The following is a 130,000-nucleotide window of genomic DNA, read 5'->3' on the forward strand; positions in this document are numbered from 1 at the left end:
GGCCCTAGGAGTTCCCCAAGCCACTACAGGTTGCTGTACTACAGGGACAGGCCCTAGGTTAGGGTTCCTGTCACGTTAGTACCATTTATATAGATAGGGACACAGCGGTTGCTGCTGTTCCTGTGGAAGCGGTCGGACCCACGTTGGGGTCCACAGAGACGATTCCAGAGTGGGACCGCCCTAGTGGTCCGCACGTGCAAGGAGTTCGGTTGGAGGATCAGACGGACTCATCACACGTCTGACCCTTTGAGAAGTTTGTTGCTGACCCGAGCACCGGAGTGCTCGGCAGGTATTATACCATCACATGTGCACCAACAGGCCTAGAGGTTCTTAGTGACTGCGCAGTCACCCATTGACTATCTCTGTAGGAGTACGGGACATTGGGTGGGGTTCTTGGGACACTGGGTGGGATCACCTAGTGTTTGGGAATCGTCCTGCGAGACGTCACTGTTAGTGTCTCACCGTGAGAGAGACACCGGTTATCATTATTATTCGTTAGTAAAGTTCTTAGTTATATAATCACTGTGTGTGTGGTTTCTGATTGGGTTCCTATGTAGGGTCATTCTACACTTCCATAGAATCCTACACAGGTGGAGGCGCTGAAAGAAGATTCGTTCCAGAGGATTCACCCCAGGCTCTCATTAGCGGAGGCTCAGACTCCTGTGAGCCTGCAGGTATACGCACCACACCGGTAACACCGCATGTTCTACTCACCCACACTATATATGAGATTGGGTGGGGTGGAATACCCGTTACATTTGGAGGCGCTGCTGAGATGACACCTGGGGTGCCCTGTCCATTTTTTTTCCAAATTGTCCCGTCCCTATTTTTGTCGCCATGTTTGTGAAGTCCGGAGACGAGGTCCTGGCCTGGGCTTTGAGGCAATACCTAGACCCTGGACAGGTAGTGGCGGTAGGAGGCATTCCCGTAACTATACCCAAAATGAAGGTTCGGGAGTATATGTGTAAAATTCCTGAGTGGCCATGGACATGTGTCTTAGATGAGGAGCAAGATCCCACGTCCACATGGAAGACCATTCTTTTTGTAGTAACCCACACTGAGAATATATGCCTGGCAAAGGCACCGTCCGCACTGTTCATGCCCGGGGGCCCCTCAGAAGGGTACCCCCTAGTCTACGCAGACCAAGCAGGATGGCGTTTCCCGCCAAATCAGGAGAGCGCACGTGCTGCTGACTGCCAACCTGCACAGCAAGATGTTGCAACAATCTGTCCGGGATTGGCGCGAAAATCAGAGCCCCTCCCCAGTGATGTGAGTGACTCAGAGCAGAGCCAGAACTACTCACTTGTAGAAAGTGCCCTTCCTACAGATTCCACCAGGGGGAGCAAACACTGTAATCTGCAACCATACGTTGACGCCGTGCTAGACTGTTTGATCTCTGAAGAGGTGTATTCCGATGTTGCGGACCCTGCTGTGGGCCCGTGTGCCCTTCGATGGTCAGTCAGACCTACTGCAGAGGTACCATCGGTCCTAGGCTTGGGACCAGTACCTACAGACAACAAGGGTGAGTCGACTGCCCCAGGGGTGTTGGGGGTGAGCCTCCAGGTGACCGCGGAGCACGATGGCTCCTTAAGTCTGGTCGCCCGGGCGAAGGGCTCCCCTCTGCATCGCGTCCTGGCGGAGGTGTCCTCATTAGAAGATAGCTGTCCAGTGGTGCGAGTGGACCAGTGCCCACTGCCTATCGTGCCAGAAGAAGAGAAACCCATCGCAAGCCAGCCGAGTGGTAAGGAACCCCCTTGCCCCCCCCAGGTTCCGATGGAGGTGGCCGTGAAGAAGGCCAGAGTAGCGGCTTCTGAGCGGAGTGTGAGCCCGTGTGCTCCGACACAAGTGGTTCCAGGACTGGGATCCAACGCTCCCGAAGTTCGAGTCAGTGAGTGGACTGTCCCAGAAGAGTTGGGGACAGGTCCCGATACTACCAAGGTGGGAACTGACAGCGTCCCCGAGGACCTGTTGGACACCGTGAATCACCGCAGTGGTAAGGTATCTACCCTTTACCCCCTGCCAGGTGAAACAGAGACTTTGCTGAAAGAGAAGCGGCCCATCCGCCAAGTAGTGGACCGTGGGAAAGGTCTTGGCCGCCTGGCCTGCTGTTTCCAAGGCGTGGATGACCAGGTAAAGACCGGGTTGAAAGACACTGTGCTATTCCTTCCACCAGGGGGAGGAAGTAGTACTGAACCAGTGACTGTCACCCCAGAGTGTGCTCTTCAAGAGAATTTTCTGGGAGAGGCTCACGGACGCAAAAGTGAGGTACCCCCACCTGATCAGTTAGGGGCACCCCACAAATGGTCTCAGCTAGCCTCGGGAATTATGGGGTGTGATGTGACATGTGTTGGTGAGGTTAAAGCCGATCTGTTAAGTGTACGGGGTATGCCATGCCATTTGTCAGTGTGTGAAATTGTGCCCTGTTATGTCGTTCCCCAAGCGAGGGCGTTGGGTGTTTCACCAGGGGGAGAGTGTAGCCAGGTCACCCTTTGCCCCCTGCGACCCCCTCGGGAGCCTCCGTGGGCACAAGCGATGCCGGGTACTGCCGGAGGCCAGCGGCAGACCCGACGGCCATCCCAAGGGTGGGGGCCGTTGCAGGGAGCGGTGCGCTGTCTCCGCGAGCAGGCCGGTTGCCGGGGACGCGATCGGGCCGTTGCTAAGGCCGCGGTCGCGTCTCTAAGGTCCCGGCGGCCGGCGAGGAGAGCGCCGCCATTGCGCTTCAAGTCGCGCATGCGCAGTGATCGCGCGAGGGCAGGAGAGCCCCAGATAGGTCGCGCATGCGCAGATAGGGGTAGGGAGCTAAGGCAGCTCTTAGGAGGTCGCGCGAGAGTAGGGAAGCATAGGGAGAGCTTGAGGCGGCCATTAGGAGTTAGTGTAGGCAGAGGGGAGGAACGCACGCGGTCCCAATGTTATTGTAGGGGCCTCGGGACTACAATTCCCATGAGGCATAGCGAGGCAGGCACCAGGTGCTTGATAGGAGCCAATAGAGATGTAGGACTGCCCTGGAGGAAAAGAGATACATTTCCCGGGCTTTGCATGAGTCAAGTCAGTCAGGAAGAAGCAGAGCAAGGAGGCAGACAAGGGAAGGAGGTAGGGTGCAGGAGAGAGGGACTCCCCTGTATTAGGCCAGCACCCCCTTGGTCAGAGATAGCTCAGCTCCCCAGTAAGGTGAGTGTTGCCAGGGGCAGCCCTCAGGTTAGGGACCCTGCCACTTACATTAGTGGGAGCTGAGAGAAGGAAGTCTGCAGTTAGAGAGTTGGAGTCAGGGAGCTGTTAGGGAAGTAGGGTGTAGGGAGCGAGTGCAGCTTCTGCCCCATATAGGTACCTACACTCCAGGTAGACCCCAACTCCCCACTAGTTGGGTGGGTAACTGTTCAGAAGGTGATAGAGAGTTGGAGCTAGGGAGCTGTGAGGGAAGAAGGGTGCGGGGAGTGAGAGCAGCTCCTGCACCCCATAGGTACCCACACCCCAGGTAGGCCCCAACCCCCCGCTAGCGTAGTGGGTTAAGTACTGAGGGAGGCCCAAGATAGGGACGCTGCCCTTAGTGTTGTTAGAGTGCTGCATTGTCAGGGTCACAGCGAGCAGTGCTGTGAGGTCTGATAGGCAGGCACCTTGTTGCGCAGCACGTTGGCTGCAGCCTCCAGTGAGTTACAGCTTGCTGCGGTAGGCGCTGGGACTAGTCAGAGAGTAGTGGGTCTGGAGAAGGGCTATAGCTGTTCTAGTCACCTTGAGGTAGCGCTAGGGGTAGGATGCCTGAAGGGATAGCCTGTTAACGAGGTCAGGAATTCTGGAGAGGATCTGCACTAGGCTAGCCAACAGTAGGTAGACGCCCAAGTACTGCATGGAAGAGTACTCTAGTCCATTCCAGATCACTTACCGAAGGGACTTGGGTAGTTGGGGGAGTGGGACAGGTCATTACCCCTGCAGGCCCTAGGAGTTCCCCAAGCCACTACAGGTTGCTGTACTACAGGGACAGGCCCTAGGTTAGGGTTCCTGTCACGTTAGTACCATTTATATAGATAGGGACACAGCGGTTGCTGCTGTTCCTGTGGAAGCGGTCAGACCCACGTTGGGGTCCACAGAGACGATTCCAGAGTGGGACCGCCCTAGTGGTCCGCACGTGCAAGGAGTTCGGTTGGAGGATCAGACGGACTCATCACACGTCTGACCCTTTGAGAAGTTTGTTGCTGACCCGAGCACCGGAGTGCTCGGCAGGTATTATACCATCACATGTGCACCAACAGGCCTAGAGGTTCTTAGTGACTGCGCAGTCACCCATTGACTATCTCTGTAGGAGTACGGGACATTGGGTGGGGTTCTTGGGACACTGGGTGGGATCACCTAGTGTTTGGGAATCGTCCTGCGAGACGTCACTGTTAGTGTCTCACCGTGAGAGAGACACCGGTTATCATTATTATTCGTTAGTAAAGTTCTTAGTTATATAATCACTGTGTGTGTGGTTTCTGATTGGGTTCCTATGTAGGGTCATTCTACACTTCCATAGAATCCTACACAGGTGGAGGCGCTGAAAGAAGATTCGTTCCAGAGGATTCACCCCAGGCTCTCATTAGCGGAGGCTCAGACCTCCTGTGAGCCTGCAGGTATACGCACCACACCGGTAACACCGCATGTTCTACTCACCCACACTATATATGAGATTGGGTGGGGTGGAATACCCGTTACACCTATTTAAAAAATGTAGAAAGTTGCAAGGCGGTCACTGCTGCCGCCGGGGTATGAATAGAGACACGCAATAAAATAAAAAGTATTTATTGGTGCATATTACACAGCAAATCCGCCACAGAGCAAATTCTGACGCGTTTCGTTCCTGGCAGGAACTTTGTCAAAGGCGAGTCAAGACTGTGAGTTATCTCCCTTCCCCTACCTCCGTGTGAGGATTCCTGAATCCGTGGTTGACACCGGGTGTAGGAGGGCAGTGGCGGAGGGTAGCGGTGTACTTAGCTTGTGGTTCCTTATAGGAGACAGGGCGGTATCACTGCTATTCATTCCTCCCTACCACATCTAGCCCCTACCCGTGTTAGTCATTTACCATGTACTCTTAAGGGGTGTTATAACAGCATTCATTCATATTTACTAGAGGAATAGTGAACGGAAGAGAAGATTATGGACATATGTTTGTGATTTATGGATCTGGTTCTTTTGTGGGACTTGCTAGTTTTCATTTAGTAGCATCAGTTTTTTCTAAGGAGTGATTCTGGAAGTTGTTATTTAAAAAATGTAATGTGTGCCCAGGATTCCCGCTTTGAGTTATTTGGAGAATTCCTTTACGTTGTGTGCCCGGGAAGTCCGCAATGCGTCACTCCTGGATCATTTTAAAATGGGCTTTCCTGATCTTTGCGGGTCGGTCAGTGCTGCAACAAACGTTTATCTCAAAAACATTCTTAGTACAAACAAAATATGTATCACTCGCAACTGAAGTTAGGCCGGGTCCATGGTGCCCGCGTGCGCGCGTCGGAGTGCGTGGCCCCACGTGCGCCTATCAGCTGACCGATCTGTGGTCTGCAGATCCTGGCGACGGAGAGGCGTGTCGGAGGCGTGGTCGATGACGTCACGGAACCGCTCACGTGACCCGACCGATGCGAGACAAAGACAAAAAACGTTGTCTCGCCTGAAACCAGCCGCGCCGACGCTCACGTGAGAATAGGCCTCCATGTGTTTGATCGCCCGCATTGTCGCGCTCAGCGTGGATTCGGCCTTATTCTGCACAATGGAGCGGATTCAGCTGCTACCTACACCTGTGCAAATCAGGCGCCTGAAGAAGTGAGCGTGGTTTTGGGTAAAGAAAACTGGCCAGGAACTTCGCCCCAGACCTACAACACAGTGCTAAACTTTAGCACATCTAAGGCATGCTTTGGAATGAGGCTTAGCACCATATTGTGGATCTGAGACGTGTTGTGATACAGAGCGGCTGTCATGTTGAGAAGAGACTGTTCTTCCAGTTTGGCTATTATATAATCCATCCCACTTTGTAAAACCTGACACAATCTCAGGTGGATCAGCTGTCACAGCACAGTTAAAGAGCATTACATGTTGTGCCAAACAGGTGCTAAATCATGTCACTTTAAGGCTGATTAAAGATACGTTAAAACAGATGCTTCCAGGGTGATAAGAAGATCAGAATGTAACGATCCTGAAGACACGCAGGTTGAGGCACAGGATGCTGATGCTCAGCACTGCGTCACACATGTGGCTCTTTATGCTTTTCCAGACCAGGGGGATTATTTACTAGCAGGGGTGGCTACCTCCAGACCTCAATGGGCCACCAACAGGTCAGGTTTTAAGGTTATTCCTGCTTCAGCACAGGTGCCGTCATTGACGGACCCTGAGCCACCTGTGCTGAAGCAGGGATATCCTTAAAACCTGACCTGTTGGTGGCACATCATGGCTGAAGTTGACCACCTCTGTAGTAGTCTCCAGGCTGCGAAACTGGTGGGGAAAAACCAACCCCAGATTTATGACAGGAAAGGAATCCCATTGAAATCTACTGGAGTTTGTGTTTTGAAAAATCTGGTGTGTTTTAAACTGGTTTCACTCCAGTTTCACAGCCAATAAACTTGAGTAAATATCCCTTTGATCTCTCCCATGACTCATTGAGACACACAGCAGCAATGTACTGTAAATAGAACAGGTAGCGATCTATTCGATGCAGCAAGGAGAAGGATTCAAGGACAGGAGCTAGCTGTAAGGACCCTGGGTGTAAGATGTGGCCCTCGGGGAGTACGATAATCCCGATCCCTCTGCACAGGGTTCTCCTTTAGCTTTGCATGTTTCCTTTATTACAATATACAGGTCTATTTAATGTAGCCAACATTATTGCACCTCTTATGGTGACACGGTGCTTCACAGCTGGTGGGTGGGTCACTTGCCGTGAGATTTTTATACAGCGCCATCGAACCAGATATTGCTGTGTGCAAAATGCCGTGCCGCTGGGGCACAAACGTTGCCTAAATCTGCAGCCTGCGTGTAAAGCTTCCTCTCCACAGACCGGGTCTGGCTGGTTGGTGCAGCATCTCATGCATGTTCCAGGGTTATTTATTCAACTATGGCACTGCCAATCAGGGCAATATGGCATGGAAACTCCCATTTACGTCTTTGGAAGTCTCTGTGTTATATTGTCTTGATTGGCACTATTGCAGTTTAATGAATAACCACCTCTTGTGTGTTAGGGCTGAGGCTGGCATTCTGGGTGTGTAAAGCCCCCCACCCCCTTTGTGTTAGGGCTGAGGCTGGCATTGTGTGTATGTAACCCTCCCCCCCCCCCTTGTGTAAGGGCTGATGCTGGCATTGTGGGTGTGTAACCCCCTATGTGTGTTAGGGCTGAGGCTGGCATTGGGGGTGTATAACCCCATCTGTGTGTTAGGGCTGAGTCTGGCATTCTGGGTGTGTAAAGCCCCCCACCCCCTTTGTGTTAGGGCTGAGGCTGGCATTGTGTGTATGTAACCCTCCCCCCCCCCCCCCCTTGTGTAAGGGCTGATGCTGGCATTGTGGGTGTGTAACCCCCTATGTGTGTTAGGGCTGAGGCTGGCATTGGGGGTGTATAACCCCATCTGTGTGTTAGGGCTGAGTCTGGCATTGTGAGTGTGTAACCCCCTCTGTTTGTTAGAGCTCAACCTGGCATTGTGAGTGTGTAACCCCATCTGTGTGTTAGGGCTGAGTCTGGCATTGTGAGTGTGTAACCCCTCTGTGTGTTAGGGCTGAGTCTGGCATTGTGAGTGTGTAACCCCCTCTGTGTGTTAGAGCTGAGGGTGGCATTGTGGGTGTGTAACCCGCTCTCTGTGTTAGGGCTCAGCCTGGCATTGTGAATGTGTAACCCCCTCTTTGTGTTAGGGCTAAAGCTGGCATTTTGAGTGTGTACCCCCCCCTTGTGTTTGGGCTGAGACTGGCATTGTGGGTGTGTAACCCCCTCTTTGTGTTAGGGCTGAGGCTGGCATTTTGAGTGTGTACCCCCCCCCCTTGTGTTTGGGCTGAGGCTGGCATTGTGGGTGTGTAAACCCCTGTAATAGATGTGTGCAGAGGTACATATAATGGAGCCGATTTGGGTGCAATTATATCTTGGCTTTATTGAGCCTGTTCCTTTATCCAGGCACAACATACAAAAACAACAAAATAACAAACCCCTATCCCTTTGTACGGGCTAACTTACTTTCCCAGACCCTATCTGCAGGACTGGAGGGATGTTCCCATTACCAGCCTATCACCCCAAAGTCTCAGGCGGTACCTTAAGCAGGTGGCCCTCCATGTCAGTCTCTGGCAGGTTCCTGGGTCCTCTGTGTTTCCTGGAAATATAGGTCTCTGGATCTCAGCACAGCCTTTGTACTAAAGACAGTGTCTGTGTGCGGGCTTCTCTGCTCTCCTTCTGTCAGCCAAATGTGAGCTAAGGAATCTCTCTCCTGTGTCACACATGAGACTTTTTACAGAGCTCTCATTAATCCAGGTGGAGACTAGTTAATTGAGTGGCTTTTCTTATATTAAAGGGGCAATGGATGGAAGGGAAGTAAACATAATTATGCCCCTTTATAAACCATTAGTAAGACCACACCTTGAGGCACCGCTCCTTAGAAAAGACATTATGGAACTAAAGAAAGTGCAGAAAAGAGCCACCAATTTAATAAAGAGAATGAATAATCTGACATGAGCAAAGGCTAGCTAAATTATATTTATTTACATTAGAAAAGAGGCGTCTAAGAGGGGATATGATAACTATATTCAAATATATTTGGGGACAGTACAAGGAGCTTTCAAAAGAACTAGTCATCATAAGGGCAGTACTTGACTCTGGGTCATCCCTTAAGGCTGGAGGAAAGGAGATTTCGCCCGCAACAAATGAAAGGGTTCTTTACAGTAAGGGCAGTCAAAATGTGGAATTCATTACCCATGGAGAGTATATCCACGTAGGAGCCGAAGCACAGCCACACCAATGGAGAATAGGACATGAAAGTTCTTTCAAGAATTTATTAGCTAAAAAGGCATAAGGACAGACATCCTAATAGCACTCTGACATGTTTCACGCACAGGGCGCTTTATGGAGACTGTGATGGCAGATACAATAGATTTGTTCAAAAAAAGGTTGGACATCTTTTTAGAAAGGAAAGATATACAGGAATATACCAAATAAGTAAACATGTGAAGAATGTTGATCCAGGGACTAATCTGAATGGCAATTATTGGAGTCAGGAAGGAATGAATTTTTCCCCTTATGAGATATCATAAGCTGGGGTTTTGTGTTTGCCTTCCTCTGGCTGAATATACTGTAAGTACGGATATAGGATAAAATATCTGTCGTCTAAATTTAGCATAGGTTGAACTTGATGGATGTATGTCTTTTATCAACCTCATCTACTATGTAACTATGTACTATGTGACTATGTAACTATTTTTGGCAATCTGGTTCAAACAAGCAGAAGAAAGGAGAGAGGAACAAGGGTGTTATTAGTTCTGCTTTCCATTCTCTTATCTCTCACCCAGGCAAATCTCTACAGACAAAGACAAAAGTAACTATGAGGACTTCTCCGTACTGGGAATGTCTCATTCACTCGGAATGTTGTCTAGCTGGTCAAGCTCGCACATTCCCCGTTATTTCCACTCATTCTTATGATGTACATGAGGTCAGCATGCTGAAACTCCTTGGACATGCCAATGACCCCTATGAGAGAGGATCTGTCAAATGTAATCCTGTGTGGGGTCACAGAAAATGTTCCTGTGGGGGTCGCAGCTTCTTCCCAGTGCTGGAGCTGCCGAATGTCCGCGCTAATCACTAATTCCCTGAGTAAAGGGACAGTGTTCCCCAGCACGCTGTTATTAGGAGGTCACTCATCGCAGCCACATTAATTAAACTGCCCATTGTACATTTACTGGTGGGGGAAATGAGCCCTTTTATATCACTGAGTCTCAACTCCAGTCCTCAAGCACTCCAACAGGTCAGGTTTTCAGGATATCCATGCTTCAGCGCAACTGCAATGTCCCTCCTGCATGGGCACTAAATATATTATATATGAGGGTAACGTGCATCCGTGTTGAGGGATCAATATATATTTTGTTTCCTGCCGCTGCTGTAAAATAATCAGTAAACCTTTTATAATAATTTGGAGGCTCCTCTAATGCGCAAAGCACCTGGTGTGTCCTGCTACCCTCTGCAATAAGTCCGCTGGGCTAAGGGGACGGCACCAGTCTCAGCCACCATCTGTGGTTGCGATGGGACGCGCCCTCATTGTCTGAACCGCCATCGCTCGGCCGCCACACCAACAGTATATTATCGTGACTTTTCAAAATGTGGTCGCGCTTCCTGCAGGCGTGCGCATCGCGCTTCCTGCAGGTGTGCGCATGCGGTTACTAGGGCCAGAGAGGGCCGTACTGTGTGTGCGTGCGCATCGCGCTTCCTGCAGGCAGTTACTGGGGCCAGAGAGGGCCATACTGTGTGTGCGCTGCGCACGCCATCTCGCTTCCTGCAGGCGTGCGCATCGTGCTTCCTGCAGGCGTGCGCATGCAGTTACTGGGGCCAGAGAGGGCCGTACTGTGTGTGCGCTGCGCACGCCATCTCACTTCCTGCAGGCGTGCGCGCGCGGTTACTGGGGCCAGAGAGGGCCGTACTTTGCGTGCGCATCGCGCTTCCTGCAGCCGCGGGCAGCGGGGACGAGGCCTATAGCCTTCTTCCTTCCCAGTGTTGCCCCAAACAAACATGGCAGCCTTGGGGAAGGTGGGTGCTAACCGTGCACTTTGGGACTAATCGTGGAACAGAGCACAGCCCCCGGCCCCGGCCCCCGGCCCCCGGCCCCCGGCCCCGGCCCCCGGCCCGGCCCCCGGCCCCCGGCCCCCCCTGTAACTTGCCACACGCGTGTTTTCTTCCTTCCGAGTGAAACATTTGAAGGCTGAGGGGGTTTTTTTTTACGGCTCAAACATTAAAAATAACCAGAAATCGCGCTCTCTTTGATCTTCACAAATTCTGTTGAGTGAAGTGTATTAAAAAAGAAGCTGTTGTTATTTATTGTTTATCCTTCACGTTTTAACAGATAAAGCATCTGTGACAAATGTGTTTCCCAAAGTTCATCATCCCCATGATGCATCAGCGTGCAAACCTCATACAGTAACTCAGAGCAATCTTTCCACTATAGTGCGATAGTCTGGTTCATTCCGTTGCTTGGGGGGCCATTAAAGAGAAGGGGGGCTGTGTCTGGCTTCGCAATGCTCTTTGTATCACATTCCCGCTAGTTATATTTATCTTTGATGCCTGTATTTCTAGCATGTCAGACTTGGTAACTGCTAATTGTTTGTTACACCTGATCCTCTGCGTATAGATACCCAGTATTGCTCCTTTTTCTTGCTGGCCCATCATTGAAACCACCATCCTTCCTTCTTCCTTCTCTTGCACTCTGCTTCCTTAGTAGCTCACACATTGTCCTACATATTCTTTCCTATGATGGTTAGGAGAAACGCTTACGTCATCAGCCCTCTGTTTGTCTCGCCTACGTACATGTGACGGGTGTATAGGAACAGAAAGAAGAATATTGTTTTTTTAATGAAATTCCTTCTCCCTGAAAGGGCAAGTCCCAGTGATTACCACACATTGTGTTTGCAGTCAGAGAGCAGTCAGCCATGGAACTCATTGTCTGTGATTTGTATGCTTGTTTTCATAGTAAAGAACACAGCTTATCACATTTAAGGGCCTATTTTAGTAGCTGGGAGAAGTGTATACGGAAAGAGTCCTTTTCGCATACAGTAGATTAGCATGTCACTGTATTCTGTATTCTAAGCGCCTTTCTCTCTCATTCCCAAGCAGTACGAGAGGCTTTTCAGTAAGGGATTTTCCTCCGTTTCTGGGATATGATCAGAATGTCTCAGTCTGGCAGATTTTGGCAATTTGCTGGAATTTTAGTACCTCTGTGAAGTCTAAAATGCCAAATCGGGTGTAAATACTCGTAAATGTGACTCATCGCCTCAGGGCGGCGGCATTCCCGCAGAAGATTGGCTGTTTTCGCTCTGATTGGGCAGAGACTCCCTAATTCAATCCGTTTTAATTACCTTTTTTCATACACGTGTCTGTCTCCCTAATTATGTACAGTGGCTCAGTCAAAGGATGAGCCACATGTGCTGAAGCAGGGATATCCTGAGAACCTGACCTGTTGGAGTGCTTGAGGACTAGAGTTGAGACCTCCTGAATTAAAGGACTAATTTCCCCCTCCAGTAGAGCACATTCTCCTCTCACATTCAAAACGTCTCTAAAACCTGTCGCTTTTTCCTCCGCAATTTAACAAAGATACGCCCTTTCCTCTGTTGCTCCACTGCTAAAACTCTGACTCAGGCCCTCATTCTCTCCCGTCTCGACTACTGTAACCTCCTGCTGTCCGGCCTTCCTGCCTCTCACCTGTCTCCCCTACAATCTATCCTAAACGCTGCTGCCAGAATCACTCTACTCTTTCCTAGATTTGTCTCAGCATCTCCCCTCCTGAAATCCCTCTCCTGGCTTCCGATCAAATCCCGCATCTCACACTCCATTCTTCTCCTCACTTTTAAAGCTTTACACTCTTCTGCCCCTCCTTACATCTCATCCCTAATTTCTCGCTATGCACCATCCCGGCACTTGCGTTCTGCTCAAGGATGTCTTCTTTCTACTCCTTTTGTATCTAAAGCCCTCTCCCGCCTTAAACCTTTCTCACTGACTGCCCCACACCTCTGGAATGCCCTTCCACTCAATACCCGACTAGCACCCTCTCTATCCACCTTTAAGACCCACCTTAAGACACACTTGCTTAAAGATATTACTAGACACATGATACATAAAAAAAGAAAAAAACAAAAGAGCAGCGCAAAACGCACATGGTGAAGTATATAAAAATAGTATTTATCATTAAAAGGTAAGTAATCTGCGAATATCAGATAAGTAGGGATAAACACAGAGGTTACCAATCGGCAGGTAGAGGTGATGGTAGCAAGGAATCGACACTGCTCATCAGAGGCGGTAACATGATACATAAAGCTTGGCCCCCTGCAGAAGCACTTACCAAAAGGCCCTCCTACTGTCTCTGTATGTTCCTCCTACATACCAATTAGATTGTAAGCTCCTCAGAGCAGGGACTCCTCTTCCTAAATGTTATGTCTATGTCTGAAGCACTTATTCCCATGACCTGTTATTTATATTATTTGTTATTGATATGATTACCACGTGTATTACTGCTGTGAAACGCTATGTACATTAATGGCGCTATACAAATAAAGACATACAATACATGTAAAATGGGCAGTTTGTATAATGTGGCTGTGATGAGTTACCTCTCCATGTACATTATGTTAGCTCTGTTTAAATTGTTTTTACAAATCCACATTGGAAGCCATATTTACGGGACATTACAACATTGTTTTGCATCTTGTTAAAAAAGAGACTGTTGTGACACTTGGACTAATAAACCATAAAAGAAATGGCCTCTGAAATCAAACCCATCCGTGAGAGTGTCCGCCAGAATCAGCTTCGCTGTTCCAGCTGGAGGTGCCGTCATGTACGTACTGGAGGCAAGAGAAAAAGAGTGCCACCATAGGGCATTATCTCTGATGATGCTTATACATCCAAACTAAAGACATCAGTAAATATTCTCGTGTAGGATGTTCAACAATATATATTTAATATTCCGCATAAAAAATCATTATGAAACAGATTGGAATTCCAACCAACTTAAAATTGGTGAAAAAAATGCCACACAATAAGCGTCGGCTCGATGTCCTTCAGGGTTTAAATTGAAATCCTACTTACTACAAGTAGCTAGGAGCGCCTAGTATGTGGACATCTCGGTCAGTCGTGTATCCCCGGCTGGATGCTCGATGGTGCTGTAGATGCACTGGATCAGCTGATTGGTTCCTCGAGAGTATTCCAAGTTAACCACGCGCGTTTCAGGGGTCAGGAAGAGACAGTGTTTGTCTTGAAACGCGTAGGGTTAAATTGGAATACTCTCGAGGACCCGACAAGTTTCATATTCTGGTTTCCAAAGAAAACCAGCTAGACTTTGTAGGCAGCCACAGGACTACACATTGCATTGGACTTAATCTATGTGGATCACAATTGTACCAATATTGATTATAAATACAGTATATGTGCACACTGTAAACACTAATAAATCAAATATCACATTAATATAAATAGCAATTTTACACTAATATCCACCCATTTATAGTTTTAGATCTGTATTCCTCTGGAACATAAAATTACTGGGGACTTCAACAGAGAAATGAAAGAACAGATCACTCATTTTCATCCCGGGCTGAACAACATGTTACTGATGCCTTCTCTCCAGCAGCATAGGGGTTAAATAATCTTATTTGTCAGTGGACATATGGAGTTAGTTGAGGCTGATAGACTGGTTAGACCTTAGACAGGTCTAGAGGGTTACAATGAATTGGGGAAGGGGGGGGGTGGTACTGGTGGTCACGGGTAGTCAAACCAATAAGGGAAAGGTGTGGACTTCTACGGAAGGTAATTATCAGGACTTAGGCGTAATGACATTTGCACAATTATGGGATTTCGCAATTATTTCCTTGTGGCATTCAATCCCTCCAGTGATCTCCCCAAAATTCCACAGAGAATGTGAATCACAGACAATGGAGGCATTTTAAGTACGAACATACTGACAGTGTATATACTGTATGACCCACTGTACATGTCAGGAAACTTGAGAGAAAGAGCAGTTTTAGCCGCAGGTTGTTTGCAGAAAGAAATCCCCATTGCATTATTTTCCTTCCCAGTAAGATACAGCATTTTTTAGCCCTATGCAGTTATGTGCAAAGTAAATAAAGTTGAAAAAGACGAAGGTCCATCAAGTTTAGCCTATGTTGAATGTATGGTGAGATGCTCTTGCTATATATGTATATGTATATGTATGTATGTATATATATATCCAGTTATATATAGTTATATTGATCCAGAACCCCTCTGAGAGGTACACTTTCTCCCCTCCCTTCCCCCCAGGTTCATACCTTTACCCCAAGGCCCACCCCACTTCCCCCACTTCAGGCTCATAACTACCCCCCAGGCACATGACTACCCCCCAGGTACATAACTACCCCCCAGGTACATAACTACCCCCCAGGTACATAACTACCCCCCAGGTACATAGCTATTCCCCGTTTGTACTGTCCTTGGGATGAAATGTTCCCTTGAAAGTTCCTTGTAATGACCATTTACACTTGTACGAAATGTTCATATCATCTCTCAGACACCTCTTTCTAATATACACAAACCTCGCGTGGATAAGTCAGACCTCGCACCCACATTACTCCGGTGGATAAGTCAGACCTCCCACCCACATTACTCCTGTGGATAAGTCAGACCTCCCACCCACATTACTCCGGTGGATAAGTCAGACCTCCCACCCACATTACTCCGGTGGATAAGTCAGACCTCCCACCCACATTACTCCTGTGGATAAGTCAGACCTCCCACCCACATTACTCCTGTGGATAAGTCAGACCTCCCACCCACATTACCCCGGTGGATAAGTCAGTCCTCCCACCCACATTACTCCTGTGGATAAGTCAGACCTCCCACCCACATTACTCCTGTGGATAAGTCAGACCTCCCACCCACATTACCCCGGTGGATAAGTCAGACCTCCCACCCACATTACTCCTGTGGATAAGTCAGACCTCCCACCCACATTACTCCGGTGGATAAGTCAGACCTCCCACCCACATTACTTCGGTGGATAAGTCAGACCTCCCACCCACATTACTCCTGTGTATAAGTCAGACCTCCCACCCACATTACTCCTGTGGATAAGTCAGACCTCCCACCCACATTACTCCTGTGGATAAGTCAGACCTCCCACCCACATTACCCCGGTGGGAATATCTCCTACTTCATGTCTCAGTCCAGTTGCGATATGCAGACATTTTCCTGACCCGACTGGGAAATGTCACCGACAACTGCACAGTCAGTTAACCCCTTAACTGCCATGAGCCACATAGAACAGGCTCCATTAACATGTTTTAATACGTTTGTTGACGATCTACCAAGAGTCGGAGCTCATAGCCTGGAATGGCAGGGGTGGCAGGGGGTGGCAGGGGTTGGCAGGGGTGGCAGGGGGTGGGAATGGCAGGGGTGGCAGGGGGGTGGGAATGGCAGGGGTGGCAGGGGGGTGGGAAAGGCAGGGGGTGGGAATGGCAGGGGGGTGGCAGGGGTGTGGGAATGGCAGGGGTGTGGGAATGGCAGGGGTGGGAATGGCAGGGGGTGGGAATGGCAGGGGGGGGGAATGACAGGGAGTGGGACTGGCAGGGGGTGGGAATGGCAGGGGGTGGGAATGGCAGGGGGTGGGAATGGCAGTGGGGTGGCAGTGGTGTGGGAATGGCAGGGGTGTGGGAATGGCAGGGGGGTGGGAATGACAGGGGGTGGGAATGGCAGGGGGGTGGGAATGGCAGGGGGGTGGGAATGGCAGGGGGGTGGGAATGGCAGGGGGGTGGGAGCGTATTTTACAAAAGCATTTGTTTCAGGGCTAATGTGAGAGATCTGTAGGACAAACAACTATTCTTCCTGGAGGTTTCCCTTGTGTCATGGATCACTGCCCAGGGATCCCATAGAACCACCCATAGCCCAGACCCAGACCCATAGCCCAGACCGGTCCTGCTTTCATTTCCCACCCATCGTATCTCCCTGCCTTCACATCTCAGCGCCATGTCGCTACATCCCGTCCTGACTAGCTGAACCGTCATTATTTTTAGCATGCTGCAGTGCAACATTCGCCCAAAAGGGTACAAGGATAAATAGTGGAGAACGGATTAGGAAACAGGGCTAAGTGTGGACCAGTCTTTGAAGTGGGAGAGTCACAAACAATCACAAATATGATGTTGGCTTAAAGACGTTGGATTTCTGCCATTGCTATTTCCGAAATAAGACCCTGGTTTAGAGCCAAGCACAATATTTACATTTGTGTAACGGTTGTAATCAGCACACAATCTTAAAGTGAGACATTTGGGAGACTGACCTCCGGTCGGCTGAAGGAAGCGAGCAGTGTGATCATTGGAGGGAGAGCAGTTCTAATGTGAATTTTATGTTTTAGATCAGTCTGAGTAAGCGCCAAAATGTCCATGAAGATGTGAGGCGTTAGGCCTGGGACATGGTCAGCGCTTAGCCGCTGACCCGTGCTGAGCCGCGCTGCTGCTCGGCACTGAGCCCCTGCAGCCGCAATGAGAGCGGCTTTAGCAGGGGCTCGCGCACGCGTCAGCACGCTTGGGGAAGCGTGTGTCTGACGGCGTTTTGAAATTTCCCCGCTTGCCGCAGCGCAGGGCCGGTCACGTGAGCGGTTCGCCTAATGAGGGCGAACCAGCTCCGTGACGCCACTGGCCACATAGGAATTTTACAGACACAGTACATTACCTCCAGCTCCATAAATGAATTCCCTTTTTCTCCAGTCTATACTGAAGAATATCCAGCTTTTCCAGCTAGTGTTAGCGATATATTACTATATACTGTAACTGTATATTTTCTATATTCAGGGGCAACTTGAAACCAGGACATTTTCATGATAAGATTTCTTTCCTGGTTTCCCATACATTGTATTTCACTGATGCCATATGCTACAAATATTTGTTAATACAGTAAAATATATGGAAGTATTATCTGACAATGCTATTAGTATATACAGTATTTGGATATAAAAAATAATGTGACAATTCTTAAGGTACAGAATTCCATTCAGGGATGTATAGTAAGATCAGCTGAAGGATCTCAGCTTCAAGTAGAATTAATAGTAAATATTGGGACACCGTGTAGATTCTTTTGGTGCTAAAACTGTTATTGGTCCTTTTACTGGAAGACCTATGATAAGGGAAGCTGAGAGGGATCATGGTGAAGCATGCTATATTAAGTATCGAAGCTGTCCCTGGCACTCTAAAGGTAGAATTAAAGGTAAATTGTTCGATACGCAGTTCTTAGGGTATGATGCAAAGATAAATGGTTATTGGACCAAGCCACAAAAGACAGCTCCAGTATTAAGAATTCACACTCATGTCCATTCATGGGATTGGAATGAGGAGTGCTGATGCCAATCTGCTGCATTCACATATAACAAACAATGTAATTAATTCTCAATTTAAAGGTACAAAATTTGGCAGGAAAAGAATGGGCTATAACAAATTCTGTAAGTGCATTAGCATATCTATGTTAATGGGATTCTTTTGTTACAGGCATTGTTTAATCACCAAAAGCCATATGAGATTCCTTTACAATTAGAGGATTGGATTTGGGAATATGCTAAATTATGGAAATATTAATAGCTGGATTGTGTTAATAGGGGCATTTCTAATTGTCACTTTGTTTTTCCACTACAAAAACTATATAAAGTTATAGATATGGGTAGGATTTCTAATGGCAGATGGATTACTTACGATATTCCGATAAATTTAAAAATAGTATGAAATGAGAGACATCCGCTATTTAAATATGATGTCCGTTAATGCATGGAATCATTTTATGGGCGATGACACCATACATAGCGCAAATTATTCAGTTACCATAAATGTGCCTCAAGGAAATTACTGTACAAAGCGATCTGTTATTGAAGTTAAAATGTTTAATCACAATGGTGTTATGTATTCAGTAAAGCCAATGATACCTATTACTGTAAATGTAATATTGATATATTACCAGAGGTGTGTATATACAGTGATATTGGGATATGGAGAAGAATTCTATAACAAATTAAGAAATCATACAAAAACAGATAATCACAGAACGATTGAAATGATTGTATACTTCACTTATGCAGTTAGGGATTGCAGATGGAAAGCAAATTAAGATCAAAAAGGGCTATAGTGATGAAAATACATCCTGGTGGCAAAGGTGATTTGGAAAAATACCTTCTCTTGTCCCAGGAATGTTACATTAGATGACCATCCTCTGTTAATAATTGCTATTTTAATATTTATATGTTGTGTTATTCTGTTTAGAAGAATGAAAAAATTGAATACAGATATAGCTGATGCTGATACAGATATAGCTGATGCTGAGTATAGATTTTTTTTTTTAATTACAAGATCAGGTTATTAAAATGATACTTTCAAGTATCAAAAAGGGCTTGATATATATTATTATATACCTATATATTTTCTATATTAAGCAGTATATCCCCAATGAATAGAGACAGGTGTTAAACGGCAGGGGAACGCTGTGAGCTGATACACTGAAATCCCTGCACACAAAAAATGTCAAATGAAATCATAGCACCCGCTGGTCTTTTATCTACATAATGAGGACATTTGTATCTTCTTTATTCCCCAGATCTGCATTCTAATCAAACAGTGAAATACCTACATTGTTTCCATCAATCAACAATCAATCAAAACAATGTTTACAATAAAACACATTGTTGCTATTATTAGACAAAGTTCATTTCCTGCTTTGCAGTTAGTTTCACATTACAGAGGTTTCTTCAGCTCTTGTTAGGACTTGCCCAAAGTCACAGGGGAACACGTGAGATCCAGCACACAGTAAACAGTAAAGAAAGATGGGAAAAGTACGAAGCCCAATACTACTGCCCCAAGTACTACTGCCGCAGAACTACTGTCCCAATACTACTGCCCCAATACTACTGCCGCAGAACTACTGCCCCAATACTACTGCTCCAGAACTACTGCCCCAGAACTATTGCCTCACTACTACTGCCCCAATACTACTGCCCCAGAACTACTGCCCGCCCTTTCCGCTGTTGCTCGACAGCTAAAACTCTGACTCAGGCCCCTCATTCTCTCCCGTCTCGATTACTGTAACCTCCTGCTGTCCGGCCTTCCTGCCTCTCACCTGTCTCACCTACAATCTATCCTAAACGCTGCTGCCAGAATCACTCTACTCTTTCCTAAATCTGTCTCAGCATCTCCCCTCATGAAATCCCTCTCCTGGCTTCCGATCAAATCCCGCATCTCACACTCCATTCTTCTCCTCACTTTTAAAGCTTTACACTCTTCTGCCCCTCCTTACATCTCAGCCCTAATTTCTCGCTATGCACCATCCCGACTCTTGCGTTCTCCTCAAGGATGTCTTCTCTCTACCCCCTTTGTATCTAAAGCCCTCTCCCGCCTTAAACCTCTGGAATGCCCTTCCCCTCAGTACCCGACTAGCACCCTCTCTATCCACCTTTAAGACCCACCTTAAGACACACTTGCTTAAAGAAGCATATGAATAGCACCGTAGATATTACTAGATACATCTACTATATATTTCTCAAAGTGTCCAATGTGTCGTTGTCTGTCTGTCTGTATGTATGTGTCTCCCTGTGTCCCTCCCTGTGTCCCTCCCTGTGTCCCTAGCGGCAATCTCATTGGCTCCCTTGGCCCGCCCGCCGCCGCACACCTCTCATTGGCCGGACACACACACACACACACCCCAACCACCCCCCCCTCTCTGTCCGTCCCCCCCCCCCCCCCATCACGTGCGCCGCCCTGCACCGGCTCCGGACTGAGGGGAAGCGCGGCCCTCCTACCCCAGCCGCTCCCTTACCTCCCCGGCACTACCTCCCCCTCAGGTAAGTCACAGCACTCCCCCTCAGTTAAGTCACAGCACTGCGCGTCCCGCCTCAAATTATGGCGCCAGTAACTCTCCTATTTCAGGCGCGCAGCCTCGTGCCTCAGGCCCACACAGGGCGCTTCTTGCCGCCCGCCTGCACGCCTCACTCAGCCGGACGGCACATCGGGGGACCAAGCGGGCGCCGGGGGGGGGGGGAGCGCGAGTCCACGGGGAGCACAGGAACGGGGAGGGGGGCGAGCCGCGAGTCACAGGGAACGGGGGGGGGGGGAGGGGGGCGAGCCGCGAGTCACAGGGAACGGGGGGGGCGAGCCGCGAGTAACAGGGAACGGGGGGGGTGAGCCACGAGTCACAGGGAACGGGGGGGCGAGTCACAGGGAACGGGGGGGGGCCACCCGCCGAACCAGCAGGGGGACGGACGCCCGGGAGGGGGGGGGCGCATGCACATACATAAATTATGACAATACATATGCCCACTGAACTCCACCCCCCCCCCACTCCCCTTCCCCCCCCACTCCCCTTTCCCCCCCCCCACTACCCTTTCCCCCCCCCACTCCCCTTTCCCCCCCCCCACTGCCCTTTCCCCCACCACTGCCCTTTCCCCCCCCCCCCACTCCCCTTTCCTCCCCCACTCCCCTTCCCCCCCCCCCCCACTCCCCCCCACTCCTTTCCCCCCCCCCACTCCCCTTTCCCCCCCACTCCCCTTTCCCCCCCCACTTCCCTTTCCCCCCCACTGCCTTTTCCCCCCCACTGCCCTTTCCCCCCCCCCACTCTCCTTTCCCCCCCCACTCCCCTTTTCCCCCCCCACTCCCCTTTCCCCCCCCCCACTCCCCTTTCCCCCCCACTCCCCTTCCCCCCCCCACTCTCCTTTCCCCCCCTCACTCCCCCAACCCCCCCCACTCCCCTTTCCCCACCCACTCCCCTTTCCCCCCACCCACTCCCCTTTCCCCCCACCCACTCCCCTTCCCCCCCCCACTCCCCTTTCCCCCCCACTCCCCTTCCCCCCCCCGCACTCCCCTTCCCCCCCCCCCGCACTCCCCTAACCCCCCCGCACTCCCTTTCCCCCACCCACTCCCCTTTCCCCCCCCACTCCCCTTCCCCCCCCCCACTCCTTTCCCCCCCCTCCCCTTCCCCCCACTCCCCTTCCCCCACTCCCCTTCTCCCCACTCCCCACTCCTCCACTCCCCTTTCCCCCCAATCCCTTTCCCCCCCCACTCCCCTTTCCCCCCCCACTCCCCTTTCCCCCCCCCCACTCCCCTTTCCCCCCCACTCCCCTTTCCCCCCCACTCCCCTTCCCCCCCACTCCCTTTCCCCCCCCCACTCCCCTTTCCCCCCCCACTCCCCTTTCCCCCCCCCCACTCCCCTTTCCCCCCCCACTCCCCTTCCCCCCACTCCCCTTTTCCCCCCCCACTCCCCTTTCCCCCCACTCCCCTTTCCCCCCCGCTCCCCTTTCCCCCCCGCTCCCCTTACCCCCCCCCGCTCCCCTTACCCCCCCCGCTCCCCTTTCTCCCCCGCTCCCCTTTCCCACCCCGCTCCCCTTTCCCCCCCGCTCCCCTTTCCCCCCCCCGCTCCCCTTTCTCCCCCCCCGCTCCCCTTTCCCCCCGCTCTCCTTTCCCCCCCCGCTCCCCTTTACCCCCCGCTCCCCTTTCCCCCCCCCGCTCCCCTTTCCTCCCCCCCGCTCCCCTTTCCCCCCCACCCCCACTCCCTTTCCCACCCCCACTCCCTTCCCACCCCTGCTCCCCTTTCCCCCCCGCTCCCCTTTCCCCCCCCCCGTTCCCCTTTCCCCCCCCGCTCCCCTTTCCCCCCCCGCTCCCCTTTCCCCCCCCCGCTCCCCTTTCCCCCCCCCCACTCCTCTTTCCCCCCCCGCTCCCTTTTCCCCCCCGCTCCCCTTTCCCCCCCCCCGCTCCCCTTTCCCCCCCCGCTCCCCTTTCCCTCCCCCCTCCTCCCCTTTCCTCCCCCCTCCTCCCCTTTCCCTCCCCCCTCCTCCCCTTTCCCTCCCCCCTCCTCCCCCTGCTCCCCTTTCCCTCCTCCCCTTTCCCTCCCCCCTCCTCCCCCCTCCTCCCCTTTCCCTCCCCCCCTCCTCCCCTTTCCCTCCCCCCTCCTCCCCCCTCCTCCCCTTTCCCACCCCCGCCTTCCCGCCTCTGTTTTCGCGCCCACCCGCCTCTGCCTTTCACCCGACCTTACTCCGGCCGCCTCTGCCTTTCACCCACCGCCTCACAGCCGCTGCACGCACTCAACAGACACCCGCCATACTCGACACATACCTGCCGCCACACACACCTGCTGCCTCCCGCCCCTACGCACCGACATCACTGACCCACCGCCTCACACCCTAGCACACCCACTCACAGACAGCACTCACAACACACGCGCCACCCGCCGCCTCACACCCTAGCAGGACACACGCCTCACATTTTTACATCTGTTATGTCACCAAAATATACATTGTACTGTGGTGTGTTTACAATAAACCATTTGTAAATAACATCGTATTACATTTTATTCCATCTTTCTTTTCAACATTATTATCCAACCTTTACAACAAATACTCACCTATTGTTCCACGATTTATAAATAATACTGCCTATTACGCATTTACATCCCGGGCAACGCCGGGTCTCTCAGCTAGTGATACATAAAGCTTGGCCTCCTGCAGAAGCACTTACCAAAATTCCCTCCTCCTGTCTCTGTACGTTCCTCCTACCTACCAATTAGATTGTAAGCTCCTCAGAGCAGGGACTCCTCTTCCTAAATGTAACGTTTATGTCTGAAGCACTTATTCCCATGACCTGTTATTTATATTGTTTGTTATTTATATGATTACCACGTGTGTTACTGCTGTGAAGCGCTATGTACATTAATGGCGCTATATAAATAAAGACATACAATACAATACAGCTACTGCCCCAATACTACTGCCCCAGGACTACTGCCCCAGTACTACTGCCCCAATACTACTGCCGCAGTACTACTGCTCCAATACTACTGCCCCAATACTACTGCCCCAGTACTACTAGTACTGCCCCAGAACTACTGCCCCAATACTACTGCCCCAGAACTACTGCTGCAGTACTAATGCTCCAATACTAGTGTACTGGGATCCACAGCCTGATGTATTTACTGCTATCCTCACTGAACTAATCTCAGATCGAAGTCCATAACAAAGTGTTTTCTGGCAGATTTTGTGATCAGTGTTCTGCGAAAGAATCAGTAAAACTCTCCAGCAGTGAAGGGGTGATCCTTATTTATTTTATTTATAAAAATGTTTTACCAGGAAGTAATACATTGAGAGTTACCTGTCATTTTCAAGTATGTCCTGGGCAGAGAGTTATGTTAACAATACATGGTTATGTTTAATAAACAGAGGCTACACGTTATATTTACAGACTGGTGGCGGCTGTGAGAGTTTCCGGTAATTGTTCCAGTTGTGAGGTGCCCGGTAAGAGGAGGAGGAGCGGCCGGATACTTTGTTTAACATTGAGACTGTAACAGTCATTTGGAGTCAGATCTCAGGTGATAAGTGCTGTGTGTGGTAGGGGTGAGGAGCTTGTTCAGATAGACGGGTAGCTTGCCCAGGAAGTATTTTAAGGCGAGACAGGAGAGATAAACTTTGCTCCTAGACTCAAGTGTTGGCCAATCTAGATCTTTGAGCATTTGGCAGTGATGTGTGTTGTAGTTTATTGGAGGACTAAGCGACCGATTGAGTTGTAGAGGATGTCTGTATTAGTAAAATGAGTTTGGGGTGCTATGCCATATACTATATCCCCATAATCTATCATTGTCATTAGCATCTGTTGTGCGATACGCTTTTTGACCAGCGGGCTTAGATCAGTTTCACTTTATAGAAACTGTCGCAATTTGCCAGCTGGTCTTTTAAACACCCGGAATCGGGTCACTCTTGGAAAGTTTCCCTGCAGCAAAACCAGTGAAACAATTCTGTGCCATATTAAGCAAAGGAAAATAATACATCCGGGGCGTTTCTTCCACCAATTGCCCCCCAGTTTTGCAGCCAGGAGACTTTAGTAAATAACCCCCTTAATATATTTAGCTCCAAAGAGGGTATAACTCCAAAGTCTCCCAGGTGCAGGACTGGAGCAAACAGTGCGCCAAAAGTATAAAGGTATCAAAGCCAAATGTGTCGCATGAGACCTTTTCTTTGGTACGTCTGGTAGAATTCTGCTGCTTCAGCTCTGCAGCCGGGATACTGATAAATAACCCCCAATGTGTCAGAATATGAACGTACTGCTCGGTATAATGATGCAGAGTACATTTACACCCCGCCAGCCCTCCCACCATGAAAACCCGGCCCTTATAAATGCCCAATTAAGGTTTGTCCTATTTATTCTGCTTCCTATTTCGGTTTCTTATGCTCGGGGCTGTTCTTGTGAAATGGTTTTGAACTATGGAATGAGGAAACTGTTCTGCCCATTGTTCCCATGAATTAAACCTATGTCAACACAGTTATTGTTAGCAGGGGAACCATGAAGACGGGATTAAATGTTCTGTGTAATAGTGAAAATGTATAGATGCTTCAAATGTGAAAATAACTCTAAGATACATTCAGCTGCCTTCTATATAACTCCCCTTTATATTATTACACTTGATACAATCTTTATCCCCTTAATAAGCATACTGTTATATGAACAGTGGGTGAGGTATGGAGTTATTAGGGATGTTTCTCAGTGTCTCTCGTTGTGTTTCCTATAATGTCTCTTACACCTTTGTACTGTATTTAATTGTTTAATTATTATTGTATCTCCTTTTGTGGAGCACAGCCCTGTATAAGAGTAAAGAATAATAACCACGTACATACAATGCGCTGTGTCCATTGTCAGGCGAAGGTCTTCATATCGCTGGCTGTATCTGGCTGTACGTCAGCTTCAATGTCCTCATCCTTCTCTTCTTCAGATAACATCTGCCAACCCACCCGGGCACGCGGGGAAATAAACGTGTCACCCAAAAGGAAAGGTAACTCTTCTACGTGGGAAATCCACAACATGTTATTATCACGCCGGATATATGTGTATGAGGCTTTTGAAAATAATCTGTACATTCTTGGCTCTCAGAAACAGTGTCCTCTGTTTCTATTACAAGGAGACCTCCCCCAAAAGGCAAGATTCAGGGACATCTTCCTACTGACCACTTAGATTGTAAGCTCTTCAGGCAGGGACTCCTTTTCCTAATGTTACTTTTATATCGGAAGCCCTTATTCCCATAATGTCCCGTGTATTACTGCTGTGAAGCGTTGTGTATGTGGATGGCGCTATATAAATAAAGATATACATACATACAGTACATAATTATTGAATATGCTAACATGTGGCAGAATTGGCTGAACACTCCCATTCAAGTTGGGGTATATGGAATAATCCCTATAGGGGCTGATTCTATATGTGACGAAGCAGCCAATCAGTAATTTTCAGCACACATGTCACATACAGAATTAGCCTCGTACTATTGATAAAGAATATATTACCCATTTAAATCAACCAGTACACCCTTGTATAGACAGGAGAGCCCATTTAATGGGGAGAGCGTATATTATTTAAGGTCATTGAGCCGAGTAGATGCTTTTGGGCGGGACTTTTCTAGGTGTCCCCCTCGTTTGGTCCTGGGCTGTGCTGCTTTGTCTTAGCATTCAGCAAATGAAGACACGAGAGAATTGTGCTGGCTGGCTTTGTACAGTGTTGTTTGTGTTTGTGTAGGGGGGAAGTTACAGGAACATTAAGCAAAGGGCTGCAATGACGCCATGTGAAATGTGGTGAAAGAGAATGGAGGAAGAACAAGTGAAATAAATGTCTGACCGTGAACATAACGGCATTGCACACCTTCAGTCATGTGACGCCCGGCACTGGGGACTTCCTCTGACGGTTAAGGAAAGGTTCTTTGCATTTCTTGTGGAGGAAGATCCCATGAAAGTCTATAAAGAAGATTGAAGCATCCACAGATCTAAATATACATATATTTAATAAATATATACATATTCACACATATATATATATATATATATTGATGCCTCAGTCACGTTGCGGGGTCTTTTGTTCCATATTTAAGGTGGGAATCTCTAGATTTAGTCAAATAGGGTTTTTTGAGGTCAAATGTTTTCCATTCTCTGGCGCTTGTTACCATCTCTTTGAGGATCTGGATTTATATATAGCCTGTGTCCCTCTTGGTCCCACGTTTGTCCCCTTACCTCCCAGGTGGCCGCGTTTGGTAACGGAGGAAGGGACAGGTGCCGGCGAGGTGCGGAGGGGAAGAGTTGTGGTCAGGAAGGCGACCGAATACCCCTAGTAGAGTACCGACCATGGGTAGCGCATTGTGGGCAAAGTTACGCCCTTACGTAGCTACAGCACTGGTACGTCGAACAGTTCCAGCATCGGACCCTGGATTCGAAGGATTTACATCCCTCACTCACGCCGTTCCTGCGCCTTCTTGCTAAGGAGGGGCAACATTTTTTAACCCGCCCGGCCCATCGGGGCTGGGGTGCTTCGGCACGACCCATGCACTATGACTAGTCCCAGTCCCTCATTGGAGGGAAAACGACAAAGACTCGGACTTCCATGCGGGACTTTTGGCCGAGGGGTGGAAGAGATGGACGTTCCGAATCCTGACGGAGGACCACGTCAAAGACCCCGAAGACCTAGGCCTACCGGCTGAAGATTTTTGGGTACAATGTAACAAGGACTTGTTCGACTTCGGGAGGACAGTCTCACGGGGAAACACCCAGCCTCTGAAGTGGCTTGGGTTCAAGCTGTCTGTGAGTAGTTTTACTGGCATTGCATGCTATCCCAGGCTGTGCTGAGACCTGTGAAATGCAGCGAGCATTAGCTTATAATGGTTCTATGTAAAAATGGATTTGAGGCAACAGGTGAAACTGTGTGCTCATTTGCATGTCATTTCCCAGAATCCCTTGCTGCAGTGGAAGCACTGTATACTAGGTGGTGATGGTGAAGGGCAGGGTTGCAGACCGGTCTGAGACATGTGAATGTGCTCACAAGTGATATTTTTATATATCATACAAACATGGGGGAAGACTGTGAATAAACCACACAACCACTCCTCAGCTAAGTGAGCGACAAGCTGCCTCAGGACCTTACTTAAACCCCCAAATTCCCACCCCCAACTAAAGGGGTAGCAATGCATTCGGGTCCCAGCTAACGAGTTAAGTTCTGCTGCAATAACCGTTAACTCCTATTATGCAGCCGATGCTCCGCTGCGGAACGCGTCGTCCTCCCCTCCAACCGGCCGCCTTCATTTATTCACTGTGAATACATCCAAACACTTATGGGGTCATTCATTATATCCACAAAACCTCCAGCCACTTCGGGGTATATTAAATTACCACCTCCGTTCCACTTACCCTTCCATTTTCCTAAATGTTAGCGTTATGTCTGAGGCGCTTCTCCCCTTTATGTGTTATTTGTATTATTTGTTATTTATATGATTGTCACGTGTATTACTGCTGTGACACGCTATGTGCATTAATGGCGCTATATAAATAAAGATATATAATACAATACAATTGTAAGCTCCTTGGGCAGAGACCTGCTGTAACAATGTATTTTGTTATGTTATTGTTTCCGCCTCCAACCCTATTGTACTGCGTTATGGAACATGTTAGTGTGTTATAATAAATGGCACTAATAATAGTGTACTTTGGCTATTTGATAACTTTAGAACATTTACTACCTTCTTCCAAGATGTTTGTACGCGAGACGTCATTATTCGGGCCGTGACATACAGTAACCCGCCGCCCCTATGCACCTTTTACCGTGTACCCATCTATGAGGGAATGTAGTTCACTGACGTCAGCATTGTGTGTTTATCTATTGTCCTGTAAACACTCAGCGCAGGAATGTCACCGAAGCTCGTGACACGGCCCTTTTCCTGCAGCGTGGTTTCTCTCTTTCAGTGCGTGGGGCAGTGAGATGTGATCCTACTTATCCCGGCTTTCCTTTTACTTCTGATCTGTGAGGCTCGGGTCCCAGGGTCACCTTCCGTAGGGAAGCGCAGCCTTCGTGTTTGGGTCTCCGATGGAACTGGGGACCAGGAATATAGGAAACCTTTAAGGGCCACCAACAGGACGGGTTCTCAGGATATCCCTGCTTCAGCACAGGTGGCACAATCAGGGGCTCAGCCAATGACTGCACTGCCTATGCTGAAGCAGAGATATCCTGAGAACCTGACCTGTTGGTGGCACTTGAGAACTGGAGTTGCTCACCTCTGGGCTATTCTCATTAAACATTTCTTTCTTTTATTCAAAGAAAATATAGTTTTTTTTTTAATTATAGAAATAATAGTACAAAAACAAAGTTAATTCCATAATTACCGCTGTGGTCATTTCTTTGTCACAACTTTGTATTCTTCTAAGGGCCATCATTTCCTATTTTGTTAAGAATCGGTTATTTATTTCAGATTTTTACGTATTGCAGTTAATTACATATATATACGTTGAATAGAAAGGATTAGGAAATCTGTAATAATGTACCATTAATACATTTAAAAAGTATGTAATTATAACATCAAGTTCTTTGAAAACCAGACAAATGCCCCAAATCTAGAGTCAGTAAAATATACAGTAACTGTCATTAATTGGACAAAATAAAAATAGCCAAGAAGTGTTAGTATCAAATTTATATCTGATGCATGGAAAAAAAGGAATGTATTCTGTGGTCCCATAAGGGGCCGCTTTCTGGGTTAACACAAATAACGAAGAAAAGGACCATGAATTACCACCAAGACACATCCACCGGCGTCCACAAACTAATCCGGAACCGTAAAGGTAAATGCTGCTGCAAGAAACGCGTCAGGTCAGTGTGATTACAGCTGTACGGGAAAGATGGCGGCTGCTGTGAGAAATGCGTCAGGAAGTCAGTGCGATCCCAGCTGTATGGGAAAGATGGCGGCTGTTGTGCGAAATGTGTCAGGAGGTCAGTGCGATCCCAGCTGTATGGGAAAGATGGCCGTTGCTGCGAGAAACGCGTCAGGTCAGTGTAATCCCAGCAGTATGGGAAAGATGGCGGCGGGTGCTGTCAATTATATCAATTAAGTCACGACAAACATAAAGTAAACAATGTAACAAAAGATAGATACAAAAGTGTAAAGAAACCACTAACCGGTCGATATGCAGAAAGTTGCCAAATAAACCACAGAGAAAACACAATATGACCACAAAAATGTGTCTTAAAAAAACTAAAAAAATAAGCAAATAAAAATAAGAGACAAAAAGCAAATAACCAAATGTGAGTTTATGTAACATAATATAAATAACTGTGAATAGATATTCACCCGGCGCACCCGTCAAAGTGCGTAAAAGCTAGGACCCCTGAGGAAGCAAACCTGCGAAACGGCTAGAGTCCTAATTCCAGACAGTTTGGACAGGAGCTGTTTTTCACTTACCTGGGGGTGGAGGAAACTTACCTGGGGTGAAGGAAGCCCGCGGCAACATTTGAACAGGTAAGCCGAGGTGCGGGGGCAGTAGGGCAGCGTCAGCGGTCAGTGTGGAGACCACGTGGGAGCTGCAGGACTCCATACTGCACTGTGAGCTTGGACAATGTGTCCGGAGCAGGAGAAGAAGCTTTCCTATTGGACAGACGGCTGTCCCAGCTCACAGTGCAGTATGGAGTCCTGCAGCTCCCGCGCCGGCTCCACACTGACGCTGATGCTGCCCCACCGGCCCCGCACCTCTGCTTACCTGTTCAGATGTCCGCGTGGGCTTCCAGCAGGTAAGTAAGAGATACTTTTCAACTACCCTGACATTACCCGGATACCCGGCGCCGGGTCCACTTTCCAGCTGCCGGGTAATTTCCGGGTAGCTGAAAAGCCGCCGGGTAACGCCGGGTACCGGGTAGTAGTTTTGGCCCATTCATACTTACAGAACTGCTTCAACTAAGTGATATTTGAGGGCTTCCTTGCATGGACAGCTCGCTCCAGGTCGATTTTAGGTCCGGACTTTGCCTAGGCCATTCTAAATTGTGAATTTCTTCTTCTGCAGCTGTTCTTTTGTAGATCTGCTTCTATGTTTAGGATCAGTGTCTTGCTGCGTGACCCACTTTCACTTCAGCTCACAGACGGACGACCTGACATTCTCCTCCAGAATTCTCTGATACAATGCAGAATTCATGGTTGTGTCAGTGATGGCGCGCCGTCCAGGTTCTGAGGGAGCAAAGCAGCCTACTCTCACCACCATGCTTGAAGGTTGGGATGAGGTTCTTCTGATTGAACGCACTGTTTGGTTTTCGCCAAACATAGTGTTTCTCGTTGAGGCCAAAATAATCTACTTTTGACTTGTCTGTCCAGAAAACATTGTTCCAGATGTGGATCATCTATGTGCTCTATGGCGAAGTTAAGATGGGCAGCAATGTTCTTTTTAGAGAGCAGTGGTATCCTTCCATTAACACCATTCTTGTTCAATGTTTTTCTGATAGTTGAGTCATGAGCACTCACATTAGCCAAGGCGAGCGTGGCCTGCAGATCCTTGGGTGTTCTGTGTGACTTCAGGATGATTTGCGGTTTTTTTTCTTGGGAGATTTCGGTAGGACGACCGCTCCTGGGTAGAGTGAGTGTGGTCTTGAACTTTCTCAATTTGTCTCACAGTGGATTGGTAGAGCCTCAAATTCTTAGAAATGGGTTTGTAACCTTTTCCAGACTGATGAGCATCAATACCGGCTTCTCTGCGGTGCTCAGAGATTTCTTTTGATTGTGGCATGATGAGTTTCCACACACCTGTATGGTGAAGACCAAACTCACAAAGTTCCTGATATTTATATAGGGTGGGGCCTCCCAAACTCACACCTGAAGATCTACCTAGATATTTAAACACCTGATTCTAATTATCCCCTTTAATTTAGCTGAAAAAAACAGGATTTCACTTACTTTTTCACATACCCTGACTCTTAATTACTCATTGTTTGTTTAATTCATACATAATTTTGGTTTAAAAGACATGGAATTGTTAATATAAACCCTATTGGAAATGTAAGAAAAGAACGGTTTTGTTTTAAAAAGGTTATCCTGGGAATACTATGGAATTTCCGTAATTATCTCGCCATTGTATTGTATTGTATGTCTTTATTTATATAGCGCCATTAATGTACATAGTGCTTCACAGTAGTAATACATGTGATAATCGAATAAATAACAGATAATATAAATAACAGATCATGGGAATAAGTGCTTTAGACATAAACATAACATTAAGGAAGAGGAGTCCCTGCCCCGAGGAGCTTACAATCTAATTGGTAGGTAGGGAGACAGTAGGAGGGAGTTCTGGTAAGTGCATCTGCAGGGGGCCAAGCTTTATGTATCGTGTTCAGAATATCCACAGTGCTATTCATATGCTTCTTTAAGCAAGTGTGTCTTAAGTTGGGTCTTAAAGGTGGATAGAGAAGGTGCTAGTCGGGTACTGAGGGGAAGGGCATTCCAGAGGTGTGGGGCAGTCAGTGAAAAAGGTTTAAGGCGGGAGAGGGCTTTAGATAAAAAGGGGGTAGAAAGAAGACATCCTTGAGCAGAACGCAAGAGTCGGGATGGTGCATAGCGAGAAATTAGGGCTGAGATGTAAGGAGGGGCAGAAGAGTGTAAAGCTTTAAAAGTGAGGAGAAGAATGGAGTGTGAGATGCGGGATTTGATCGGAAGCCAGGAGAGGGATTTCATGAGGGGAGATGCTGAGACAGATTTAGGAAAGAGTAGAGTGATTCTGGCAGCAGCGTTTAGGATAGATTGTAGGGGAGACAGGTGAGAGGCAGGAAGGCCGGACAGCAGGAAGTTACAGTAATCAAGACGGGAGAGAATGAGGGCCTGAGTCAGAGTTTTAGCTGTCGAGCAACAGAGGAAAGGGCGTATCTTAGTTATATTGCGGAGGAAAAAGCGACAAGTTTTAGAAATGTTTTGAATGTGAGGGGCAAATGTGAGAGAGGAGTCGTACATATACACACACACATATACAGTATATATATATACAGTATATGTATGTGTGTTCCTTTGTTACATTTATATATATATGTGTGTATATATATATAGAGGAAATGAAAGGGAAGGTGGCTGGGATGTTGGATATGGGTTTAACACACAGATGACAGAGCACAGGGTGTAAAAACAGATGGCGGAAGAAAGAGAGAATATTGCTAATATTTTGGTATAATAGATGTTTCTGCAGCACATCATTTAGTACAGAGCCACAGGTGACCACCATTCCTGGGAGGCAGATAGTCCCTCTCCCCATGAGACAGAATGAGAATAGGGAATAATAGGTGGAATGAAACATAATTACGTCCCGAAGCAGCATGCATAGTAACCACACACTCCTGGGGGGAAACATAGATCACTATATAGATACATATGTAGAATGGCAAATTAGAAACATGACAACAAGAAGACACAATGTCTGTGAATAATAATTACCCCAAATATTTGGGTTGATAAAGTTAGCTGATTCCTAAGAGGCCACATCATTTGGTACAGAGCCACAGGTGAGGGCTCTTCCTGACAGGCGGAGAGACATTCCCTGGGAGGTAACAATGGGAATTCTGCCACAACAGAAAACAGTCTGGTTTCACGGAAACCAAAGCTGCATAAAGCAAAACGTGGTACAAGGGAAAGAAAGCTCCCTGTGAATCGGAAGGGGCTCAACTCGAAGAGAGTCAACACAAAGTAGGGTAAATAAGAGAGCAGAGACTCTATTTCACAGCACACCCTCAATCCATGTGAGGTGTAAAGTTTAACACATAACCTTTAATAATATTTACAAATAAGATAAATAATGAATAAATATCTTATCTGTAAATATTATTAAAGGTTATGCTTTAAACTTTACACATCACGTGGATTGAGGGCGTGCTATGAAAAAGTCTCTGCTTTCTACCTAATGTTTTCTAAGAATGAAATGCGTGGCAAGAAAGAGTTTGATGTTTGATAACACCCCAACAAATGTTCGTTCCTCTGTGTTTCTTCAACACACATGCAGCATGGCCCACGTAATAGAAGCCACGTGGCATACACCACGTACATATACTGTACCCCCTCCCCCCCCCGTAACGGAAGCTCGATGAATTTTGGTATTTATTTATAGGTTCTAGGTCTTCTGCCTGCACACAAATTAGAAGATACTTAACCCCTTAATTGCTGGGGGCAGCAATGCTTGCTGGGAACTGTGGCACTGAAGGGGGTTAATAAAAAGTTCTGTTTTGTTGTTGCTTTCATGCACTGGTTAAATAGTAAGCTGTTTAATAAAAAAATATATATCACCAAATTGTACTATTTCCCCAAAAACAGGAGGGTCCCTGCGAGATTCCCAGGTCCCCGCGAGCTTCCCGGGTCCCCGCGAGCTTCCCGGGTTCCGCGAGCCTCCCGGGTCCCCGCGAGCTTCCCGGGTCCCCGCGAGCCTCCCGGGTCCCCGCGAGCTTCCCGGGTCCCCGCGAGCTTCCCGGGTCCCTGCGAGCTTCCCGGGTCCCCGCGAGCCTCCCGGGTCCCCGCGAGCTTCCCGGGTTCCCGCGAGCTTCCCGGGTTCCGCGAGCCTCCCGGGTCCCCGCGAGCTTCCCGGGTCCCCGCGAGCTTTCCGGGGACCCGGCGAGCTTCCCGGGTCCCGGCGAGCTTCCCGGGGCCCGGCGAGCTTCCCGGGTCCCCGCGAGCTTCCCGGGTCCCCGCGAGCTTCCCGGGTCCCGGCGAGCTTCCCGGGTCCCTGCGAGCTTCCCGGGTCCCCACGAGCTTCCCGGGTCCCCGCGAGCTTCCCGGGTCCCTGCAAGCTTCCCGGGTCCCTGCGAGCTTCCCGGGGCCCCGCGAGCTTCCCACGTGTTGAGCTTTTCTTGCCGGATATATAACTCTTGTGAAATTGCTTCGCTGCATTTCAACACCATAGCTATGTGGATCAGGGGTGTAAAGATACAGCCATTGTTCTCAAATGTACTTTGTTTTGTGAAGGGAACATTTTCATGAATTCCCTAGAATGAATGAGACTAATGAGGAGTTATTCACTGCTTTTCTGCTGCTTCGCCACTGAGTTATTCTTGTAGAGTCTTTGTGCTTGAAACAGCCGTGTCTGCTATAGACCATCTCATTATCACATTGCAAAGAAATACTGTATAAGGATCTTACATTTTCTATACATGTCAATTTATTCTTGTATTTCCTAATCTACATTTAGAGTGGTCTGTTTCTTTCTTGATTGATTGACTAACTGTTAATTTTGTTAGAATGGAATATAAAGTATTGTATTGTATGTCTTTATTTGTATAGCGCCATAAATGTACATAGCGCTTCACAGCAGTAATACACGTGGTAATCATATCAATAACAAATAATATAAATAACAGGTCATGGGAATAAGTGCTTCAGACATAAACGTTACATTTAGGAAGAGGAGTCCCTGCTCCGAGGAGCTTACAATCCAATTGGTATGTAGGAGGAACGTACAGAGACAGGAGGGAGGGCCATTTGGTAAGTAGAGAATAAGTAATAAGTAAAGAATTTTGTAGATTGATACTTTTGGATAAACAAGTGTATTGTAGTGAGAGATGAGCTGTGTGCAGAATTTCCAAACCCAAAATAGTAACATTTGCACACACATAAAAGTACAAAATTCAATTATCCTAGAGATTAAAATCCAGTCACCCACAGAGTTATGTATGTTTCTTGGGGTGACTTTGATACATGCATCAGTTTGCAGTGAGATTTGTGGCGTTTTTTTGTTCTGCAAAGTCATCGATAATGTGAATTTATGAAAATAGTTCCAGGATTTGCAAAACAAATGGGGACAAATTCACACATCTTTACAGGAGACATGAGCTTTGGGAAATTCTTCTCCTAAAATGTTATCTACTGTATGAAGAACTCTTGTGATAGTCAAGGTATCACAAACTACAACAAATATCATGACTTCTCCATGCCCAGCGTGATAACTAAACAAAGTAAGAAACAGATTGACAATTCAATGCTTTCTCCAGGTCAGAGGCGGCTAACTCCAGTCCTCAAGATTTCCAACACGTCAGGTTTTCAGGATATACCTGCTTCAGCACAGGTGGCTCAATCAGTGGCTGAGTCTAAGACTGAGCTGTGCTGAAGCAAGGGTATCCTGAAAACCTGCCCCGTTGGTGGGTCTGGGAGACGGGTTGCACACCCCTGTTCTGGGCTCTATGGATTGTTTGATGGGTCAGTATTAGTCACAGCTGCTGAGAGAAAAGATAAGTTTGCTTCTTTCCTTGTTCCTGTTGGTTTTGTATTGTATTGTATTGTATGTCTTTATTTATATAGCGCCATTAATGTACATAGCGCTTCACAGCAGTAACACACGTGGTAATCCAATAAATAACAGATCATGGGAATAAGTGCTTTAGACATTAAGGAAGAGGAGTCCCTGCTCCGAGGAGCTTACAGTCTAATTGGTCGGTAGGGAGAACGTACAGAGACAGTAGGAGGGAGTTCTGGTAAGTGCGTCTGCAGGGGGCAAGCTTTGTGTGCCATGTGTTCAGAATATTCACAGTGTTTAACGCTTTCATCCCCAGAGGGATGTGCAGAGCAAGACGCAGACAACGTTGGGAAACCATTGGTAAATGTTGTTGGAGCCCAAACTGACAGTAACAATTTGCTAAAGTACTTTACATGAGTAACAAGCACAGAGCATTCTCTCATCACAGGCTCAGCGCTCATTAAATGAACCGTTTGGATAGCAAGCTGGTGAAACTGGTTCTGTGACTGCTTCTTTATGACTCTGGTTTACAGTCTGTCCAGTTATAAGATGACTCCAGATTAAGAATGGTGAATTCCAGCCCCCTGGGGCTGAACACCGGTTCAGGTAGATATTAACCCCTTATTGGCTGAATTCCAAGCAGTGGTTAGCACAGGCGTGGACAACTCCAGCCATCAAGAGCCACCACAGGTCATGTTTCCTGGCTTAGGCACAGGTGGCTCAATCAGTGGCTCAGTCAAAGACTACGCTACCTATGCTGAAGCAGGGATATCCTGAAAACCTGACCTGTAGATGGCCCTTGAGAACTGGAGTTGCCCGCCCCTGGGTTAGAGAGCTGGCACTTAGGGTTATCATTGGCCCTTTTTATTTATCAGCAAGGAAGAACATATCTACAGTTACAATGTAATTCTGGAGAGAAATGTATCTACAGGAAAGAGACGTTCCCCTGTTGTTATTATTAGACGTTCCCCTGTGATTATTAGACGTTCCCCTGTGATTATTACAGGGTGCATTACACTGCGGATAGATAGGTTCAGTGCCTTGTGCAAACCTTCCGAAAAATAATGCTCAGCTTTGTCTGAAGTTTATAATTTCTTGGAATCAGACACAGTACGATTACTTTATAAGGCCAGTTGAATCACAGATTCCACAACTATTAATTCATATTCTCAAATTATCAATCTCTCTATTCATTTTATTGAAAATGTTCCAATATTGACTCATTGTTTCTTTGAGCTTGCCAATATTCACTCATTGTTACCATCTCTCGTATTATGACGGGTTACTGGTGTTCTCACAGACTCAGACGGTCCTGGTTTTATAATTCCCATTCCGAATCCTTATATATCGTATAGAAAGCGAGATACTCTGTCAGACACAGAATATCAATGTAGAGGGTTTATTTAAATCCGATAGAAATTACAAAAATATACACAAATCAAATAAGCAGCAATGTTTCAGGCTAACTCTGCCCTTTATTAAGCCTCAGCGTGGGCAGGATTTGTCAGACATATTGCTGCCTATTTTTCCTGTGGGGTATGTTTTCTGTAATTCGACTGTATATATTTCTTCTTCAATTTTGTAATATCTCTCTGATTGACATAATATCAATGCAGCACCAGTGTGTTTAAGTATCTTGCCTAATGTTTGGCATTTGCTTGGATTTGCACGGGAAAGTTATTCATTTCTTCTTGGTACTGATTTGGGTGAACTCAGAGTGGTACCCACCACTCCTTAGACACCTCTCCCCATCTTCATGCACACCTGTTTTCCCCTGTCCATGCATACCTACCTGAGGCTTCTCCTGGCACACCTGTCCCCCTCTCCTTGCACACTTTTCACCCACACCTTCCACACATGTCCCCCTCACTGTGCCCACCGGTCCCCCTCTCCATGCCCACCTGTCCCCCTCTCCTTGCACACCTGTCCCCCTCTCCATGCCCACCTGTCTGCCCCTATCCATGCACACCTACCAGCGGCCTCACCATGCACACCTGTATCCCTCTCCTTGCACACCTGTCCCCCTCTCCATGCCCACCTGTCTGCCCCTATCCATGCACACCTACCAGCGGCCTCACCATGCACACCTGTATCCCTCACCATGCACACATGTATCCCTCTCCTTGCACACCTGTCCCCCTCTCCATGACCACAAGCCTGCCCCTGTCTATGTACACCTACCTGCGGCTTCTCCGTGCACACCTGTCCCCCACTCCTTGCACACCTGTCCCCCTCTCCATGCCCACCTGTCTGCCCCTATCCATGCACATCTACCTGCGGCCTCACCATGCACACCTGTATCCCTCACCATGCACACCTGTATCCCTCACCATGCACACCTGTATCCCTCACCATGCACACCTGTCCACATTGATCATATATTTTTCTGCGTACTTGAACCTACGAGCCCTGCGTGGGACGCCGCATTCTGCCCATTCCTTGTAGCGCTCAGCGTTGTTACCGCTCTTTAAGCGCAGGCGATATAAAACCAGGACTGGTCTTCCTGACGTTGCACAGGCAGGATTGTAAACTCTGCAATTCTCCGAGGCCTCTCAGAACAGCGGGAGCCTCTGAATGACCCACTTCAGAGACCGTCCATCATGCAACGACCCCGTCTCCCCATTCACTGTCAACAATGTGCCCCCAGCTTATTGTACACGGGGCAATTCAGCACATTTTTTAAATCCGCTTTCCTTTTCTTGCCCCGCACTGTACAGAAACATCCCTGTGCCCCACTATGTGCCCCACTATGTGCCCCACTATGTGCCCCACTATGTGCCCCACTATGGGCCCCGCGCCGTAACACAGGGGCGCCGCGGGACACAGTTGGGGTGGGGGGAAGGCGCACAGTTGAGGTGGGGGGGCGCACAGTTGGGGTGGGGGGACGCACAGTTGGGGTGGGGGGGCGCACAGTTGGGGTGGGTGGTGCACAGTTGGGGTGGGGGGGCGCACAGTTGGGGTGGGGGGGCGCACAGTTGGGGTGGGGGGGCGCACAGTTGGGGTGGGGGGGCGCACAGTTGGGGTGGGGGGAAGGCGCACAGTTGGGGTGGGGGGAAGGCGCACAGTTGGGGTGGGGGGGCGCACAGTTGGGGTGGGGGGCGCACAGTTGGGGTGGGGGGGCGCACAGTTGGGTTGGGGGGGCGCACAGTTGGGGTGGGGGGGCGCACAGTTGGGGTGGGGGGAAGGCGCACAGTTGGGGTGGGGGGGCGCACAGTTGGGGTGGGGGGACGCACAGTTGGGGTGGGGGGGACGCACAGTTGGGGTGGGGGGACGCACAGTTGGGGTGCGGCACTATTTCACTAGTTCAATTGCTTTCTGAGTCTTTGTTTGCAGACGTTTCATGTTTTTAGAGAAACCCTGGTACTGTTTATTGGTTTAGTTCTCGGAGTTCCGCCCGGTCCCAGTTTCCTGGCAAACAGCAGGAACCGGTTCTGCCCCATTAACATCTCACACAGGCCGGAAATAGACTGAAGACAATGGCAGCCGAGTTCACACCGAAGCCGCGCACTTATCACACGTCACAGTCCTCTGTGGTGTAACCAAGATCAGGTCTCCGCCGGTTAGAAGCATTTGCTGCATCCCATCCAGGGTTTAGAATCACAGTGCACCAGCAGCCCCCGTCACAAGAGTAGTGCATGCATAGTACCGCCTCCCAGCAGCATGGTGAGAGGGAATACAGTTATATGGTCAGGTAAAAACCCTCAAAGCTCGGAGGTCCTGCTGTGCCCACTCTGCGAACATATCTCCCGGCATCTCAGCTGAGCCAGATTCTCCTGCGGAACGCAGCAGTGGGTACGGGAGCGTGGGTACGGGAGCGTGGGTACGGGAGCGTGGGTACGGGAGCGTGGGCACGAGAGCGTGGGTACGAGAGCGTGGGTACGGGAGCGTGGGCACGGGAGCGTGGGCACGGGAGCGTGGGTACGGGAGCGTGGGCACGAGAGCGTGGGCACGGGAGCGTGGGTACGGGAGCGTGGGCACGAGAGCGTGGGCACGAGAGCGTGGGTACGGGAGCGTGGGTAAGTGGGTACGGGAGCGTGGGCACGGGAGCGTGGGTACGGGAGCGTGGGCACGGGAGCGTGGGCACGAGAGCGTGGGTATGGGAGCGTGGGTACGGGAGCGTGGGTAAGTGGGTACGGGAGCGTGGGCACGGGAGCGTGGGTACGGGAGCGTGGGTAAGTGGGTACGGGAGCGTGGGCACGGGAGCGTGGGTACGGGAGCGTGGGTACGAGAGCGTGGGTACGAGAGCGTGGGCACGGAAGCGTGGGCACGGAAGCGTGGGTACGGGAGCGTGGGCACGAGAGCGTGGGCACGAGAGCGTGGGCACGAGAGCGTGGGTACGAGAGCGTGGGTACGGGAGCGTGGGTACGGGAGCGTGGGTACGGGAGCGTGGGCACGGGAGCGTGGGCACGAGAGCGTGGGCACGGGAGCGTGGGCACGAGAGCGTGGGCACGAGAGCGTGGGCACGGGAGCGTGGGCACAGGAGCGTGGGTACGGGAGCGTGGGGCCGAGGCGCCGGTGTCGGCGCTGCACGCACGTCTGCCAGGCTGGCAACGCGTGCAGCTGTGATCCCGGGTCCGTTGTGAGCTGCAGGGGGAAAGACTGGGGGGGGGGGGCATGGTCCTGATGTCACCTGGCAGGTTCGCCCTCATTGGCTGAACCACCAGGGGGCGTGGCCAGGGCTCCGGCGCAAGTCCTGAACAGTTTTCCTGTCTTCAGACAAATCTGCTCGAGCAACGCGGCGGCCAATGCAGGTAGTGGGGCCCGCCCCATTAAGGGGCGGTCCCTGCAGCGTGCGCTGAAGCAGGCACCGGGGACCTGGACCTTAGATGGCCATCTTTCTTTCTGTACACCTGTGTTAAGCTCCTGTAATCTGTGTAAATCGGTATCGCCGACCTGAGGAAGAGAGAGAACTCTTGAAAGCCTGTCCTGTACCAGTGTTTCCCAACTCCAGCCCTCAGGGAACCCCAACAGGTCAGGTCTTAAGGATATCCCTGCTTCAGCACAGGTGGGTCAGTCAAAAGGACTGAGCCGCTGATTGACCCACCTGAGCTGGAGCAGGGATATCCTCAAAACCTTACCTGTTGGGGTTCCCTGAGGGCTGGAGTTGGGAAACACTGTCTTGTATTATCTATTATTAGTCCAAATAAAAAAGGTCTCACCTAATACTCCTCGTTTACTTTGCACTATCGCAACTGGACTAACACGGCTATCTCTACCCAATAGTAATTAAGGAAATGAGGCCGGATTTGTGCACCACCTCACATGGAATGTAATTATCTAGAAGATTCTACCTGAAATGGAAAAATAAAAAAAGTATTCGAATCTAGGAAAATATCCTCCTGACAAACTCAAAAAGTCCCTTCGGTCTGTGTCACCCATAGCCACAAGGGACAGATTTCAGGGGTCACAGGGGTCACTATATTGGGAGGGACAGACTGAGGCCCATATATACCATGGGGCAGACAATTTCATTCTGATCATCTCTTGTACCCACCTCCTGGAGTCCTGGGTCATTACTGGAATATTGTGTTCAATGGGTAGGAGACAGCGCCACCTTGTGCTCTCATGGAGTATTGTGTGGAATTGGTAGGAGACAGCGCCACCTTGTGCCCTCATGGAATATTGTGTGGAATGGGTGGCAGACAGCGCCACCTTGTGCTCTCATGGAGTATTGTGTGCAATGGGTAGGAGACAGCGTCACCTTGTGCCCTCATGGAATATTGTGTGGAATGGGTGGCAGACAGCGCCACCTTGTGCCATCATTGGAGTATTGTGTGCAATGGGTAGAAGACAGCGCCACCTTATGCCCTCATGGAATATTGTGTGGAATGGGTGGCAGACAGCGCCACCTTGTGAACAAAAAGATTAGTTTAGGAATTGGTCAAAAGGTGAAACTGGTAACGTGCTGCAGGAGCGTCTGGAATATATTGTTTTAAAATTACACATAAAAGAGCCCCTTTAAATATTACAGGATTAATGGTTAGGGTTATTTAACAAGCAGTAAAATATTTTCTCTGCTATTTTAAAGACCATGCCTCTAAATACACATTGACTATCAAAGTGCGTTAGCCCAAAATGCGGTTTTATAGCCAAAAGAAAAAACTAAAACTGAAAGGTCTGATGGCCAAGAAACGATAAAAAGAATTTAACACGAGCAGCACGACCAAGAATAAGAAAGAGAGCATTGAAAGCTGGAGAACGGGGTGAGAATGATAGAACCAGCGACAAATTAATGGTCGCTAAAATAACGGTCTAATTTATACTCAAACGTGCATTTTTGGCTATCATTTATGCCTCTTTTTCATTAAAATTTTTGCGAGAGTGCCCGGCTCCTCTCCAGTTTGTTTACGTATATATCCACACATAAGTGTATTTAACTTGCCTTGGAACCTGCTGTGTTAGAGAGACTTTAGCAGAGCTGCTCTGCCCCTAAGGGACGGCTCAGCGGATCTCCCCAGAATTAAAGGGGAACACATTGCATGCTGGGTGCTGGGGCAGTGAGAGAAGGATCTCGTGTGAGATTTGCTTCAGGGCATGTGATCAGGTTAATGGCAGATAATCAGTGAAAGGTTTTATCATCCAGTACAGATTCATGTACCACCCGCTCCAGCGTCTCCGGATCTGAACCCCACTAACGTCAGCTCTGGGGACCCCCTGTTTCCAGAGAAACTTACCTCCGTAGGGGCGGGCCGGTATCTCTGCGGAGTTTAAATGTCCCAGTCGTGTGGGCCAATAGGAAGCCGCAACGGATGATGTCACAGGCTTCCTATTGGCCGGCGGGACCCAGGACATTTAAAATCCGCCATTTCATTAGACCGACAAGCAGAATTGCGCCGCGCTACGTGATTTGCTGATTTGAGCTAAAAGGAAACGATTGTTTTGTGCTTCTTTGTTGTGTTTTGGGAAAAATACACAAACGATTCACTTCTGCTTTCCCCGAGTAAAAAATGAGTCTGTTCGTACACAAAAAACCCTACCTCACAGTCCTAAATAAATAGTCTGCGCAATTTCTGCTGCGTCTTGAAATGACTAGACCTACAGTACTCCAAATCACTATACACAGCAGCTTTTTTTTTTTTTAAATGCAACTCATATACATGAAATGATGCCCTAACCTCTGTAGTGCAAGTAGTGTGTGAAAAGGGTTATCCCTCACCACCTTTCATTCTGCTTCAGTAAACAGGCCATGGATCCAGGTCCCGCCTTTGTAACATTGTTGCCGGACTATATTAATATACACGCTAAATATATATAAACTAAAAAAAAGAAAAAAAGTTAGTGGCCACGCGAAAAAAATCTAAAAACAGCATTACTTAAACCCCGCGTTAAGCCGCCGCCGCCGGCGTGCGCAGTCTGATTCTGGTACTTCTTGTTTCATCCTTGTGATTCCGTTTGAGATATACTTTGCTGAATGTTCACAGCAGGGGTGGCCTTCCAGTAACTCATTCCCAGAAGCCTTTGCGCTTTAGAACCATTAAAAAAAATCATGGGTAGCCAACTCCAGTCCTCAAGGGCCACCAACAGGTCAGGTTTCCAGAAAATCCCTGCTTCAGCATAGGTGGCCATCTTTGATTGAGCCTCCTGTGCTGAAGCAGGGCTACCCACTCGTATTGCGACGGTCCCCCTAGTAAAAATCACATTTAGACTTTCCACAACCTGTTCTTTTCTCCAAATAAACTTTTTGTATTTATATAGTCATATATATAGATATTTTTATATATATTAAAATTAAACATCTTTTTTTTTTTCCTTCTTCTTTTCTTTTTTTATAAAAACAATGCGTTACCCGAATGAACGACAGGGCGGGGAGGAAAAAAAACAACAACACATTAAAATGAAAATGCAACATTAACAAGTGACCATGTGGCAGAACACTGGGTTGGTTTAACGGTTGATCCCTCATGTGCGCGGTTGCCGCGGTGCGGGAGGGTTACTGGGTGGAAGCAGCTTTGTAGCGCCCCGTCAGTCGCTGGATAGTTACAGTGGATTAGTCCAGGTAGGTTTATGTTGTGCAGTTAGGTTGTCTTAACTCAGAAACCAGTCCGCGGCCGGGAGGCGCGTTGCATCATCGCCTGCAAAACAAGAACACGTGTGACGTGCGAGGAACTCCGGAGAACGCAGCGCAGAGCGGGACTTAACCACTTCAGCACCGTGGGGGCGGCGGCGCCTGCAATACATTTGCTGGCCCCACTGGTAGCAACAAGGTTGCATAATTTAAGGCAAATATCCCGGTTGGTGAGATAATGATGTCTGTTCGAAGTTACAAAACAGCCACATCAAAAGCAAGGTCGTTCAAGCGTGTCAGCGTTTTATATTGAGAGTTTAGGACCATGTGAAAATGGCCGCCAGGAACAGGGGCGCCACCACCCCGGGTTTTGGCCACGTATCTCCGGGCTTACCTTGTAAACCTCGGGGTGGAGGCGGGCGACGGGGGCCTCCTCCCGGCATCTCCGCCCTGCAACTTCTGTCAATATGGCTGTGCGGTGTCAAATGGCGCCGCGTTGCCATGACAACGGGACACTAAGTGACATCGCTACGTCACGCGGCGCCTCGTGGCATCACGTGACGCATTTGGCACCATAATGTGTCCCGTTGTCATGGCAACTTGACGCTGCGTACCCACATTGACAGCAGTTGCAGGGGGAGATGCCGCCGAAGGTAAGAGCTCAATGTACCATAAAATGATAGTTTGTGTAATAATTGTGCTAAAGGAGGAGCTCGTGGTGAGCGTCAGGGAGCGGCGGTGAGGGTCAGGGAGCGGCGGTGAGGCGCAGGGAGCGGCGGTGAGCGGCAGGGAGCGGGGGTGAGCGGCAGGGAGCGGCGGTGAGCGGCAGGGAGCGGGGGTGAGCGGCAGGGAGTGGGGGTGAGCGTCAGGGAGCGGCGGTGAGGGTCAGGGAGCGGTGGTGAGCGGCAGGGAGCGACGGTGAGCGGCAGGGAGCGGCGGTGAGCGTCAGGGAGCGGCGGTGAGCGTCAGGGAGCGGCGTGAGCGGCAGGGAGCGGGAGTGAGCGGGAGGGAGCGGGGGTGAGCGGGGGTGAGCGGCAGGGAGTGGGGGTGAGCGGCAGGGAGTGGGGATGAGCGGCAGGGAGCGGGGGTGAGTGGCAGGGAGTGGGGGTGAGCGGGAGTGAGCGGGGGTGAGCGGCAGGGAGCGTACTTTTGTTGTGAGCTACTGTACGATTCCAGGAGGTGAGAGCTTGCAGTCTCCAAATTCCAGTCCAACATCTCCAGCACTTTGTGACACTCCACCCGGGTCTTCAGTCCGAGGCAAAACAGCTGCTCGACCTGCAGGGAGAGCAGAGCGAGGGGAGTGAGGGGGGCCTGCAGGGAGAGCAGAGCGAGGGGAGTGAGAGAGGGCCTGCAGGGAGAGCAGAGCGAAGGGAGCCTGCAGGGAGAGCAGAGCAAGGGGAGCCTGCAGTGAGAGCAGAGCGAGGGGAGCCTGCAGGGAGAGCAGAGCGAGGGGAGTGAGGGAGGGCCTGCAGGGAGAGCAGAGCGAGGGGAGCGTGCAGGGAGAGCAGAGCGAGGGGAGCCTGCAGGGAGAGCAGAGCGAGGGGAGCCTGCAGGGAGAGCAGAGCGAGGGGAGCCTGCAGGGAGAGCAGAGCGAGGGGAGCCTGCAGGGAGAGCAGAGCGAGAGGAGCCTGCAGGGAGAGCAGAGCGAGGGGAGCCTGCAGGGAGAGCAGAGCGAGGGGAGCCTGCAGGGAGTGCAGAGCGAGGGGAGCCTACAGGCAGAGCAGAGCGGGGGGAGCCTGCACGGAGAGCAGAGCGAGGGGAGCCTGCAGGAAGAGCAGAGCGAGGGGAGCCTGCAGGGAGAGCAGAGCGAGGGGAGCCTGAAAGGAGAGCAGAGTGAGGGGGGGCCTGCAGGGAAAGCAGAGCGAGGGGAACCTGCAGGGAGAGCAGAGCGAGGGGAGCCTGCAGGGAGAGCAGAGCGAGGGGAGTGAGGGAGGGCCTGCAGGGAGAGCAGAGCGAGGGGAGCCTGCAGGGAGAGCAGAGCAAGGGGAGCCTGCAGGGAGAGCAGAGCGAGGGGAGTGAGGGGTGCCTGCAGGGAGAGCAGAGCGAGGGGAGCCTGCAGGGAGAGCAGAGCGAGGGGAGCCTGCAGGGAGAGCAGAGCGAGGGGAGCCTGAAAGGAGAGCAGAGTGAGGGGGGTGAGGGGGACCTGCAGGGAGAGCAGAGCGAGGGGAGTGAGGGGAGCCTGCAGGAAGAGCAGAGCGAGGGGAGCCTGCAGGAAGAGCAGAGCGAGGGGAGCCTGCAGGGAGAGCAGAGCGAGGGGAGCCTGAAAGGAGAGCAGAGTGAGGGGGGGCCTGCAGGGAGAGCAGAGCGAGGGGAACCTGCAGGGAGAGCAGAGCGAGGGGAGCCTGCAGGGAGAGCAGAGCGAGGGGAACCTGCAGGGAGAGCAGAGCGAGGGGAGTGAGGGGGGGCCTGCAGGGAGAGCAGAGCGAGGGGAACCTGCAGGGAGAGCAGAGCGAGGGGAGCCTGCAGGGAGAGCAGAGCGAGGGGAACCTGCAGGGAGAGCAGAGCGAGGGGAGTGAGGGGGGGCCTGCAGGGAGAGCAGAGCGAGGGGAACCTGCAGGGAGAGCGGAGCGAGGGGAGTGAGGGGAGCCTGCAGGGAGAGCAGAGCGAGGGGAGTGAGGGAGGGCCTGCAGGGAGAGCAGAGCGAGGGGGGTGAGGGGGGCCTGCAGGGAGAGCAGAGCGAGGGGAGCCTGCAGGGAGAGCAGAGAAAGGGGAGCCTGAAATGAGAGCAGAGTGAGGGGGGTGAGGGAGGGCCTGCAGGGAGAGCAGAGCGAGGGGAGCATGCAGGGAGAGCAGAGCGAGGGGAGCATGCAGGGAGAGCAGAGCGAGGGGAGCCTGCAGGGAGAGCAGAGCGAGGGGAGCCTGCAGGGAGAGCAGAGCGAGGGGAGCCGGCAGGGAGAGCAGAGCGAGGGGAGCCTGCAGGGAGAGCAGAGCGAGGGGACTGAGGGAGGGCCTGCAGGGAGAGCAGAGCGAGGGGACCCTGCAGGGAGAGCAGAGCGAGGGGAGTAAGGGGAGCCATGAAGGGAGAGCAGAGCGAGGGGAGCCTGCAGGGAGAGCAGAGCGAGGAGAGCCTGCAAGGAGAGCAGAGTGAGGGGCGTGAGGGGGGCCTGCAGGGAGAGCAGAGCGAGGGGGGCCTGCAGGGAGAGCAGAGCGAGGGGAATGAGGGGAGCCTGCAGGGAGAGCAGAGCGAGGGGAGCCTGCAGGGAGAGCAGAGCGAGGGGAGCCGGCAGGGAGAGCAGAGCGAGGGGAGCCTGCAGGGAGAGCAGAGCGAGGGGACTGAGGGAGGGCCTGCAGGGAGAGCAGAGCGAGGGGAGCCTGCAGGGAGAGCAGAGCGAGGGGAGTAAGGGGAGCCATGAAGGGAGAGCAGAGCGAGGGGAGCCTGCAGGGAGAGCAGAGCGAGGGCGGCCTGCAGGGAGAGCAGAGCGAGGTTGGTCCTGCAGGGAGAGCATAGTGAGGGGGGTCCTGCAGGGAGAGCATAGCGAGGGGAGCCTGCAGGGAGAGCAGAGCGAGGGGAGCCTGCAGGGAGAGCAGAGCGAGGGGAGTGATGGGGGCCCTGCAGGGAGAGTAGAGCGAGGGGAGCCTGCAGAGAGAGCAGAGCGAGGGGAGTGAGGAGAGCCTGCAGGGAGAGCAGATCGAGGGGAGCCTGCAGGGAGAGCAGAGTGAGGGGGGGCCTGCAGGGAGAGCAGAGTGAGGGGGGGCCTGCAGGGAGAGCAGAGTGAGGGGGGGCCCTGCAGGGAGAGCAGAGCGAGGGGAGTGAGGGGGGGCCAGCAGGGAGGGCAGAGCGAGGGGAGCCTGCAGGGAGATGGGAGTGAGGGGAGCCTGCAGGGAGAGGGGAGTGAGGGGAGCCTGCAGGGAGAGCATAGTGAGGGGGCCTGCAGGGAGAGCAGGGGAGTGAGGGAGGGCCAGCAGGGATAACAGAGCGCCTGCATGGAGAGCAGAGCGAGGGGAGTGAGGGGAGCCTGCAGGGAGAGCAGAGCGAGGGGCGTTAGGGGGGCCCACGGAATCAGTGTGACATCCTGCAGTCGGAGAGACCAAGGAGTCTTGTCCCAGTGGAGAAGAGCAGCCTCGGAGAGGCGCGAGTCTTGTCCCAGTGGGGAAGAGCAGCCTCAGAGAGGCGCGAGTCTTGTCCCAGTGGGGAAGAGCAGCCTCGGAGAGGCGCGAGTCTTGTCCCAGTGGGGAAGAGCAGCCTCGGAGAGGCGCTGTACCTTTAGATACTGGATGGCTTTCTGCACGTTCCAGCCATGGTTCTGTAAGGCTGCCTGGCACTCCTCCGTGGTCACTCCGTGGACCATTTCCTGAACCTATGGAGGAGACAGATGTACCAAATGATCACTAGATCCAGAGTCAGCGAGACCCACTGGGGAGCATAAGGAGACATTCTTAGAGCTGCTACAATGATGGAAAGTATAACAGATACTACAGGAACTACACAGAGATGAGGACATTTAAAGACCATTTGGCACAAGCAGTCTGCACGTTATCCACTCACAGATCTTCTCACTACGGTTCCCACTAATCTGATCTCGGCGCACTATCGGCATTCACTACGTGCACTGAATGGAAGGGGTGAAAGTATCACAAAGTATTGGTGGGGCTTGAGCTCCTGGGTTAGAAGGAACGCACGAGGATGCCGAGATTCTGGACACAGCAGTACGTGCGCAGACTCCCAGACTTCCAGTTCCACGCGTCCGTGTGAGGACGTCCAGCGCCGCCAGCCATACAAACACTGGTGCTTTCATCGCAGAACGCGTGGGAGATATCAAAGGCAACGCGCTCTCAAAAACAATGGTATCCTGCCACGGGTGCCCGCCACACCCACATCCCAGAGGGATAAATCTGCCAAAGGCCACGGGCGCCCGCCACTGGTCTAGTGTCAAAACAATAAAGAAAGTATATATGAAATGATATTAGACCAACGTTTCGGTCCGATTACTTAAATCTTTATCAGGATGACGGACACGCTGATCTAATGAGATTTAATAAATAAATTCACTATTCGCAGCCTTCATTCCTTCTTCGCAGAACAGACACAGGCGCCACATTCGGGCAGGTACAGGGCGATACTGAGCTTAGCAGTAAAAAATAGCTACCTTTGTTAAAGAAAGTAACTGCAAATATTGACAGGACTGTTTTTTTTCTTGTGATTTGTTCTCCCCGCCAGTCACAAACATCCACAATTCACAGAGACCACGAATCTGCACCAATGTTTCACACAATTCTAATCTTAGCACCTCTAGCAAGAGTAACAAGAGTAACAAGAGTAACAAGCTGTCACAGGGGCGGCCAAATCCAGTCTTCAAGGGCCACCAACAAGTCAGGTTTTAAGGATAATCGCCGCTTCAGCACAGGTGGCTCAATCAAAATGGCCAGTTGGTGGTTCGAGGGCTGGAGTTGGCCATCCCGGAACTAGCAGATGATGGGTGGATGTTTAGGATAGATTGAAAGATAAAGACTCGTGTCATTAGAATCACAGATCCCCATCATAGAAGATGACACCAGCAATGTAACTCCGAATACTCCTATCACTAACGCTGACCAGCTGCACCCAGGCTGGTTTTGTGCTGTACATGGCAGACGCCCTCACCAGAACACCCTCCTACTGTCTCAGTAAGTTCCTCCCACGTACCTCTTAGGCCTCGGCCAGGCTCCCCGCTGGCGTGCTGAGGCTCAGGGAAAGCGGGTGCTTTCCCTGGCCTTGCGGTTTCTTTCCCTGCGCGCCGTTAGGGGGCGGGCCAGTGAAGTCACGGAGCTGGTTCGCCCTCATTGGGCGATTCGCTCACGTGACCAGCCCTGCGCTCCGGCAAGCGGGGAAATGTTAAAATTTCCCTAAGACCTGCGCTTCCGCAAGCGCGCGGAAGCGTAGGCGAGCCCCTACTAAAGCCGCTCTAATTGCGGCTGTAGGGGCTCAGTGCTGAGCGGGAGTGCCTCCGCCAGCAAGCAAGTAACATGGCCGAGGCCTTAGATTGTAAGCTCTTCGGGGCAGGGACTCCTTTTCCTATTATTTTGCCTGAAGCACTTATTCCCATTATGTGTAATAATATTATGTAACGTGTATTGTAAAGCGCTATGAACCTGCATGGCGCTATATAAATAAAGCTATACATACATGCATACATACATACATACATACATACATACATGCATGCATGCATACATACATGCATGCATGCATGCATACATACATACATGCATGCATGCATGCATGCATGCATGCATGCATGCATACATACATACATGCATGCATACATACATACATACATACATACATACATACATACATACACACACACACACACACACACACACACACACACACACACACCTGCAGTCCCAATATGAAACACCAGGTGGTGCCAATTCACCTTAGTTAAAAATTCACCAGCGGGAACATGAGGTCAGACGCAAACTGTTACCTCCTTTGCTCATGGAGATTTTGCAAAGCGGACATTTTTAAAGTGGTCCTACCAATTTTTAAAGAAGATATCCCGAGATCTCCACAGTGTAGAACTGCAAGGAAATGATGGCTGTATAAAAATCCCATCTGATAAAATACTATACCAAGAAAACGATTTATACATTAACTGGGAATTGTGAGGGGTGTTACATACAGGCATACCCCGCTTTAAGTACACTCACTTTAAGTACACTCGCGAGTAAGTACATATCGCCCAATAGGCAAACGGCAGCTCACGCATGCGCCTGTCAGCACGTCCTGAACAGCAATACCGGCTCCCTACCTGTACCGAAGCTGTGCGCAAGCGGGGAGACTATAGAGCCTGTTACACATGCGTTATTTACATCAGTTATGCACGTATATAACGATTGCAGTACAGTACATGCATCGATAAGTGGGAAAAGGTAGTGCTTCACTTTAAGTACATTTTCGCTTTACATACATGCTCCGGTCCCATTGCGTACGGTAATGCGGGGTATGCCTGTAGTTAGTTACATAGTTACATAGTTAGTTACATAGTTACATAGTTAGTTACATAGTAGATGAGGTTGAAAATACGTCCATCAAGTTCAGCCTGTGCAAAATTTCACTTGGAGACTCACCAGTCTGATCTTTTCCGGAGGCCTGAAGCAGTCCGGCCCATCGTACACAATCTTCTGCGGGCCGCAGGCCGTTTTCACCACACTCCTGGATGGGCAGTTGCTGTTGTTGGATGAAAAGTTAGCTTTGTAGTCCGTCTGCTGCACCATCGGCCGCACGGTCGCCGTGGTGACACTCCTGCCCATCGGGATGTCCTCTGTGCTCCGGGCCTCCTTAAAGAACTTCTCGTACTTATCCAGGTAGGGAGGCCGCTCGGGGAGAAGGTAATAGTGTGTGTTGCTGACCTTCTTGCCATCTTTCACAATGGGGAGGATGCAGGGGCCTTTGGAGGCGTCCTTGCCTTGGGCTTGTATGACCTTCGGAGTGGCATACTTGGGATCGGAGGCAAAGCTTTGGGTGGTGGGCATGGGTTTCCCAGGAGACGTAGAAAGGTAGGAGCCAATGGACATGGGCGAGCAGAGGTTTGATCTCTGCTGGGGCGAACCTACGTGCAGAGTCATGGGGCTAGGCGTCCTAGAGGTAGGCTGAGACCAGGGGTCCCGCGGAGGCAGAAGAGGCGGCCTGCCTACCTCTTCTCCCAAGAAGGCCGGGGACAGTTCCCCAGACCAGCGCTCCTGCTCGTTGCGCCGGACAGGCCTGGGAGGTATGGGGATCCGTGGCGGGATCTGAGGTTTGTCCTCAGACAACGTCCCATCGGCGTTGGTCAGGGAGAAGCTCGGGCTGGGGGAGGATGCCAGCGAGGAAGAGATGGGAACATGGAGCCTCTTCATGCACTCCTGCTGAAGCTCCTCAAAGATCTCAGATGTCTGCGAGAAGGTGGGCTGCTTGTCCTCCTTTGAAGGCAGGAAGAGATTATCCTCCGCTCTGGCTTTGCTTTGGGCCCACTCCGTTTCCTGGACATAGCCATGGTTGGTCTCCCCCTTCTCTCTGGCGCTCTGGAGCAGGTTCACAGTGACCTTTGCCCTCTGAGCAAGGATAACGTCAGAGCTGTTGATGGAGCATACCTCAAAATCGTCTTCATCCTGTGCCACCTCATCGTAGGCTGGGGGGGCAGGCAGTGGTCTGGAGTCCCAATCCACAACAGGAGTTGGGTGGAGAGGCCGAGGAAGGGAGCGGGAGGGGCTCTGGGGAGGGGTCTTGTCCAGCAATGAGAAGGCTTCCATGGCCAGCTTCGCTAAAGAAGGAGCAGTCTGTTCCACCACAGGAGAAATAAAGCCCGGGCTGAGGTCCTCTCCGAAGTCTATCAGTGCGACCTCTCCTGGGGGGAAACTGCAGCCCTTGATGCCGAGCAGCTGCCGGTCAGACACTTTAGTGCCAGAAACGCGTGCCGATGGTTTCACCAGCTTGAGTCCTTTGGAAGGCGTTGGCTTCTTGAGGCACAGCTTCTTAATTCCCGATGAGAGAGAGTCGTCCTCCCCGTTGACCGGATTGTACAGAGGCTCTGAAAGGTAAAACATAGAGTTAGGGGAGGCGGAAATGGGGATCTTGGATTCCCCGTTAACGAGAGTCTGAGACAAGTGAAAAAAAATGGATTCAAGACTTAAAACAATCAGCTCAGCCAAAACACAAATCAGAAAACAGGCCACTCGGATAACCTCACTCGAACCTGGCGGCACACGGTATATTTACACTCGGATAGGAGAGGAACCTCGCTTGAACCTGGCGGCACACGGTATATTTACACTCGGATAGGAGAGGAACCTCGCTTGAACCTGACGGCACACGGTATATTTACACTGGGATAGATCCACAGACGTCACACATTGTGTACTTTAAACTGCAGGCAAAAAGATTCCAGATCTCTATATGCAAAGCGGCATATTACATGATTATTCATTAAAATGCCCTTAATGCAACAAAATAACAGAATCCAACTGAGAGCAACATTACTCTGTGATAAATCCGCTCAATGTTTGTAAGAAGAGAAACCGTGTGATCTCTCGCTTCGCTCATCTGCATGTCCGGAAAAAAACACAAGAGGCTGTTTAAAGAGACCAGCAAATATTGTTTTACATAAATACATCACGCAGGATGTGCGTGATCAGAAGGAAACATGGCACAAATCGCAGCAATCTGTACACTGCTTCAGTGAATAAACCCGGCTGTACCTTTAAATATAAACCTTCTCTCAAACGTTCTCATACTGAATCTTTACTTTGTCTTAAGTCGGGTCGGCACTGCGTTAGGATTCGTGCAAAACACAACACATGCAGGATCCTTAAACTGTGTCATTGGCATAGGAAGAAGTGGAGGGGTGTGCGGGGGAGGGGTGTGCGGGGGGAGGGGTGTGCGGGGGAAGGGGTGTACGGGGGAAGGGGTGTGCGGGGGAAGGGGTGCGCGGGGGAAGGGGTGAGCGGGGGAAGGGGTGAGCGGGGGAGAGGTGGGCGGGGGAAGGGGTGTGCGGGGGAAGGGGTGTGCGGGGGAAGGGGTGCGCGGGGGAAGGGGTGCGCGGGGGAGGCGTGCGCGGGGGAGGAAGATACAGTGATGGAGACAGAAGATGTATTCTCTTTGCCAGCGGGGGAGGGGTGAGCGGGGGAGGGGTGCGCGGGGGAGCGGGGGAGGGGTGAGCGGGGGAAGGGTTGCGCGGGGGAGGAAGATACAGTGATGGAGACAGAAGATGTATACTCTTTGCCAGCGGAGGAGGGGTGCGCGGAGGAGCAGTGCGCGGGGTGGGGTGCACGGGGGAGGGGTGCACGGGGGAGGAAGATACAGTGATGGAGACAGAAGATGTATTCTCTTTGCCAGATTGCAAAACGATGTGTGTGTGAAGATGCTGAGCTTTGTTACATAGAAAAGTTAGTTGTTAGTGATTCTCTGTAACGCCTATTGGGAGCACTGCACACAGGGGAGAGGTCAGGGTGGAGGGAGTCTGCAGGCAGTATACTCTGTACCTGGCAAGAGAGCGACTACAACAGAACAGAGTGAACAGGAGCAGGACACACGCAGGAGGGAACGATGCAACTTACTCTTAACCAGCGCGGCCGGCTGCGGAGGGCGAGGTGGGGGCTCCCCTGAGAGAAGAGGCACCACGGAGCATCGAGACAAGAGAATGAGAGCGGGGGGAGGGAATGAGAAGGAGGTGGGGGGGGAAGGTGAGAATGGGGGGGAGAAGAAGGGAGAATGGAGAGCGAAGAAGGGAGAATGGGGAGAAAGAAGAGAGTTAGTTAGAGAAGCAGGAGACAGGTGGTGTTGGGTTAATAAATGTGTGGAAGAAGCTTACATGGGGGCATTATAAATACTAAGGGAGCAGGCTCAGACTCCCCCATACAGATGGATTATTAGGACAATGACGCGCTCTCTCACCACAGGCCCTTACAACCCTCTCTTATGCATTGATGTCCCCACTGGACATTGGGTTTAGTCTCAGTATGTATCGCGTCCTCTCTCCTCATCTAGGGATAGCAGTAAATGTTCGCAGGCGGCTCTCAGGCGCCGGTATTGGAACGCAGTATCGGATTATGCCCTACCTGCAAATACTGCAGCGGCCGTATAACCACGCAATTTAGGGATCGTCTATTGTCACAAAAACTTCCCAAGTTACAAATAAAGCTCGTTCTAAAATACAACCCAGGGCACCTACAGTTCGGAAATAATTGGACACTGATATAAGTTTTGCTATTTCGGCTGTGTACCAAAATAAATTCAAGTTACAGTTAAATAATGAATATGGGCTTAAAGTGCAGTCTATCAGCTTTAATTTGAGGGTATTCACATCCAAATTGGAGGAAGGGTTTAGGAATTACATCTCTTTAATATGTAGCCCCCTCTTTTTCAAGGGACCAAAAGTAATTGGACAATTGACTCAACAGCTGTTTCATGGACAGGTGTGGGCTATTCCTTCGTTATTTCATCATCATCAGTTAAGCAGGTAAAAGCTCTGGAGTTGATTCCAGGTGTGGCATTCGAATTGCTGTGAACCCACAACATGCGGTCAAAGGAGCTCTCAATGCAAGTGAAACAGGGCATCCTTAGGCTGCAAAAAAAAGAAAATCCCTCAGAGAGATAGCAGGAACATTAGGAGTGGCCAAATCAACAGTTTGGTACATTCTGAGAAAAAAAAGAACGCACTGGTGAGCTCTGCAACACAAAAAGGCCTGGACGTCCATGGAAGACAACAGTGGGGGATGATCGTAGGATCCTTTCCATGGTAAAGAAAAACCCCTTCACAACATCCAGCCAAGTGAAGGACACTCTCCAGGGGGTAGGCATATCATTATCCAAGTCTACCATAACGAGAAGACTTCTCGAGAGCAAATACAGAGGGTTCACCACAAGGTGCAAACCATTCATAAGACTCAAGAATAAAAAGGCCAGATTTGACTTTGTCAAACAATATCTAAAAAAGCCAGCCCAGTTCTGGAACAGCATTCTTTGGACAGATGAAACTAAGATCAACCTGTACCAGAATGATGGGAAGAAAAAAGTATGGAGAAGGCTTGGAACGGCTCATGATCCGAAGCATACCACATCATCTGTAAAACACGGTGGAGGCAGTGTGATGGCATGGGCATGCATGGCGTACAATGGCACTGGGTCACTAGTGTTTATTGATGATGTGACAGAAGCAGACGATGAATTGTGAAGTGTATAGGGATATATTGTCTGCTCAGATTCAGCCAAATTCAGCGAAGTTGATTGGACGGAGCTTCACTATACAGATGGACAATGACCCAAAACATAGTGCCAAAGCAACCCAGGAGTTTTTTAAGGCAAAGAAGTGGAATATTCTGCAATGGCCGAGTCAATCACCTGATCTGAACCCGATCGAGCATGCATTTCACTTGCTGAAGACAAAACTTAAGGCAGAAAGACCCACGAACAAACATCAACTGAAGACAGCAGCAGTAAAGGCCTGGCAAAGCATCACAAAGGAGGAAACCCAGCGTTTGGTGATGTCCATGCGTTCCAGACTTCAAGCAGTCATTGCCTGCAAAGGATTCTCGACAAAGTATTAAAAATGAACATTTTATTTATGATTGTGTTAATTTGTCCAATTAATTTGAGCCCTTGAAATAAGGGGACTGTGTATGAAAATGGTTGCAATTCCTAAACGTTTCATACGATATTTTTGTTCAACCCCTTGAATTAAAGCGGAAAGTCTGCACTTCTATTGCATCTCGGTTGTTTCATTTCAAATTCATTGTGGTGGCGTACAGAGACAAAATTATGAAAATTGTGTCAGTGTCCAATTATTTCCGGACCTAACTGTACGTCAAAACATGTTAACAGATAGCAGTGAAAGGGTTAATCATCACTAGACTGAGCTGAGAGTTTGGCATCCGTACCTGCAAACACTATATACCACTGTCCTGACTGGTGAAAGGGACATTGTCACCCAGCCCCCACAGGTAAATATGCACCTTGTCACCCCTACACTGTCCCAGGACCGCACAGAAATAGGCAGCTCGCACTGCACTTACTTTTCACCCTTCCGGGGAGCTGGGTGGGCCTGGTACTGCCTTGATCCAGTCCTAGAATATCAGGCGGGTCCATGGGATTACCCAGGTACAGCCTGCAGGGGGAAGCAGAGAGGCACAAGGTGTCAAAAACCCTTCGCCCTACACTTCCCGGCTCAACGCAAACCCGGAGGGGGAAAAGACAGTCGCTGCTCGTGTGGAAAGTCGCTCACGTACTTGTGGTGTAACACTAGGGATTCTCATTGAACCGGCAGCCAGAATATCACGTCAAATCCACGTTCGCCCAAGTTTTGGCCTCAAGTGCAAATCTCACATATCAAGTCCTACCTGAAAACCCACCTTTCAGCCATGACTCCACAGATCTCTCCAAAACATAACCACATTCCCCTGCTGCTCACACACTACAAACCACTGCGCCCGTCCCCACCATCTCCAGCCGGAATACGAGAGACACGGGTCAGAGCGCCACGGCAGCAGCCGCAGGATAACGCCGGGTCACTCGGCTGACGTGAGGCCCGGAGATTTCTATCTCGCCTTTCCCCTGCCCCCCCCACCGCCCCCCAAGAAATAAAGAGATCAATAATGATCCAGACCAGAAGCACCCACTTTGCCTTCATTTGAGGTGGGAGATTTGCGTGGGTACTGTGGGTGAGTGCCGTGATATTTTGGGCGGGCCCTTAAATCAGTAATCCCACAGAATGTGTATCCAGGGGGTCCTTAGCAGAGAGACGGCACTATTTTTGCTTCCCCGCCCCCCAGTTCCAATGATTACGTACAGTTTAGTTACCAGTGTTTTCCGCACCTTTATGGGGATCTAAAAGGCCCCCAAAACCAAGGGGTCCCCTGGACCAATAAGAAGCCGCAAAGGCATCGGTGGGACGATGCTGCAGCTTCCGCTTGGAAGTAACACAGGTATTGGAACTAAACAGGTAAATATCTCGGGAGCGGGAGTCCTCGGTTTGGCTTCAGAGGGTCCCATCACCCCGTTCAAATGATGTCATAAAATCACTACTGAAATTCACCAGGATTGCCGCTTTAAAAATCGACTACAGTACTAGAATATAAACATTTACAGTCGCAAGGCATTCCTGTCCCACAGAGCTTACAATCTAAATTTTTGAGCCGGCACCGGGAACGGTGTTCAATTACTTCAGAACCCATTCTTTTATTTTATTTTAAGGACACACAGTTCCACTTCCTTTTAATAAAGAAACAAATATGTAATTAATGGGGACCCCTGTATGTTTTCAGAGCCCCAAATATGAGAGAAATCACACAGATTTGCCTGGTTATAGGACGGGGCGCAGAATATACTGAAATCAGGCACAGAACCAGTCGGTGTTACCTCCGCTGCTAAACGGGGGGATATAGGAAGAAAGGAGGGGAGATCTGGGAGGAGGGGACACTGAGATGTTTAGGGGTGTTAGGAAGAGCCCCCTTACTCATCAATCCGATCTGGGAACCCCCAGCAGTGGGCGGGCACGGTGTCTCCATGGCCTGTGTGGATGAAGCTGTTTTTAAGAGGCCGACTGATATCGTGCGCTGACAGGCCGGCCACTGATGTCACCGCGTTCCGGGGGAACTGCCCCACCTTGAGGGTCGTCTTATTCTGACCCCGCCACCAGTAATTCTCAGCCCTGCGGGACAGAAAGATGCCCTGTTACGGCGGCGGCGGCGGCATCGTACAGAGCGCTCACAGGCGCGACCGCAGGACGCGCGCAGTTATAGCCGCAGGTTGCAACGGCGGATGGAGGCCAGACATTCCCACTACGGCAATCGTTGCGCTTCTTCCTGGGAGCTGCTAGACCAGGGGATGGCCAACGCCAGTCCTCAAGGGCCACCAACAGGTCAGGTTTTCAGGATATCCCTGCTTCAGCAGACGTGGGTCAATCAGTGGCTTAATCTTAGACTGAGCCTCTAATTGAGCCACCTGTGCTGACGCAGGGATAACCTGACCTGTAGGTGGCCCTGGAGGACGATCACAGCCCAAAAATCCAAGCAGACTGGAATTCCTGCCCCCGAGACGTTACCGTCCCCATATCTTACCTGCAGACGAGTCCCCGCTCAGCACGGGAGTCCGTCTCCTCCGAGTTAACGCTACAGCACACGGATTTTTATCCCCGGTGTGGATCCGTGCTGCCCGGTGAACACGTGTGTGTGTGTGTGCGTGTGCGTGCACGGTCTGGGTGAGTCAGACCCTCTTCCTGTCATCCCTCGGCAGGCACGCTCAGACACAGCACAAACCCCGAGACTTTCATCTGTCACAAGCAGTCATTCCTGAGTCTCCTGGGATCCCTTCCGGCTTGTTACTAATTACCCGGCTGAGGGGCTCCAGGCCCCCCCACCCCCTCCCTAAAACAGCAGAGATTAGACCAGGGGTGGGCAAGACCAGTCCTCAAGGGCTACCAACAGGTCAGGTGTTCAGGATATCCCTGCTTCAGCACAGGTGGCTCAATCAGTGGCACAGTCTTCAGCCACTTGTGCTGAAGCAGGGTTATCCTGAACACCTGACCTGTTGGTAGCCCTTGAGTACTGGAGTTGCCCACCCCTGGGTTTAGACTAATGCTATATATGTGACAGCTGCCCCCCCCCCCTCCCTAATTCTCTATAAAACAACGTCAGAAAGCAGACCACGCGTCCTCCCGTCACTCTGACTGTGCGCTCTGCTTCTCATGCAGGGGCCCATGGTCACCCTCAGATCAGAGAAGTCCCGGGGTGGGGGGGGGGGGGGGAGGAACAGATGTGATGTGAAGCGGGGGAGGGGGGCGAGAGCGACGCAAGGGAGAGGGGGGGCGAGAGAAGGGGGAGAGACACGGAGCTAGAGAGACGCTGGGACGGGAGGCGAGAGCGAAGCGGGGTAGGGGGGCAAGAGCGAAGCGGGGTGGGGGGGGTGAGAGCGAAGCGGGGTGGGGGGGGTGAGAGCGAAGCGGGGTGGGGGGGGGTGAGAGCGAAGCGGGGTGGGGGGGGGTGAGAGCGAAGCGGGGTGGGGGGGGCGAGAGCGAAGCGGGGTGGGCGAGAGCGAAGCGGGGTGGGGGGGGGCGAGAGCAAAGCGGGGGGGGCGAGAGCAAAGCGGGGGGGGGGCGAGAGCGAAGCAGGGGGGCGAGAGCAAAGCGGAGGGGGGCGAGGGCAAAGCAGTGGGGGGGCGAGGGCAAAGCAGTGGGGGGGCGAGGGCAAAGCAGAGGGGGCGAGGGCAAAGCAGTGGGGGGCGAGGGCAAAGCAGTGGGGGGCGAGGGCAAAGCGGAGGGCGAGGGCAAAGCGGGGGGCGAGGGCAAAGCGGGGGGCGAGGGCAAAGCGGGGGGGAGGGCAAAGCGGGGGCGAGGGCAAAGCGGGGGGGCGAGGGCAAAGGGGGGGGGCGAGGGCAAAGCGGGGGGGGCGAGGGCAAAGCGGGGGGGGCGAGGGCAAAGTGGGGGGAGAGATGAGCAAGGGGGGGCGAGAAATGAGCAAGGGAGGGGGAGAGATGAGCAAGGGAGGGGGTGAGAGAGGAGCAAGGGAGGGGGTGAGAGAGGAGCAAGGGGGGGTGAGAGAGGAGCAAGGGGGGGTGAGAGAGGAGCAAGGGGGGGCGAGAGATGAGCAGGCGAGAAGGGGTAGGAGGAGAGGAGGAGGGGTAGGGGGAGAGGAGGAGGGGTAGGGGGAGAGGAGGAGGGGTAGGGGGAGAGGAGAAGGGGTAGGGGGAGAGGAGAAGGGGTAGGGGGAGAGGAGAAGGGGTAGGGGGAGAGGAGGAGGGGTAGGGGGAGAGGAGAAGGGGTAGGGGGAGAGGAGAAGGGGTAGGGGGAGAGGAGAAGGGGTAGGGGGAGAGGAGAAGGGGTAGGGGGAGAGGAGAAGGGGTAGGGGGAAGGGGCAGCTGGCATGCAGTGCAAGGGTAGAGCTAACTTTGCTTCAGAATATTGCGGCCCCAGGCGGCGTTCCCTCCGGCACAGATGGGGTTAAGTGCCCACTCTCTCCCCTCTAACAGAGGATTTCATTCATCATTGTAACAGATTCATTACATTGTTGCTTCCGAGGGAACAGCCAGGATATACCCTCCCTCAGCACAGCCATTTAGTGAGTACCGGTGCTATTAATTAAGGGAGCGGTGAGAAAACGCCGTCATCGCTAATTAATCGCTGTAAAGTTCTGATCACTCTACATGCGCATCATTAATATACGTTCACCGCCTCCCTCCCCTGGGTTACCCGGCTCTACTCTACATCTCGTGTTAGATCCGAGAAGGATGTGTGTATGTCCCCGCACACACACTTCCATGGGACCTCCCTGCACAGGATAGGACTTACCCCCCATTACATTCTCACAGTATAGGGGGGAGGGGGGGGTCTGCAGGGCACTTCGCTTAGAGGAAGAGGAATTATTAACCCATTCAACACCAGAGGAGGCAGCAACGCACTGCAGAGAATGACGCTTTTGAACCTCCCCGTTAGAGCCCCTCGAGCCTCTCATTATCGCCCCTCCTAACACCCCATTTGTGTTGCAAATCCCAGGATGTAGGGCTGCTGGTTTTGGGGGGGGGGGGGTTACTTACTGAGCCCAGGAGCCTTAGATTGAAACCGCTCTCCCCTTCTCGGACAGGACGTCTGTCAGCGCTGCTCTGACACCGCTCCCCTCCCCATGTAACCCATCCCATCTCTGGAGATTAACTCACCTGCCCCCGCTGCGCTGCTGCCAGCAGGGACGGGAGCGGTGTGTGGGTGTGTGAGTGTGTATCTAAGCTGCAGCACGCCATTGGTACACAGGCCGGGTCAAAGGAAATGGGTGCATTTAAGTTCGTTGTTTCACATTTAACACTTTACCTGCCGGGGGCTATAGCGCTGCGCTGGGGCAAAGGGGGGGGGGGGGGCGGGAGGGTGCTTGTGGGTTAGGCACAAACCAGTAGACTGCAAGCTCTCCTGGCGAGAGGCTCGCTGCAGAAATGTACGTTTGTAATGTGCTCAGTGTTTTACCTTCATTGTCTTTCTTTGCAGTTATTTATTTTTTACCTTCACAATTAAACCTTTTTGTAGAACGTGTCGTTTTGTTCTTTGTTCTACGGTTTTTCGGTGAAAGAATTACAACAATATAATCACAGAGAATCGCGACTGTAACCGCCGCACCGCGCTTCCGGCTTTCTGAATCTAGACATCTCTTCGGAGAAAAGTAACCGGGGGTGGTCCCAAGACGCCTTTCACTAACGCAATCCCAGAAGCCTTTGCGCTGCAGAACCGTTAAATCAGGGGCGGCCAACTCCTCAGGGGCCTCATTGACTGAGCCACTGATTGAGTCACCTGTGCTGAAGCAGGGATATCCTTAAAACCTGACCTGTTGGTGGCCCATGAAGACTGGAGTTGACCAGTCCTGCGTTAAATAAAACTTTCCCTTGTAATAGTTTTGGAGAGTGCGCCCTGCCAGTCAGTAACTGAGGTTCAGCCTCTTCCTGCACATCTAACTTTAACTCCTACAGCAGAAAGTCCTTGTGGTGAAATTGGGGAAGATACAAAGCTGCAAACCCTGTTTGCGTTGGGGCTAAAGTGAGACGCAAACCCCACCCACTGAACCAAAGTGGGCTGATCCCTCAGCAATATGTGCGAGTGCAGTGGGAAATACCATTGTGGTATTAAAGGGGACAAGCATATTCCAATCCTTCAAAGGGTTAACTGGGTGGGCGCAGCAGTGCCAGTGACAGACCAATATGGGCCATAAATCAGAGCCTGTCATGAGGTGACACTGGGACAGATTGCACCCTTTCACTGCTGGAGACAGCTTTGTACATCTGCAAGACTTCCCCCACAACGGTATAATTATCCATGTCCTGTAATTAGAGGTGTCAAAATAAAAAGGTGGGGGGGTTTTTGTGATTGGGATCCCTTTACGGTGAAACGGTAAACGTGGCCCCTGGCAAAATACACTGTAGAGCAGGCAGCTTTTCCGGTATTGCTAATTGAGTTACAAATACAGAGGTGACAGCTGCAAGATTGCAAACAGAAGGGGTTAATAGTATTATAGCAGCTGCTGTAAATTCTCCTCTGGTAATTAAGGGGTTAATCCAGCAGAAATGACTAACTCCTCCCTGGCAGTGAAGAGGTTAATCCAGCAGCAGTTACTCTCTCCTCTCCGGCAGTGAAGAGGTTAATCCAGCAGCAGTTACTCTCTCCTCTCCGGCAGTGAAGAGGTTATTTCCACGCTGCGTTCTGCATGTCCCTGACGCCCGGCACAATTACGGGTGTGGTAGTGACAGGCGCTCCTCTGTGACTCACCTGCTGCTCCCCACCCAGCGCCCGTCGATAACCTACCCACAGGGTGAGTCAGCAACACACACAGCTTAACCCCTGCACTGCCAGCGCGCCCTGTAACTCCCTAATCTGATTTAACTACTTCACTGCCAGAGGGGCCTATACAGTATTAAAGCAGCAGCTACCCCCCCCCCCCCCCGTTCCCGTGAAGTCTCTATGAATTAAACTCACAATGTTAGTACCTAGAGCGTAAGCTCTGAGGATCAGGCCTCATTACTTCTGTATCTGTTTGCGCTTATTTGTATGGAACTCTGTTTGTGCAGATTACATCTCTCTGTGACCCCTTGTACTGCGCTGTGGTATATGTTGGCGTTTTACACATAAACAATAATAATCTTGCCCCCCCCCCCCCGAGCGGGCTCGGCTCGTCTGTTTATTTTAATGAGCGTTAAAATCATGATTTTCCGCCTTTCTAGTGTCCGAGGTTACCATGGTAACCTTCAGACTGCACTGGCCTCTAAGGGGAGCCCCATTTTAAACTCCCGGACACTTTGCCTGTACGGAGCGGTGTAAGGCGGTTTAACCCTTTCATTGCAAAGCCTCATAGTTCAATGTGCCCCTAGGAAAGTAGTGGTACTGTGCCTGATTTCGGGAGAGATTGTTCCCAATATAAAATAGACAAACCTCCCTTTGGCAATGAAGGGGTTATGTTCCCTCTGACAGGTCAGGTGTCCCAGGTAATAATACTCTGTCCCCGGCGGCACTGAAGGGTTACTCCCCGGGGTGGCACACGGTACCTGCCCTCGATGACGGTGATGACCTCGTTGAGCTGGATGTGCAGCTTGTCCTGCTCCTGGAAATCCTGCAGCGCTCGCATGTCTGTGGGCTGCGCCTGGGGAGAGAGGACAGGAACGCTCAGCCACCCTGCAGGGGCAGACTGCGCCGTGACGTCACTCCGCCCGTGACGTCACTCGTAACCTGTTTGTTGCCGCGCCTGAAGGGTGCCACACATTCACCTGCCAGCAAAAGGGCAGCAAAAGGGTTAAACCCTTTAATGTTTGGGAGACCAGAAATGTTTTGCTATGCAGTACTGTCCTCTACAGCACTGAAAGGGTTAAGCATTTCTTTCTGTAACTGAAATACACACGACAGCTCCATCCAATGAGAGACAGTCCCTGCCAATGAGAGACACAGTCTCTCCCAATCAGAGAGCGAGTCTCTGCCAGTGAGAGAGTCAGTCTCACCCAATGAGAGGTGCTCATCCAATGAGACAGTCTCACCCAATGAGAGACAGTCCCTGCCAATGAGAGACAGTCCCTGCCAATGAGAGACACAGTCTCTCCCAATCAGAGAGCGAGTCTCTGCCAGTGAGAGAGTCAGTCTCACCCAATGAAAGAGAAAGTCTCTTCCAATGAGACTGTCTCACCCAATGAGAGGTGCTCATCCAATGAGAGACAGTCTCTGCCAATGAAAGGGTCTCTCTCCAGCGTGAGACAGTCTGCCAATGAGAGACACAGTCTCTCCCAATGAGAGAGCGAGTCTCTGCCAGTGAGAGAGTCAGTCTCACCCAATGACAGAGATAGTCTCACCCAATGACAGAGATAGTCTCACCCAATGAGAGAGACAGTCTCTTCCAGTGAGAGAGACAGTCTCACCCAATGAGAGGGGCTTATCCAATGAGAGAGATTCTCTTCCAGTGAGAGAGTTTCTGCCAAGGAAAGGGGCTCTCTCCAGCATGAGACTGTCTGCCGAAGAGAGACAGTCTCACCCAATGAGAAAGAGAGACTTTGCCAGTGAGAGTCAGTCTCACCCAATGAGAGAGACAGTCTCACCCAATGAGAGAGACAGTCTCACCCAATGAGAGAGACAGTCTCACCCAATGAGAGAGACAGTCTCACCCAATGAGAGAGACAGTCTCACCCAATGACAGAGACAGTCTCACCCAATGACAGAGACAGTCTCACCCAATGAGAGAGACAGTCTCACCAAATGAGAGAGACAGTCTCACCCAATGAGAGAGACAGTCTCACCCAATGAGAGAGACAGTCTCACCCAATGAGAGAGACAGTCTCACCCAATGAGAGAGACAGTCTCACCCAATGAGAGAGACAGTCTCACCCAATGAGAGAGACAGTCTCACCCAATGGGAGAGACAGTCTCACCCAATGGGAGGGACAGTCTCACCCAATGGGACAGACTGACAAATGATGTGGCCTACTGCTTAGTATGACAGACCTCCAATGATTGAGGTTGCTTGCTGATGAGGCTCCTCTCCGAACAGAGACAATGCATTCCAGTGATTAAGGTTGGCCATGCTGCTCCGACCTGCGTTCTAGAAACGTAACTCCCCTGTGACTCCCGGACTCACCTCTACCAGGAAATCCCTGAGTGCTACGAAGGTTGGCCTGTCCTCGGGTTTGTGAGCCCAGCACTGCAGCATAACGTTATAGATGTCCTGCGGGCTATCCTCGGGCCGTGCCAGCCGTTCACTCTCCTTATCAATCTTATGAAGGATCTGCAGGAAACAGAGGTCAGCACGTCTACAACATCGACTGTAAACTCTTCGGAGAAGCACCCTGTCAGTGTCAACACTAGTATCCTTTCTGCGTCAGTGTTTGGTAATGAGTTCAGGGCTCCTATGGCACTGAACAGGATAAGGGAGAAGTTCCCACATCTATACTACTTGTGTTCATCCTCACAAAGGACAGCTAAAACCCTACAAGGACTTTCTAACGCTCCAGGCTCGGAGAAGGGAAGCTCATTATTCAAGCAATATCCAATAAAGTTTAAAAAACTGTTCTGGCCCAACCCGGATGGATGACCCAAGTGGCACCTCTAGTTCAGAGGGGCGGCGAAGTTTCCCAAGCCCTTAGTTTTCTCTGGGTGTCTGGTCTCACCTGGCTCCCGTTGAGTCCGACCCATGGCTCTTGGCCATATGTGAACATCTCCCACAGCGTCACTCCAAACATCCATGTGTCGCTGGCGTGGGAGAAAGTGCGGGTCTTCAGGCTCTCTGGAGCGCACCTGGTGGAAGAGGGGGGAAAGGAACAGAAAACGAAAGGGAGAAAGAGAAAGAAAATAATGAGAGATGTATGAAACAACTGAGTTGTGAGAGCCAAGTCGTGCTAAGTGTTCCTCCTGCCTCTCCTTGTGAATTTGGTGACGGTGCCCTGCCTGTTACCTGGTGAATGATTGATTTTTGGAACAGTGGAGGATGACACCAGCAGTAGGTGACTGAGGAGCACCGTGACACTTGCACATATAGTAAGCCTGTATGGACTATATCACTGGGACCCCAACATTATGACCCGGGCCAAAGTTCACTGGTGAGGAGACAGAGCCACAGAACCGTTCGTCTGACTTTGTGGAAAAGCTGCTCATGCAGTATCAGGGACAGAAATACTAAACGCGGCCCTGATAATCAGACCGTTACTGCAGGCGGAGTTGGCTTCCAATTGATAACTGATTGATTTTATTAGAAGTCCTCAGAAATCAGTGACGTGATACACCAGGTTAAACATTTCCGATAGTTTATACAGGACTTAAACTACAAAAAGAAATACACTTTCAGTTTAAGAACAACAGTGAGGTAGGTTTGTCACATGTGCGGAGTAAGTGAGTACTTCAGCATTAGGTGATACCTTTCTTATTGTTATTATAAGACAAGTTTTCGGGGGTTCTCTCTTCCTCAGGTCATTGATACTAATTTACAGAGATTCCAGGAGTTTAACACAGGTGTAAAATCGACCATAAAAATCTACGGCAGATGAGGTAGAGTAGGAATGGCAGAGGGGATAGGAAATACACAGACAGGGCAACTTTAGGTGTAAAACAGTCGCCTATCCCAGAACTGTGTGAAAACCGCGGGAAATATCCGTGCCCGTAACCGAGACTTCAAGTTCTCATGATCAGCAAAGCCGTCCCAGTCCTGCCGCTACAGATCAAATCGCAGAACACAAAGTGCAAATAGCCAGGCCGGGGACTGACGGGAAGGCAATCGGCAACAACCATCATATCCAATCAGGACAATGTGTAACAGCCAGCTGCCCCGGAGAACAAACCCAGCCTGGAACGGCAGCCACCAGCAATAAAGGCTCTGGGCACAATCAAACAATACAATGCAGAGAAGGGAACCCAGGCGCCTAATGTCTGGGATCCAGAGGAAGGACTATTTGTAACCAGAGAATATGTGGCAGATCATATTCAATATAAGCTATGTACACCACAAGCATTCTACCGGCACAGCTACCGCCCCAGTTACTAGCACCGGCACAGCTACAACTACCGGCACAGCTACCGCCCGAGTTACTAGCACCGGCACAGCTACAACTACCGGCACAGCTACCGCCCCAGTTACTAGCACCGGCACAGCTACAACTACCGGCACAGCTACCGCCCCAGTTACTAGCACCGGCACAGCTACAACTACCGGCACAGCTACCGCCCCAGTTACTAGCACCGGCACAGCAACAAATACCGGCACATCTACCACCCCAGTTACTAGCACCGGCACAGCTACAACTACCGGCACAGCTACCGCCCCAGTTACTAGCACCGGCACAGCAACAAATACCGGCACATCTACCACCCCAGTTACTAGCACCGGCACAGCTACAACTACCGGCACAGCTACAACTACCGGCACAGCTACCGCTCCAGTTACTAGCACCGGCACAGCTACCGCCCCAGTTACTAGCACTGGCACAGTTACAACTACCGGCACAGCTACCAACCCAGTTACTAGCACCGGCACAGTTACAAATACCGGCACAGCTACCGCTCCAGTTACTAGCACCGGCACAGCTACCAACCCAGTTACTAGCACCAGCACAGCTACAACTACCGGCATAGCTACCTCCCCAGTTACAAGCACCGGCATAACTACCTCCCCAGTTACTAGCACCGGCATAACTACCTCCCCAGTTACTAGCACCGGCACAGCTACAACTACCGGCACAACTACCAGCACAGCTACAACTATTGGCACAGTTAGGCCTCGTTCAGGGTGCCGGAGGCACCAGTTGGAGGGCAGGCGTTCGCGTGTGCGAGCGGCAGTCTGCTGGGCGATGTGTGTTCATCCTCCCAGCAGACTTTTTCAGGAGTTGAGGGGGCGGGGAGGGGGTGGGGCTACAGAGGGGGATCGGGCTACAGACAGCAGCTTAGGGATCCAAGTTGCAGTCTTGAAATCATTCTCAAGAATGATTTCATTGGCTGCCGAGGTCCCAGTGACGCTGCTGCAGCTTCAAAAAACGACTTGGTTTGTTTATTGAAACTGTAGCCAGCGTCAACTCCGGGCTTCGGAGACAGGGCAGCTGCTACCCTGACAACCAGTATTCAAATTGAATACATTGTGTCCCACAGCAGCTCGCACGGCAGCTCGCACGGCAGCACGCCCTCCCTCAGAAGCCTGCACCCTGAACGAGGCCTTACAACTACCGGCACAGCTACCAACCCAGTTACCAGCACCGGCACAGACAGACAGACAGACAGAGAGAGAGAGAGAGAGAGAGAGAGAGAGAGAGAGAGAGAGAGAGAGGTATCTGTACTGTGTTAGCCGAGCTTAATAATCAAAAACAAATACTCGATGCCGTTCTGTGGCTAACGGAATGCTTCTCTTCTTCCGGCGGTGTTACAATGGATAAAGCCAGCAAGGTTTTAACTTAGAAACAGTGCATCTTGGAATGTATCTGTGACTGAAGCATATCCCTCCCCCTGTGCAGTATGCGATTTATGATTTAGGTGTTAAATGGTCCCTGAATGTTAGTGATGTAAGAGTGTGTGTGTGTGTGTATGTGTACGTGTGCAAATATAAATATAAGTCATGTAAATGTGCTCACAAGTGATCTTTTTATTTATATATAAACGCAGCTAAGAACTGAACCCGAAAAAAGGACGAGGAAGGCCGGGTGTATATCCCGGTCAGGGTAAGAATACCGAAGCAGGCGCCCTGCACCTTGTAGAGCCTACATTTCACCCCCAGACCCCCAGTAAGTGTGCTGCTTTTATCTGTATTTTGTGCATTTTTTGTGTTGTACGTGAGTTTACCCGAATAAACTGCATTTTGTTTTTACTACCTTGCTTTGCCTAGTGAATCAATATAAATATGTTTCATTCGTCCTGGTGTCCAGTGACAGGCTCCCCTTCCTCCTCCATGCTGTTCCTTGTCACCTTTTTATTACCCTTCCAATGTCTTCAAACATCCCTCTCTCACTGTACCTTATCTACATCTCTGTTTTTTGTTGTTTTCTACTTTCCTAACCTCTGTTTTAGCCATAGATTCCTGTGTATATCAGTATTGCCGACCTGAGGAAGAGAGGAAAACTCTCGAAAGCTTGTCCTATGATATAAATTGTTAGTCCAAATAAAAAAGGTATCACCTAATACTGAAGAACTCATTTATTCTGCACTATCGCAACTGGACTAACACGGCTATTTCCATTTTATATATATATATATATATATATATATATATATATATATATATATATATATATATATATATATATATATACATACATACTATATATATATACAAACACACAAGATAAAGAGAGAAGAAAGTGAGAAGCGAGTACGAGCGGTCGACGCAGTCAGAGAACAAATAACAGATCAGAGCAGCTACTATTTGTGTTTAAAACTAACATTTGCCACGGATTCACTTTCCATGGCATATACTTGCAACCGTGCTTTGACCGCCACTTCACCCCCTGTCTTGTGAGCAGCGGCTGTGCCCCCACTCTCCTGTACACAGCGAGGAACTCACCAGGCGAAGGGTACCTTGCGATGTTCCTGCATGACATAGTGATCGTCGTTCTTGGGCAGTGCCCTCATGAGGCCAAAGTCCCCAATCTTCACCAAGTCGTTGGGTGACAGCAGGATGTTCCTGGCCGCCAGGTCCCGGTGGATAAAACGTTTGGACTCCAGGTAGGCCATGCCATTGGCAATCTGGATGGCGTAGTGGCAGAGCGTGGAGATCAGGAAGTGGCCCAGGTTTTTGCGCAGGCGGTCCAGGAGCGAGCCCAGGGGAGCCAGCTCCGTCACCTGGAGGACACGGAACCACCCAACACAATAAGCTCACAAATCAAGGACATGGGCTGTAATATAGTTATGTACTCCAGTTATAACGGGCGCTATCACCGCATAAAGGGCCCCGATGAGCAAGACTTTCCACCACTCCAATGAGAAAGCCTTTCCACGAGAGAGGAGAAGGCCTTTCCATTAAGAGTCATTGGCCTCACCATGATTGATGCTGTAATGGTGGCACATGGTCCACATATTGCCCATCACTCGAAGGACCAGCAACACAATCTCACAATCCAGTCACAGTGAGAATGTGGATCTCCTACTACTTTAGGAACAGTACAAACCCGTCCTGCTGCTTTTCCACAGCAGCACCAAGGAACAGAACAGGTCCGCGCTGACGGAGAAGCCCACCCTCTGCATTAGTCTCCTTATAGGAAAGCATTCCCACACGGCTCCACATGACACAATCACTAACGCCCTCTTAACTTTGCCCTATAGAATTTGCACATCCATGTTCTTATTCTCTCACCCTATACACCAGTTAGATTGTGAGCTCCTTGAGGGCAGGTTCCTTTTATGTATAATGTATTTTGCTTTTGGTATTCTTCTTCGCTATGCTATCATTGTATCGCGTCACAAATCATGCGCAGCGACAAATCCAAACCTCGACAAATGCAGCCACAACAAATCAGAGCGACATTCCCGCCTCCTCTAGTAACACAGGAGGGAGGGGGAGGAGGGAAGGGGAGGAGGGAGAGGGAGGAGGGAAGGGGAGGAGGGAAGGGGAGGAGGGAGGAGGGAGGAGGGAAGGGGAGGAGGGAGGAGGGAAGGGGAGGAGGGAGGGGGAGGAGGTAGGGGGAGGAGGGAAGGGGAGGAGGGAGGGGGAGGAGGGAAGGGGAGGAGGGAGGGGGAGGAGGGAAGGAGAGGAGGGAGGGGGAGGAGGGAGGGGGAGGAGGGAGGGGGAGGAGGGAGGAGGGAAGGGGAGGAGGGAGGGGGAGGAGGGAAGGGGAGGAGGGAAGGGGAGGAGGGAAGGGGAGGAGGTAGGGGGAGGAGGGAAGGAGAGGAGGGAGGGGAGGAGGGAGGGGGAGGAGGGAAGGGGAGGAGGGAGGGGGAGGAGGGAAGGGGAGGAGGGAGGGGGAGGACGGAAGGGGAGGAGGGAAGGAGAGGAGGGAGGGGGAGGAGGGAGGGGGAGGAGGGAAGGGGAGGAGGGAGGGGGAGGAGGGAGGGGGAGGGGGGAGGAGGGAGGGGGAGGAGGGAAGGGGAGGAGGGAGGGGGAGGAGGGAGGGGGAGGAGGGAAGGGGAGGAGGGAGGGGGAGGAGGGAAGGGGAGGAGGGAGGGGGGGGAGGGGTTATAAGACCTGTTATTGGGCCAACAAGTAGTGGAAATGTTAAAAGGTTTCCAGCCTCTCAGGGTCCTTCATTAGGTGTGGCAGAGCCGGACGGCATACCCCCTACTCTGCCACACCCGATGAAGGACCCGAGAGGTTGGGAGGCTTGTAACACATCGCCTACTTGTTGGCCCAATAAAAAGTCTCATACCCAGAACTCCCTCCTTTGTTACTACATGGAAGAAAGGACCAGCCTGGCGACCCACCGCTCATTGACACCTCGAGGTGACTTACAAGCAATAAAAGCCCCAGCTACCCCATTCTTTCTGCCCCCACGCCCTCCGCTCACCATCTTCATCGGGTGGGTGAGAACGACCCCATAGAGCCGGATGAGATTGATGTGGTCCAGGGAGTGCATCGCGTTCACCTCTCGGATAAAATCGTCCAGCGCGTCCGGCTGCGTCAGGACGTCCGTCTTCAAACATTTCACGGCTACATTTATCTGCGCAAAGCAGGGGAAAACAGCGGTATTTTCCGCGTCCAAAGGCGCGTTCTGAGCCACTTGGGCTTCGCTTTTTTCACTAGGAAAGGTTCACAGACGCGTTAATCTCATTTTCTCGCAGCAGGGAATCCGCTGACAGTAACAGTGAAAGTAAAGGCACAGAAGTGGACTAAGGACAGTGACATGCGCGATAGATTCAATTAAGCTGAACTATATCTTTAAAAAGTATTGTTTTTAACTTGTAACATTTCCATGGTAACCAAACGCTTTGGATCCTTTTTACAAACTGTATCTAATGTCTTTTGGTAATAAGACCGTTTGCCAGTCTCAAAAGTCGCAGAAAATTGTCTTATCTCCTATTATCTTAAAGCAGCAGTACAAGCAATATCCCACATTTGTGTTGTTTTAATAAATCAGTCCTGCACTGTGAGAAAACACTTGTAGCATTTAAAAAAAAAATGTTTTAATTACATTTTTAATGTTTCTAATGTAGGAAGCATTTCCAAAGTCACACCCCCTTCCCCTTCAGATTGGCTCTGGCTCTTGAGCCCCGCCCTCTCTCTAGCAATGCACCAATTGTATGTACTAACTGCCCAGTCAATCATATTCCAGGACTACATTGCCCAGAATGCTGTGCAAGAACTGAATTAAATAACCCGGAGCAAGCGATCGATTACAGGAGAACGGGTCGATCTGCAGCTTAGCTAATCACGTGTCAGTGTGCAGATTGTATTGATGCACATATTGAATGGGAAAAATATATATATTTTTAAAAACTGCAGCTTGAACGGTGTTTTGTGTTGCTGGCCTCTGCTAGGGGTGCCAGGCGGCTTCTCCAAAAATACTGGACACAATCGTGAATGGTGCAACGTGCTCGAGACACATAGACACTCACTCTTTTACCTCTCGCTGCTCCATGCTGTTTCCTCCTCTCGTTGGCCCCACCCCCAGGCTCCTGACACCTCTTCCTGATTGGCTCCATTAATCAGGATGGAGGAAGCTGCCAGACCCCTGGCAACAGCCCCGCTCAGGGAAATCCCGCAGCCCCCAAAGCCGGTCAGGTCACTATGTCCAGAGAGGTAATACCGGTATACACATACATGTCCAGTATTACCACTATTTTGTTACTGGACAGAAATACAGGACAGTCCGGTTCTATACTGGACACCTGGCGCCCCTAGCCTCTGACAGTGAGGGGTTATCAGGGTCATGCCAGTTACCTACTTACCAGCTTGCTATTTGGGGAGCTCCACTCGCCTCTCCTGACCACCCCAAAAGAGCCGTCCCCCAGCTTCTCAAACAGGGACAGGTCCTTCTCGCTGATGAGGCAGGTCAGGGCCTGCTGGCCCTCGGGGGGTGGTGGGGTGGGCGGCTTGCGGAAGGTACTCTGGGGCTGTGGCGGGAATTCCGAGTCTGGGCGCTTTCCGCTGAACACCTGGAGAGGTAATATTCAAATAATTATTACCCACAAACAAGCAAACACAGAAAGATAAATACTGGTGACAACGCGTAAACACATCATTCTGCCATCTGCTGCACTTAGTCCCTCGCCCACTGTCTCTACAAGTCAATGCCACTTAGATTGTAAGCTCTGTGGGGCAGGGATCTCATTTCCTATTGTCTCACTTATTGTATTGTAATTCCCTGTATTGTGGTCTGTTTGGTAAAGCGCAGAGTACATGGTGGGCGCTATATAAAGACCTACTTACATACTCTAAAACTGCAGTACTGCAAACAATAAATGATTACTGCTGAAGGCATATCAGTACATATATTATAAAAAGCACACAGCTGGAAGCAGCATTATACACACGAGGAACGGTACATTGTGCGGCTGACAGCTGACATGCAGGCTCGTATGACCTGTGTTAACAATACATACACAGCACGGAATTTATTGTAACACAGATGTTTTAAAACAAAGGGACTTTCTGTTCTCGGATAAATCTGGCACATAACCCCTACAGCAACCAGAACGCTTCAGTACAAAGCTACTGGATTTTAAAGTCCGGAGTCACGCCAGGACCACAGGTTGCATGTCACTGGCGTAATCCCGAGAGCCCGTGGGAGGCGAGTATTTCAGGCTCTCAGAAAGCTAACGCTCCCCAAACATGCTCATAGCATGATGTTTCCTGGAAATGTGCAGCATCTCTCTCAACCGGGGATTAACAGCTTCCGCTGCCTGATAACCCTGAGAGCCCCCGCAGCTGCATCAATCCATCCTTCTCCCAGGGAGCGTCCCGAGAAAGGAAATCCTGGGGCAAGCGTGTGTCACCCAAGCCAGCCCCGCTGAGCACGGAGGGACACGCGATACCCCCAGGGTGGGTGGGTTCTATTCTCAGAGTAATCCCAGACCCAAATATTCCAACACTGCAGACAGAGGGCAGAAGATTGAGGCAAAGTTTGGGACAGGGCGGGGTTAACCTCTTCAGCGCTGCAGTGGCCAAAATGCCAACTTTTCCTGTTTAGCAGTGACTCTTATATAAAAACAAACAAAATGTTCTGTTGTTCTATGTTGCTTTTTCTGTTTCTTCCGCCCTCTTCTTCCTGTGCAGCGACACTTCTGGAGGTTATCCCTTTGCCTTCCAAGGGCATATATGCAAATGAGATGCATACATCAGTGCTTCTTCTTGAATATATATATATATATATATATATATATATATATATATATATATATATATATATCCCACTGATGTCCATTTATAATGTTTAACAAGTAAATAAAATACAACACATTTAGAGAAATAAAAGCTGGTGGGATGGGAAACTGGCCTCACATAACTGGCAGACCATTTGAGAAGCTATTTCACATCCTGAATAAGGCAGATCCAGTGTTATATTTTTAAGGATAGGTATAAGTGATGAATTTGACGATGCCCCCAGCCCTGATGGGGTTTATCCTTTTGCTGCTGGAAGGCCCTACAATACACACGCACAGGGGTGCAGATCTCACGGTGACACGGAGCGAGGAGTCAGGTTGGTGGAGCTGGGAGGGCCTCCGTTACCTTGCTCATCCAGGACTTGCGCTTGCACATCGCCTTCCTCCTCTTCACCGCCTCCCACAGCCGTCTCTGGCCTACGGGAAAAAGGAATAATCCTTGTTAAAGCCAACGCAGAGGTCCATGCTGCCATAGAGATTGTGCAACGCTTCCCTACTACCAGTCAGGCTCCAAGGCGCAAGGAAGGCCGCAACGGGACAAGAGAGATTGTGCCCTAAGTATCTGATGACTACTAAGGTTACAGCGACTTTGGAAGAACCGATGGAAGACCCAATAGGAGAATTAACATTTTCGGCATATTAGAGTGAATACTCTTGTTGATAATGAAGGTCAATAGTATTCCTCTCTTTCCAATCAGAGCGTGAGGAAGGGGAGAGCGGGGGGACGGGGAGAGCGGGGGGAAGGGCCTTGGAGGGGGAAAGGGGCAGGGCGGGGGAAGGGGAGCGCGGGGGGACGAGGAGAGAGGGGGGAAGGGGCAGAGCAGGGGAAGGGGCTTGGAGGGGGAAAGGGGCAGAGCGGGGGGAAGGGGCAGAGAGGGGGGCAGGGGCAGAGCGGGGGAAGGGGCAGAGTGGGGGAAGGGGCAGAGCTGGGGGCAGGGGCAGAGCGGGGGGCAGGGGCAGAGCGGGGGGAAGGGGCAGGGCGGGAGGAAGGAGCACAGGGGTATATATAAAGCCTCGTAATAATTGTCCGAGTTTCTGCTCACCGGGCCGGCCCATGCCGATCTTTTCCAGGTCCTCATTCTTGACGTAGTCGAAGTGTGAGAGGCGCGTGACATTGAGGTCATCGCGGATGCGCAGGAGGTATTGCTGCAGCTGCACCTCGCTCAGGAGCTCCAAAAGCCACTCTGAGCCCTCATCCGACTGCTGCATGCTACAGCCCAGCCTCTGCAGGGGAGAGAGGGCAAGAGGGAGGCAGAGAGGGTGAGAGGGAGGCAGAGAGGGTGAGAGGGAGGCCGAGAGAGTGAGAGGGAGGCAGAGAGGGTGAGAGGGAGGCAGAGAGGGTGAGAGGGAGGCCGAGAGAGTGAGAGGGAGGCAGAGAGGGTGAGAGGGAGGCAGAGAGGGTGAGAGGGAGGCCGAGAGAGTGAGAGGGAGGCAGAGAGGGTGAGAGGGAGGCAGAGAGGGTGAGAGGGAGGCAGAGAGGGTGAGAGGGAGGCAGAGAGGGTGAGAGGGAGGCAGAGAGGGTGAGAGGGAGGCAGAGAGGGTGAGAGGGAGGCAGTGAGGGTGAGAGGGAGGCAGTGAGGGTGAGAGGGAGGCCGAGAGAGTGAGATGGAGGCAGAGAGGGTGAGAGGGAGGCAGAGAGGGTGACAGAGAGTGAGAGGGAGGCAGAGAGGGTGAGAGGGCGGTAGAGAGGGTGAGAGGGAGGCCGAGAAGGTGAGAGGGAGACCGAGAGGGTGAGAGGTAGACCGAGAGGGTGAGAGGGAGGCAGAGAGGGTGAGAGGGAGGCAGTGAGGGTGAGAGGGAGGCAGTGAGGGTGAGAGGGAGGCAGTGAGGGTGAGAGGGAGACCGAGAGGGTGACAGAGGGGGTGGGAGGGAGACCGAGAGGGTGAGAGGGAGACCGAGAGGGTGAGAGGGAGGTACAGAGGGGGGTAGAGAGGGTGAGAGGGTGACAGAGGGTGAGAGGGAGGCAGAGAGGGTGAGAGGGAGGCCAAGAGGGTGAGAGGGAGGCAGAGAGGGTGAGAGGGAGGCAGAGAGGGTGAGAGGGAGGCCGAGAGGGTGGCAGAGAGGGTGAGGGGGCAGCAGAGAGGGTGAGAGGGAGGCAAAAAGGGTGAGAGGGGAGCAGAGAGGTTGAGAGGGGAGCAGAGAGAGTAAGAGGGGTGAGAGAGAGGCAGAGAGGGTGAGAGAGAGAGAGAGAGAGAGAGAGAGAGAGAGAGAGAGAGGCAGAGAGAGTGAGAGTGAGGCAGAGAGGGTGAGAGGAAGGCAAAGAGGGTGAGAGGGAGGTACAGAGGGTGAGAGGTGAGGCAGAGAGGGTGAGAGGGAGGCAGAGAGGGTGAGAGGGAGGCAGAGAGGGTGAGAGGGAGGCAGTGAGGGTGAGAGGGAGGTAGAGAGGGTGAGAGGGAGGTAGAGAGGGTGAGAGGGAGGCCGAGAGGGTGAGAGGGAGGCCGAGAGGGTGAGAGGGAGGCCGAAAGGGTGACAGAGGGTGAGAGGGAGGCAGAGAGGGTGAGAGGGAGGCAGAGAGGGTGAGAGGGAGGTAGAGAGGATGAGAGGGCAGCAGAGAGGGTGAGAGGGCAGCAGAGAGTGTGAGGGAGGCAAAAAGGGTGAGAGGGAGGCAGAGAGGGTGAGAGGGAGGTAGAGGGTGAGAGGTCAGGCAGAGAGGGTGAGAGGTGAGGCAGAGAGGGTGAGAGGGAGGCAGAGAGGGTGAGGTAGGCAGAGGGAGAGAGAGGGGTCAGAGGGAAATAAGTGAATTGGTCAGGAGGCAAAATGAGGGGTGCAGAAGGTAGTGGTCACCCGCTCTAGTTAACATTGACACCCCTAATGCACCCGCATATACTCCTAATGTCTGTTAGATTGCCAGCTCTTTAGGGTAGTCACTCCTTTCTGGCTATGTTTACTGAGTTAACCAGGCGCTTACCCCTGTAATGTATTGTTATTCTCCCCTATATAAATCCATTGACAGTCAGAGGGAGCGGAGAAGGCAGGACATACACAGTAACAGAATGAAAAGGGAAAGGCAAGTTTCCTAAACTAAAAATGGGGGAAATGGAGGGGGTAGAGAGGGGGGGTGAGGGAGGAGGGGGGGGAAGAGGAGGGGGGCCGGAGAGGGGGGTGAAGAGGGAGGAGAGGGGGGAGTGGAGGGAGGAAGGGGGGCTGGAGAGGGGGGGTGAAGAGGAGGGAGGATGGGGGGGAAGGAGGGAGGGGGGAAAGGAGGGAGGAGGGGGGGCCGGAGAGGGGGGTGAAGAGGAGGGGGAGGAAGAGGAAGGAGAATGGGGGGAAGAGGAGGGGGGGGAAAGGAGAGAGGGGTGTAGAGGAGGGAGAATGGGGGGAAGAGGAGGGGGGCGAAAGGAGGGAAGAGGGGGAGCCGGAGAGGGGGGTGAACAGGGAGGATGGGGGGTGAAGAGGAGGGAAGATGGGGGGGGAAGAGGAGAGGGAGGAAGAGGAAGGAGGTTGGATTGGAAGAGGAGGGGGGGAAAGGAGGGGGGGCCAGAGAGGGGGGTGAAGAGGAGGATGGGGGGGAAGAGGAGGGGGAGGGAGGAGGGGTGGCCGGAGAGGGGGGTGAAGAGGAGGGAGGATGGGGGGGAAGAGATGGGGGGAAAAGGAGGAGGGGGCTAGAAAAGCAGAGCGACCCAAAGAAGGGTTGACCCGAGTTTGCTAAATATCTCTCGCCCCTGTAGGGTGCTCCCATGTCCCTGAGGAATGCTGCAGGCGGGCGGATTCTCGCGCTGTCTGCACACTGCCAGCTGTCATGGGCTCGGAGCCGTGCTTGTTGCCGTTAGAAAAGCAGTGGTACTGTGCACGATCGCATTGCTTGCAGACACCAGGGAACCCGTTATAAGGCTCGCTGTACTTTTACCCAAGAGAGGGAACACTCCGAATATATATTATATATATAAATATATATATATCTCTTATTTCCTTACAATAAAAAGCTGCCGGGATTGTACAATATTTCTGTAGAACATTTTGGACTTTGCTTCACGTCCATTAACCCTTCAACGCAAGCGGTGCCGGTGCTGCATTGCAAAATGTGGCAGCGCAGTGATTCAAGGGAACAGCACCAGATTTATTTATAATAAATCAATCCTTTCGCTCTTGGGGATGTTTTCTTTAATGCCATAGAACATGTGACAAATCCTACAGGAACCATCCCCTCATCTCCCACTGACACTGACCGAGGGAACATTCATCAGGGAGAAACTAGACAAATGAAGAATTTGCAGCCGAATGAGATTCAGATGAAGCCTCCGTGAAAAACACGTTTATCTGTCCGATACGTCAACGTCCCATGGCCGTGCTGGGAATATAAATAAAGGGGATAAAAGGCCGGCGTTCCCTCCACGTTTTGGCAATCTCAGCAGCGCGACCAGGCGGACAAGATTTCGGATTTAACGCACGCTAACGGGGGCTTAGAAAATGCTTCTATAAAGGGCTCCGGGATATACATGGGTAATGGGCAATGTCCTATTCCAAATAAACACACGTTTCTGATGGACTCTCATAAAAAACCTTTCTTTGTGATGTCTACTGTGATTCTTTGTTTCCTGCTAAAGTGCTATGTGATGGGAGAGAAGGTCTAGGAATATACAGGCATACCCCGGTTTAAGGACACTCACTTTAAGTACACTCGCGAGTAAGTACATATCGCCCAATAGGAAAACGGCAGCTCGCGCATGCGCCTGTCAGCACGCCCTGAACAGCAATACCGGCTCCCTACCTGCACCGAAGCTGTGCGCAAGCGGGGAGACTATAGAGCCTGTTACACATGCGTTATTTACACCAGTTATGCACGTATATGACGGTTGCAGTACAGTACATGCATCGATAAGTAGGAAAAAGGTAGTGCTTCACTTTAAGTACATTTTCGCTTTACATACATGCTCCGATCCCATTGCGTACGTTAATGCGGGGTATGTATGTATATATGCGTACGTTAATGCGGGGTATGTATGTATATATGCGTACGTTAATGCGGGGTATGTATGTATATATGCGTACGTTAATGCGGGGTATGCCTTTGTTACATAGTTACATACATGCTCCGGTCCCATTGCGTACGCTAATGCGGGGTATACCTGTAATCACAGTTTTTTGGGTGTGTATAAGTAGTATTGCAGCCATGGTGAGCGCCGGGCCGGAGATGACAAGGGAATGGTGCAGCTTCCCGACACTGGAGAAGATTCATTGTATGGCGCTGAACCCTTCTCCAGCTCTGGGAAGCTGCTACACAGCATGTGGCCAAACAGGGACTTTCCCCGGGTCTGTGGAACACTCGGTTCCCCACTTTAAAGAATTGTTACTGCTGCCATGAGTGGGACTGACAGCCGCTGTGTGTATTCCATCCCCAAACACCCAACGCGATGCAAGATACACCGGACAGAGAGACCAACGAGAGAAGTCACATTAACAAACACGGACATCCCAGGACACCGGGCTTAACCAGCAAACGGTGAAATCCCCGGTAATGTGGAGTAGTGGCTGAGATCAGTGTGTGCGAGGCCTGAAACAGCAGTTTCTGGGCTTTATTCTGCTTTATAATGAAACACAATGGGCAGTATTTCTGGTTGTATCTGTGCCTTGTATACCGGGTGGGGAGGGGGAGGAGAGAGGGGGAGGGAGGGGAGGGAGGGGAGAGGGGGAGGGAGGGGAGATGGGGGGGATCCTGCAGATTTTCAGGACAGATACAATGTATAAATAGAAACACCCCCCAGTGTATCCGCACCCCTGACACCGGCCCCCACGCGCTCCACTTTCTCCTTCTTTATGTCCCACCCTATCCAGAGATGCTCCACGCGTTTGTCCCCGAGTTTTAGAGAAATACAAATGGTGGGGGGTCAGCACAGTTTCCAGGAAGTCTGTTTTTACCCCGGGTGGGATATATTCGGAGTGCGGGGGGCTCCCCGTGCTGAGACTACCCTGACATTTGTAGTCATTCAACTAAACAAATCAATTAAACTGATTTTGGGGTATTACTGGTTTAAATATCAATGTTCTCCCAGCGGGCAGAAAAACACCTGAAGCTTCCAATCCATTTTAACAGGGATTTCCTATAGCAGGGGCAGCCAACTCCGGTCCTCAAGGGCCAATAACAGGCCAGGTTTTAGGGATATCCCTGCTTCAGCACAATCTTCGGCTCAGTCAAACACTGCGCTACCTGTGCTGAAGCAGGAATATCCTGAAAACCTGACCTGTTGGTGGCCCTTGAGGACTGGAGTTGGCCACTCTGCCCTATAGCTTGGCCTGTTGATGCAAGTATCGCATACAGCTGCGTGTTGGTTTAGGGCATACAGAGTAAGGGACATGTCAGCATGAGCTTGGTTTCTGGCTCAGTATTGTGTTCGCTATACATTCAGGAAGTACAGAGCCGGCAACCCACTCAAGGACAAACTTCAAAAGCAATAGTGCATTAGGACCATTTGGCACCGCCAACCAAACATTTTGCTTCCTCTCACTCCCTAAATCATTCCACATCTAAGGCTGTACCCCTCCCAATCCCACAGGGCTCCCTAATCTGTCACCAAAAACCAATGTTTTGCAAAGTGTTGGCCACTCCGTCTTCCATTACTTGGCTGTATTTACCACCCCCTCTGCTGGGCGACTGTTCCATGCACCTGCTACTCCTTCAGCTGGGAAGGATTTTCCCACATTACCCCCCCTCTAAATAACAGTATATGCTGCAGCTCTGATCCGCTTGGCAGAATCGTGCATACTTACTTTGTAAATGTTAAAACGGGACAGAAAGGGCAGGGAATTCTTCCAGGCCTGTAACCGCTTCATCTCTGCGCCGCTCGCGCACAGAAGCAACACTGCGCACAAAACCTCTGCCTTGCTCAAAAAGGAAGCGGGTCCCTGGAGATGGGAGACCCTCAGGGATTTAGCAGCCGGGAGCAGAGGCGCCGAGAGGGGACATCCTCCGATCTCAGCTTCTGCTTGTGGATGAGCGATGCCCCGCCAGTCACCCAATGCATGTCCTTACTGGGGAGGGGAGAGGGAGACGAGGCCAGCGCGGGCAGGCAGGAGGCCGGCGTCTGAGTCGCTCGGAGACGGGGACAGGTATCTTGAGGGGTTCCCAGGCGTGCTCCGGTCTTTGCATAAAAAAGTTCTTCCCCTCCTTTAAATACAACGGAAAATATTCAGAGCCACAAAAATGGTCTTTAAAAGGAAAGAAAAAATAGCCAAGTGCACGAAAAATGGCTGATCGTGAAAGGTTGGAAAAGGGTTTCTGTGTTCAGTTAGCCACAAATGAGGCTTTCCACCCAAATATAGCAAAAGGAAACGGATAATCCGGGGAACAAGATCTGCCGCGTTGGGGGACACTCCAGGAGTTACAAACCCAGCAGGGACCCTGCACATTCTGGATGCTCGGTCTTTCTCTTTCCGCGGATCCTCCGGGAAACTATCCGAGTTTTACCATTTCATTTGCAAAAAAAAAAACTTTTTTGTTTCCCAGATGAAAAGCGGCTATTTTTAATTCAGTCCAAAAGACTAAATGTGGCAAACAGATTTTGTACAAACAGAAGAAAATAGCAACAAAACTGGAGACGGAAACCAAGAGGTTATAAACATTATCCTTCTCTGTCTATTAAACATTATCCTTCTCTGTCTATTAAACATTATCCGGTCAGAAATGTCGTCGTCAGATTCCAGTGTTAAAAAAAAATAGTACACTGACAGATCAGTGGAATCCTAAAACCGAACGCACGAGAAGTGACCGCAGGGACCGGATTCACCGTGTTACTTTATCCATGTTACATTCCACAAGTCTGCGCTGGAATGCCAGGCACATGCTACATTTCCTGGCAGAGGCACCGACACCATCTTTCTCCTGGGCTAACGGTCACGTCTCGGGGCGCAGAGGTGCCACGGTGGCCCGGATGGCTTTTCCTCAGCCCGTTTGGACTGCCAGAGGGAGCGACGCTAATAACACCAAAGCCGGACGTGCAAAACAGGGGCCTAGAGCAAAGGGAGCTGGCCTTACATGTGGGAGATCCAGTGCCAGCTCTGTGAGATACTTCAGGAGCACAAAGTTAGACCGCGAGCACGTTAGTTTAGAGGCTCACTGCGCTGGTCCTCTCTTTCATGGGTTGTGTACGCGCTCTGATATTCGGTACACTGCCAGGGGAAGCACAGCCCAAAATAAAGAACCGAAGGACGAGGTCCGTAATCCTGGGATCCTGTGTTTAGAACAATTACTGGAGGGGCTGCAGGCCGAGCTCGGAGTGGGATCCCTCTGCTGCGTCTGCTGTCCTCTTCTAAACCCACAGGGAGACCACTTTCCCAGGCGCGGGCCCTCACTGCGCCCCGCTGACCGCTCACCCAGCAGGGAGAGGGGCTGGTTCCTAGAAGCACAGCCCTCTCTCTCCGGGTTCTGCAGACTGCCCCTCTACACACAGTCTGTGGTGTTCACATGCGTTACTGTTTGAACCAGAGCCAAAGGGTCACATTTAACTGCAGGATGGAGAGTTAATTTCCTGTGGGAGCCTCCACTGAGCTTTAAAACAGTCCCCCCCTCTCTCTCTCTCATCTGTCAACATCCCCTTAACCCCTGCACTGCCAGGGTGGCTGCCATCGCTTTGCTGTTCTGGCATCAGGGGGGTTAAAGAAGGTGCAGCAAGTCCCAAAAGTAGATTACCACAGGAACTGAAATGACTCGCGTGTAAATCCAGCAGTTTGTGGGGTTTTTATTTTTTTCTTATTAATAATACTAACTTTATTTCATATAGCGCTTTTCTCCTTGTGGGACGCAAAGCGTTTCATAATGACCGTATAGCGTGCGGTACCATACTATATAGGAATATATACTGTGGGAATTTTTACGGACACATTCTTGAAACAATTCATATTGACTTCACAGAAAAGAATTCTCATTTATTTGAATACAATCGGATGTGTGTACGTTTGTGTCACAGAGCAGCGCAAGAAACGGCGCCCGCGCTGTCCCCAAAATGGGGGTTTAAATATATTACACCACACACGCCAAAATCATCTGTCGCAGCTTCCTATTGGCCTGCGTGACGCACGGGTGTTAAACCTCAAAGGCAGTGCCGGCGGGACCCTCTCTGTTACGTATCTTAGGAAGCTGAAATGAACTGAGTCCCAGCCCCGGCGACACCCTGCGTCCAACCCATGTCAAAAAAACAGAGGGGCCCAGAGGAGAACTGCTCCTTTAAGATATATTTAGAGGGGCTCGGGAGGGGTATTTGTAAGGCCGGACAGAGCGGCACAAGAAGTTCTAAGAAAAGAGCATCATTAAAAAAAGTCACAAAAAATAAGATTTCCCAATGAATTCTGACTCTCGCAACATGAAAATAAAATGGGGTTTTGAATGGGGAAAAAAAACACTTATTTTTATTATTTTTTATTTAATACAACAGACAATACTTAGAACAATATTCCACGCTGACGGATTCCTTTAAAAATGTATCCTAAAGACTCCAATACACATCATTAAGCACTGAAAACCATTCTTTTTTGCGTGAAAATGGCAGCCATTTTTTTTTCTATCCCCACAAATTGAAACCCATTCCAAGCAGGTGTCCGGTAATAATTTCATTCGGGCTCGGTATACGAGAGACTGCGCCTTTAACAGCGAATTCCTGAGCAGATCATAACGGGAGGCCGTCGTTCCCACGCTAAACATAAACTCACACCTACGAGCGGACATCCATTCATCCCAACACGTCCTTCAGACTGCCATGTTATCAGGAGAGCCGCCAGTTATAACCCCTCACTGCTGGGGGGTGGGGCTCCGCAACGCATGGCACTGCAGGAGTTACAGGCTGCAGAGCTGCTTTTAGGTACAACACAAGTTACCCAACAGGTGCGGTTTCCAGGATATCCCTGCTTCAGCACAGGTGGCTCAATCAGTGGCTCAGTCAAAGACTGAGCCACCTGTGCTGAAGCAGGGATATCCTAGAAACCTCACCTGTTGGGGTGACTTGAGGACTGGAGTTGAGCCCCCCTGTTTTAAGAGATCGTTATTAGGGTTCTGGGTGAAATGATCAAGCACAAACCTTTCAAATCCAATAGGGTTCTTGTGCATATTCCCCCGAAGAAGGCGACGCTGGGTGTGAAGCGCGCGTCGGTGAAGGAGCCTCCGGAATTTGTACCTTATGTATATTCCCTCGAAGAAGAAAGCGACGCTGGGTGTGAAGCGCGCGTCAGTGAAGGAGCCTCAGCGATCTGTACCTTGTGTATATTCCCTCGAAGAAGAAAGCGACGCTGGGTGTGAAGCGCGCGTCGGTGAAGGAGCCTCAGCGATCTGTACCTTGTGTATATTCCCTCGAAGAAGAAAGCGACGCTGGGTGTGAAGCGCGCGTCGGTGAAGGAGCCTCAGGAATTTGTACCTTATGTATATTCCCTCGAAGAAGAAAGCGATGCAGGTTGTGAAGCGCGCATCGGTGAAGGAGCCTCAGCGATCTGTACCTTGTGTATATTCCCTCGAAGAAGAAAGCGACGCTGGGTGTGAAGCGCGCGTCGGTGAAGGAGCCTCAGGAATTTGTACCTTATGTATATTCCCTCGAAGAAAGCGACGCAGGTTGTGAAGCGCGCGTCGGTGAAGGAGCCTCAGGAATTTGTACATTATGTATATTCCCTCGAAGAAGAAAGCGACGCAGGTTGTGAAGCGCGCGTCGGTGAAGTGCGTCAGGGATCCGTACTGGGACCGGCGCTCTTCAATATCTTTATTAGGGGCATTACAACATGGTTTGGAGGTGAAAGTGTCTTTCTGCAGATGCCTCAAAGATCTATAACAGGGTTGACACTCCAGGGGTAAATAAAATGGCTGACCATTTAGGTAGATTAGAGGAATGGTCAAGAGTGCGGCAACAGCAATTTAATGGCAAGAAAGTGCAAAATTATGTACTTGTGCCACAAAAAAAAAAAGGCAGGATACAGGATTAATGGCCCTATATCGATCCCATTTTTTTTATATAGGTGGGAAACAGTGGAGGTTTAAAAATATCTCGTGTGCCAATGGGACGCTTCAAGGCTTCCTATTGGTCCGCGTCATGCTGGGGATATAAACCTCCATTTTATGTGGTATATCTATGATAGAAACTTTCACATATATAAAGTTTTTCGACAAAGTACAGGGGGGAAGCATTTTCCAAAGAGAGAGGAGTGTAGGAACAAGATCATTCTCTGACTCTGAAGGGTGACAGCTAAGGCCGCGCTTATAGTGCTGGCGACGCGACGTCATGCCGTGCTTATAGTGCCGGCGACGCGACGTCATGCCATGGTTATAGTACCGGCAGCGCGACGTCAGGCTGCGCTTATAGTGCCGGCGACGCGACGTCAGGCCGTGCTTATAGTGCCGGCGACGCGACGTCATGCCATGGTTATAGTGCCGGCAACGCGACGCCAGGATGCGCTTATAGTGCCGGCGACGCGACGTCATGCCGTGCTTATAGTGCCGGCGACGCGACGTCAGGCTGCGCTTATAGTGCCGGCGACGCGACGTCAGGCTGCGCTTATAGTGCCGGCGACGCAAAGTCATGCCGTGCTTATAGTGCCGGCAACGCGACGCCAGGATGCGCTTATAGTGCCGGCGACGCGATGCCAGGATGCGCTTATAGTGCCGGCGACGCGATGCCAGGATGCGCTTATAGTGCCGGCGCCGCGACGTCAGGCTGCGCTTATAGTGCCGGCGACGCGACGTCAGGCTGCGCTTATAGTGCCGGCGACGCGACGTCATGCTGCGCTTATAGTACCGGCGACGCGACGTCAGGCTGCGCTTATAGTGCCGGCAACGCGATGTCATGCCGTGCTTATAGTGCCGGCAACGCAACGCCAGGATGCGCTTATAGTGCCGGCGACGCGATGCCAGGATGCGCTTATAGTGCCGGCGCCGCGACGTCATGCCATGGTTATAGTGCCGGCAACGCGACGCCAGGCTGCGCTTATAGTGCCGGCAACGCGATGTCAGGATGCGCTTATAGTGCCGGCGACGCGATGTCAGGCTGCGCTTATAGTGCCGGCAACGCGATGTCAGGCTGCGCTTATAGTGCCGGCGACGCGATGTCAGGCTGCGCTTATAGTGCCGGCGACGCGACGTCAGGCTGCGGTCGCTGGAAAAATCAAATTGAGATGACTTCCAGCGATCGCGACCAAGCCGTCACTCCGCGCTTACTATAAGCGCACGCAACGGCGGCAATGCATTTGTTTCGACGTCGCGCCGCTGTCGCCGTCACCATATGCGCAGCCTAAGGGGAATGTGAGGAAGTATTTCTTCACGGAAAGGGTGGTGGATGCGTGGAACAGACTCCCAGCAGAGGTGGTACTGGCTAATACAGTGAGGGAATTCGAGCGTGCGTGGGATATAAACAGATGCAAACACCTTCTACTGAAGCCCCACCGGAGATTTGTTTTTTTTAAATGTAGAGCTTACCTTCAGCGGCGTCTCCCGGCATCCTCCGGATGTCTCTGCCAGGCGTCAAATGGCACCAAGTTGCCATGACATCGGGACGTCTTGTGGCGTCTAGGCATCGCGTGGGGTCTCGTAGCATCTCGTTGTCATGGCAATGGGTGTCACGTGATGCTGTTACGTCACGTAGCGTTCCCATCGGCATGGCAACGTGGCACCATTTGACGCCGCGCAGCCATATCGGCAGTAGTTGCAGGGGGAGACGCCGGGAGGACGCAGCGGATGCCAGGAGGACGCCGCCGACACCCGCCGACACCCGGAGGTTTACTTGGTAAACCCGTAGCCCGGAGATTCGTGGCCAAACCCCGTAGTCTCCGTGGTGGCGACCCTGGGTATAAATATGGCTATACCAAATATGCAAGAAAGCCCCAAGGAGCTAATAGGGTGTGAGTTCCAGCCGGTAGGAGAATGAGCAGCTGAGGTGGCCGAAGAAACATACCCCTCACCCTCTTCTGTTATACGTACATCAGGGGCACTTACCTCTCGCCCCGTCCATGTACAGGGTCCCCCGCGGGTCTGTCGAGCAATGAAGAAGTGACGAGTTTACTTTTTCTACTGTACGCACACACATCCCCTTCCTGGGGATCTCCCGTCCTTCTCACGCACATGTGACACTTAGTATTTGCCTGCGAAGGTCTCAGCGGGGCCAGAAACCGGAAATTAGGGCTCTACCCTACACCCCTGCCCCTTAACCCCTTCATAACTGACAGGCCTGAACCATCGAACCTGTGGGGTTGGTGCAAACCTGGGGTGACACAATATTGAATGGATAACTCTAGCACTGTTCCTTGCTCCTGTTTTGCTGGTGGGAGGGGGTGATAAATACAGATGTACAGTATGTAAAACAATTTGGCAGAGGAAGTATAAACGTGTCATTGATTTAAGAGGCTATGTATAGATTTGTAGGAGGTTGCACTACCTTTTAATAGACAAGAGAGTTCCACATGGATGAAATTACAGTGTACAGAAATATCCAAACCTCATGGGTCTCTTCTTCAACTTCTTTATATGTACAAGTAGAAGAAGAGACCTGTCAGGTATGGAAAGCTCTGTACGTGTGAAGATAAAAGAGACTTGTGAGGTTTGGAAAGCTCTGAACACGTGAAGAAGAGAACTGTTAGGTTTGGAAAGATCTGAACACGTGAAGAAGAGACCTGAGAGGTTTGGAAAGCTCTGTTCACATGAAGAAGCGACCTGTGAGGAGAGAGGCGCGTGGCACAGATCCAGGATGGCCGCCTAGGAGGAGAGCTCCGCTGATCCCTGGCACTTAGGATCAACATTTTAAGGCACAATCCTCGGAACGGCGCTGAAAAGGGTCCGGCTAACGGCCGAATACCCCAGCAAGGTGCCCCCCCCCCAAAAAAAATCAAACAAACAACCCTCAAAAGAAGTAGCAGAGTTATTTAGAAAACGGGACCAGCGGGAGCAGACAGAAAATGGCAGCGCCACGAGGATCCAGGCCGACTCGGAGGTGCAGGAAAGAGCCACGCCTACCACAAAACGTGGTTTAATGGACCACCTTTAAAATAACAGAGTGTTAGTGGAGGGAGAAGGGCAGAAAGCACAGGAAATCCAGAGACTGGAAGATGAGATTATCTCAGATCAGGAGATAAGGAGCCTGAAATCAGTAATATAATAATAATAATAATATAATCCCTTACTGAAGCCCGGGAGGATATGGAAATAACCGAGACTCTCCCGAGGCACTGGAGAGGTTTATTCAGGGGCTCTTTAAATCTCTAGTCCCAGAAATCCCGGAAGAAAAACGGATTCAGGATAGGGTGCAGAGAGCTCTAGGGCCAAAACAAGCAGACCCCAAAATAACAAGAGAGGTCACCCTCAGAGTCCACAACTTCATGTTGAGAGAGGCCATTCTTACCATCACCAGACCCAAACCTTCGGTGGTTTATGGGGGACACCAGAACCAGATCCAGACTGACTGATCCAACTTTGCTACCAAACGTCTGAGAGACAATCAGATCAGGTGTCTTTAATTGTATCTCGGATCCCAAATGTTACAAGATAAGATGTCCAGAGACTTAGAAAGTGTCTGCAACACTATCCCCCCCGCCCTACAGCGCAGCGCCGAGGATACGGGTTTCGCCCTGATGGCTTTTTCTAGCTGCCGGTAAAAGTGTTACTTAGACAGAAAACACAGTGCGAGGGGGGGGTGGGGGGGGATTCAAGCTAATGATATGGCACAATGGAGCCACCATAACAGAAAAAAACCACAAATGGGAGATGAAGCGCTAACAGACCTGGAGGTGGAAAAGCAGAACAAACTCCCCCCAAACGGCTAGAAGTCCAGACCCTACTTCTCGGGGACTGGTGTGAACGACAAAGACGACCCCAAAGAAACCTAAGCATAGAGAACAGGCCGAGAGCCAGGCAGGCCCTGGGGACCGATTGCTGGACAATGCAAAAAATGCGGGCGCCCAAAAGAGGGCACTGGGAAAATGTAAAGAATATATAGAATTGAAGGACTTTACTACTTCCCTGCCCGGGAGAAGAGGGAGGCCCGTTTGCCTCGTCGGTGACCGAAGTTGGATCACAAGTTCACAGCGTTCCCAAACCTCGTTCTGTGACGGAGAGAAGAGGGATAGACACCTTATAATACTTGCAGTTGAAGTGTGTTGGGTTTGTTTTGGGGGTGCTTTCCTTACCACTTCCCCCCCCCCCCCCATTACCCAGTCCCCGACCCCTTGGTGCAGCCTCACTCCATTTTAATTTTAAAGGGAAAAAAGGAACCCCTGCCCAGAGGGTATTTCCCCTCACTGGGTTGCCCCAGTCCTCTTATCTCTCCTGATGTGTCCTACGAAGGCTCTTTATCCCCCCACCATTCCCTATGTTGTAACAAGAAAAACACTGGTAGAAAAGATACCCCCAAAAAATGTTTTATACAGTTTATTGTAAATGCTCATTAAGTAGAAATGTTGATACTAGATGCTTAAGCTAGCTACGTTAAACGGGCTTAATAACCCCAAGAAACACAAAATGGCTATACAGTATTTGAACAGGAAACACACTTCAGAGGTCAGCCCAGATTCACTAACAGGGTCTTTCCAACCGCCTTCTACGCGTCGGCATCTGGTAAAAAAAGAGGGGTGGCCGTTCTAATTCGCAAATCAGTTTCATTCCTCTGAGACGAGAGTGCTTCCGATAAAGGGGGACGGTACCTGTTTCTGAATCTGTAACATTGGTTCTACACAAGTGTCTTTAGCGGCCGTTTACCCTCCGACCCGTGGGCCATGCCAATTCTTCCAGAGAATCCTCTCCCTGCTGTCAGAGTTTGCAGAGGGAAAGCCCGTCAATAATGTTTGTGACCCGGCTTTAACGTTGCGATGAAAAACTCCGAACGTGCAAAGCCCCCAGACACTCCCACACCCAAACGTGTCCAAGATATGGTCATTATGCGACATATGGAGATAGAAACACCCAAAAGAAAGGGACTGTACTTTTTACTCAACCCCTCATCAAATTTATTCCAGAATCGCTTATATATTCATAGACTCGGTCATTTCTGCTACGAGCAGTTCGATGACACGGTCAGGTCATGCACATTGAAACATATTGCCCCGTATGAGTAAGGCCTCTCTGGAAATTAAATGACTCGCTATTAAATAACCGCTCAGTAACACATGAGCTAAGTGAACACTTAAGGGAGTTCTTTATCTTTACTAACACAACAGAGGTTTCCCAGCCAATTTTGTGGGAAACCTACGGGCTCTCAAGGGGCACCAGGGAACACCCCAGTACCCCAGTTGGGGAGGTATTGTCAATTGAAGTTTGGGCAAAGTCAGTTAGGCTTATTCATGATGTTTACCAAATACTAACAGCTCTAAACATGTGAAGAAGAGACCTGTGAGGTTTGGAAAGCTCTGTATACGTGAAGAAGAGACCTGTGAGGTTCTGAAAGATCTGTACATGTGAAGAAGACAACTGTGAGATTTGGAAAGCTCTATACATGTGAAGAAGAGACCCGTGAGGTTTGGAAAGCTCTGTACATGTGAAGAAGAGACCTGTGAGGTTTCGAAAGCTCTGTACAGTACCATTTAATCTATGAAGACCGTTCATGTTTCCAGGACCACTACACGTGGGGATGTGCCTCCCAAACACCCTGGGTCAGAACAGAAAGATTTCTATAACAGTATATGATGTTTACCGAACAAACACAGAGCTGCATTGAGTCCAAAGCTTCGGAGATCGGGTCACAAAACTGACATTGTGGCTGCTTTAACCCGTTCACTGCCAGAGCGCTTAGCAGCACACGACATGGGCCGTCTCACAACACAAGAGCTGCACAAGTAATATTCTACTAACAAAAAACCTCCGGAAAGTTCTGGCAGTGAAGTTTGTAAAACCAAAGTAAAAAGAGAAACGTTTCCTCACGGATCAGGTGAGAATACGCCCAGCTTTAGGAGAGAAAGGGTTAAGGCGGCGATGAGGGGGAGGGGTGTGCTACTCAGACTGATTTATATTCAGTGCACACGCCACTGCAGTGAGGAGAGAGGGCAGGACACACACACACACACACGCACACACACACACACACACACACACACACACACACACACACACACACACACTTATTAGCAAATTTACATTAATTAGGAAAAACGGCACTTTAAAGCGCAACAATTGCATAAAGCTTTAGAAACTGAAGTCCAGAGTTTGACTGCAAATGTGTATGTATGTATGTATATATTATATATATATTATATATATATACATACATATATACACACACACGTAAACACGCACAAAAGTATATATTAGCACTCGTACATAGACACGGGGAAACACACTGGTACTCATAACACACACACACAGGGAAAAGCAATGAGTTTCATGCCCCTCTGGCAGTAAAGAGTTAAAGACATCAGCGCCATGTGACCACACATCAAACTGTTCACTGATTGGCCGTCGCTGCAAAAGCATCAACCAAACAATAAATGGCAACTGCAGAGTTACCATGGAAACCGCTGGCAACCAGGGCAGAATAATGTTAGTATCCGGATTCTCTCGCGGGGAAGAGGGGGAAGTGCTCGGTTTGCTTCTGCCTAGCATGGAGGAGGGTAAAGGCCCAAGCCCCTAACGAGTATATCACCCCAAGCCCCCAACGAGTATATCACCCCAATCCCCTAACAAGTATATAACCCCAAGCCCCTAACGAGTGTATCACCCCAAGCCCCCAACGAGTATATCACCCCAAGCCCCCAACGAGTATATCACCCCAAGCCCCTAACGAGTATATCACCCCAAGCCCCTAACAAGTATATCACCCCAAGCCCCCAACGAGTATATAACCCCAAGCCCCTAACGAGTATATAACCCCAAGCCCCTAACGAGTATATCACCCCAAGCCCCTAACGAATATATAACCCCAAGCCCCTAACGAGTATATCACCCCAAGCCCCTAACGAGTATATCACCCCAAGCCCCCAACGAGTATATCACCCCAAGCCCCTAACGAGTATATCACCCCAAGCCCCTAACGAGTATATCACCCCAAGCCCCCAACGAGTATATCACCCCAAGCCTCTAATGAGTATATAACCCCAAGCCCCCAACGAGTATATCACCCCAAGCCCCTAACGAGTATATAACCCCAATTCCCTAACGAGTATATAACCCCAAGCCCCTAACGAGTATATAACCCCAATCCCCTAACGAGTATATAACCCCAAGCCCCTAACGAGTATATAACCCCAAGCCCCTAACGAGTATATAACATCAAGCCCCTAACGAGTATATAACCCCAAGCCCCTAACGAGTATATAACCCCAATCCCCTAACGAGTATATCACCCCAAGCCCCTAACGAGTATATCACCCCAAGCCCCTAACGAGTATATCACCCCAAGCCCCTAACGAGTATATAACATCAAGCCCCTAACGAGTATATCACCCCAAGCCCCTAACGAGTATATCACCCCAAGCCCCTCTGCCGAGTACAAACACCCCTTCCCATCACTAGGGTTCTCCCCAAAAAACAGCTGCTGACATCCACTGTCCCCCCCTCTCTCCCATTCCCCCACTGTCCCCCACTCCCTAATACAGGGACAATCGTCCAGCTAAACTCCAAAATGCAGAGTTTGATACATTTAATACATTATCCTACTGCATGCTCTTAATACCCGATACTCAGTATCATTTTACAATGCAACCTGTTCTGTCACAAAGGATTGATACATTGTTTCACCTCATAGATTAAATAAAATATCACAACATTTTAGGATTAAATGTCCTTACTTGATAAAGGGGAACCTTTCCTGCAACGTATCGCTCTGCGTGTTATTATATCCCTCTGTGTGTGTTATTACATCGCTCTGCGTGTTATTATATCGCTCTGCGTTATTATATCCCTGTGTTATTACATCGCTCTGCATGTTATTACATCGCTCTGCGTGTTATTATATCGCTCTACGTGTTATTATATCGCTCTGCGTGTTATTATATCGCTCTGCGTTATTATATCCCTCTGTGTGTTATTATATCTCTCTGCGTGTTATTAGATCTCTCTGCGTGTTGTTATATCTCTGCGCGTTATTATATCCCTCTGCGTGTTATTATATCGCTCTGTGTGTTATTATATCTCTCTGCATGTTATTATATCCCTCTGCGTGTTATTATATCGCTCTGTGTGTTATTATATCTCTCTGCATGTTATTATATCCCTCTGCATGTTATTATATCGCTCTGCGTGTTATTAAATCGCTCTGCGTGTTGTTATATCTCTCTGCGTGTTATTACATCGCTCTGCATGTTATTATATCACTCTGCGTGTTATTATATCGCTCTGCGTGTTATTATATCGCTCTGCATGTTATTATATCGCTCTGCGTGTTGTTACATCGCTCTGCGTGTTATTATATCGCTCTGCGTGTTATTATATCCCTCTGCATGTTATTATATCTCTCTGTGTGTGTTATTACATCGCTCTGCGTGTTATATCGCTCTGCGTGTTATTATATCTCTCTGCGTGTTATTAGATCGCTCTGCGTGTTATTAGATCTCTCTGCGTGTTATTATATCCCTCTGTGTGTTATTAGATCTCTCTGCGTGTTATTATATCCCTCTGCGTGTTATTATATCCCTCTGCGTGTTGTTATATCGCTCTGCGTGTTGTTATATCGCTCTGCGTGTTGTTATATCGCTATGCGTGTTGTTATATCGCTCTGCGTGTTATATCGCTCTGCGTGTTGTTATATCGCTCTGCGTGTTGTTATATCGCTCTGCGTGTTGTTATATCGCTCTGCGTGTTATTACATCGCTCTGCGTGTTATTACATCGCTCTGCGTGTTATTACATCGCTCTGCGTGTTATTACTCAGCTTATTATTACATCCCCCTGCATGTTATTATTCTGCATGTTATTATTCTGCATGTTATTACATCCCCCTGCATGTTATTATATCTCTGTGTGTTATTATTCTGCATGTTATTACATCCCCCTGCATGTTATTATATCTCTGTGTGTTATCACTCTGCATCTTATTACACAGTTCTGTATGTTATTATATCTCTGCGTGTTATTATTCTGCATGTTATTACATCTCTGTGTGTTATTATATCGCTCTGCATGTTATTATTCTGCATGTTATTATATCTCTGCGTGTTATTATTCTGCATGTTATTACATCTCTGTGTGTTATTATATCGCTCTGCATGTTATTATTCTGCATGTTATTATATCTCTGTGTGTTATTACATCCCCCTGCGTGTTATTATATCTCTGTGTGTTATTACATCCCCCTGCGTGTTATTATTCTGCATGTTATTATATCTCTGCGTGTTATTATTCTGCATGTTATTATTCTGCATGTTATTATACCTCTGCGTGTTATTATTCTGCATGTTATATCTCTGTGTGTTATCACTCTGCATCTTATTACACAGTTCTGCATGTTATTATATCTCTGCGTGTTATTATTCTGCATGTTATTATTCTGCATGTTATTACATCCCCCTGCATGTTATTATATCTCTGTGTGTTATTATTCTGCATGTTATTACATCCCCCTGCATGTTATTATATCTCTGTGTGTTATCACTCTGCATCTCATTACACAGTTCTGTATGTTATTATATCTCTGCGTGTTATTATTCTGCATGTTATTACATCTCTGTGTGTTATTATATCGCTCTGCATGTTATTATTCTGCATGTTATTATATCTCTGCGTGTTATTATTCTGCATGTTATTACATCTCTGTGTGTTATTATATCGCTCTGCATGTTATTATTCTGCATGTTATTATATCTCTGTGTGTTATTACATCCCCCTGCGTGTTATTATATCTCTGTGTGTTATTACATCCCCCTGCGTGTTATTATTCTGCATGTTATTATATCTCTGCGTGTTATTATTCTGCATGTTATTATTCTGCATGTTATTATACCTCTGCGTGTTATTATTCTGCATGTTATATCTCTGTGTGTTATCACTCTGCATCTTATTACACAGTTCTGCATGTTATTATATCTCTGCGTGTTATTATTCTGCATGTTATTATTCTGCATGTTATTACATCTCTGTGTGTTGTTACATCCCCCTGCATGTTATTATATCTCTGCGTGTTATTATTCTGCGTGTTATTATATCTCTGCGTGTTATTATTCTGCATGTTATTATATCTCTGCGTGTTATTATTCTGCATGTTATTATATCTCTGCGTGTTATTATTCTGCATGTTATTATTCTGCATGTTATTATATCGCTCTGCATGTTATTATTCTGCATGTTATTACATCCCCCTGCATGTTATTATTCTGCATGTTATTATTCTGCATGTTATTACATCCCCTTGCATGTTATTATATCTCTGTGTGTTATCACTCTGCATCTTATTACACAGTTCTGTATGTTATTATATGGGACCCTGAAGTGAGCCTGCCCACGGCCCACCACCAATAAAGTATGGCGCACCCAGTGGGTGTCACGTTGCAGAGCGCGTGCAGCGTTACCTCTTCATCCTCCTTGCTTGGAAGCCGCTGGTAATCCGACTTCTCCCCCATGCCCTCCTGGGATGCCTGGGCAGGGGGGGACTGGCATCGGAGGGGCAGCGAGACAGACGCCAGTTCGTAGCGCAAAAAAAATTAAATATATAGAAAAGCTTTATTGGTGAAACCTCATCCAGAGAAAGTTTGGGGAAGAAACCTCAGGGAGAATCCGGAGCCGTTCATTCTCTTCTTCTTGGGAGTCATATTCCGTGCACCTCATTACAAAGCAGCCATGCTATATTATCCCAAAAACCAAACTACCGCAGCATAGCACAGCCAGGAATCCCATCGTCCAGCGCAAGAGGGGCCACAAGTTTACATCAGCAACGCCAACGTGGACTTATTCAAACATAGCACCATGGGCGCTACTACTAAGCGGGCATAGTTACTATGCACCTGCAGGGAGTGATCTTCCTGTATATATGGACCGGGCATTGTTAGGGGCTAGAGGTTCTCTCAACGTCCCTCCAGATACCCAATGCCACCTTCTGTGTGTGGCATGGGCCGTGCCCCCTCTGTCACCGCTGTACCTGTATCCTGGTGTGGGTCACACTGTGGCTGGAGCATCACACTCTTATATAAGGCAGATGGGCATGTTGCACGTGTCCTCCTCTCAGCGCCCGGTCAGCAGCAGAGGGCACGCTGCCCACCACAATGTCAATGCAGGTTATTGCGCCAATGGAGTTATCCTCGCTGCCCCTCAACTGACGAAAGGAAAAAAGAAACGGGACTGCAGTGGTGCTGTGCCAGGAGTCCGGCGGGCGCTGTGCCAGGAGTCCGGCGGGCGCTGTGCCAGGAGTCCGGCGGGCGCTGTGGCAGGAGTCCGGCGGGTGCTGTGCCAGGAGTCCGGCGGGCGCTGTGCCAGGAGTCCGGCGGGCGCTGTGCCAGGAGTCCGGCGGGTGCTGTGCCAGGAGTCCGGCGGGCGCTGTGCCAGGAGTCCGGCGGGCGCTGTGCAAGGAGTCCGGCGGGTGCTGTGCCAGGAGTCCGGCGGGTGCTGTGCCAGGAGCCCGGCGGGCGCTGTGCCAGGAGTCCGGCGGGCGCTGTGCAAGGAGCCCGGCGGGTGCTGTGCCAGGAGCCCGGCGGGTGCTGTGCACGGTTGTGTTTTCCGTGCCGGTGTCAGATCAGGAGAGAAGCAGAAGATGCCGGCACAGAGGCTCACTAATAAAGCGCTTCCACAACCTCCATCTGTATGGGAGAGAAGAGCCACCATGCAGGGGGCTGTCGCAGTTCTGCACTGCAGTTATACGCCCCCTCCGCTGGGCACGACGGGCGACCTCCCTCTTTGTGTCAGTGCCCGGAGCTTCTCTCCATCTCCTCCTCTCTCTGCAGATTAGTGAGGGCTGAGCAGAGCCTCCTCCCCACCCAGAGGCGTTCACCAGCAGCACATCAGCTGGGAGGCCACCCCCACCCGCATCCTGGGGACAATAAGGGAGCAGGAGGATCCTGAATATGGCACATCTCACGCCGTCATCACTCTGCCACCGGCAACCGCAGCTCTGCCCACAGGAGGGAGGGGGGTCATCTGCATGCGACAGAGAGAGGACCAGAGGGAGGCGAGAGAGGGGGGGCAGGGATATTGGATGAGAGAGAGGGGGGGCAGGGATATTGGATGAGAGAGAGAGGGGGGGCAGGGATATTGAATGAGAGAGAGAGGGAGGGGCAGGGATATTGAATGAGAGAGAGAGAGGGGGGACATGGATATTGAATGAGAGAGAGAGGGGGGACATGGATATTGAATGAGAGAGAGAGGGGGGACATGGATATTGAATGAGAGAAAGAGGGGGGACAGGGATATTGAATGAGAGAGAGAGGGGGGACAGGGATATTGAATGAGAGAGAGAGAGGGGGGACAGGGATATTGAATGAGAGAGAGGGGGACAGGGATATTGAATGAGAGAGAGAGGGGGACAGGGATATTGAATGAGAGAGAGACGGGGGACAGGGATATTGAGAGAGAGAGAGAGAGGGGGGGGGGGGACACAGGGATATTGAATGAGAGAGAGAGGGTGGACAGGGATATTGAATGAGAGAGAGAGGGGGGACATGGATATTGAATGAGAGAGAGAGGGGGGACATGGATATTGAATGAGAGGGGGGACAGGGATATTGAATGAGAGAGAGAGGGGGGGACAGGGATATTGAATGAGAGAGAGAGGGGGGACAGGGATATTGAATGAGAGAGAGAGGGGGGGACAGGGATATTGAATGAGAGAGAGAGGAGGGACATGGATATTGAATGAGAGAGAGAGGGGGGACGTTGATATTGAATGAGAGAGAGAGGAGGGACATGGATATTGAATGAGAGAGGGGGGACAGGGATATTGAATGAGAGAGAGGGGGGGACAGGGATATTGAATGAGAGAGAGAGGGGGGACAGGGATATTGAATGAGAGAGAGAGGGGGGACAGGGATATTGAATGAGAGAGGAGGGACATGGATATTGAATGAGAGAGAGAGGGGGGACATGGATATTGAATGAGAGAGAGAGGGGGGACATGGATATTGAATGAGAGAGAGGGGGGACAGGGATATTGAATGAGAGAGAGAGGGGACAGGGATATTGAATGAGAGAGAGAGGAGGGACATGGATATTGAATGAGAGAGAGAGGGGGGACATGGATATTGAATGAGAGAGAGAGGGGGGACATGGATATTGAATGAGAGAGAGGGGGGACAGGGATATTGAATGAGAGAGAGGGGGGACATGGATATTGAATGAGAGAGAGAGGGGGGACAGGGATATTGAATGAGAGAGAGAGGGGGGACAGGAATATTGAATGAGAGAGGGGGGACAGGGATATTGAATGAGAGAGGGGGGACAGGGATATTGAATGAGAGAGAGAGGGGGGGACAGAGATATTGAATGAGAGAGAGAGGGGGGACAGGGACATTGAATGAGAGAGAGAGGGGGGACATGGATATTGAATGAGAGAGAGAGGAGGGACATGGATATTGAATGAGAGAGAGAGGGGGGACAAGGATATTGTATGAGAGAGAAAGGGGGGACATGGATATTGAATGAGAGAGAGGGGGGACAGGGATATTGAATGAGAGAGAGAGGGGGGACAGGGATATTGAATGAGAGAGAGAGGGGGGGCAGAGATAGTGGAAGAGAGAGAGAGGGGTGACAGGGATATTGAATGAGAGAGAGAGGGGGGCAGAGAGAGGGGGGACAGGGATATTGAATGAGATAGAGAGGGGGGGGCAGAGATAGTGGAAAAGAGAGAGGGGGGGCAGAGATAGTGGAAGAGAGAGAGAGGAGGGACATGGATATTGAATGAGAGAGAGAGGGGGGACATGGATATTGAATGAGAGAGAGAGGGGGGACATGGATATTGAATGAGAGAGAGGGGGGACAGGGATATTGAATGAGAGAGAGAGGGGGGACATGGATATTGAATGAGAGAGAGAGGGGGGACATGGATATTGAATGAGAGAGAGGGGGGACAGGGATATTGAATGAGAGAGAGAGGGGGGACATGGATATTGAATGAGAGAGAGAGGGGGGACAGGGATATTGAATGAGAGAGAGAGGGGGGACAGGAATATTGAATGAGAGAGGGGGGACAGGGATATTGAATGAGAGAGGGGGGACAGGGATATTGAATGAGAGAGAGAGGGGGGGACAGGGATATTGAATGAGAGAGAGAGGGGGGACAGGGACATTGAATGAGAGAGAGAGGGGGGACATGGATATTGAATGAGAGAGAAAGGGGGGACATGGATATTGAATGAGAGAGGGGGGGGACAGGGATATTGAATGAGAGAGAGAGGGGGGACAGGGATATTGAATGAGAGAGAGAGGGGGGCAGAGATAGTGGAAGAGAGAGAGAGGGGTGACAGGGATATTGAATGAGAGAGAGAGGGGGGCAGAGAGAGGGGGGACAGGGATATTGAATGAGATAGAGAGGGGGGGGGCAGAGATAGTGGAAGAGAGAGAGGGGGGCAGAGATAGTGGAAGAGAGAGAGGGGGGGGAGAGAGAGAGAGAGAGATAGAGGCCACATGGAGAGAGACTGAGAGAGACCGAGAGGAGACGCAGGGGGATAGGCCCTGAGGAGATACAGGGGAGAGGGAGAGGCCACAGAGACTGACAGGGAGAGAGGCCATGAGGAGAAATAGAGACAGTGAGGAGACTACAGGGGAACTGATGAGTGTCTTTTATTGATAGCACAATAGTGTAATTTAGAAACAATTAAAACTGGTGGCAAAGAGCTTACCATCTAATATTTAGGATTGCCGGGGATCACACATGTACACACGGCTCACACGCGTGTACACACGGCTCACACACGTGTACACATGGCTCATACACGTGTACACATGGCTCAAACACGGCTCACACGACTCACACACATGGCTCATACTGTATCCCACTTCAAAGGAAATGTAAAGGATGATGAAACTTTGGTGAAGAAGAATCCCTTTCAGAGACCGGTCCGGTCGTCGCGATGCGTACAGAGAATATACACATAATAATGTATTCCATGTAATACAAATGTAACCGGAATAAAATAAGCGCCGGGGAAAAGATCTTTGGGACATTCATATAATATTTATATTATACAAATATAAAAAACCTTTCTAAATTAAAATTATTTAAGTTATATACTTTTAAAAATAAATTTGGTTTTATCACTTTGTACCCCCCCGCCCCCCTTCACCTCCCAGCTCATATAAACACACACACAGAATCTGGCACTGAGGGGAACCTGGCTCAATTCCCGGTGTCAGCTCCTTGTGACTCTTGGGCAAGTCACTTTATCTCCCTGCGCCTCAGGCACCAAAAACATAGATTGTAAGCTCCACGGGGCAGGGACCTGTGCCTGCAAAATGTCTCTGTAAAGTGCTACGCAAAACTAGCAGCGCTATACAAGAACATGCTATTATCCACACACACAAAACCCCAGGAAACAATAAACGCCGATTTTACAAAAACAAACAGAAAACGTATTTATAATCAGTGTTAAAGCAGCTACAGAGGATATAGGAGTAGCTGTGTCCGTCCAGTTGCAAGAGCCAAATATAAAGGCGTACCTCCGTATTAGGTGGCACCGTTTTTATTTAGACTAGCAATTGATATTTTAGTACAAGGGCAGAATTTCCCTAAATGTAACACAAGTAAAATTTAACACGATTCTGGACCGGAGAAAGAGGGGAACTGCGTCCTAAAATATCAGTTCTTAGTCCAAATAAGGAAAGGTACCACCTAATACTCTAATACTGCAGTACTCATTTCTTTGTGCTATAGAGAAATACACGTACCCCACCCCAGAACGCGGGACTACCCCTCTACCCCTTAAGCAATATATACATGTCTCCCTCAGCCGCAGAACAGGCCGGCGGCCCGTGGAAAAGCCCCGGCCGGAGAATAAGATCCATGTTATAAGCAGCTTTTCGCAGATAAAGCCCTCTCCATATGCTGAGGGGAGTGCAGCGGTGCCGCCGGACACGTGAGGAACCCAGGGGGGGGTGACTGGGGGGGGGGGGGTGTGTGTGACTGGGAGTGTGTGTGTGTGCGTGACTGGGGGGGGGGGGGTGTGCGTGACTGGGGGGGGGGGGTGTGCGTGACTGGGGAGGGGGTGTGTGTGTGTGACTGGGGGGGGGGTGCGATGGGGTGGGGGGGGGGGGGTGCGATGGGGTGGGGGGGGTGGGGTGCGATGGGGTGTGGGGGGTGGGGTGCGATGGGGTGGGGGTGGGGGGTGCGATGGGGTGGGGGGGGGGTGCGATGGGGTGGGGGCTGCGATGGGGTGGGTGCGATGCAGTGGGGTGCGATGGGGTGGGGGGGTGCGATGGGGTGGGGGGGGGTGCGATGGGGTGGGGGAGTGTGCGATGGGGTGGGGGGGGTGCGACGGGTTGGGTGGGGGGGTGCGACGGGGTGGGGGGGTGATGGGGTGGGGCGGCGGTGTGATGGGGTGGGGGGGGACGGGTGTGGGGGGTGTGACGGGGTGGGGGTGTGACGGGGGTGTGACGGGGGTGGGGGTGGTTGACGGGGGGTGGTTGATGGGGGGGAGGGGTGGGTGACGGGGGGGTGGTTGATGGGGGGGAGGGGTGGGTGACGGGGGGGTGGTTGATGGGGGGGAGGGGTGGGTGACGGGGGGGTGGTTGATGGGGGGGAGGGGTGGGTGATGGGGGAGGGAGTGTGACTGGGGGGACTCCTGACCGCTTCATTGGAAACATACTTGCCCTTTTACACAAACTGCCTTTCCACATTTGCCCCGAACACCATTATTTTTACGTTATGCCCATTATTACAATGTTTTTAGTGTAATAAAAAAGCCATGTGGCAGTCCCAGCGCGTTGCATGGCAGTCAAGGGGTTAACACAACGCCCACGGCAACACATGGGTTAATGAGAGACAGGTGTCGCCGGCAGGATGTGGGAGGCGGTGATGAGCGGTAACCATGACAGGAATGCAGCCGACTTCCTGCCCGTCTCTGACCTAGAAACCTGTGCAGAGACACACCTGCAGGAAGTGCTCACACCCCCCCCCCCCGTCATCAAGATGGAGAAGACAAGCTGCTGTCCTTGAGTGGGTTGCCGGCTCTCCACTTCCTTTGGACAAGTCTGGCCGCACCAGTAAAACTCACTCACAAACTGTCCCACTGATTAGTAATGAGTCTCTCCCGCCGGATTAAAGCAGGTTAGGCTGGAGTGAGAATACTTTGGGATTAAAATCTCCCTCCCACCCCGAGTCTTGGTCACTATCACCGGCTGGACAGGTCACAGGGTCAATCGTGACAGAAAGGGGATGCTGGGAGCAATCCGCAGGCTCTGCTTTCAAATCCAAGGACATGTTTTCCCTCCCCGGGGTTAGAAACACAAGACAAAGCCATTCCATGCCGATGTAATAGTACAAAGCATTGCCATGCCAACCGCCACACAACTCTGCTAACACAACAAGATCTCACAACCGCCACACAACTCTGCTAATACAACAAGATCTCACAGCCACCACACAACAAGATCGCACTCCCATAGCAGTGTCACCCACCACACAACTCTGCTAATACAAGAAGATCTCACAGCCACCACACAACACAACAAGATCTCACAGCCACCACACAACACAACAAGATCTCACAGCCACCACACAACACAACAAGATCTCACAGTCATCACACAACAAGATCGCACTCCCACAGCAGTGTCACCCACCACACAACTCTGCTAATACAAGAAGATCTCACAACCACCACACAACAAGATCGCACTCCCACAGCAGTGTCACTCACCACAACTCTGCTAACACAACAAGATCTCAGCCACCACACAACACAACAAGATCTCACAGTCATCACACAACAAGATCGCACTCCCACAGCCGTGTCAGCCACTGCACAACTCTGCTAACACAACAAGATCTCACAGCCACCACACAACTCTACTAACACAACAAGATCTCACTCCCACAGCAGTGTCAGCCACCACAACTCTGCTAACACAGCAAGATCGCACTCCCAAAGCAGTGTCACCCACCGCACAACTCAACTAATACAACAAGATCTCACAGCCACACAACTCTGCTAACACAACAAGATCTCACTCCCGCAGCAGTAAGGCACGCACTACTCTACTAACACAACAAGATCTCACAGCCACCACACAACTCTGCTAACACAACAAGATCTCACTCCCACAGCAGTGTCACCCACCCACCGCACAACACTAACACAACAAGATCACACACCCACAGCAGTGTTACCCTGCGAACAACTCAACACAACAAGATCTCACAGCCACCACACAACTCTACTAACACAAGATCGCACTCCCACAGCAGTGTCAGCCACAGCACAACTCTACTAACACAACAAGATCGCACTCCCACAGCAGTGTCAGCCACCGCACAACTCTACTAACACAACCAGATCACAAACCCCCAGCAGTGTCAGCCACCGCACAACTCTAACACAACAAGATCGCACTCCCACAGCAGTGACACAATCCTCACAACAACTTACCATAACTCTGCAGCAAGCCCGTACTTCCTCACTTCCGGCTCCTGCTTCCTCACTTCCTCACTGCCGGCCCCTGCTTCCTCACTTCCGGCTCCTGCTTCCTCACTGCCGGCCCCTGCTTCCTCACTTCCGGCCCCTGCTTCCTCACTTCCGGCTCCTGCTTCCTCACTGCCGGCCCCTGCTTCCTCACTGCCGGCCCCTGCTTCCTCACTGCCGGCCCCTGCTTCCTCACTGCCGGCTCCTGCTTCCTCACTGCCGGCTCCTGCTTCCTCACTGCCGGCCCCTGCTTCCTCACTGCCGGCCCCTGCTTCCTCACTGCCGGCCCCTGCTTCCTCACTGCCGGCTCCTGCTTCCTCACTGCCGGCTCCTGCTTCCTCACTGCCGGCTCCTGCTTCCTCACTTCCGGCCCCTGCTTCCTCACTTCCGGCTCCTGCTTCCTCACTGCCGGCCCCTGCTTCCTCACTGCCGGCCCCTGCTTCCTCACTGCCGGCCCCTGCTTCCTCACTGCCGGCCCCTGCTTCCTCACTGCCGGCTCCTGCTTCCTCACTGCCGGCTCCTGCTTCCTCACTGCCGGCTCCTGCTTCCTCACTGCCGGCTCCTGCTTCCTCACTGCCGGCCCCTGCTTCCTCACTGCCGGCTCCTGCTTCCTCACTGCCGGCTCCTGCTTCCTCACTGCCGGCTCCTGCTTCCTCACTGCCGGCTCCTGCTTCCCAGATCACTTTCCTTTTGCCTCCTCGGTTTATTCCTGTTTGCAAACATGTTCCGCTTATTATGCATCCCACACAATAGAGTGTAAGCTCCTGGGGGCAGGAACTCCCATGTTGCGTATTCCTGTCTGCAGATCTTACAAGGCCACACGTTCTGCCATTGTCCCACGGCACTGCTCAGAGTGCAAGCTCTGGGGCTCAGTAACTTCCCACAATGTTTTCTGAGCTCACATATTCACGGAGTTTGTATAACCATAGGGATTGCCCGTAGTGTACAGCGCCGCAGATCCTGTCAGCGATATATCAGAATAATATGATAATGTCCGAGAACAGACACCTTACTCGTCCTTGTTGTTACAGAGAAAACCAAAGTGTTGACCGCGACCTGAAACGCAGAAAGCAGAAAGGTCACACGGACATCCTCACCAATGTACTTTGTCCTAACAAAAACACCGCACAGTGTCTCCCGTCAGGAGCGGTAATTATACATGGAAGGGTTAATGACCGGTGCTAATAGATCATATAAAAAAGCCAAGGACCTGCCATGTTAATATAACCATGATACTACCAACTGTAATGCAAATCAAATGCGGAAAGTACACCGGTCACTACCAAACGTGTCATTAGAAACCATAACAAAGACCAGCCGTTAAGAGGGATGATGCGTACGTGGGACACTCCCTTCACGCAAACCCCCCACGCCCAGAATTTCGGAGGTAAGTTTGATGTTCTATGGCAGGGGGCTCAACTCCAGTCCTCATGCCACTCCCCCCCCCCCCCAACAGGTTAGGTTGAGGATAACACTGCTTCAGCACAGGTGGCTCAATCAGTCCCTGCTTCAGGACAGCTGGCTCAATCAGAGGCTCAGTCTTTGTCTCCCAGTCTTTAACTGAGCCCCCTGTGCTGAACCTGGGATATCCTGCACTGTTGGGGGGGCTCGGGGACCGGAGCTGAACGCTATTGTAGTCTCTCTCCCTAATGTCACTTTATGCTGCAGAGGTATTTTCGGTTTGTCACTGTGCTTCCTCGCTGTTTGCTTATCATGCGTATCAGTGACATGTATATAATACGTAGGCACAGAGACGCAGATGGATATTGTATATATGCTGTTTGCTTATCATGAGTATCAGTGATATGTATATAATACGTAGGCACAGATACGCAGATGGATATTGTATATATGCTGTTTGCTTATCATGAGTATCAGTGACATGTATATAATACGTAGGCACAGATACGCAGATGGATATTGTATATATGCTGTTTGCTTATCATGAGTATCAGTGATATGTATATAATACGTAGGCACAGAGACGCAGATGGATATTGTATATATGCTGTTTGCTTATCATGCGTATCAGTGACATGTATATAATACGTAGGCACAGAGACGCAGATGGATATTGTATATATGCTGTTTGCTTATCATGCGTATCAGTGACATGTATATAATACGTAGGCACAGATACGCAGATGGATACTGTATATATGCTGTTTGCTTATCATGCGTATCAGTGACATGTATATAATACGTAGGCACAGAGACGCAGATGGATATTGTATATATGCTGTTTGCTTATCATGCGTATCAGTGATATGTATATAATACGTAGGCACAGATACGCAGATGGATATTGTATATATGCTGTTTGCTTATCATGAGTATCAGTGATATGTATATAATACGTAGGCACAGAGACGCAGATGGATATTGTATATATGCTGTTTGCTTATCATGAGTATCAGTGATATGTATATAATACGTAGGCACAGATACGCAGATGGATATTGTATATATGCTGTTTGCTTATCATGCGTATCAGTGATATGTATATAATACGTAGGCACAGAGACGCAGATGGATATTGTATATATGCTGTTTGCTTATCATGCGTATCAGTGATATGTATATAATACGTAGGCACAGAGACGCAGATGGATATTGTATATATGCTGTTTGCTTATCATGAGTATCAGTGATATGTATATAATACGTAGGCACAGATACGCAGATGGATATTGTATATATGCTGTTTGCTTATCATGAGTATCAGTGATATGTATATAATACGTAGGCACAGAGACGCAGATGGATATTGTATATATGCTGTTTGCTTATCATGAGTATCAGTGATATGTATATAATACGTAGGCACAAATACGCAGATGGATATTGTATATATGCTGTTTGCTTATCATGCGTATCAGTGATATGTATATAATACGTAGGCACAAATACGCAGATGGATATTGTGTATATATATATATGCTGTTTGCTTATCATGAGTATCAGTGACATGTATATAATACGTAGGCACTAATACGCAGATGGATATTGTATATACAGGCATACCCCGGTTTAAGGACACTCACTTTAAGTACACTCGCGAGTAAGTACATATTGCCCAATAGGCAAACGGCAGCTCACGCATGCGCCTGTCAGCACGTCCTGAACAGCAATACCGGCTCCCTACCTGTACCGAAGCTGTGCACAAGCGGGGAGACTATAGAGCCTGTTACAAATGCGTTATTTACATCAGTTATGCACGTATATGACGATTGCAGTACAGTACATGCATCGATAAGTGGAGAAAAGGTAATGCTTCACTTTAAGTACATTTTCGCTTTACATACATGCTCCGGTCCCATTGCGTATGTTAATGCGGGGTATGCCTGTATGCTGTTTGCTTATCATGCGTATCAGTGATATGTATATAATACGTAGGCACAGAGACGCAGATGGATATTGTATATATGCTGTTTGCTTATCATGAGTATCAGTGACATGTATATAATACGTAGGCACAGATACGCAGATGGATATTGTATATATGCTGTTTTAATGGGAGAGTCACTGATGCTGAATCCCGCTAACACGGAGTCACAGCTTTAATCTTTACCACACCGCCATCCGATTATTTATTTATAAAATACCAGGAAGTATGAGAGTTACAGCTCCATTCCAGGTATGTCCTGGGCACCGGGTTACAATGATAATACATCGCTTCACGTTATATTTACAGACACTTCATGGTCAGTTCAGGACCATATATATTATAGGCGTATGTAACAGTTACAGATAATATATATTATAGGTGTATGTAACAGTTACAGATAATATATATTATAGGCGTATGTAACAGTTACAGATAATATATATTATAGGCGTATGTAACAGTTACAGATAATATATATTATAGGCGTATGTAACAGTTACAGATAATATATATTATAGGTGTATGTAACAGTTACAGATAATATATATTATAGGCGTATGTAACAGTTACAGATAATATATATTATAGGCGTATGTAACAGTTACAGATAATATATATTATAGGCGTATGTAACAGTTACAGATAATATATATTATAGGCGTATGTAACAGTTACAGATAATATATATTATAGGCGTATGTAACAGTTACAGATAATATATATTATAGGCGTATGTAACAGTTACAGATAATATATATTATAGGCGTATGTAACAGTTACAGATAATATATATTATAGGCGTATGTAACAGTTACAGACCAGATTAAAATGTGAGACAGCTTTAGTTTTGAAAGAACTTAGACTGGTGGCGGCTGTGAGAGTCTCCGGTAGATTGTTCCAGTTTTGGGGTGCACGGTAAGAGAAGGAGGAGCGGCCGGATACTTTGATGAACCTTGGGACAATGAGCAACCTTTTGGAGTCTGATCTCAGGTGATAAGTGCTGCGTGTGGTAGGGGTGAGGAGCTTGTTCAGATAGGCGGGTAGCTTACCCAGAAAGTATTTAAAGGCAAAACAGGAAAAATGAAATTTGCGTCTGGGCTCAAGTGATGACCAATCTAGATCTTGGAGCATTTCGCAGTGATGAATAGGTCCGGGATATCTGTAGCTTTAACTTTCTTTAGAACAGGATGGAACTGGCCCTAAACTTGTACAATGCAGCGATAGTGTATCATCTATATTCCAATCTGTTTAATAATGTATAGCCTGTTAGCTGCAGCTCCCTCTGGCAGTGTAGGGGTTGCAGACAATTCGTGGCTGCAGTACAGTATACTGCTTACAAATGGAAATAGATTGTATAACAGTAATTAGTGTTGTAACGGGTACCCGGGCAAAATGAATCATTTACCTGGACGGCACTGACCTGCAGGGTGAGGAAGACCGCGACGACATCTGGGAGCAGCAGCAGAGGTCCGTGTTCAGCCAGAGAGGAGCCGGCTGTCCAATAGGAACACTCCTGCTCCGGTCACATGGTTCCCCGGCTCACACTGGTATCAACTGTGTGCTGTATTCCTGCTGCTCCTGCCGGCTGAACATGGACCTCTGCTGCTGCCACCAGGACCTCTGCTGCTGCCACCAGGACCTCTGCTGCTGCTCCCAGGTGTCCTCACGGTCTTCCTCACCGTCCGTCGCCGGCTGCAGGTAAGTGATGAAGTATTTTCAGTTACTCTGACATTACCCAGCGCCGGTTCCTACACGGTGCCGGGCCCAGCCCCCAGCTGCCAGGTCCGGGTAATGTCCGGGTAGCTGAAAAAGCGCCGGGTAAGCCAGGTACCGGGTAATTACCCGGTGCTCGGTACATCACTAATAGTAATCATTCTTCTGTTGTTCTTGTGGTAATGCAAAACAAAACCACACTACTACATCCCCTCTCACAATCGCACACGGCTACATCCCCTCCTCTCCCAACTACTACATCCCCTCTCCCAACCGCACACGGCTACATCCCCTCCTCTCCCAACTACTACATCCCCTCTCCCAACCGCACACGGCTACATCCCCTCCTCTCCCAACTACTACATCCCCTCTCCCAACCGCACACGGCTACATCCCCTCCTCTCCCAACTACTACATCCCCTCTCCCAATCGCACACGGCTACATCCCCTCCTCTCCCAACTACTACATCCCCTCTCCCAACCGCACACGGCTACATCCCCTCCTCTCCCAACTACTACATCCCCTCTCCCAACCGCACACGGCTACATCCCCTCCTCTCCCAACTACTACATCCCCTCTCCCAACCGCACACGGCTACATCCCCTCCTCTCCCAACTACTACATCCCCTCTCCCAACCGCACACGGCTACATCCCCTCCTCTCCCAACTACTACATCCCCTCTCCCAACCGCACACGGCTACATCCCCTCCTCTCCCAACTACTACATCCCCTCCTCTCCCAACTGCTACATCCCCTCCTCTCCCAACTGCTACATCCCCTCCTCTCCCAACTGCTACATCCCCTCCTCTCCCAACTACTACATCCCCTCTCCCAACCGCACACGGCTACATCCCCTCCTCTCCCAACTACTACATCCCCTCTCCCAACCGCACACGGCTACATCCCCTCCTCTCCCAACTACTACATCCCCTCTCCCAACCGCACACGGCTACATCCCCTCCTCTCCCAACTGCTACATCCCCTCTCCCAACCGCACACGGCTACATCCCCTCCTCTCCCAACTACTACATCCTCTCTCCCAACCGCACACGGCTACATCCCCTCCTCTCCCAACTACTACATCCCCTCTCCCAACCGCACACGGCTACATCCCCTCCTCTCCCAACTACTACATCCCCTCTCCCAACCGCACACGGCTACATCCCCTCCTCTCCCAACTACTACATCCCCTCTCCCAACCGCACACGGCTACATCCCCTCCTCTCCCAACTACTACATCCCCTCTCCCAACCGCACACGGCTACATCCCCTCCTCTCCCAACTACTACATCCCCTCTCCCAACCGCACACGGCTACATCCCCTCCTCTCCCAACTACTACATCCCCTCTCCCAACCGCACACGGCTACATCCCCTCCTCTCCCAACTACTACATCCCCTCTCCCAACCGCACACGGCAACATCCCCTCCTCTCCCAACTGCTACATCCCCTCTCCCAACCGCACACGGCTACATCCCCTCCTCTCCCAACTACTACATCCTCTCTCCCAACCGCACACGGCTACATCCCCTCCTCTCCCAACTACTACATCCCCTCTCCCAACCGCACACGGCTACATCCCCTCCTCTCCCAACTACTACATCCCCTCTCCCAACCGCACACGGCTACATCCTCTCCTCTCCCAACTACTACATCCCCTCTCCCAACCGCACACGGCTACATCCCCTCCTCTCCCAACTGCTACATCCCCTCTCCCAACCGCACACGGCTACATCCCCTCCTCTCCCAACTACTACATCCCCTCTCCCAACCGCACACGGCTACATCCCCTCCTCTCCCAACTACTACATCCCCTCTCCCAACCGCACACGGCTACATCCCCTCCTCTCCCAACTACTACATCCCCTCTCCCAACCGCACACGGCTACATCCCCTCCTCTCCCAACTACTACATCCCCTCTCCCAACCGCACACGGCTACATCCCCTCCTCTCCCAACTACTACATCCCCTCTCCCAACCGCACACGGCTACATCCCCTCCTCTCCCAACGACTACATCCCCATCTCTCCCAACTACTACATCCCCTCTCCCAACCGCACACGGCTACATCCCCTCCTCTCCCAACTACTACATCCCCTCTCCCAACCGCACACGACTACATCCCCTCCTCTCCCAACTACTACATCCCCTCTCCCAACCGCACACGGCTACATCCCCTCCTCTCCCAACTACTACATCCTCTCTCCCAACCGCACACGCCTACATCCCCTCCTCTCCCAACGACTACATCCCCTCCTCTCCCAACTACTACATCCCCTCTCCCAACCGCACACGGCTACATCCCCTCCTCTCCCAACTACTACATCCCCTCTCCCAACCGCACACGGCTACATCCCCTCCTCTCCCAACTGCTACATCCCCTCTCCCAACCGCACACGGCTACATCCCCTCCTCTCCCAACTACTACATCCCCTCTCCCAACCGCACACGGCTACATCCCCTCCTCTCCCAACTGCTACATCCCCTCTCCCAACCGCACACGACTACATCCCCTCCTCTCCCAACTGCTACATCCCCTCCTCTCCCAACTGCTACATCCCCTCTCCCAACCGCACACGGCTACATCCCCTCCTCTCCCAACCGCACACGGCTACATCCCCTCCTCTCCCAACTGCTACATCCCCTCTCCCAACCGCACACGGCTACATCCCCTCCTCTCCCAACTACTACATCCCCTCTCCCAACCGCACATGACTACATCCCCTCCTCTCCCAACTGCTACATCCCCTCTCCCAACTGCACACGGCTACATCCCCTCCTCTCCCAACTACTACATCCCCTCTCCCAACCGCACACGGCTACATCCCCTCCTCTCCCAACTGCTACATTCCCTCCTCTCCCAACTACTACATCCCCTCCTCTCCCAACTGCTACATCCCCTCCTCTCCCAACTGCTACATTCCCTCCTCTCCCAACTGCTACATCCCCTCTCCCAACCGCACATGGCTACATCCCCTCCTCTCCCAACTACTACATCCCCTCCTCTCCCAACTGCTACATCCCCTCTCCCAACCGCACATGGCTACATCCCCTCCTCTCCCAACTACTACATCCCCTCTCCCAACCGCACACGGCTACATCCCCTCCTCTCCCAACTGCTACATTCCCTCCTCTCCCAACTACTACATCCCCTCCTCTCCCAACTGCTACATCCCCTCCTCTCCCAACTGCTACATTCCCTCCTCTCCCAACTGCTACATCCCCTCTCCCAACCGCACACGGCTACATCCCCTCCTCTCCCAACTACTACATCCCCTCTCCCAACCGCACACGGCTACATCCCCTCCTCTCCCAACTACTACATCCCCTCTCCCAACCGCACACGGCTACATCCCCTCCTCTCCCAACTACTACATCCCCTCTCCCAACCGCACACGGCTACATCCCCTCCTCTCCCAACTACTACATCCCCTCTCCCAACCGCACACGGCTACATCCCCTCCTCTCCCAACTACTACATCCCCTCCTCTCCCAACTGCTACATCCCCTCCTCTCCCAACTGCTACATCCCCTCCTCTCCCAACTGCTACATCCCCTCTCCCAACCGCACACCGCTACATCCCCTCCTCTCCCAACTGCTACATCCCCTCCTCTCCCAACTGCTACATCCCCTCCTCTCCCAACTGCTACATCCCCTCCTCTCCCAACTGCTACTTCCCCTCCTCTCCCAACTGCTACTTCCCCTCCTCTCCCAACCGCACACGGCTACATCCCCTCCTCTCCCAACTGCTACATCCCCTCCTCTCCCAACTGCACACTGCTACATCCCCTCCTCTCCCAACTGCTACATCCCCTCCTCTCCCAACTGCTACATCCCCTCCTCTCCCAACTGCTACATCCCCTCCTCTCCCAACTGCTACATCCCCTCCTCTCCCAACTGCTACATCCCCTCCTCTCCCAACTGCTACATCCCCTCCTCTCCCAACTGCTACATCCCCTCCTCTCCCAACTGCTACATCCCCTCCTCTCCCAACTGCTACATCCCCTCCTCTCCCAACTTCTACATCCCCTCCTCTCCCAACTTCTACATCCCCTCCTCTCCCAACTGCTACATCCCCTCCTCTCCCAACTGCTACATCCCCTCCTCTCCCAACTGCTACATCCCCTCCTCTCCCAACTGCACACTACTACATCCCCTCCTCTCCCAACTGCTACATTCCCTCCTCTCCCAACTGCTACATTCTCTCCTCTCCCAACTGCAACATCCCCTCCTCACCCAACTGATACATTCCCTCCTCTCCCAACTGCGACATCCCTTCCTCTCCCAACTGCGACATCCCTTCCTCTCCCAACTGCGACATCCCCTCTCCCAACTGCGACATCCCCTTTCCCAACTGCGACATCCCCTCCTCACCCAACTGCTACATCCCCTCCTCTCCCAACTGCTACATCCCCTCCTCTCCCAACTGCTACATCCCCCCCTCTCCCAACTGCTACATCCCCCCCTCTCCCAACTGCTACATCCCCCCCTCTCCCAACTGCTACATCCCCTCCTCTCCCAACTGCTACATCCCCTCCTCTCCCAACTGCTACATCCCCCCCTCTCCCAACTGCTACATCCCCCCCTCTCCCAACTGCTACATCCCCTCCTCTCCCAACTGCTACATCCCCTCCTCTCCCAACTGCTACATCCCCTCCTCTCCCAACTGCGACATCCCCTCCTCTCCCAACTGCGACATCCCCTCCTCTCCCAACTGCGACATCCCCTCCTCTCCCAACTGCTACACCCCCTCCTCTCCCAACTGCTACATCCCCTCCTCTCCCAACTGCTACATCCCCTCCTCTCCCAACTGCTACATCCCCTCCTCTCCCAACTGCACACTCCTACATCCCCTCGTCTCCCAACTGCTACATCCCCTCCTCTCCCAACTGTACATCCCCTCCTCTCCCAACTGCTACATCCCCTCCTCTCCCAACTGCTACATCCCCTCCTCTCCCAACTGCTACATCCCCTCCTCTCCCAACTGCTACATCCCCTCCTCTCCCAACTGCTACATCCCCTCCTCTCCCAACTGCACACTGCTACATTCCCTCCTCTCCCAACTGCACACTGCTACATTCCCTCCTCTCCCAACTGCTACACCCCCTCCTCTCCCAACTACTACACCCCCTCCTCTCCCAACTGCTACATCCCCTCCTCTCCCAACTGCTACATCCCCTCCTCTCCCAACTGCTACATCCCCTCCTCTCCCAACTGCTACATCCCCTCCTCTCCCAACTGCTACATCCCCTCCTCTCCCAACTGCTACATCCCCTTCTCTCCCAACTGCTACATCCCCTCCTCTCCCAACTGCTACATCCCCTCCTCTCCCAACTGCTACATCCCCTCCTCTCCCAACTGCTACATCCCCTCCTCTCCCAACTGCTACATTCCTTCCTCTCCCAACTGCTACATCCCCTCCTCTCCCAACTGCTACATCCCCTCCTCTCCCAACTGCTACATCCCCTCCTCTCCCAACTGCTACATCCCCTCCTCTCCCAACTGCTACATCCCCTCCTCTCCCAACTGCTACATTCCTTCCTCTCCCAACTGCTACATCCCCTCCTCTCCCAACTGCTACATCCCCTCCTCTCCCAACTTCTACATCCCCTCCTCTCCCAACTGCTACACCCCCTCCTCTCCCAACTGCTACACCCCCTCCTCTCCCAACTGCTACATCCCCTCCTCTCCCAACTGCTACATCCCCTCCTCTCCCAACTTCTACATCCCCTCCTCTCCCAACTTCTACATCCCCTCCTCTCCCAACTGCTACATCCCCTCCTCTCCCAACTGCTACATCCCCTCCTCTCCCAACTGCTACATCCCCTCCTCTCCCAACTGCTACATCCCCTCCTCTCCCAACTGCTACATCCCCTCCTCTCCCAACTGCACACTACTACATCCCCTCCTCTCCCAACTGCACACTACTACATTCCCTCCTCTCCCAACTGCTACATTCCCTCCTCTCCCAACTGCTACATTCCCTCCTCTCCCAACTGCTACATCCCCTCCTCTCCCAACTGCTACATCCCCTCCTCTCCCAACTGCTACATCCCCTTCTCTCCCAACTACTACATTCCCTCCTCTCCCAACTGCTACATCCCCTCCTCTCCCAACTGCTACATCCCCTCCTCTCCCAACTGCTACATCCCCTCCTCTCCCAACTTCTACATCCCCTCCTCTCCCAACTTCTACATCCCCTCCTCTCCCAACTGCTACATCCCCTCCTCTCCCAACTGCTACATCCCCTCCTCTCCCAACTGCTACATCCCCTCCTCTCCCAACTGCTACATCCCCTCCTCTCCCAACTGCTACATCCCCTCCTCTCCCAACTGCACACTACTACATCCCCTCCTCTCCCAACTGCTACATTCCCTCCTCTCCCAACTGCTACATTCCCTCCTCTCCCAACTGCTACATTCCCTCCTCTCCCAACTGCTACATCCCCTCCTCTCCCAACTGCTACATCCCCTCCTCTCCCAACTGCTACATCCCCTCCTCTCCCAACTGCTACATCCCCTTCTCTCCCAACTACTACATTCCCTCCTCTCCCAACTGCTACATCCCCTCCTCTCCCAACTGCACACTGCTACATTCCCTCCTCTCCCAACCGCGCACTACTACACCCCCTCCTCTCCCAACTGCTACACCCCCTCCTCTCCCAACTGCTACATCCCCTCCTCTCCCAACTGCTACATCCCCTCCTCTCCCAACTGCTACATCCCCTTCTCTCCCAACTGCTACATCCCCTCCTCTCCCAACTGCTACATCCCCTCATCTCCCAACTGCTACATCCACTCCTCTCCCAACTGCACACTACTACATCCCCTCCTCTCCCAACTGCTACATCCCCTCCTCTCCCAACTGCTACATTCCCTCCTCTCCCAACTGCTACATCCCCTCCTCTCCCAACTGCACACTGCTACATTCCCTCCTCTCCCAACTGCTACATTCCCTCCTCTCCCAACTGCTACATTCCCTCCTCTCCCAACTGCTACATTCCCTCCTCTCCCAACTGCTACATCCCCTCCTCTCCCAACTGCTATATCCCCTCCTCTCCCAACTGCGACATCCCCTCCTCTCCCAACTGCTACATCCCCCCCTCTCCCAACTGCTACATTCTGTTGACCGCTGGTTGAGCCACTTATTATCACATATTGAATGGGTGTTATGTATGCAGTGGTGAGAACAAGTTTGTGAACCCCGTTTCACATATTTCAAACCTAAAATGTTATTAGATTTTAATTAAGTCCTAATAATAAATAAAGATAACCTGATCAAACAAATGACATAAAATGATACTTTGTCAATATTTATTTATCCACAAATGATTCAACATTCAATATCCGCGTGTGAGAAAGTAAGTGACCCTTTAGATTCAGTGCCTTGTGGCGCCCCCTTGAGCAGCAATGACTTGAACTGCGCGTTCCCAGTAACTGCCTTTCAGTCTCTCACATCGGGTTTGAGGCCAGGTTTGAATTTTGGCCCATTCCTCCTTACAGAACTGCTTAAACTCGGTGACATTTGAGGGCTTCCTTGCATGGACAGCTCGCTTCAGGTCCTGCCACAACATTTCGATGGGGTTTAGGTCTGGACTGTGACTCGGCCATTCTGAAACGCAGAATTTCTTCTTCTGCAGCCATTCTTTTGTAGATCTGTGTGTATGTTTAGGATCATTGTCTTGCTGCATGACCCACTTTCGCTTCAGTTAACGGACAGATGGCCTGACCTTCTCCTCTAGAATCCTCTGATACAACCATAAATTCTACATTGTGTCAATGATGGCAAGCCACAAAGCAGCCCCAAACTATCACACTCCCACCGCCATGCTTGAAAATTGGGGTACAGTTTTTCTGTTCTAGTTTTGGTTTTCGCCTAACAACCTTTCTCATTGAGGCCAAAAAGTTCTACCTTTGACTCGCCTGTCCAGAGAACATTGTTCCAGAAGTCTTGTGGATCATCTATGTGTTCTTTGGCGAACTTCAGATGGGCAGCAATGTTCTTTTTAGAGAGCAGTGGTTTCGTCCTGGCTGTCCTTCCATGAACACCATTCCTGTTCAGTGTTTTTCTGATAGTTGAATCATGAATACTCACATTAGCCACGACGAGAGTGGCCTGCAGATCCTTGGGTGTTACTCTGAGGTTCTTTGTGACTTCCTGGATGATTAGCCGTTTTTTTTCTTAGGAGATTTTGGTAGGACGACCGCTCCTGGGTAGAGTGAATGTGGTCCTGAACTTTCTCCATTTATCGGACAGTGGATTGGTGGAGCCCCAAAATCCTTAGAAACTGTTTTGTAACCCTTTCGTGACTGATGAGAAGCAATAACGGCTTTTGTGAGGTCCTCAGAGATTTCTTTTGATAGTGTCATGACATATTTCCACACGTGTATGGTGAACACCATACTCACAAAGTCTCTAGTCTTTATATAGGGTGGGGCCTCCCAAACACACACCTGAAGATCTACCTAATTATTTAAACACCTGATTCTAATTATCCCCTTTAATTTAGCTGATACAACCAGGATTTCACTTACTTTTGCCCATACCCTGACTCTTAATTACTCATTGTTTTGCTAATTCATACATCATTTGGTTTATAAAGACATGAAATTGGTTACTATAAACCCTATTGGAAATTTAAGAAAAGACTGGTTTTGATTCAAGAAGGTTACCATGGAAACACGATGGAATTTCCGTAATTATCATTGGGATTTACAAACTTTCTCACTACTGTATGTATATATTTAGTCATACAGCGCCATCAATGTTCACAGCAGTAACACACGGGACATAATAATATAACAGATAATGGAAATAAGCGCTTGAGACATAAAAGTAACATTAGGGAAAGGAGTCCCTGCCCCGAAGAGCTTACAATCTAAGGGATGCTCGGCCTTTTTTTCTGAACACCAACATTTACATATTGGCATTTTATTTCACGGGGTACCATGTGTTGCATGCACATGTATGTGTAATAGTATTTATTCTGCATACGTGTGCGTGTCTCAGACATTGTCTATTATTTTTTTGCCCTATTAAATGTGACTATTTGTTATTCGTTATTTTGTATTCACAACTTTTAGCCGTTTTTACCCCGCGGAGCACCTTTTCAGTTGAGGCATTTTGTTTGCAGTAGGTGGGGGACTTCATTTGATTCCCTTCCATTTCCTTGTTACTTTTATGTTTATTCCCATTATGTTATTATATTATTATGTCTCGTGTATTACTGCTGTGACGCTCTATGTACCTGGATGCCACTATATAAATAAAGATATACATACAGAGAAACACAGTCACGTATTTGGTTTACTTACCTCTTGAGCTTACAATCAAATGTTTTGGCACAAGAGATCAAGTTTAGGTTATAAGGTCTCGAGCAAGAATTTGGCCACATCCAAGGCTAGTCTTCCCTTGGAACAAACACGGTTTGCATTCAAGTTAAAGCACTTGGCACGGGACTGCCCGAGTAGCAATTGTAGTGTTTGTCCTTATAGTGTGTGTGTGTGTGTGTGTGTATATACACACATGCAATGGCATTTCAAACTGGGACACCAAAAAGGTATTATATATACCCCCTCCCCCAAATATTACAGCAGAGAAAATGGAAAGAGTAACTGAAGACGCACAAACTGGTTTAATAAAAGGACCTGTGCGTTTTTACACTGACTATCAAAGGTTTCACCCTTAATTACACGTGGTAATTAACCCTTATAATTGCATTTTGAAGTGTACAATCATGCCTGACAACAAATATGTGCCCGCTGGTACTGCATGGCACCCTTGCGGTTTGCCTGGCGCACGCCAGGCTGGGGATGAGGGAAGGAGATCCCGTGGGTGCCGGTGGGGAAACCTCGCCTCCCAGATCAGCTGTGAAAGATAAACACAGCGTCACCGCCAGGCTCCGCTCAGCACACAACCCCATCAATGGGCGATTGTGCGTGCGGGGGGAGGAGTGGCACAGCTGGCAGAACCCGATGACATGGGGGAAGCACCAAGAAACTCCCCCCCCCCCATCTCCAAACCCATCGCTCCCTGTGAATAATGGCCGGTATTCCGCATCCTGTCGCTGTTCCGTGGTGGAACACGGAGACCTGCGCACGCACTCGTCCTGTGTCGTTATCCGTGGAGTTTAACTGGTTTAATTACTGGGTGAAGTATGATTAATACCGAGACATAAAACAGCGGTGCAGAGAGGACACCAACAGCAACGGTGACTTCCAGGTCTCCGGCGCAGCTCTGCGCCGGCGCTGCCAATCCCCCCGGGGCAACTCCACGCCGGCGCTTCCAATCCCCCCGGGATAACACCACGCCGACTATTCCTATCCCCCCCGGGGCAGCGCCACGCCGACTCTTCCTATCCCCCCCGGGGCAGCGCCACGCCGACTCTTCCAATCCCCCCGGGATAGCGTCACGCCGACTCTTCCAATCCCCCCGGGGCAGCACCCGCCGACTCTTCCAATCCCCCCCGGGGCAGCGCCACGCCGACTCTTCCAATCCCCCCCGGGGCAGCGCCACGCCGACTCTTCCAATCCCCCCGGGATAGCGCCACGCTGACTCTTCCAATCCCCCCGGGGCAGCGCCACGCCGACTCTTCCAATCCCCCCGGGGCAGCGCCACGCCGACTCTTCCAATCCCCCTGGGGCAGCGCCACGCCGACTCTTCCAATCCCCCCCGGGGCAGCGCCACGCCGACTCTTCCAATCCCCCCGGGGCAGCACCCGCCGACTCTTCCAATCCCCCCGGGGCAGCACCCGCCGACTCTTCCAATCCCCCCGGGGCAGCGCCACGCCGACTCTTCCAATCCCCCCCGGGGCAGCACCACGCCGACTTTTCCAATCCCCCCGGGGCAGCGTCACGCGACTCTTCCAATCCCCCCGGGATAGCACCACGCCGACTCTTCCAATCCCCCCGGGGCAGCGCCACGCCGACTCTTCCAATCCCCCCCGGGGCAGCGCCACGCCGACTCTTCCAATCCCCCCGGGGCAGCGCCACGCCGACTCTTCCAATCCCCCCCGGGGCAGCACCACGCCGACTCTTCCAATCCCCCCCGGGATAGCGCCACGCCGACTCTTCCAATCCCCCCGGGGCAGCAACACGCCGGCGCTTCCAATCCCCCCGGGGCAGCGCCACGCCGACTCTTCCAATCCCCCCCGGGGCAGCACCACGCCGACTCTTCCAATCCCCCCCGGGATAGCGCCACGCCGACTCTTCCAATCCCCCCGGGGCAGCTACGCGCCGGCGCTTCCAATCCCCCCCGGGGCAGCACCACGCCGACTCTTCCAATCCCCCCCGGGATAGCGCCACGCCGACTCTTCCTATCCCCCTGGGGCAACGCCACGCCGACTCTTCCTATCCCCCCGGGGCAGCGCCACGCCGACTCTACCAATCCCCCCGGGGCAGCGCCACGCCGACTCTACCAATCCCCCCGGGGCAGCGCCACGCCGACTCTTCCAATCCCCCCGGGGCAGCTACGCGCCGGCGCTTCCAATCCCCCCCCGGGGCAGCACCACGCCGACTCTTCCAATCCCCCCCGCGGCAGCGCCACGCCGACTCTTCCAATCCCCCCGGGGCAACGCCACGCCGACTCTTCCAACCCCCCCGGGGCAGCGCCACGCCGACTCTTCCAACCCCCCCGGGGCAGCAGCACGCCGACTCTTCCAATCCCCCCCGGGGCAGCGCCACGCCGACTCTACCAATCCCCCCGGGGCAGCGCCACGCCGACTCTTCCAATCCCCGCGGGATAACACCACGCTGACTCTTCTAATCCCCCCAGGGCAGCGTCACGCTGACTCTTCCAATCCCCCCGGGGCAGCACCACGCTGACTCTTCCAATCCCCCCGGGGCAGCGCCACGCCGACTCTTCCAATCCCCCCGGGGCAGCGCCACGCCGACTCTTCCAATCCCCCCCGGGGCAGCGCCACGCCGACTCTTCCAATCCCCCCCGGGGCAGCGTCACGCGACTCTTCCAATCCCCCCGGGATAGCACCACGCCGACTCTTCCAATCCCCCCGGGGCAGCGCCACGCCGACTCTTCCAATCCCCCCGGGGCAGCAGCACGCTGACTCTTCCAATCCCCCCCGGGGCAGCGCCACACCGACTCTTCCAATCCCCCCAGGGCAGCGCCACGCCGACTCTTCCAATCCCCCCCGGGGCAGCGCCACGCCGACTCTTCCAATCCCCCCCGGGGCAGCGCCACGCCGACTCTTCCTATCCCCCCCGGGGCAGCCCCACGCCGACTCTTCCAACCCCCCCGGGGCAGCGCCACGCTGACTCTTCCAATCCCCCCGGGGCAGCAACACGCCGGCGCTTCCAATCCCCCCCGGGGCAGCGCCACGCTGACTCTTCCAATCCCCCCGGGGCAGCGCCACGCTGACTCTTCCAATCCCCCCCGGGGCAGCGCCACGCCGACTCTTCCAATCCCCCCGGGATAACACAACGCCGACTCTTCCAATCCCCCCCGGGGCAGCGCCACGCCGACTCTTCCTATCCCCCCGGGGCAGCGCCACGCCGACTCTTCCAACCCCCCCGGGGCAGCAGCACGCTGACTCTTCCTATCCCCCCCAGGGCAGCGCCACGCCGACTCTTCCAATCCCCCCGGGATAACACCACGCCGACTCTTCCAATCCCCCCCGGGGCAGTGCCACGCCGACTCTTCCAATCCCCCCCGGGGCAGCGCCACGCCGACTCTTCCAACCCCCCCGGGGCAGCAGCACGCTGACTCTTCCTATCCCCCCCGGGGCAGCGTCACGCCGACTCTTCCAATCCCCCCGGGATAACACCACGCCGACTCTTCCAATCCCCCCCGGGGCAGCGCCACGCCGACTCTTCCAATCCCCCCGGGATAACACCACGCCGACTCTTCCAATCCCCCCCGGGGCAGCGCCACGCCGACTCTTCCAATCCCCCCCGGGGCAGCGCCACGCCGACTCTTCCAATCCCCCCGGGATAACACCACGCCGACTCTTCCAATCCCCCCCGGGGCAGCGCCACGCCGACTCTTCCAACCCCCCCGGGGCAGCAGCACACTGACTCTTCCAATCCCCCCCGGGGCAGCGCCACGCCGACTCTTCCTATCCCCCCGGGGCAGCACCACGCCGACTCTTCCAATCCCCCCCGGGGCAGCGCCACGCTGACTCTTCCAATCCCCCCCGGGGCAGCGCCACGCCGACTCTTCCTATCCCCCCGGGGCAGCGCCACGCCGACTCTTCCAATCCCCCCGGGGCAGCGCTACGCTGACTCTTCCAATCCCCCCGGGGCAGCGCCACGCAGACTCTTCCAATCCCCCCGGGGCAGCGCCACGCCGACTCTTCCAATCCCCCCGGGGCAGCGCCACGCTGACTCTTCCAATCCCCCCCGGGGCAGCGCCACGCCGACTCTTCCTATCCCCCCCGGGACAGCGCCACGCTGACTCTTCCAATCCCCCCGGGGCAGCGCTATGCTGACTCTTCCAATCCCCCCGGGGCAGCGCCACGCCGACTCTTCCAATCCCCCCCAGGGCAGCACCACGCCGACTCTTCCAATCCCCCCGGGGCAGCTACGCGCCGGCGCTTCCAATCCCCCCCGGGGCAGCACCACGCCGACTCTTCCAATCCCCCCCGGGATAGCGCCACGCCGACTCTTCCTATCCCCCTGGGGCAACGCCACGCCGACTCTTCCTATCCCCCCGGGGCAGTGCCACGCCGACTCTACCAATCCCCCCGGGGCAGCGCCACGCCGACTCTACCAATCCCCCCGGGGCAGCGCCACGCCGACTCTTCCAATCCCCCCGGGGCAGCTACGCGCCGGCGCTTCCAATCCCCCCCGGGGCAGCACCACGCCGACTCTTCCAATCCCCCCCGCGGCAGCGCCACGCCGACTCTTCCAATCCCCCCGGGGCAGCACCACGCCGACTCTTCCAATCCCCCCCGGGGCAGCGCCACGCCGACTCTTCCAACCCCCCCGGGGCAGCAGCACGCCGACTCTTCCAATCCCCCCCGGGGCAGCGCCACGCCGACTCTACCAATCCCCCCGGGGCAGCGCCACGCCGACTCTTCCAATCCCCCCGGGATAACACCACGCTGACTCTTCTAATCCCCCCAGGGCAGCTCCACGCTGACTCTTCCAATCCCCCCAGGGCAGCGTCACGCTGACTCTTCCAATCCCCCCGGGGCAGCACCACGCCGACTCTTCCAATCCCCCCCGGGGCAGCACCCGCCGACTCTTCCAATCCTTCCCGGGGCAGCGCCACGCCGACTCTTCCAATCCCCCCCGGGGCAGCGCCACGCCGACTCTTCCAATCCCCCCCGGGTCAGCGCCACGCCGACTCTTCCAATCCCCCCCGGGGCAGCGCCACGCCGACTCTTCCAATCCCCCCCGGGGCAGCGCCACGCCGACTCTTCCAATCCCCCCCGGGGCAGCGCCACGCCGACTCTTCCTATCCCCCCGGGGCAGCGCCACGCCGACTCTTCCAACCCCCCCAGGGCAGCGCCACGCCGACTCTTCCAATCCCCCCCGGGCAGCGCCACGCCGACTCTTCCTATCCCCCCGGGGCAGCGCCACGCCGACTCTTCCTATCCCCCCGGGGCAGCACCACGCCGACTCTTCCAATCCCCCCCGGGGCAGCGCCACGCTGACTCTTCCAATCCCCCCGGGGCAGCGCCACGCTGACTCTTCCAATCCCCCCGGGGCAGCACCACGCCGACTCTTCCAATCCCCCCCGGGGCAGCGCCACGCTGACTCTTCCAATCCCCCCCGGGGCAGCGCCACGCCGACTCTTCCTATCCCCCCGGGGCAGCGCTACGCTGACTCTTCCAATCCCCCCGGGGCAGCGCCACGCGACTCTTCCAATCCCCCCGGGGCAGCGCCACGCTGACTCTTCCAATCCCCCCCGGGGCAGCGCCAGGCGACTCTTCCAACCCCCCCGGGGCAGCGCCACGCTGACTCTTCCAATCCCCCCGGGGCAGCGCCACGCGACTCTTCCAATCCCCCCGGGGCAGCGTCACGCCGACTCTTCCAATCCCCCCGGGGCAGCGTCACGCCGACTCTTCCAATCCCCCCGGGGCAGCGCCACGCTGACTCTTCCAATCCCCCCCGGGGCAGCGCCACGCCGACTCTTCCTATCCCCCCCGGGGCAGCGCCACGCTGACTCTTCCAATCCCCCCGGGGCAGCGCTACGCTGACTCTTCCAATCCCCCCGGGGCAGCGCCACGCGACTCTTCCAATCCCCCCGGGGCAGCGCCACGCCGACTCTTCCTATCCCCCCGGGGCAGCGCCACGCCGACTCTTCCAATCCCCCCGGGGCAGCGCCCGCCGACTCAGAGTACAATAGAGTGTTACTTACATACTGAACAAGTAGTATCAATACTGGTGAGCGAGGAGAACCGAGCACAGAAGCTTGCAACCAAAAGGGCACGCACTTTGGTACACGGCTTTGCGATGGGCGAGCGTCCGCACGCTACTCCTCCCTCACTGTGCAATAAAGTAACCAGAAATACCTGTTGTGTGTATTGTATAAGGAACATATGAGTTGGGTTACATACATACTCACATACATGTATCATACATACATGTATCATACATACATACATAATACATACATATTGGAAAGGAAGGAATCCTTGGACGAGGAGCAGCATTATAAAGGGGTATCTTACTTTTGCATATCTATTTAGACCTTTATATAATGGGTTATGTATGTATATATTTATTTATATAGCACTGACAGTGTACTCAGCGCGTAACAAAAAATACAATATAGGGAATTATAATACAATAAGCGCAGCAAAATCAGAGAATAGGAAAGGAAATCCCTGCCCCAAAGAGCTTACAATCTAAGTGGTATGTTGGGAGAGTTACAGGGACAGCAGGTGAGGGAATAAGTGCAGGAGATGGCAGTCACAATGGGTGGTAGGAGTGACTGTGGGTGTGGGACAGAAGCCACGAGTCAGAGACAAAACAAGAAAATGGGGTACATTGGGAACATATAGTTGAAATTTTAGATGTGAGTAATCAATGGTAAAATTAACAATAACAATAGAAAACTTTGCCTGCAAGTCTTTTCTGATGTGCAGCCCAGTATGGAAGGTGATGTTATTAAACAGTCTGGGAGCCCGTCTGACGTCCTTCTTTGTGCCTGGAGTGGGGCCTGACCATGGAGCCCATGTCTTTGCCGCTCTCCTTCTGTAGCGTTCGCCCCCTGGGTTGGTTACTCAGGGGGTGTCCTGCTTCTCCGGGGGGCAGTGCTGTATTGCGGCTGGCCTCCTGGTAGTCCGCGACTCGTTCTCCACTGCACCGCAAATGACGTCGTAAGGCAACCCATCCGGTGCCCTTAGATACGAGGTTCTCACTGCTCGGTAATGTCGGAGCTGGCTCGTCGTTAGTGAAATCATCCGGTTAGACAATGTGAAACTTGCTAGCCGTGCAGTCCAGTTAGTGACTCAGCAGGAACCAGCCAGTCCTCTAGCAATCCAACGCGTTTCGTCACAATCTGCGCCTGCAGCAGGGTTATCCTTAAGACCTATCCTTAAGACCTGACCTGTTGGGGTTCTCTGACTGCTGGAGTTGGGAAACACTGGTTTAGGGTGATTCATCTTGGACTCTAAGTAGTTGTTGGCATCCACAGGTTTAAAGTACAGTATGTTTTTGTGACAATACCTTTATTCTCACTTGAAAGAATGAGGTCCAGATAGTCTATTGATTCTACATCGTATTTCACTGTAAATGTAAGATTCATTTCATTTGTGTTTAGAAATAAAATTAATTTGTTTAAAAGTTCCTCTCCACCCTTCCAAATAAAAATCAGATCTATAAAATCTTCTCTAGAACACGATGTTCTCCAAAAAGGGATTGTTTTCCCATAAATTACACTCTTCCCAGAATCCCAGAAATAGATTTGCAAAGCTTGGAGCAAATTTGATGCCCATAGCAGTACCACACACTTGCGAGTTAAATAATTAAAATAAAATAATTATGCTTTAAAATAAATACTACTACAATTTAAAATGAATTCAATTTGTTTCGGACACGAGCAAATCTTTTTTTTTTTAAATATGTTACAGCGGCGATTCCCTTCTCCTGCGCTATACCAGGGGAGCGCAAACTTTTGGAGCTAGGCCCCCCCTGCCTGCTCGCTTTCATGCCCCCCTCACCTCGCTTGGCGGCGTCAAATGACGCCGTGTGACGTCACGCATCATTTGACGCCGCGTTGCCATGGTGACGCGTCCCACCAAGGCATCTGAACCCTGGTAAGTTTGTTGCCGAGGCCCCACGCGATCCCCCGGGATTTAATTTTAATGCCTCGGGGAAGAGCACGGGGCCTCTGCAACCGCCCGCACCCCCCCCAAAAAAATCCTGCGCCCCAACTTTGCGCACCGCTGCTCTATAAAGCGTAGAGGGAGGAGACATCGGCCGTGACCCAGATGAGGTCATCCTCCCAGATGAGGTCTTGAACTAATGATAGTAGATGTCCTGTATCTCTTAAATCCGATCTTACGCCTCCACATGATTCTGTAGAAAGGAGTCTATGAATTCTGATGAGTTGGATGTGATGGAATTGATGCCGGAGACTATTGGTCTGCCTGGCGGGACCTTCATACTCTTATGAATTTTGGATACATGATAAAAGATAGGCGCCCTAGGATGGGGTATATACCTTCCCACAGTACGGCTCGCTCCACCACTGCACCAGTTCATGGTTGTCTGTTTTTCCTGTTTTTGCAGAAGCCATGAGCGCAGGCTGTTGGGACGCTCGATTTGTTGCTCGATTTGTTGCTTGGGTTAATGTATTGTGTCGTCTTCCTTTTCAACACATACGCATTCCTCAGCTACAGCAGTTTCACTTTATCAATGTGTCTCTTGACACTATACTGAGGCCTGAGTGCTGATTTTACCCTGCATGCGGTAACACGGGGTGTGGGGGGGGCACTTTTATAAAGCACTAGGAGACTTGACGTACAAAGTCTGCGCACGTCGCGACGCCGGCACCCCGAGCACATGCGGCCCAAATCTGTTTTCCATGGAGCAGTTCAGCCCATCTCACTTTACAAGTTGTGCAGACATACAGTAGATGGTTCACCTGACTTCTGGAACAATGTCCTCGGGACAGACGAATCAAAGGTAGAACTTTTTGGCCTCAATGAGAAACGTTATGTTTCGTGAAAAAGAAAAAGAACCTCATCTCAACCGTCAAGCATGGTGGCGAGAGTAGGTTTGGGGCGGCTTTGCTGCCTCAGGACCTGGACGGCGCGCCATCATTGACACAACCATGAATTCTGCATTGTATCAGAAGGTTCTAGAGGAGAATGTTAGGCCATCCGTCCGTGAGCTGAAGCGAAAGTGGGTCATGCAGTAAGCCAATGATCTTAAACATACAAGCAGATCTACAAAAGAAAGGCTGCCGAACAAATTCCACGTTTTAGATTGGCCGCGTCAAAATGTGGACCTAAGCCCCATTGAAATGTGGCAGGACCTGAAGCGACTCGTCCATGCAAGGAAGCCTTCAAATGTCACAGAGTTATAGCACTTTGGTAAGGAGGAATGGGCCAAAATTCCCCAAACCCTGAATGTTGAACCATTTTGTGGATAAATAAGTGTTGAAAATGTATCATGTTTTTGTGTCATTTGTTGATCAGGTTACATGAATCTATTATTAGGACTTCTATTAAGATGTAACATTTTAGCTTTGAAATATGTACAATCCTGAGGGGTTTAGAAACTCTCGCCACTGTCCCCAATACCTCAGTAGTAAGTGTGGGAGGTATGTGTCCCTGATGCCTCAGTAGTAAGTGATGGTAGGAGATATGTGCCCCCAATACCTCAGTAGTAAGTGTGGGTGGGAGGTATGGGTCCCTGATGCCTCAGTAGTAAATGTGGGTGGGAGGGAGGTATGTGTCCCCGATGCCTCAGTAGTACGTGTGGGTGGGAGGTATGTGTCCCCAATGCCTCAGTAGTAGGTGTGGGTGGGAGGTATGTGTCCCCGATGCCTCAGTAGTAGGTGTGTGGGAGGTATGTGTCCCCAATACCTCAGTAGTAAGTGTGGGAGGTATCTGTCCCCGATGCCTCAGTAGTAGGTGTGGGTGGGAGGTATGTGTCCGTGATGCCTTAGTAGTAAGTGTGGGTGGGAGGTATGTGTCCCCGATGCCTCAGTAGTAAGTGTGGGTGGGAGGGAGGTATGTGTCCCCGATGCCTCAGTAGTAGGTGTGTGTGGGAGGTATGTGTTCCCGATGCCTCAGTAGTAGGTGTGTGTGGGAGGTATGTGTCCCAGATGCCTCAATAGTAAGTGTGGGTGGGAGGTATGTGTCCCCGATGCCTCAGTAGTAAGTGTGGGTGGGAGGTATGTGTCCCCGATGCCTCAGTAGTAGGTGAGGGTGGGAAGTATGTGTCCCCGATGCCTCAGTAGTAGGTGAGGGTGGGAAGTATGTGTCCCCGATGCCTCAGTAGTAAGTGTGGGTGGGAGGTATGTGTCCCCGATGCCTCAGTAGTAGGTGAGGGTGGGAGGTATGTGTCCCCGATGCCTCAGTAGTAAGTGTGGGTGGGAGGTATGTGTCCCCGATGCCTCCGTAGTAGTACTTGTGGGAGGTATGTGTCCCCGATGCCTCAGTAGTAGGTGTGGGTGGGAGGTGTGTGTCCCCGATGCCTCAGTAGTAAGTGTGTAGGAGGTATGTGTCCCCGATGCCTCAGTAGTACTTGTGTAGGTGGTATGTGTCCCCGATGCCTCAGTAGTACGTGTGAAGGAGGTATGTGTCCCCGATGCCTCAGTAGTAGGTGTGTCGGAGGTATGTGTCCCGATGCCTCAGTAGTACGTGTGTAGGAGGTATGTGTTCCTGATGCCTCAGTAGTACGTGTGTAGGAGTTATGTATTCCGGATGCCTCAGTAGTAGGTGTGTGTAGGAGGTATGTGTCCCCAATGCCTCAGTAGTACGTGTGTAGGAGGCATGTGTCCCCGATGCCTCAGTAGTAAGTGTGTAGGAGGCATGTGTCCCCGATGCCTCAGTAGTAAGTGTGTAGGAGGTATGTGTCCCCGATGCCTCAGTAGTACGTGTGTAGGAGGTATGTGTTCCTCATGTCCCAGTAGTACGTGAGTGGGAGGTATGTGTCCCCGATGCCTCAGTAGTAGGTGTGTATAGGAGGTATGTGTCCCCGATGCCTCAGTAGTACGTGTGTAGGAGGTATGTGTCCCCGATGCCCCAGTAGTATGTGTGTAGGAGGTATGTGTCCCCGATGCCTCAGTAATACGTGTGTAGGAGGTATGTGTCCCCGATGCTTCAGTAGTACGTGTGTAGGAGGTATGTGTCCCCGATGCCTCAGTAATACGTGTGTAGGAGGTATGTGTCCCCGATGCCTCAGTAGTACGTGTGTAGGAGGTATGTGTCCCCGATGCCTCAGTAGTACGTGTGTAGGAGGTATGTGTCCCCGATGCCTCAGTAGTACATGTGTAGGAGGTATGTGTCCCCGATGCCTCAGTAGTACGTGTGTAGGAGGTATGTGTCCCCGATGCCTCAGTAGTACATGTGTAGGAGGTATGTGTCCCCGATGCCTCAGTAGTACGTGTGTAGGAGGTATCTGTTCCTGATGTCCCAGTAGTACGTGAGTGGGAGGTATGTGTTGCTGATGTCCCAGTTCTCCCCCTCCCGTACTTATGAATGGGGTGGCGTGTTTCAGTTGAATGAGGGCTCTGTGCTTCTCGTTTCTCTGATCTCGCACACAGCTGTCCAGCCGGCTCCGGGGGAGGACTTGGCTAATTAGCCAATTCCAGGAATGCTCGTTAATAAAAGCACTTTGTCTTCTCCGCAACTGCTATTTCTTCTGGTTCAAATCGTTAGATCCATTAAAATTAAACTCGTTTACTAATTATTATGAAAAATAGCTGTACAAAGTAGAATTTACTGCGTGAAGGTGTAAAATCCCATGGAGATGATACAACCCCGCCCACTGCGGCAGGGGAAAGAGACGGGAACGAGTATTGCAAACAGCTTAAACGCAGCCAAACAAAGTGACAAAGTATTGGGAAAAGCCATCAGGCTGCCGAAATGTACACTACATGGAGTGTAGCAGGAGGGGGGGGGGAGAGGGGGGAGAGGGGGGGGGAGAGGGGGGAGAGGGGGGAGGGGGGGGGAGAGGGGGGAGGGGGGGGAGAGGGGATGGGGGGAGAGAGGGGGGGAAGGGGGGAGAGAGGGGGAGGGGGGGGACTGTGTCCATACAGGTGAGCGTAGCAAGAGAGGGGGGGCGGGAGGTGAGCGTAGCAAGAGAGGGGGGGTGGCGGGAGGTGAGCGTAGCAAGAGAGGGGGGCGGGAGGAGAGCGTAGCAAGAGAGGGGGGGGGCAGGAGGTGTCCATACAGGTGAGCGTAGCAAGAGAGGGGGGGGGGCAGGAGGTGAGCGTAGCAAGAGAGGGGGGGCTGGAGGTGACGTAGCAAGAGAGGGGGGGCAGGAGGTGTCCATAGAGGTGAGCGTAGCAAGACAGGGGGAGCGGGAGGTGTCCATACAGGTGAGCGTAGCAAGAGAGGGGAGGAGTTCGTACAGCTGAGTGTAGCAGGAGAGGGGGAATGAGGAGTACAGGTGAGAATAGCAGGGGGTGGGGGGGGGGGGAGATGTCCGTACAGGTAAGCGCAGGAGGGGTGGGAGAGATGTGCATA

The 130,000-nt window shown here is 51.4% G+C and overlaps 1 protein-coding gene across 7 annotated transcripts; it reads right to left on the bottom strand.

The window, feature by feature from the left end:
• Window positions 1-42,762: 42,762 nt before the first annotated feature.
• Window positions 42,763-95,455, bottom strand: TNK2 (tyrosine kinase non receptor 2). 7 transcript variants are annotated; one of them, XM_075570998.1, is made up of 16 exons: window positions 80,583-82,362; window positions 74,921-75,101; window positions 74,224-74,294; window positions 72,444-72,650; window positions 71,063-71,215; window positions 69,127-69,404; window positions 65,261-65,387; window positions 64,732-64,878; window positions 63,161-63,255; window positions 57,606-57,800; window positions 56,167-56,258; window positions 53,638-53,757; window positions 50,749-52,187; window positions 47,898-47,993; window positions 44,843-44,970; window positions 42,765-43,762 (listed from the first exon to the last, which is right to left on the bottom strand). In XM_075570998.1, the coding sequence occupies exons 1-16, from the start codon at window positions 80,643-80,645 to the stop codon at window positions 43,756-43,758; spliced, it is 3,399 nt and encodes a 1,132-aa protein (XP_075427113.1). In that variant the 5' UTR covers window positions 80,646-82,362; the 3' UTR covers window positions 42,765-43,755. The 7 variants fall into 7 exon arrangements, with proteins under 7 accessions (XP_075427118.1, XP_075427113.1, XP_075427114.1 ...); XM_075570999.1 differs by lacking the exon at window positions 80,583-82,362 and adding an exon at window positions 95,258-95,455 and having other exon boundaries at window positions 42,766-43,762; XM_075571001.1 differs by lacking the exon at window positions 80,583-82,362 and adding an exon at window positions 86,773-86,791 and having other exon boundaries at window positions 42,767-43,762.
• Window positions 95,456-130,000: the final 34,545 nt, after the last annotated feature.

The sequence above is a fragment of the Ascaphus truei genome, chromosome 14, assembly GCF_040206685.1.
Source record: "Ascaphus truei isolate aAscTru1 chromosome 14, aAscTru1.hap1, whole genome shotgun sequence".
Classification (NCBI taxonomy): Eukaryota; Metazoa; Chordata; class Amphibia; order Anura; family Ascaphidae; genus Ascaphus; species Ascaphus truei.

Excerpts from the sequence above, each read along its gene's own strand:
- TNK2 (XM_075570998.1), bottom strand. The coding sequence starts at position 80,645 with ATGAAGCGGTTACAGGCCTGGAAGAATTCCCTGCCCTTTCTGTCCCGT. Across the intron at positions 56,259-57,605 it reads TTCCCAGATCGGATTGATGA|GCTGTACCTGGGTAATCCCA; the intron begins GTAAGGGGGCTC and ends TTCCCCCTGCAG. Across the intron at positions 53,758-56,166 it reads GCTCCCCGGAAGGGTGAAAA|GGGAGCCCCCACCTCGCCCT; the intron begins GTAAGTGCAGTG and ends CTCTTCTCTCAG.